Here is a 125,077-nt window from a genome sequence, read left to right as displayed (position 1 = left end):
GTGCTGTTACGATAGTTAGCATGCTTAGTCACATAAGATCTTTTATCTATTTCTCACCACTGATGATCGGCCTTTTGTTCACCTCCGACCTCTGTCTGTTGATCTTTACCTCTCACCTCTTTAGCCAGGCTAGCTGTTTCCAGTCTTTGTGCTAAGCTAAGCTAACCTACTGCCGGCTGTGGCCTAATATCTAACAGACAAGTGTAGTCTTATCTAATTCTTATCCAGAAAGCAAATAAGCGTACTTTTGCTTTAAGGAAGCGCACCTAGTTACATTCCACCTCTGGGAACAGATGCATTGTGTAGATGAGTACATTTCAAAAACTAGAACTACTATTATCAATCTAAGTATCTATATAACCAAGAACTAAAAAGAAGAGAAGTAGAGCAGCACCGGCTCTACCTCTGATGGGACATCCCAGCACCAGTATAGTAACTGTGGTTTCCCGTCAAGCCCCATCCTTTCTTATGAGGGAGGCTGTTGCCGTGACAACCCTACATTATGCAGCAGTCCATGAAAGACTCTTTTCAGATTAAAAAAAGAAAAGAAAGACAGAAACAAGTTATTTGCATTCCTTTTCCATTAAAGATTTTGTGTGATAGAAAAAAGGCGGTATGAGGTTCATTGTCTGGATGTGTGGGGGAGGGAGGGGGCTGATCTTGATGCATCTGAACGCCTCAAAACTATTTTAGAAAACTAATGCGCTGTGTGTGTCTCAGTCAAAGGCCACCTGCTTAGCATGCAGTACACAATCGCAGGCTCGTGCAAATATTTCTGTTTGTTTCAGCATCCCACCTCTGTGTTTTTTTTTTATTTTTTTTATAACTTAACAGGTAGCCTACAGTAACTGCTTTAAAACTCAAACTTCAAGTCCATTCAAACAGTGTAGATCCGCACCAGCAGATTGCACAAACACAAGATTTGCACAAACTGTGAAATACTCTTTCATTCTTTAACTTTGAATGTGAGGGTGAAAAAAATCCAGACATTCTTGCCTTGAGTGATTTTGATAAAGAATCAAATCGTAGCACCAAAGGAGCAACATGTAAAAGTCAGTACATCTTGCAGCACAATGTTCCGCAAATGTCTGTTGACCCTGTAAACGCAGCTACAGTCTATACTGCAGAATTAAACCAGAATATTCAGACCAGAGCTTGACCATAATTTCATGATCCTGCTGTGGTCACCGCTGCCTGCACCTGCTGCTGCCATTACTCCAGCACAGCATGGCGGGATTAGCAGCCAGAGTCCCGTGAATGGCTGCTGAATAATTGACCAACTTCCTTTGTCTCATTCACGCTGTTTCAAATGAACATATGTTGAGGACCAAATTGCAATGAAAGTTTGATGAGGAAATGGTAATGAGGGGGGATTTCATAGAGTGAAACAGTTATTAGGGAAGGCTGTTGTTAAATGTACCGTATCATCTAAGTGAAGTGACTGTACAGTAACTAGGAGAAACAACAAATCTGACTCTTGCAAACAACAATCTGACTGCTCATACACACACATTCATTCTCCCTTGTGGGGAGAGGGGCTTAGGAGACCGTTTTGGGCTTTAGCTGAAAGGGGGGAGGGACTGACAAGTTGTTGTTGTTCACATTTTTGGGCTAAGTCCTGGATCTTCCCAATCCTACCTACAGCACCTTTAATGGACAGTGTTGTATTATCCCTGCTCTGGCAGAAGTAGCAGGCAAGCCAGGAGGGGATTTTTTTGTGTACCACAATCTTTATGCTATGGGATTTAACATTAAACAAATGTTTAACTTTTAACTTTTTGTCTAAGAAGCTTTCAATGAAAAACAACTGAAGAAAAAAAATCATGTAAATTTAGCCTCAAATCCACAAACTGACAGGAGTTGAGTTTGTATGTAGCTTTGATAAAATGCTTTCAGAGACCATTTTTGATGCAGTAAGTGGTACTTTAATAATTAACTTTCATAGCAGCAATGGTAATGTGTGGAATGAACCAACGATACCTGTTTGACTGTAAATCTAAATATTATTCAACCAACGATTATTCTCATCGCCACATAATCTGCTGATTATATCCTGAATAACCAATCAAACGGAAGGGGGGGGGAGACGACTACTCTCTGCTAGGGGTGGGGGGGAAATATCGATACGGCATAGTACCGCGATATTCTTTGTGGCAACACTGTATCGATACACAGATGCCAAGTATCGATCTATTATTATATTATGTGTTGATCAGTTTGTCTGCTTGACAATCCCATCTTGCAGTAATAAAATAGAAGTGAGATGAACAAACAGAGAAATGTTAGCCTAGAAATCTAGAAGCACCCTAGCTGCAGCAAATGTAATTTTCAGCCAGGGTCAGTCTAGCAACTCTCCGTTGGCTTGCGAGCTGGAAAAACCAAACTCTAGTCAGGCCAATCACATCTTGTATAGAGTCGGTGGGCGGGCTTAACATAATGACGGCAGAGTTGCGACAGTTCCGCGTGAATTCCCTGCCACTTGAAAACAAAGAAGATGGCTGCTGCTGCTGGGGAACAGCGGACTTTCGAAGCGGCTTTGGCCGCGACTCTGGAAGACTTGGAGTTAAGCTTTTCTTTGAGAAAAGAACAAAGAACGGCACTGAAGTCATTCTTAAAAAAGGAAGATGTGTTCAGAGTTTTGCCGACCGGATACGGCAAAAGTTTAATCTTCGTTGCTCTGGTTGGTTGTAGTGCTATCCTATTGCGTACTGAGGGAATTTGAAAGACAACCGTTTATCCCGCCCCTCGGATTGAGCCCTGCTAATGGTGAGTTCCCGGACCCAACATCTTGATGTGGGTCTGGCTTGTCAGGCTAGAGAAATGTATCTTTTTAGATAACACTAACGGCTATGTTACGCTAACTATGTTGACAAAGTTTCCTTTTGGGGGACATCATTTGAAATTGGGAAAAATTTGAAGTTGGAAAAAAGGTAATAAATTGCAATATATTGCAATATGTTTAAAATCGCAATAATATCGCAATAATATCGTGTCGTGACATGAGTGTCGTGATGACATCGTATCGTGAGGCCTCTGGTAATTCCCACCGCTACTCTCTACCACCACCAATGTGTGGCGCCCACACAGACACAAGGACAACATGCAGACTCCACACAGAAAGGCCCGGGACGACCAGGGTTCGAACGCGGTACCTTCAGTGCAAACCATTGGGCCGCCGTGCTGCCTCCTTTGCCGCCATTTGTCAAGCCGGGAGCAGAAAAGGTTTTCATGATTATTTGACTATCAAAACAGTTGATTCATTTTGTGTTGCGCAACTAATCTGTTAAAAGACACATCGTTTCAGCTCTAAAGAGACATTTGACTGTAACCCAATGTGTAAGAAGCAGTGTCCATACAGAAAAGGGAAGCACATGAATGCAGTCTATAAAATACTACAGTGTGTGTGTCTCACCCCATGTCTATTTCCTCCAGTTTGCTCTCCCTGTGTTGTCTCGTCTCTCTCTCTCTGCGTCTGCGGGGTCAGTTAAGTGGCTTGACTTTCACCACGTGTTCCTGTCATGTAGATCTGAAGACAGAAGGAAAAGGGAACGTTAGCTTTTCTCCACCACACACTGACAACATATTGACAATTACTTTTGTCCCTGAATTCTTATTAAAAAAAGACACCCTGAGCATTTCAAAGTGCATATTTTCATCGGATGATTTTCTTGCTGTACAGTCTGGACAGTCCTCTACAAAGAGGGTGTTGTATCTCGATTGGCTGCTAATCTCAGTGGTCTCACACAGATAATCCCTGTAGCTGTGGTAGAGTGAGTCTAAATCCCAGCACGTTGGCATTACATTTATGTGGAAATAGTGTATTTGTTAAAGGTCAGGAGTGATTCGGTGCGACAACGTGTCCTTTTAAAGTGACAGGGAGTAAGGTTATCAAAGGGACACTGGAATAAAACTCTTAGTAGACTGTCACCTGGTGTTACAGAGCAAACCGTCTCTGAAGAATGAACTCACATGAACTCAAGATTGCATGATAAAAACGTTGCTATAAAAAGGTCACAGCCTCATTTTTTGCAGCATACTTTCATTTTACAATTCTGTGTTTTGGTTGTCAATGCTTGATGTCAGATTCAATTGACTGCAAACATACCAACATTCAGATTTGGATCATTTGAAATTGACCAGAAGAAGATGTGCTTTTTTTTATTTTTTATTTCTAACCCCCAGCAACGACTGCTGCAGTAAATGTGCACTGAAAATGGCTCATAAAATAAACAGAAGTTGTGACTCACTCTCTCTAGGGATGCTGTGAACTCCTTCCTGTCCAGCTCGTCCGATCCCTGCTGTCTGTTTCGTGACGTACTTGCCGAGCAGCAGAACATCTCCCAGCTGCTCTTTTCATCAATCAAAAAAAAAAAAAAATATCCAAAACAAGAGCCGTGGCTGCCTCCTGCAGCAGTGTCAGAGTGAAAGTAAAGATTCTACTCCTCCGGTGTTAGGTTGAGCTGCAGGATAAGGAGGGATTGAGAGGAGCATAATCCCTCACACATGGTTACAGCAACTTTGATCTCGAGATAAACGTGCCAAGTCGCGACATCTTATGCTATTTACCCCTATGGAATGTCTTAGTAAACAACCTATGTAGTTCTCATATTATTTTACCTTTTGTATTTGTACTCTGTTGATTTGATATTGTGTGTAATTTTAGTTTTTGGCTTTTTCTTTCCTTTTCAGTATTTTAGTTTCTATTTTAATTGGATTATGCATTGGAGACTGCTCATTTGCATCTCTTATTCACATCTTTTATTGATTTTGTGTATATGAATCTGTAGTATTTGTACATGTGTAAACCAATTTAAAAAATCCTATACAATACATAGTCCTTTGTCTTGAGCTAAGCCCATAGCATATAGGCCTATATATAAAGTTCTAAGCCAAACCAGACATACATTTTGTCCATTATGGTTATAATTTATTTCTAATAGATCCAAATGTGTTGATGAATGAATAGTTTTTTTTTGTTTTTTTTTTGCTTTTATTAAGAAAGCAGATGTTCTAGTATAGTATTTGACCCAAAAAACTGAAACAAAGTCAAAATCAAGATTTCCTTTGAATGTGGAACACGATGGGTAAACAGCAGAAGGCTGATGAACAGTATTATAAAGGAACTACAGAGGGCTAGAGTGACTTATATGTAATGTAAAAATAAAAGGGTGCTATTCTGCATATCTCATTCAGGTTGGTCCTCTTCACCAGTATACAGTATTTATAGTGCATTTAATCTAGATCAAACCTTTTGACGCTGCTTTACCTTTTCTGGGTTTAGTGTGACTGTTTTAAAGAAAAAAAAAAACACTTTACTTGAAGGTATCTAAATAAGAGTGACATGACACTGTCATGAACGCGTCATAAACATTACAAACAAGTCATAAACGTTTATGACATAACGCTTCTGTCATTAAGTGTCATTCGGTTTTTGTCATGACAAGTTAGGGTTAGGGTTAGAGTTCATGTGTCATGACAGAGTCATGTCACTCTTATGTAGATACCTCTACATAAGTCACCTCTCCATTTACTGAAGGTTACTGTGTTTCACATGATATTGACATTGGGTACTGTAAGATTTCTAAAAGCTTAAAATCAGAAAACTGTAACCAAAAACAACAAAAGGACACACAACGTTGTAAAATATTCAAATGCAGCAGCCAAAGCAGCAGCATTTTCAAACCTAGAAACAAATCCGAGAAGTGACTGAGAGGGTCATTTACAGGACTGCTGACACACGAGATACTCTGCTGCACTCTGGTGGTGTAGACGCCGAGGTTCACCGATTCAATGTTAATAGACCAGAGATCTTTAACAGGGGGTCCAGGGCCCCTAGGGGGTCCTCAGAGTTACTGCAGGGGTGGAAGGGGGGAACCAAATTATTGTAAATTTTTTGAAAAAATCATATTACAAAAAAATACTCCGCACATTTATTACATGAGACAGATGCTTCGGAGGGGGATAAGTAAGTCAAAAGTTGCAAAGAAACTCCTGCACACTGTCTAACTTGCAAAAACCAAATGTAATAGTAGGCAACGTTTCGATACTAGACCATCATCAGGCAAAATTATTGAAGGGAGTTTCTTTGCAACCCCTGAAAGTTTACTTTTTTTTTTTTTTTTTTTAAATGTCTTAACATGAATCCAACAAATTACTGGCAAATATAAATCAGCCTATTTGTGAAAAAAATCCCACTGATCATAGACTTACTGGCTTATAGGTAAGGTAGTTACTGAGGTAGCCATTAGTATTTTATGTACACAAAAAAAGAGGCTTTAGGCCATCATACACGTTGTTGTAGGCCCAGTTTAATATGCAACTTTATTTTATACAATATGTAGTTGGGGGTCCTTGGCTTGAAAAACATTGAAGACCCTTGTCATAGACTGTAAAGGCTTTTGCACTTTTGCTTCCTGGAGTATTTCACTATAAATAACTGTACATTTGGTTTGGGTCAATACTTGTTCCCTTTCTTTAAATGTTTTCCCAAACATGTATTGCAAATATAAAATCTGCCTGTTTAAAACCAAACCATATACATAGTTGACAATAATCTGGAGGAGAAATTGTCAACACAGTATGTTGATTATTTATTTAGTTTAATTTTACATATTTATTTTTATCTTAAACAATACTAACTTCTTGTGATTTGTGGGCATTATAGTGTGAATGCAAAGCTTGAAATTAGCAGTCAGTTTCCACATTGTGGCCTCAAGACTGCAGAGAACCAGCTATTTTAAATAGATAGACAGAGTTTTCAGTTTACACAGCATGTGAATTTTATTCATTTCTCAGATGTCATCATCAGAAATACAAACTGCAGAAGAGTAACGTCACAATTTGCAGCCCTGTGGCCTAGTGATCAGAGAGGATCATATGATCAGTCTTTGCTTTTTCATTGGGAGACTTCAGACCAAGCAGAGCGTTAGAGCACCTACAGTACATGTATTGTTAAACTACAGCAGACACATCAACGGTTCTCATCACAAGGTAAAAAAAAAACAACACACACTAGTCATTCCTTTCCAGTGTGCAAAAGACTTCCTTGGGGGTAAATTAATGCCAAAAGAAGGGACATTAAATCATTTGGGGAAAGATAAATGAAGGAAATACATATTTATGCTACTAGAGAATCAGCAATTATGTTTTCTCTAAATAACATTAAGTCACATATTGTGAACACGTTTTGCATAGTGACTTGAAACAATACCGTCTATACAAAGGTTTGCGGACGGCATGATCTTTCAGGTTTACAGAGCCGTTAGTAAGCAATCGTAATTGATGTTTGGGCTGTTACTGTGGTAACCATCCCGTAACAAGGAAGTGGTGGTGAAAAGGGCGAAGAAAGTATTCAAATTCCTCAGCAGCTCAGCTGCTGTAAGCCAGTCAGACGAAATGTAAAGGGCACCCATTGTAACGTTCGGGGGCTGTTAAAAAAGGTGCAAGCAGCATGCATTGTGGGATACACAAAGGACGACTCTGAGGACAGACAGTGCAGAAGACTGAGACCTATTGTTGGCTATACATTGTGTCCAGGGTGGAGGAATCGCATCTATACAGCTGTTGAAGTTGCAAAATAAGTTGGTGTGTTCTTTCTTTAAAACAGCTCGATCCAAATAATCCAAATGTAAACAAAAGTTGATTCCACAATTAAACTTTGTACGGAGACAAATGTATTGTTTAGGCTAAAGAAGGTTTATACGTTGCAAACTGTAGAGACAAAAGAGAAGACTTTTTTTTTTTTAACAATCTGTGTGATTTTAAGTTTACAGGAAGATAGAGTTTTAAAAAAAATCCAGAATGGGTTTTTCACAAGCTTTACTCAAGGTCCACCTACTAGCTTTTTCCAGAGCTCTCAATCGTGTTAAACTGCTGCTTCCACGCTCAAATTAAAGATGTTTTTTGAGTGTATTTTAGGCTGAATGGCAGTAACATATTAATGAGCTGTAGCAATTCCCAGACACATATACTCACTACTCATTTTAAAAAGTAAAGTCATTACTTTAGAGCTGAACTACAGTAGGTTATTAATTAATGAATCAATATGAATTAATCAATCTATCAATCAGCAGAAAAGTAATCAGCAAATTTTGACAATCAAATCCATGTGAACAAGTGAATATCTTTGGGTTTGGACAAAGCAAGCATTTTTAATAAGTCTACTCGGGCTTCTGTGAATTTTTCAGTCTTCTGGCTTTTTTTAATGGACCCACTGATTAACCAAGAAAGTATTCGTCGGTCAGATTCATCGATAAGGAAAGTAATCATTAGCTGCAGCCCTCCATTACTTCACTTGATTGGGGTTTCAATTTAGGCTACATGCAGACCACACACGCAGTGGCATGTCACACTGGGCCTTTTGTGTCATCGGTACATCAACTTCATTTGCATTACAAGGAACAGGAAGACACCCATCACATGTCAACACACTGTAGGCCAGGGCTCTGATACAAGATATGCATGCTTGGATCATTTTTGAAATATGTGCGCGCTCACATACTTCACTCTTAATGCTATGTAAACATATTGATAGTCAGAAAAATACTATGTCTTTACATTATGTACAAAGTGTATCACTACGAGCGTATCACTAACCAGTGGAGTCACTGTTTTTCAGCTCGGTGGGATGGAATGTAGGAAAAGTTTCTACTCTCCTTTTACGATCGAGCAGTTACTACTGGTGATGGATCGGCTACATTAAGCTTTAAGGCAATGCACTGTCGTGAGCGTTGCTGCCATCAAGGCAATGGCACAATGCAGTTTGAAAGGCAAGTGGTGTGAAATGGTCAATAGGGCTGTATTTAGCCTCAGTTTGTGCCTCTCATGTATTACCATTACATTTGAGTCATGGAGAGAAGAATCAGTTCATCTTTAAAAAGTAGTTCTTTGTACGAAAATATAAAAGACCACAATGTAACAGCTATATGGACATATAAAACATTTTTCATTTTGTTTCACATTGTCCAAATAATTTTTGGCTACCGTTTTTTCGATTAAGGGAAACATTTACACAACTTGAGAAATTAAAGCAACACTAAAGCGCTTTTCCTCTTCGGTCCCCCTACAGGTTGGAAGTGGAATTGTCCGTTACCGCTGTTGTAATGTCTCATTATGGCTTATTGGAACTACAGATCTGCTACCCGATCTGGCAAACTTGCATAGTGTGGTTATAGCCGATAGGGGGCAGCAAAAAAAAATGCAGAAGTGCCGTTCACCCTGTTACGAGTTGATGAACCACTGAAACGATTTTGGAAACATTTTTTTAAAGGTACATTATTTTGGTGCAAGTTTGCCAGATCGGGTAGCAGATCTGTAGTTCGAAGGAGACATAAGAATAATGGTAACGGTAATGGACAATTCCGCTTCCAACCTGTAGGGGGACCGAAGCGGAAAAGTGCTTTAGTGTTGCTTTAAAACACTGCATTATTGGGCAGCAGAGTATTTCTTTCTAAGAAACCAATATGGTAGCCGAAAATGACATATGTTCATGCTCAATTTGTACGACGTGAAACAAAATCTATAACCTTTGTCAGTTATTTTACGTCCATATTGATGTTACATTGTATTATTGCCATAAAATCATTCTCGTGACATACAAATGAGCAATGACATGTCATTTCTGGCTACCTGCATTAGAAATATAGTTGAAACTTTGGACACTGGCTAAAATGTTTCAATATCGTGCAACGGACGGAATGTTTCTTCCTCCACATGATCGCCTCCATCAAGAAGGTGATCATGTTTTTGCTTCGGTTTGTTTGTCCGTTTGTCAGCAGAACTTCAGAAAAACTACTGGCCTGATTTTCATGGAACTTGGTGGGAGGGTGTAGCATGGGCCAGGAAAGAAAGCATTACATGTTGGAAAGGAGGGAAAACACAAATGATATTTACTTACGTTGGCGGTAGCTGTGTTCTCCAAGTGCCCTTCTAGTTATAAGAGTCGTTACAAATTCTGAAAGTGCCTTCAAAACAGCAGTAAGTGTTACCAGTGTTAGACCACCGTCTGGGTTTCAGATTTTTCAGGATAACAGCTGCTTAGCTCTGTAACGCAAATGTAACAGAGGCACAAACTGGGGCTAGGCTGAATTATGACCAGTTATTGTTGCAATTTAACATTGTCAAGAGAGGTGCATGCCTAGAGAACATATGAGATGACTACATTCACAGTAGAAACATTAGACCAGGCTGTCAAAACAATCATATGACTGATGATTATGTCAGTGTTGTTTCAGACATGTTCAGCGCTTTTCTTTCAAAGCATTAGCGTTGATCGTGTATTAGCCTACAGTATACAGGAAACAATTCCTACGTGCACGTCTACTCCATGATACTATGGAGGAGTTCTAACACATTTACTTACTACAGACACACATACATACACAAGGTACAACAGGTACCACAGTTGGTATACACTGGCTTATAATCTGTGACTTTATATATCGTAGTAATATGATTTATACCAGGGATTTGTAAAAAAGAAAAGTGACATTGCAGTTTAAACCAATTTATCAGATCTACATCTTCATCGTGCAGAGCCAAATGAACATATTCTACTTTTTTTTCTGCCAGTAAAAGGCCACTGCGATCTTTCTGAGGTATCGAGCAAAGAAATCAAACGGTGCGATGCTCTACAGGACGACGCACAAAAAAAAGACACCATAACAGCAGCAAGTGTAGGTACAACAAATCTTGTAACCCTGAATGAAACGGACACTGAATCTCAGTCTCAAATTGTCGGAGCTAATTAGCAGCATCATATAGACAGTAGCGTTCGACATCAACATCATCACAGACACAAGCATATACAGTAAATAGACAGCTAAGCAGGCAAAGAGGCTCCTGTGTAAAAACACCTATTTGCCATTTGTCAGTTTAGTTAATGCCCCCCCCTCTAAAATAAAAAGGGAATTGTTAAAACAACAGCAACAAAGAAAAAACAGCTCTTTGCAATTCATAAACCTGATACAGATACAGCTACTAGAGGAACCTTAGGGTGAGAGAGCCTAAAATATCTTTCAGATTCCTGTCTTTTGCATGATATGAGAGGATACGACTGCACAGTAGAAGGGAAAGAAGAGCGAATATCAATTTACATCAAAGTCTCTCTTTCTTTAAGTCCTTCTGCAGTCAGTTTCCACTAGGTTTTGCTTTATTTCCAGCTTGGTTTAGCACCTCTGCTGGGCGTCACCCCGTCTCTAGACTGGACGGACTTTTCAGAAAAGCTACTAGTCTTACGAACATCTCCGCGTGTAGGAGGTGGTGGGGGAGTCTCGCTGCGGTAGGCGCTGCGGCTGGTTGCTTTCACACTTTGCACCCGTCGCAGGGTTGTCCCTTGGGGCTGCTCCTCGCTAGTGTGAACTGTGGGCGACAACCTGTTCTGCTTCACCGGGGTTTGTCGACCTAGAAGTGAGGGTCTGCGAGACGGGGTGGAGGGGACAGACGGGGGGCCCAGATCCTTCCTGGACCTAGAAGTAAAAGCTACCGTGTTGCGGGCAAAGCTGGGGACATCGGAGGTGTTTTTTGCGGCGAGTGTGTTACAGCTGCTGTGCTCAGAGGAAGCTCCACCCTGAGCCTGAGCCTGAGCTTGGGCCAGTGCCAGGGCTCTCATGGTGGAGCGGCACATCTTCTCCTCAGGTGCAGGCTTGGGGATATTCCTCAGGGGTTTGGTGCTCTGCTTGTTGATGGTAGCCTTTCTCGGGGCTAATTCGCGTGCCCATCTGGAAGCGCCGCCTGTGAGGCTACTCCCCCTCTGAGCTTTGGACTCATCCGGAGGCAGACTGGAGTGTCGAGGAGGTCTTGCGGTCTTCTCGCTCCTTCCTCTCGCTGGGGTGCTCTGGTCACGGCGTGACTCTCCACCGCCGTGCTCCAAAGGTCTCTCTCCTCTCCTGCTACCTGTCCTTGTAAGCTTGCTGATGGGCACAACCTTCCGCATGCCTTGGCTCTCGCTGCTGGTCAGCGTTCGCACACCGCGACCTCCGCTGCACTTTGTCGCTTTGTTAGCTTTGCCCTTTGTATGTGCCGGCTTTCTGCTGCTTCTCTGTGCATCTTTCTCCACACCTTGTTTACCCTCAGTGGTGTCACAGCTCTCCGTGTCCCACTCGTCTCCGGTAGCAGACGGGGTCATGGATGCTGCGTCCACAGATTTGGGCGCTGAAAGCTCATTGGTGGAAACGGACTGGTCCATGGGGGACAAATTAGAGGACAGGGAGCTCGAATCTAGCTGGCTCTCCTGATCGGATCTCTTGCAGTCAGTCGTTCTGAAATGAAGCCCCTCTTTCATTAGAGACGAGCTTTCCACCTCAGAGTAATCCGAGGTGACAGAGCAGTCCGTTTCTGTGCAGTCTAGTATATAAAACAATGGTTTCTTATTGGATACAGAGGTATCCAGTGGGAGGGGTGTATCACAGGTTGTTGATGAAACTGTGCTGTTGTCCTCTTCTTCTTTCTCTGTCTCAGGAGAAAGCCCAGCATGTGTGGGAGGATCTAGTTCCCCTCCCCAGGCTGCATTGGGATCTGCTCCTCTTTCTAAAATGTTATCATGCAGGAGGACGTTCAGATTTGTGGGAGGTGACCGTCTCTCCTTTTCCAAATCAGTCACCACAACATCCCCCTGGTTGACCACGTGCAGAGGATTACTGTTATTGTTTGGATTAGGTAGCTCAAAAGCTTGAGGACCTCGAACTAAAGTGTGCTTCTCCACACTAACATTCAAGTGGCTGGTAATTGTTGGGTTGGGAAGATTGGCGGGCTTCTGAAAGACACATAAGGAACGAGGGAGAGCGCTGCCTTCGGACACAGATGAGTAATGATTGTTGTTGTATGGGTCATTACCGTTTAGCCCAGAGGACGAAAACCTGGCCAGTGGGCTGATGGGCTCCGTTTCTGCACGTGGGGACTCCACCTGTGTGTCGCAGCCCAGCTCACGGTTGTCGTCCTGGGCTGAGATCCAGGGGGTCGTCCTGCGCTGCACTGTGCGGCCCGGCCGAGGTAAGCTGTTAAACTTGGAATAGTCAGCGGGGTTCCCAGTGCCTCCAAATAGCTCCAGGTATCCTTGGAGTTCTCGGTCTGCTATGGAGGTCAAGGTGTGACGATGGCGGCGGGCACTGGCGGAGCGTCCCATCGGGCTTTGCGGACTCTGAGACCTCTGCTGGAAGAAGTCAAGCAGGCCTTCCTTAGTGAGCATCCCCACGTCGCTCTCGCTGCTGCTGCGACTAAATCCGCTGCTCGGATCAGCACCCGACCAAGCAAAGCGCTTTTCCTCCAGCTCTTGCAGACGACGCAGTCTGGCTGCTTCCTTCAACTCGCGGTCTGCGTTGTCCTGAGAAAAAGAGGAAAAGTTAGAAGTGTTTAGAGGCAGGCAGGAAGACAAATAAATGATGGTAATATCAAATTGAACTGGAAAGAAATTAACATTTCAAGCATCTTTTTACCTCGAAAATCACTCCTTTTAATGGATATTTCCCAGTTATTTTAACAGGGGTCTTACTTTCGTAGTTTTAGCTATGATGTATCATGCACAAATGCTCTCCTATTTTAGTGGACCATTTTTGTTGATGCAATCCACGCCCCTAGGACAGCACAGCACAGTGCTTTGGTTAAGGTGGCTTGGGTAAGGGAAGTTTAGGGTCCCCTGCTGGAGCATCTGCCCCCGCAACCCGACACCCGAATAAGCGGATGACGATGGATGGATAACATGGTTTCTTTAAAGTGCCCATATTATGAAAAGAAATCACTTTTTTCTGGGATTTTGGGTGTTATTTTTGTGTCTCTGGTGCTTCCAAACGCATACAAACTTTGAAAAAAAATCCATCCATGCTGTTTTGAGCGAGATATGGGTTTTTGAATGTGTCCTGCCTTCAGTCCCCAGGTGAGCTGTTCAAAATCGGCAGGGCTTTTTACGTAACTAGCCAAGACGAGGGGCCTAGGGGGCTAACCGTTGGCATGCTAGCACTAGCATGCTAGCTCGTTCTCAATGGCAAAAACACTGCTACAACACACACAAATTCACCCTAATCTACAAAATAAATTGTATAGAACTACTTACATGTCCCTGTTCTGCAGGTATTCCACGCAAAGTTGGAAGTGCGCCCTCGTTTAGAAGAAGTCTCCCGGCTAATCCTGCCTTGTACAGGCCAAAGTTGCAGAAACAGCTAGCTAGCTCATGTAATCCTTACCTAGCTACTGCACATGTGTGACTGACAACAAAGATGTTACAGAAGTTGCGTGGTCTCACTCTGTAGCTAAAACAGAGAGCTCAACACACAGGGTGAAAAGAGGAGCTGCAGCAATGTGCAGTACAACAAAAATATGGTGTTTTTTGAAAATTAAACCATGTAAACCTTTTCTGATACAATCTCAAATTACAATTATGAACCTGAAAATGAGCATAATATGGCCACTTTAAAACCTGTGTAATTGTCTCCTTGTGTTTCCTACCAGTCTGACTTCCTTTTTAGCGATGTTGATGTTTTCCCAGATCTCAGCAATCAACTTAGTGGGTTATTATTACCCAAGGGCATGAGGCCCAGTTGTTAAACTACAATTATTCTTTCACGAAAACTGACCTTGACAGCTTTCTTGAACTTGTTGCAGAAGTCTTGAAAGATGCGGAAGCACTCGTCCAGCTTAAAGGTGTCCTTGTCTTCACACAAGAAGTCGATGAGAGCGTTCCCCTCTTTGCGCAGATCCAGCCTGCGTCTCTTCAGGTCCTGAAGCGTCTGTGCTGAACTCTGAGACATCGGACACATACATTTTTTATTATTACACTTTAATGGCTGTCATTATCTATAGCACTTGAGTCAGCAGCGCCAGGAATGTACAGTGGCCTGTAGATGTTCTGTATGTGTGTATATAATGTATTATACAACTACTGCTGCTGCTGCTTCACCTGCAGAAAGGGCTCCAGCTGCTGCACTAGCTCCCGGTCTCCTTGAACTTTCTCCTCCAGGGATTTAATCCGAACATATAAGGAGGAAAACTCCACCTCGATGTTTTCCACTGAGATTCTACATGAAAACATTACAGCAGACAGATTCAGATCAGGAAAATGTGCTTAGAAACCATTTTGGTGATAGCATACACAATACTCATTTTGTCCTCATAATACTGCTGAGCATGACAAGACCTGACAGCATTTTGTTGAATGCACTGCCAGACTGTCATCTGTTAAAGGTGGAAGATAGGATCGCTGTGAGAAATGCTTTCAAATATCCTGAGAGAGGGAGGGAGGGGTAATCTTGGCTCTCTGGTGCAGGAGCTACACTGTCTCCACACAGAGATGACCTTGTGAAGCTGACAGAGCCTGACAGCCAGCAGCATCACACTGCGTTCTGAACAGGACTCTCAAACATGACTCTCAAAGTACTGCATTTAAGTCAGATGTCAGCATGAGTAATGAGGCTGAATGTTGTTGTCAATTCAGCAATAAAAATATATATAAAATGTAGGGCTGTCAGCATTAACGCGTTAATTGCGATGCGATTAAGGGTCGAGCATAATGCGTTAATATTTATTTATATATATATATATATTTTTAAATCGTATTAAACGCAAGCTGCCATTTATTAATTTATTTTCACTTCACTTGGCTTTGCATCGTGCCTAACAGGCTACTATTTTGCCGTACTTCCTCGTAACACATCCTGCTGCTGCAGGAATAGCAACGCGTACCACTGATATGTCTGCACTTCTCTCTGATGCTCTGAAACAGACGTTACAGGCAACACAAACCCCGCTGCATGTGACGCTAGTTAACACTATACTCAACAGCAGCTAATGTTAGCCTACCGCTAGCTAGTAGCTGGATTAAACACGGTTACAATGCTGACAGCTAACGCTAAACGGTGTAAAGTTTGACTGTATTTCACTGTAGAGGATTCAACACCGGGATGTAACAATCTGCAGCTGCTGCTGTCGGAAAAACGCAGACAGTGCGTTCAATGAAACTGGTAATTTACAGCCTCATGGTGCATTCAAAGTTGTTGTTAAATGCCCTTTTCCCATCTGGTTGTTGTTTTTGTCATTCAACAGCTATTTACTAGTGAAATAAGTTATTGTTATAGTGATTACATTATTATTAAATCATTTAATTTTGACAATATGGCCTTAGCAATAAACAAGCCGTTCTTTAATGTCGCCAACTATTTAGTACCCTTCTTTTTTTTTAACTTTCTTAAAATAGGGAAGTTCGGTTCAGGTACCGTTAAGGCACCGGTACCGTTTTAAAAGTACCGCTTTAGCACTGGTATCCAAACCAAACAATACCCAACCCTAATATTGACTAGATTCAAATGTGTGACTAGATTAAATATATAATAAACAAATACAAATCTTAAAATCAAGTTCATAAAGTCATTTTCTTTGCATTCATTTGATTCCCAATCAAGATACACTGGTAAGAATTGCTTGCCATTGTTAATATGTACCTTAAAACAGTTCTGAAATGCAAAATAATAGAATTTTAATCATGTGATAAAACATGCGATTAATCGCGATTAACTATAGAAATTCAATGATTAATCGCGATTAAGAACATTTTATCGTTTGACAGCCCTAATAAAATGTTATAACCTCAGTTTGATCAAATGGTTGTTTACACTTTTGGTCATTTACAGAACACAGAAATTAAACATGGACGTACTACATACTTATAATTCATTTATGACTAGTTTTTCAGAGGTTTGGAGTTATTATAGTATATGAAGTTGTTACAGTACTCCTCACTCTTCTTAAATGTGAAGGCTGCAGGACCAGTAGTACTGTCAGCAAATCACAGTTTGTAACCAATGCTACAAACCCCCCCGTTTTCAGTGGTGAAGCTCTGGAAACCAAATTAGGTTTGGTGAAACTGAACAACCCTTGGTGGAAAAAAGATTCCTTCCAGCCTGCTTGATACCACCATTCCCAACTTCACAGTCAAGATACAAGTGCATTGACAAATTAACGGCACGCTTTTTAGGGTGGTAAATGCTGAAAAGTTTACCTGGATGCACTCTGGACATCCTGAAGTTTCTCTGTAAACTTGAGCAGCTTCTCGTCTTTTTTCTTTGCCTCCTGGGTGGAGAGACACATCATTCAATTTATATCCAATTAGTTTGTTGCTGTACATGATGAAATGGCATCATTGCAGTGTGAAGGACCACTCTCTGTTGTTGATTATGTAAGTGCTTGGCCAGCCTCTCTTGGCTTTTTTCTGTTTCCTGTCACCATCTGCTCTCCAACCGCCATCCTGTAGTCTGTTTACTCAAGCACCACTGCTGTGAACGATTTATACAAAACTAAATCCTTTTGGCTGACAATAGACTGCCTCTTATTGGACTGAAACATGTGCCTGACAATATCTTTAATTATTATTTCACATAGTTGAAGTTTTGCGTGATTTACCTGCAGTAATCATGATAGACCACAGACTTCCTGGATGAAATCGTGTCTAGTTATCCTAGAGATACCTGAGCAATGTCTCCAATAAAGTTCCTATAGTACAGTAAAAATTCATAGTATCTCAGATAAAATACACATTCAGTACTTTTAATTCTTCACATGTGGAAAGAGTTCCAAATATGCACAAGACAAGTTTATGTTATTCTTATTCGTATATACAGTAGAGATTTGACTTAATGCAACCCAATAAGGAACCCAGCAACAAACGGTAGCCATGTGAAGCTTTCAACTTTCAATTTTATGCTGACATTGTGTCAGAGAAGTGTTGACATGGTCATTTTTCTGATGCCCACATTGCTGCGTTGATTACATACGATAGTACAGCTCCTAATGGTAATGTGTGCATCATATTGTAACTGAAACCTTCACTAACCATGGCAACAAAGTGCAGGAGGTTCATCCCGGGTTTGTTGGCCTTGGTGTCGGCCAATGAGAGGAGGGAAGACAGCTTGAAGCCCACAGCGTTGCCTGCGTAGCTGCCCTGTGAACCGCAGAGGGACAGAAACATATCAAGATGTTGAAGGATAAGGCTGGGAATATTCTATATTTGCCTAATTAACAAATCCCATGAAAAGACCAAAACCAACAATGAATTGATCTGCAAGTATAGCCTAAGCCTGGAATTATAAAAGGAATCGGTCGACATTTTAGGAAATCTCTCTCTTTTTGTCTGTACACCAATTATAAAGCTAGAGCAAGCTTAGCTTAGCATGGAGACTAGAGACAGGGGGAAACAGCTAGCCTGGCTCTGTCTAAAGTTAGAAAAATCACCCTACCAGCACCTCAACAAAATAAAACAAACTAGAGCACAACATGTTTTTAAGCTAACTGTCTCCTAGATCTAGCTTTATTGATGTACAGATATGAAAGTTGCCTCAATATTCTTATCTAACTCCCGGCGAAGAAAGTGAATAAGCGTGTTTCCCAAAATGTCCAGCTATTACTTTAAATATGAAGCTTCAGCCAGGAGATGGTAAGCTTAGCACAAAGGTCGGTTAAGAAATATTCCAGCGAGCTTCCGTGAAGCAACAAATTGTTGATTTTGTGCTTCAGTTTTTGTGTCAATTAAAAAAACAAAATACAATGTGTTCATTAATGAACTTTAGAGGTGCTGGCTGAACCATGCTAGCTGTTTCCTCCCGTTTCCGGTCTTCTTCCTAAGCTAAGCTAAACATGCACTATTTACTCCTGTTTCAGTAACAATTGTCAAAAACTACATTGCCCAGCTGGTTAAGGAAATTACTTAGTCTTTTGTCTTTTAAATTAACCAATATATTTGTTTAATTTAAGATGTATGTCCTCAGTAGGAATGAAAAGGCTTGGGGCGCAGTGTCACCAAAATAACATTATTAGTTTTTGTCGTTGGAAATGGAAATGTATAAAATAATGCCAGCCAGATTAGATATGAGAGTGATGTTAATGTATTAAGTGAACATAGCCGATGCACTCACAGCGTTCATGATGTTTCCAGCCTGCAGCACCAGATGCAGAATGGCATGAAGCTCCTCGCAGCTCATCAGCGCTATAGGATGAGATCAATATAAACTCAGTTAAGAGAATCCAGAGCAGATCACAGGCACCCATTACACACTACTTCACTTTCATTTACCAGCACCACCACACAGAACAACTGTCAGCAGTAAGAATGACATCCTACTTCATAGAAAGTTACCGGAAATGTATTTTTGCATTTTAGACCAGACGCCCTTTTAGTCTCACAGTAAGGGTAAATGTTACATACTGTTGAAAGTTTCAATTAAATGGTGTCACAAAAGTTCAACTTCATGTGTCCCATGCAGTGTTTAACTGATGGCTCTGCAATGCAGTGAAAAGGTCAGGGTACTGTAGAAGAGGGTTTAAGAAAAATCCAATAAACTACAGAGGCAAGACAGTGTGACTCAGCTAAAATGACACAGGCTCAAATGATGGTTGCAAAAGAAGCAACTTTTCATCAAACCCTATCATCGGGTATAGGCTACATTGGTTTGCCAAATGAAGCTTAGCGAAAGTTCCATCAGGAAGACTCCTTTTATACACTTATTCATTCCCAAATCTCTCTGCCTCTCTCTCTCCGGCTTCTATTCTGTGGGCATTCACTCTAAAGGCAGCTACACACAGAGCCGACGGCCAACCGTTGGCAGAAAAGGCAGTTGGACTGATCAGTCTCCCCGAGTTGGTAAAAAAAAAGCCTTGGAACACACCAAAGCGACGAGACGTAATACGTCTCCATAACAGCAGGCGGCGCTAATCTGTATTGTCGCCCAACAAATGAAAACCGGCAGCTGATTGGACGAATGCGTCACCTGGGTCTGGCTGCTGCTTCCGGATTTTGGATTTTTCAACCAGCCATTAATGAGGACTCATTCAGAATACGATCTCATATTGTACTAAAATAGTTCACCGAAACGTGTTTCTGAAAACATTTTAAGTGAGAAATAGGCCATGCAGTTGCTGAATCTGTCTTCATTTCAGATTGACAAAGGTCAGTTTGAAAGATTTTTTGTCAGATTTTGAGAGGCTTAGTCACGGTCATTCCGCTTGCCATTTCCAGATGAGTCCTGACTGCCCTGTCTCCAACTGAGCTTGTCAGGACGGCTAAAATGAAGGCCGACAGCTCCTCCAACGGCACGGAACGCACCGAACAGACTTGAGTCACTGACCTCGCCAGACTGTCCAATGGCCGATTATCGGCCCAGTGTGTAACTGCCTTTAGTAGTCCAACAAGATCTCTCTTAGCCATTTGTATTGTTGCTGTCAAACTGTTCGCCTCTCTGCTGCTGTCGATTATTTATGTAATTTCAGTACGAACTGATGTGACCCTCCTATACTCCTTCACCGCCATTCTTCATCATATAGGCACTCAGTCCCCGGGCGAACATACTGAACTAATCACAGCATTTATTTATTTATTTTAGGTTTTTTTAACAGGGACAATGCACACTGATAATACATATAAAAATGTAAAATGTGCCAGAATTAGCCAAAAGGCTATTTTACATCTGCTGTCCCTGGACAGATCGTACAATGTCACACCTAAAAAGATAAAAGGATTATAATAGTACATACAGGTTTAGCCAAATACAAGTAAAACTGACTATAAATGTAAAAATTTTAAAAATGACAAGAATCAACATATAAATTAAAGCTGCAAGCAGCGATGAACGGGCCCTCGCCTTCTTGCAGTCGGGGGTACTGGCAGACGCAACATCACATGTAGACCACACATTCTAAGTTTCATGTAAATCGGAATAACTTTTGCCAAAATACAACCGTTCATGTTTTAACAGCCACCTACAGGAAGTTGTTCCTCCATAACTTGCACATTGTTTTAGCTATCAAAATTCTTTTGATAACTTTTAGTCACGAGTGTCCACCGAGTCTATATCCAAGTTTTCGTGCAGATTGGACTCACGGCCCAGGAGGAGTTAGACAAAGTAAGTTTCCCATATATCGCAATGTGGCTAATTAATAAAAGAAATTGTTTGGTGGCCATCGGAATAAATCTTGGTAAGATACGCAACTTCCTGTTTCGACAGCCCCCTACAGGAAGTTGGTCCTCTGTAACTTGCGCATTGTGTTAGCTATCAAAATTCTTTTGATAACTTTTTGTCATGAGGGTCCACCGAGTCTACGTGCACATTTTTGTGCAGATGGGACTCACGCTCTACGAAGAGTTAAAAAAAAGTAGGTTTCGCTCAAAGCGAATTTGCTAATTAATTAAAAAAATTAAAATGGCTACTAAAGGCCGATTGATGCCATATTTGGCACACAGCCTCATTGGCACATGAGGAACAACTGTCTAAGTTTTGTGTCCATCGGAACAGCCATGTGCAAGATACAACTGTTCCTGTTTCGACACCCACCTACAGGAAGTTGGTCCTCTGTAACTTGCGCATTGTTTTAGCTATTAAAATACTTTTGATAACTTTTTGTCACGAGGGTCCTCTGAGTCTATATGCCAGTTTTCGTGCCGATCGGACTCACGCCCCAGGAGTAGTTAGACAGAGTTGGACTGATTAAAGAAAAAAAAGAAATTAAAACAGCGCCATCTAATGGACGATTGACGCAAAGTTTGGCACAGATGCTAAACCGGCCATGACGAACAACCTTGTCAATAATTGTTGCCAAGATAACGCAACTTCCTGTTTAGACAGGAAGTTGCTGTAACTTGCACATTCTTTTCTGCAATAGCGCCACCTAGTGGTGGATGTGTGTAATTTTTTTTATCTTTGCAATTTTCACCAGTTTTTGTGAGTTTTCGTGCATGCTAACCCCCTCAAAAATGCGACGAGGAATTGGTAAAAATAATAATCTGATCAAAAACAATAGGGTCCTTGCAGTTTCACTGCTCGGGCCCTAACAAGAACAGATGGTCATTATCAACATCAATACCAACACACACATACACACACAAGCTAAACGTTCGGTCCATGTAACAGACAAACAGGACAGGAAAGACAAGATAACAGCAAGATTTTGTGTCTACATATAATGTCGACAATCCTGATTACCTGTTAGCCACTTCTTTAAGTTAAATTTAAAAGAAACGTATGTTTTAAAATTGAGGTTCCATTCACGAGCAGCGCTGACTGAAAAAGCTGTTTGACCAAATGCACTTTTCCTCAACGGGACAATGCAGTCACCTCTTGCTGCACTCCTTGCAGATCTGTAAGTGTTTGGTACTATGTATACAAACTGGTTCAATACATGAGGAGCCAGTCCATGTAGAATTTTATACATAAGACAGAGATCTGTATAGCTAATAAAATTTTCGAAACTTAAAAGATTGTATTTTCTTAAAACATGACAATGATGATAGTATATGGGTTTCCTGTCAAGTACTTTAAGAGTTTTTTTTACATAGGGAGAGTAGTGGTTTGAGAGAAGTGTTGCTTGCTTGTGACCAGGTTGTCAAACAGTAGGTGATATGGGATAAAATCATTGAGTGCATAAACATCATTGCAGCCCTTTTTGACATGCAATTGCGGACATGTCTAAAGTTTGCCAGGTTGAACTTAATGCAATTACAAACCTTCTTAATATGTGATTTAAAATTAAGATTGTTATCAATGTATACTCCAAGGTATTTCAAATTTGAGACGACTTGTAGTCTCTCCCCTGCTACGACTACATCCGGTTCTGCACAGCAACTTTTAGATTTACTAAAAAACATACAGTTTTGGATACATTCAGTTGAAGGCAATTGTGATTTAGCCATTCTGTTATCTTTTGCATTGAGTTTGTTAGCAGATCAGCAGCTTGAGCTGCATTGTCAGCATGTACAAAGATTACTGTGTCATCTGCATACATTTAGGTGTTGGCATTAAGACAAACATTTGGCAGGTCATTTACGTACAAAGAAAATAAAAGTGGACCCAAGATCGAGCCCTGCTGGACACCTGCAGACATGGAAATAACATCTGATTGATGATTCCTAACTCTAACAAACTGAGTCTGATGTGTTAAGTAAGATTCTACCCATTTAATGGTGCCTGCGGAGAAGTTAAACGTTGAATGATGATTAATGATTAATAGTATGAAATGCTTTTTTTAAATCTAGAAAAACAGCACCAACAACCCCTCCTCGATCCAACAGTGACTTGACTTTTTCAATGAAATAGCAATTGGCTGTTTCTGTTGAATGATTAATACAGAAGCCGAATTGATTTGGATGTAAAGGATTGGAAGTTTTTCGGCCACCTTGGAAAACACTTGCAGGATACTAATGGGTCTGTAGTTGCAGATGGACAAGCGATCACCTCCTTTAAATACAGGAAAGACTGCAGCTAATTTCCACACATTTGGGAACAATCCCCGAGCAAATGAAAGGTTAACAATTTTCGTAATTGGGTAGACTAATGACTCAGAAAGGTCTTTCAACATAATAGTGTTCATACCAATGACATCTTTCGCTCAAGATGGCCTCAGAGATCGAACCACTCTCATAACATCTGCCTCAGTGATATATTCTATATTGAAAACTGGTTCTGTCTGTCTGACTTGGCAAGGAGTATTCTTATATTCAGAGGAAAAATACTTGATGATATTTTCTACTGAGTCAATAAAATGATTATTGAGAGCATCAGCTACTTCAGCTGGCTTGTTTATTAATTTTCCACTAACAACAAGTTCAAGTGATTTGGCAATGTTAACATTATGCCCCATTAGTTTTCTTAACTGGCGCCAAATAATTTTAGTATTACTTCCTGCTTTTTTAATTATGGTCAAAAAGAAGTTGGCTTTGGCCATCCTTATCTCTTTAATTACCCTATTCCGCAGCATAGTGAAAGTATGTCCATCTCTGCTTGCTCTAGATTTAATGGCAGATTTTAAAGCCATATCCCATTTTTTTATTAGATTTAAGATTTCTGTGGTTATCCAAGGAATGGTGTTCTTTTTTTCCTATGTCGTTGACTGCATGTGAAAGCATTAATTGATCGCTTCAGTTGTTGTGTAACTCTTTTCATACAAGTACGTTCTCCCAGTTGATGCTCTGAACAGCACTTATAAACTGATCCTGCATATTTTTCAGAATATTTAAAGATTCCTGTTCTTGGACAAGCGGAGTGAAACGCTTGTTATTTAGCTTCCTGGCTATCAGGATCACATTATGGTCAGATAGTCCAGTCAGCATATTAAAGGATTTGACAATTCACTTTGGCCTATTGCTAAATATTAGATCTATTTGTGTTCTTGTAGAATGTGTTACTCTGGTAGGCCCATTTATCAACTGTAAGTTGTGACAGCATCACTACCCCCCTAAATATATTAGGACAGGATGGTCTAAGCACCAAAGACTCTTCTCAAAACTCTATGCAAAAATTATTGTTTACTCTAAATGAAGTCTCTCCTTAATGAAATACCTGCTAAATGAATGTCACTCCTACCAGCCTTAGCTGTACTTTGTGTTTACTGCTAATTTTGTTAGCATGCTAACACAGTAAACATTATCTGCATATGTTATCTGCCATGTTGCCATGCTAATGTTAGCAATTAGCCAAAGCACCACAGTCCCCAAGTACAGCCTCACAGAGCTGCTAGCATTACTGAAGACTGTCTTAGTCTTGTCACGGTCATGTTTAATGTGAATTTGACAGGAAACCATTAAAAATGGCACAACTTTCTGTTGCTGTCATTCCATAGCAAGACTGATAAAGGCTGACTATCAACTTTTGCAGACTTTTATGGTAAATTTCCTAATTTAAATAATGTATTATTTATAGATTTAGAAAATCAACAGTATATGATGACACAGCCTTGTCTTTCCATTCTGCCCCCACATCACCATATCTCAGGTGACACATTTCTACTTCTTGTGCAGCACCCCTGACTGCTCAAATATCTGGGTCACCTGTCTGAGTATGTACAACTGTGTGTGTGTGTGTGTGTGTGTGTGTGTGTGTGTGTGTGTGTGTGTGTGTGTCTGTGTGTAGGCAGCAGAGCCCGTGTGTTATTACCTTTAGTTGCGATGTGGACGACATCGATCTCGCGGCTCATTAGAGCACAGGAAGGAAAGAACTCTTCGCGGAGGACTATGGCCTCGATCCGAACCTCGAACCTGTCGGGAGACAGAGCAGAGAGCGGTTAAATCTGTGATCTGAGGGGAATCTCTTTCTGTGGGTTGTGATGAGATGGAAATGGGAGTTGACAGACCTCTTTTCAAGGACTTGTTGAGGTTCTGCAGAGAAGCTTAAACATTATTTTTCAAATGTTTCAGGATGGTGGATGGGGAAACAGGAGGGATTGTTGGTGGTAAATAACTTTATTTTAGGCTGAGTGGCAGTGGGAGCTGATGGATGCACCTCTAGAGTCTGGATCGGGCCAAATCTTTCTGTCCGAGCCTGGCCCGCATCCGACAGAGCAGTAACCGAACCCGGCCCGAGCCCGACAGGCATTAAGATATTTATGTCCGAGCCCGACCCAAGCCTGACACATACATGACACATGTATGTTTTTGTGTGGAAAGCCCGCTTTTATTAAGCAACTATAGGAAGGCATTAGGAAATGTCAACAGATGAGCGCATCAGCGCACACGGGGGAACAAACACACGTTAATAAGCTGTTAAAATGTTCAATGTGTTAACCTTTCCCGCATGCTTCGTTTCCGACCGTGATCAGAAAACCAGGGGAGACTCGTTACCTCCAGGGCCGACGTTATAAAATGAATAACGTCGGGGTTAAAATCCTGTTTCTGGTAAGCAAATGAATGAACTTGACTTTCAGTCTTAGGTTTATTTCGGACACCGCACACACTGTGTACAAAACTTATTCCACCAACTCTGCTTTTTCTAAATATCTGTCTGCACCCGCTCGGGTCGGGTATCCATGCATCATGCACCGCCAGATAGTCATGAGTCAGTAAAGTTACTTAATTTAATAGTAGCGTCGTATTTTGTTTTATACAGTCATTGCATTACTTCTCCATCATACGCCCAATAGTCATCGCATCATCTCCTTTACACTAATCCTACTTTAAAGGGATACATCACCGATTTAGCATTAAGCTTTGTATCAGCAGAAACATGGTAGTACTTTTGAATGACCGTGCTTCCCTCCCTCATGTCCCCCTGAGAGGAGAGATCTCTGTATTGTGGGTCTGGAAAAATGTATACCGATGACGCAAAAATCGTGGTTTTACGTCATCGGTATACATTTTTCCAGAGGCAAAGGACTTCAGCCAGTACTTCTGCATAGCCCATAGGGGGTTGGACTGTCGGCTTTTTCCGGAGATTGCCGAGGTAAAAACGAGTGTCAGCCATCTTGAATCATCGCTTAGCTTCTCAGCAGAAACAGATTTATTCATTTCGAAGGAAATTTTAGAACAACAATTATGTGCATTCAAACTACCGCACACATGTACCACCGGGATACATTGCTAGCCGGTAAGGGGACATCCTCAGCGGTGTGCGGAAAGTGGGATGAGGGTAGGAGTTGGAGCTAGGTGGAAAGCTAACACTAGCTAGCCACCTGTGCCAGGCTTCACCTGCTACGGAGACCAGCACCTCAGCCTGCGGTGCCGCCAGCCGGAATACTTGACAGGCTTCGTCTGCTACGGAGACCAGCACATCAGCCTGCGGTGTTGCTTGATGACGCTAACCGGTAAGGGGGTATCCTCAGCGGTGAAACGCGGAGGATGTCCCTAGCTCATACTCCTAGCTCATACGCAGGAGTATGAGCTAGGTGGAAAGCTAACGCTAGCCGGCCACCTGTCCCATCAATCCTGCTTGCAAGTCTCTCTTTGGACAACAAACTGGACTACATCCAACTTCAACAAAACTCCCAACGCGAGTTCAGAGACTGCTGTGTTTTTGTTGTTGTGGAAACATGGCTGAACAACAGTGCTGCTCTGTCACCGGGTAAGACTAGCTAGTGGAGGTGGGCTTTTTTAACACGGACTGTTGCAGAAATGGGCTGCTTGTATCCAACTAACTGCTAACCGCTGGTGGAGTTTGTGACGGTTAGATGAGACCATTCTACATTCCACGCAAATTTACGGCTGTGTTTATACTCTGTTTACAGCCTACCAAGCGCTAGTGCTAGTATGTGTTAGCTGAACTTTACAGAGCATATAATGTGTTTCGTATGTCGTTTTTATATATTTTAATTGTGTAACCACTTGAGCCACGGTGAACCGTTGTTTCGTGTATATGGTTGAAATGACAATAAAACACAGTTGAATTGAGTTGACCATCTCACTGTCTGTCTGTCTGTCTGTCTGTCTGTAAATGGTAGGCGTGGCTTGGGAGCGGACTCAGAGCAGCGAAGCAAGTGCATTCTGGGATTTGGTGTCTTTCATCCACATGAGCCAAAAACACATTTCCTGGCTTTTCTCGGCCTAGAAAGCACCAATTTCAATTTTCGTTTTCACATTTATCTTGCAAATCTTTGCAGGTAGGGTCATTTTAAAACTTTGGGAAGGGAATGCAGATGTCAATTACCCAATCTTTGCTAACGCTGGTGCATTACAGTTTAAATGGTCAGTTAATGTGCATTTGTCCCAGAATAATGAATAGATACAAACAACACTTTTATAGGAACACGTGTGAATGAGGAGAGCGGTTCACTGGAAAGTCCCCACTAAATGTGAATCCATCCTCACAAAATGATACAGGACAAACCCTTTCTTCTTTCACTGACTGTCAAATGAGTGACTTCACATTTCCCTTTGACTGAAACTACACTGTACACACCATTGAAATGAACTTACCGAGGCACCTGGATCAAGAGGAACATAAAGGAATCAACCAGTGTCAGCTTGTCTGGGTCTCCTTTAAACGCCTGAAGTTTCTTGATCTGTTGGGGAGGTGGGAATAGAGAGAGGAAGCTCAGCAGGCTCTATTGTTTTCTATCTACATTCACTGTCTTTTATCATCAGTTTTGGTCTTTGATTCAAAAACTAAAAGCCACGTAGACATTCATAAACACAGACCTCCTCTACGTCAGGCAGGAGCTTCAGCAGGTCTCTGAGCAGCTCTGCTCCATAAGGCTTTCCTTCTCCTTGTCGTATGTCTTCAACAATGGCACGGTTGGACCTGAAACACAAACCATTCATTTCAATATAACTTATTGATAAATAGCACAGGTGCTCTATTATAAAGCCCCCCTTTTTTTTTAAAAAAAAGCACTGAATCCAACGGTTACCCACAGAGTCAGACGTCCCTGTCAGGAAAAACAAACCCAAAAATACTGACAGTGACAATATTCAACTGTATTTCATTGCTCATTTCTTCACATGACATTCCCAGTTTAACACGTATTCTTGATCATGTCTTCTTACACCCAAGTCTGTAGTACTGCAACACAATTACATTTGGACAGCACAAAATTTTGCCTGGTCTGAGTCTCGATTTCTGTTCATTCAGATGGTAGAGTCAGAATTTGGCGTAAACCGAATGAGAACATGGATCCGTCGTGCCTTGTTATCACTGGGCAGGCTGCTGGTGGTGGTGGTATAATGGTGTGGGGGATGCTATCCTATCAATATGGGCCAACATTTCTAAAGAATGCATCCAGCACCTTGTTGAATCAATGCCACAAAGAATTAAGGCAGTTCTGAAGGCGAAAGGGGGTCAACCATGGTATAAGTAGGGTGTTCCTAATAATCCTTTAGGTGAGTAGAAGAGGCACATGTTGTGTGTGTGTTTTTTTAGCTTAAATGTATGGATTGCTGCATGATTAAATCTGCTCTTCGAAATGGTGTTGTGAAAACTGACATAAAGCATTTGTAAAGAGAGGGAGGTAGAGGATAAGAGATTATTGTTCAAGCCAAATAAAACAGACAGTTTCATTCCCATCACGGCCTTAAAAGAGCTTGGATAGACATGAAATTATCTTGATTTAATAATAGAGTTCAGAAGCTGAGCAACAGTGCCAGAAAATATCTGTTTTAAAAACAATAAAAACTCGAAGCCTTTGTTATAAAAACGTAACGAGAGGAGTCAGCTACAAGTTGCCCTGTGTGTGTACTGCTGGTTAACTGAAGCTAAACATAATTTTGTAGAAAGCTATGTTTTTATATATTTTACATTGGTATTATTTTCTCTTTCTGTAACTGTCTTCCTTATTTTTTTATAGTATAGTAAGAAAACATGGATTTTACACTCAAAATAAACTTTCTTACTGAATTTATTCATTACATTTTGAAATCTGGGTACATACGACATACATATTTATTGAGTATGGTGTGGTGTTCTGTTGTCTTCTCCATAGCAACAGCAGCTAAGGCTCATGAGTATTGTATATTTAGAGCCATTCAACACAGCAAATGGATAGTGATGACAAGTGATTTCTCAGAAACAGAAACCTTTGGTTTTTTGTTACTATAGAAGAGTATCATGCTGTATTTTCGCCTAAATGTATTGAATGCTGAAAATGATGAATTTATATTGTAAAAACTGGCTTAAAGCATTTACAAATCCAAGTAGGAGAGTGTGGAGGATCATACATAGGACAGAGGATAAATACATATTAGTTTAAAAGGCACACACATAAACAATCTACCTACCTACCTACCTACCTATCTGTGATGAGGTCACTGCTCATACTGAGTGCAGTATGGCTGACAGTCAAATGTCATTAAAATACAGTGGGGAGCCATGCAAATACACCGTCATGCTTTTGCATAGATACCTAGCACACTTTGTGTACTCAGCTCCAGACGACTTAAGTAACACAATGCTGAGCCCGGGTCAAACACATCTTGAGTTTTCCTCAACCAGTGAATGTTAAACAATGGAGAACTAAGAAAGCCAATTAAAATAACTGACACATATTTTTGACCCTAATCTCTCTCAGTTACAAAGGATTTTCATGTATTTTTTTTTCCTCAGTCAGGCACTAAAACACAAAATGAAAGTGAGAATGTTTGTCAGTGTTGGGTCTCATATCTCCGAGACAAATGCGTAACCAGCTAAAACACACTGTAGTCAAATGTGGTACATGAAGTAGGATAACAACAGTTAAGTGTTCGGTCTAATTCCCTTTCTCCCGAGTCTCAAATTACATTGGGATCAATCGCGTTTTCCCAAGTGTTCTTTAGCCATAGAGAAAACTGTGTGATCACTGCCCTGCTCATAATGGCCAAATAAATCTCTCTCTCTCCTCAGGACTTGTGAGGACACTGTGTGGCCACAAGCCGACAAAATGTTTGATAGAGCCTGCCAAATTGTACATACATTCACCACCATCCTTCCTCCTAGATACTTTGTACTCATTCTTCACTGTTGTGGCCTCAAAATCTAACACAGTAACATTTCAAAAACTGTTACACAACCACATTGAGTTTCATTACATTCTCTCACAGAAATATCATGCGTATATTGGATCTGCAGACAGGTGACAAATTAAGGAAAAACCTGGAGAAATGAGTGGAGAAACCACTTCACGGTCACCAGCTCTCATCTCAATAAATAGCTGTGGGATATCAGAACCCATTGTTTTCTATGCAAGGCCGCCCACCAGCAGTGTGACAGTACAACACCTGAAATTGCTCAACATCCTCCCGGATCCATTCTTCATATGTTTACAATCCATCTATACTTTTGTCATCCTGGTTGTCCATACTGTCATTTTACTATGTTGGTCTATTCTGTGCAAACAACATCTACTGCATGTCCGTCTACCTGAGAGAGGGATCTCTCCTCGGTTTCTCTTCCTGAGGTTTTTCCTCACTCAAAACGAGATGTTACGGACAGAGGGTGTCGTATGCTGTACAGATTGGAAAGCCCCTCGAGGCAAATTTGTGATATTGGGCTATATAAATAAAATTGACTTGACTAAAAGTTCTTATCTCAAAGATGTCTGCTTAGGTTATCTTTGGCAGCACGGATGGTGAAAAGCTCTACCTACCCTCTCTGGCGAAGCAACCATTGCTGGGTGATATAAAACACGTCACTAACTGTGCGCCGCTTGTGATTTTTCACTGGGAATGTCACCACTGACACCCAGTTCATAATCCTGCAAATGCATAGGCTCAATCACCATTGTGTTACCTGATTCGGAGATAGAGTGATTTAACAGCTATTATTTCAATGAAAATCTTCAAGATTATTACTTTAAGTGGAAAGCAGAACAGTGGTACATCCGCCAAGGCATGCCCTATCTCACAACGTTAATGCAGTGGGAATTTTCCTAGGAACTAATCTGTCAGATTATTCAGACACCACATGAATGCAGCACAAATGCCCAGTCTCGCAATGCTAACGAAAGTGAAAAATAATCTGTGTATCTTCCCAGTGATTCAGATCTGCTCTCAAAAGTATTGGGTTCTTCCTTAGCCCATGCTACACCCTTCCACTAAGTTTCACGAACATTGGGCCAGTAGTTTTTCCTGTAATCCTGCGGACAAACAAACAAACGGGCAAACTGAGCTGAAGTCATTACCTCCTTGGCGGCGGTAATAAAGTGAGGACAAGTGAACGACAGAGTGTGCTGGATGTTCTTTCACAGTCACAGTTTATGATCTGACTGGACCCGCCAGTCCAATCAGTGCTATTTCCCATTATCGATGTGTCAACTCTCCATAAAAGCAAAAGTCATGTCATCCCATTTGCTCCTCAGAACAGGACAACCCAGCAACTGTACCTTGACTACTTTATCTGTCTGTATGTTGCATCTATTGTTTGCTTTGGTCATCAACTGACACGCAGGAAATGACACAAAGCCACAAGGGGCGGTCTTTAAAACGCACTCTCCACCATCATCATAACACCACCAAATGAGGGAATATCAGGTTTAGACTCCACAGACTTAGATAATCTATAACAAGGAGCATCAAAGCTGGAGGCTTTGGAGGCTTACTAAGACATTTCCTCTTTCATGTTTGTGCTTTAATTTGTCACATACTCCACTGAGCTTCATGGAAGCAGCTCTTCCCTCAGGTAGTGAAGCAGGTGGAAGACTTACTTCTTGAACTGCTTCAGGAAAATGCCCACATTCATCCCTCTCTTGGAGTCAAGGATGCTGATCTGAAAACAGATAAAAGCAGTGATACATGAATGTGCTGTTGTTTTGGTTATGTACCCACACACCCCTCCTTCTTCTAACAACTCCTGGTTGTTGTTGCTTGTGTTACCTATAGAACAGTCCCCCACCACCACCTATAGTCACCCTATGGGACACTGAAATTCCACCGGGCCACACTTGGCTCACGTCTCCTTCATTAACGATGGCTCGTACTGCCTTCCTTTAACAGGTGACTATACAGTACATTTTTTTTTTCTCCCTCACAAGACCTAATTAGAGCTTTTAAATAGCAATTAGAAACGTCTGTGGTTTGAATGAAAGACGGTGAGTACAGGTGAGGTGGGGGAAAGCCAAGTAAAGCAATTACATTTAAATGTAATCAACTTCTACATACCCAAAGATATAATGTATGCAATATAGTGCTAAAATAATTAGTTGATCGACAGAACATTGATTGGCAAACAATATCAATAATCAACTGATTCCAGCTTCTCCGGTATGAAGATTTGCTGCTTTTCTGTTTGATATCATTAGAAATGGAATAACTTTGGGTTTCGGACTAGTTGGTCTTTGAGGACATCATCTCGGGCAGTGAGAACTTGTGATCAGCATTTGTCACATTTTATAGACTACACAATTAATGAATAATTGATTAATTAAAAGTGAAAGCTGTTTGCAGCCCTAATATAATTATATAGTGTGCCCTTGTGACCACGATAATAACGTACGGTTTGGGACAATATATTTTATAAATATGTAATACACAACGATTAGCAACTAGACATACAGCATGCTTCTGTGTGCACAAATGGTGCCATTCCCTCAAACTCCCAAATGAGTGTTTAGTAACTTTAAGTCACTTTAAGATTTGACCAGCTGCAGTCAGCTTATCATGGGGACACAGAGGTGAGTTATTCTGGAACGCAGGTTTTGCTTTACAGTTCACATGTTAATTTACAGGAGTCCATAATGACGCAAGCGTGCTTTTGTTCTGTTTATGAACAACTAATTTCCTACACTCAAAGAAAAGCTGTAACTGAGCACTGTAACCTAACTCGTCCCTGCAGGGATATCCTAATACAGTGGGAGCGGGGTAGAGTTATGCACTCTAGCATTGTATGGTTATGAATCTGGGACTTTCTGATCCGGTCAGTGGTGTGTTCAGGACCTGATGTAACCAGCACGTCTTGCACAGGTTTCCAAAAACAATGGCAGTGGATGTAGGAGTTTGGTATCAGGACTCTTGTGTATTTTCTGAATCTGAGATTTGTAATGACAGCATCGGAGAATAAAACAAGAATATAGTCACAACAATCTAATATTTTTCATTTAAAAATCTTTCAGTTGGCAGAACTTTGTAAGGTAAGATTCAGTCCTGAATCTTGACTGTGACTGACAGTGTGCAAGATTTCTGGTTTATTCTCATTTTACCGAGCTTTTAAGAGTCATTAAGACTTAATGGTGAGCAAAGCCTTTTGTGAATTTCTTATTTACTTTTCGAAATAAGATAAAAAATATAAACCCTAAATCTGTAAAACACGTTCCTCGGTTTGAGCACGTAAAAAGTTGGGGGGATAAAAATCAGCACACAACACAAATTAGGGCACCTTTGAATCCCATAATACTCTCTTTGGTCCAAATTAAATCCAGAGAATTAGTTCCCAGACATGGGCCACTTTAACTTTAAGAGGATTTAAATATAATCACTGTGTCAGCACGCTAAACTCCACCATCACCTGTCTTCTTTGTTAAAAGAAACTTTTTTCCAGTGTTGCAAGTGTCAGTAGGTCAACCGCTCACCTCATCCTTGCTGCTCTCCTTGAAGGAGCGAGACCTGGAGACATGAGTTGAGGTTCCGGCGGCCGGTGGCGCCCCGCGTTCGCCCGTCACTGCCTCCTCCTGCTGCCCGAACAGCTCCTCCACGGAGCGAACATCGATCTGGTACTGCTGCTGCCGCACCACCTGCGTCCAGATGTTGGGCTTCCCGCGCACCTTCTCCTCCGGTATCGGCTTCCAGAAGAAGCTGCGGACGCGGCGCTTTTTCCTGGCGTTGTGGCTGGTGGACGTAGACTCCAGGGGTGGGAGGGGCGGGGGTGCCCCCGGTGGTGGGGGCGGCAGGGGGGGAGGTGGGGGAGCTTCATGCTTAGAGGTGTCGGGGGCATCAGCGAGGGAAGGTAGGGTGGCGTGAGTGTGTCCAGACATAGAGGATGGGTCAGAGGTGGTGATGGAGGAAGTGGTGCCGCTGCTGCAGCTTTTTGGCTCATTGGTTGACGATGGACAACTCATAACAAGCATTACAGGGATAATCAGTCGGCATATGGGCTCTATGGTGAGAGTGCGCACACACTGAATATATCTGATCAGTATTTCCACTTTTTGAAAATGATTTATTATTTTCTTCTTTTTTTTTTTATTAAGGTGCGTCAATACGCTCTGAAGAACATCAAAATGCTGCAGCGTACGTCCCCTCACTGCTGGAAGAAGGTATGCGTCCCTTCATCTGGCCACAATGAAGGGAGCACGTCCTTTGAATCCGTCCATCTCCGTCACTCAGCTGGTCGCCCATCGTGCTGAGCCGGGCCTTTGAAGGTTACCTCCCAGAGGGAGAGGGCGGGCAGCGGCGATGGCCATGGACCTTCGAGAGCAACAAAAACAACACGGGACAGGATTATACAGAGGTAGTCATGCGTCGCGTGTTGTCACGGACAATCTGAAATTAAGGGGTGCGACAGATCAAAAGAGAAGGGGTTCCCAGTCAAAGGGGCTCACAATGAGGGAAATGGCAAATCCGATTTTTTTCTGTTTTTGAAGGGCTTTGAAGTCAGGCTCTGGGGTGTGTAATGGTTAGAGACATTACACCCACAGCTTAGCTTCTGTTACGCAGTCTGGTATCATTTTCATTCTTAAGTAGTTCTCATGTAGTGGGACACTAATAAAGATAACAAGTTATTGCAGGTTAGAACAAATAGTCTCATTAAACACTGTCATGTGTTATGTAGTGGTAGAGGTTCTCTACGGCTCTCGCATCAGGCAGTCATTCATTAGGCCCCATGAGCAAAGTGAATTTGTCAAATAAATAAATAAATAGGTAATGTGTCTGATGGTCTGTTTAATTACTTCTGGCTGCCAACTCTTCATTGTTAATCCAATTAATTCTATTAATTTAATTTTCTTGAGACAGTAGGCCTATACGATGAACTCCAGTTAAAATCAACCATTACTAAAATTCAATCAGGCAGACTTCCTGATTTTAATCAGGAGGAACAGACTGTAGTTTTATGGAAAACAACCGGCGGTCTCTGATGTATTCAGATCACAATCACCTGTTGCCATAGGGAAGAGCCTGTCGCGTAACGCCATTAACAAAACAACACAGTGCGCCAGAAAAGAAGTTGAGATTGGGCAAAGTTAGTCAGATTGCTTTGCAAGGTCACCCTGGAAAAGAATGTAACAGCAAATCCAACGAAGTGACCGAAGAAGACACAAACAGCACATTTTGCTGGATAACAAAGCTTGGAGGACCTTAAATTCACTCAAATACAGTACTTTTAAAAGGAAAAACGGACCTCTGGGTAGCTCACCTGGTAGAGCGTGCGCCCATGTTCAGAGGCTCAGTCCTCTGACGCAGTGGCTGCAGGTTCAGTTCCGACCTGCGGCCCTTTGCTGAATGTCATTCCCCCTCTCTCTCCCCTTTCACGTCTAAGCTGTCCTATCCAATAAAGGCCTAAAAACTATTTGGATAATTGTTGAAGTTATTTTTCAAGCAAAAAATGCCACATTTTCCCCGATTCCAGCTTCTCATTTGTGAGGATTTGCTGCCTTTCTTAGTCTTACATGAGAGTAAATGAAATAGCTTTGGATTTTCAACAATTACAATTTAATTAGTTAGTTGCAGCCTTAAAATAATAATACAATTAATCTAACATTGGCACCACAAATCTAACTGAAATTATATTAAATTACACATAAAAGAAAAAAATAGTGCAAATACCCTTTAACATGAAATTGAGTTTTGCTCTCTGGTTATATAAAATACATAAAGCAATATAAAGTAGTGGCTACTGGGAAACATATCATCATTTGATTTACTTTAATGTCAGACCAAGAAAAGCAGAAAATTATCACATTTGAGAATCAGTTAAAAAATAATTACTAATAACTAGGGCTGTCAATCGATTAAAAAAATCTAATTAATTACATACTATGTGATTAATTAATCAAAATTAATCGCATACATAATTAACGGTGCCTGAACCGATACTTTTTAAGAAAGTAAAAAAAGAAAAGAAAAAAAAGGGTACTAAACAACAGTTGGTGACATTAAAGAACGGCTTGTTTATTGCTAAGGCCATATGAAATGATTTAATAATAATGTATAACAATAACTAATTTCAGTAGTAAATTGCTGTTGAACCATCAGATGGGAAAAGGACATTTACAATAACTTCAAATGCACCACGAGCCTGTAGTTTACCAGTTTCATTGAACGCACCGTCTGTGTTGTTTCTCCGACGGCAGCTGCAGATTGTTACATACCGGTGTTGAATCCTCTACAGTAAAACACAATCAAACTTCACACCGTTTAGCGTTAGCTGTCAGCATTTTAACCGTGTTTAATCCAGCTACTAGCTAGCGGTAGGCTAACGTTAGCTGCTGTCGAGTATAGTGTTAACTAGCGTCATGTGCAGCAGTGTTTGTGTTTCAGAGCATCAGAGAGAAGCACAGACATATCAGTGGAACCAGATTTCGGTAGCCAGGGTTGGCAGGAAGAAGATTTTTACAAGTAAATGTTCCAATTAATAATCCAGGCAGAACATTCTCGTCTCCCTCCTTCATTTTACAGTCCAATGGTGGCTAGAACGGCTCCGGGTCAAACGTCAATATGGAATGGATTAATCTGCGTTATTTGTTCTCAGATTAATTAATCAAAATTAACGCGTTATTTTGACAGCCCTACTGATATCTTAAACAAACTGACAAATTGGCCTATTGTATACCTGTTGAGAAACACAGCTGTGTAGATCCCAAACTACTTGGCATATCTAGTGCTTTTACTAGTCTAAGACTTTTAGAAGATTAAACCTCTAAAATGCGAGTCATTGGACAATATTTTTTTTAGACTACTTTAGTTTTGAAACAACAATCTTTCAAAAACACCAGAGGATAACTTATTTAACACATAAGCCGTTAATAATAAAGTGGTAAATAAGTGTGGAAAAACCCAACAAGTCTTCCTCACATATCAGAAGGAAAGGAAGAGTCTGAGTCTCTCTCTCTCCCCCTCTCTCTCTCCCGCTCTCTCCCTCTCTCTCCCCCTCTCTCCCTCTCCCCTGGAGGGAAACTGGTTCTGTTTCAGGACAACACATCACTCACTGCCACAGTTGACATGGCTACGGTGATCTGATACTCTTCATGGCCTAAACAAAGAAATGAATGGTGCTTCTGACAAAAAACAGGAGATAGATCAAAGGCATGCTGGTGGATGGGGGCAATAATTGCCTTCATCACCTTAAGGAAAAATTAATTTGTTAATTAGGTTTTTTTCTCTTTGGTATGCGTTCACATAAAAATAATAATAAATGCTTGGTATCAAACATTGTATCAGTGGCCACTTTCTGGTGATATATAGAATCAACTCTCTGCCTCTTATACAACTTAGTAACATTTTAGTGGTCATCCCATTAGTTAGCAGCCCTTTCCACCTGATACCCAGAGATTATGATTATTTTATAAAGAACACGTCACAAATGGCCTCATGTTGCCAGCATCAGCCTGCACGCTTAGCTGTCCGGTTCTCAGAGCAGGACCACACCGTCACTCATGTCTAATTCATAATACTGTGAGAACATCTGACCTCACACCGAATCATCTCCTTCTGTGGTGCTAAAAACGTGGCTACAATAGCAGATGGAGAAAATTTAGGAGCAAAAGAGTTAAACTGTCTGCCGTCTTTTGTTGCTGTTATCTCTCTTTATTCTGTTAACAGCCATCTCAGCTAACATTTTGAGAAATACATTTATTTGCTTTTTTTCCAGAGTTAGATGAAAAGATCCATAACACTCTCATGTCTGTAACATTACAGTAAATATGAAGCAACAGATGGAGGTGGTTAGCTTAGATAAGCATACTGGAAACAGGGTGAAACAGCTAGCTTTAGCACCCCTAAAGTTCACTAATTACACGTTAATAAAATAAAGTCTTGAGACTCCACAAAGTCACTGCGCCTGGCCAAGAAATAGTCTGGCACAAAGCCCTGCATAAAACAACAAAGTGATTTGAAAAATGTTTTTTCTGCTAGGCAAAAGAAAGAGCAAAGCTAGCTCCGTCTTACAGGCTTCATGATAAGCTAAGCTAACCGTCTGCTAGCTCTAGCTTCATATTTGATGTACAGAGTGGTATCAATCTTGTCATCCAACTCTCTGCAAAGAAAGCGAATAAGCTTATTTATATTTCCAAAATGTCCAACTATTTCTTTAAATATGAAGCCACAGCCAGGAGACAGTGAGCTAGCTTAGTATAAAGGGGGAAACAGTTCAAAATAGTCCACAGAGCTCCCGTAAAAACCAAAAATTGTTGATTTTAAGCTTCAGTTTTTGTATGAATGAAACAAACAAAATATAACTCTCACCAAGAAAGCGAATGTCTTGTCATGGAATGTCAAACTAAACACGCACTTAAAGACAGCCTGCAGTTGTCCTGTCAGTTGTCACATTTGACCACTGTGCTAATGTGCTTAAGCTCCAGGTACATTAATCCTGCCTCTCTAAAGAAATCAGCTCTGTGACAGTGATTGGTTTGTGGGGTTTCACATTCATTTAATTATATTATTTCAACCAAGCAACAACGCTGTAACTGACATCCTTTGTCTCAGATGATTTACAGAGGAAACACACCTGTCAGTAACACTATACAGAGATCATTGAGGCAGAGAAGAGCAGTCTGCGTGTCCACATTCCTCACATCCACCTGCTGCCATGAATCAACACAGACAGATTGTGGGGCTTCACCTTAAGGTCCACCTGTTGTCGACCCTGAGGCATTCCCTATCAGCCAGTCTTTGACAGGTAACACTGCGCAGATCAACAGGTTAAAGTTAACAGTCTATATCCACGACGTTCCACTTCCGGGATTGCTCCGTGCTGCCGGAAATTCCCCCAGATGTCCCTCTTTTTGGCCGGATGTCCGTTACCAACTGCTTTCTTTGTGTTGGAATTCTAAACTCCGGTGGATTTCTGAGGACTATGGTTAACTGCTCCTCAGATCTCTGCAGGGTAAATCCAGACAGCTAGCTAGACTGAGTTTTCTGTTGCACGACTAAAACAACTTTTGAACGTACACGTTCCACCAAAACAAGTTCCTTCCCAAGGCTATTTTGCAGCCGCACCGTGGCTCTGCCCGGCACTTAGCACCGCCCACAACAATTGTGATTGGTTTAAAAAAAATGGCAATAAACCAGAGCATGTTTTTCTCCCATCCCGGAATGCTGTGTGGACTAGCCAGACCCTCCTCTGCAGCGCTTTGGAGGAAGATCTGGCAATGCGAGACTAAAGTTAACATGAATGTATATAGTCTATTACAGCAGTGGTCTCCCAAGGAATCACATGACCAATCTGAGGTAGAGGTTCTGGTGGGTCCACTTGAGTCCTAGTAACTGAAACCCCACTCACCCAGGACCCGAGTTGGGCCAGATGAAAAATAATATTCATACTAATTGTGTCTGTGTAGGGTCCCTTTCTATTGACCTGGGTCTCGTGTCTGTGTGTCAGTTAGGACTGCAACTAACTATTATTTTCATTATTGACTAATCTACTGATTGTTTCTTGAATAATCAATCATGTGATCTATTAAGTCTCAACAAATTACAATGGTGGTGTTTTGTGTCCCACCAACAGTCCAAAACCCAAGGATATATAGTTTACTATCGTAATACAAATAATAATCACATTAATAATAATCACATTTAAGAAGTTGAAACCAATACATTTTTGCAATTTTTGCTTATATAACAAATTGTTCCGCAAATGGTGAGAAACTGTGTGAATTATATGCTATGGCTTTTACAGTCACCAGATCTTGATCCAATGGAACACCTACGTGAGATCTTGGACTGACGGGTCCAAAATCACCAAATGAGGGAATATCTTGAATGATGTTCATCCCTCCAGTAGAGGTGTAGAGACTTGGATAACCAAATACACCTTATGTGGTCTTTTACTTTAATTTGTCACCTGTCTTTTGTTTCATAATAAGCAAACAGTGATGCAGAGACCTCTGACTGCTGGACTTTTTTTCTTTTCTTGTTCTATTAAAAAGTCATTCTGCAAAACTGAAAAAGAATTTCAAACCGGAGGTAACTGTCAACGAGCAACCAGGGGGCCACCGAGTCCAAAACAAATAAATCCGCTCTCAATCACAAATGTGTAATGCTGAAGGTCAAGGCGCCACCGGCTGCTATAATAATCCCCTGTTGCTAACTTCCAGTTCAATTTCCTAAGGGTCAGTGAACACCCCGCAGAGCAGAGGTCTTTCACTGACACCGTAGGGGCAAAGAGGTGCGTTCACAAGGAATTTGGCCAGTCCTGCTCCATCATCATTAGCATGGGAATGCTCGTTAGCAGAGAGACGTTTTGCGTAAGGCTCAGTGGGATGTCGCTGTCACGCCTTTTTGTTTTTGATCCCTTTTGACCACCTTGATCTCTACTTGTCCAAACAGTGGTGAGGGGGCAGCCATGACAGGATTTTATTGGCACTAATAGCGTTTTTCCATTAGGCTACATGGTACCTGCTCGACTCGCCTCTACTCGCCTTTTTTGGTTTTCCATTATAAAAAAAGTCCCTGGTACCTGCTAACAGGTCCTTTTTTTTTTAGTATCACGTCCGCCGAGGTTCCAAGCAAACTGAGGCGATACCAAAAGGTGACGTGAAAAACCTGCAGACTACTGACTGCTCAGAGAGAATCGTCACTAATCACTGCGTCATCACTGCTAACGACAGACGGGGGTGTCCTGAACAAACCCGCCATTTTTAAATAGTTTAGCCAGCGGTGTTATTTTTGCTGCCGCCAGCTTCTTTTGAAACAAAATTTGTCTTGCTGTACCACCCCCGTTCAGAAACACTGCTGTAGACTATTAGTTTTGTTTCTTGATAAATAGCTTATCGGAATTGTTGTTGATTCATTTTCTGTCGATTGATTAAAGACTGATGACGCATTTAGCACAAGTTCAAGCAGGAAACAATCATTTTGATTTTGTCATCAAACTGGGGATTTCTTTGTGGGCTTTCCTGTCAACCAATGATAATCCTAGCTGTCTCTCTGCTATCATTGGAGTCCACTATCACTACACCCCTTTCGCCACCACGAATGTCCTAGCCCTGTTTATGGCTCCCAAAGAGAATCTCTGCATGGCTGCTTTTTAAAAGGGTTTTACATACACTATACATACATATATATATACATACATACATACATACATACATACATACACACACATATATATATATATATATATATATATATATATATATATATATATATATATATATATATATATATATATATATATATATATATACATACATACATACACACACACACACACAATATATAGATTGAATTGAGTAGTATAACGGCACCTAACTGTACAAGCATTATAAACAAATATGCACACACTGTTTGTGTTTTACCACTTGGATTGTGTGTTTCTGTATCATGCAGCAGCTCAGTATGCTTTCTGGGACTCCCTGGATGAAAAGGACTTCATGTCCACTTGGGATCTCTTTTCACAGCGCCGGCTTATCTCTCCGATTTCCATGTCCTGTTTACAATAGAGAGGACACACAATAGCCGGAGTTGAACATATTCTCTCAGCAACAAAACAGAAAACACACACACACACACACACAGTCACACACTGCCCCAGCTACAGCTACCCAGATACCAAAGACAAAGGGGTCGTGTTGCCAAAAAAGGTCTTTTCACGCACAGAGGATATGAAATGACAGCTTTTAGGTGCGTCTAGCAAACAGAGCTAAACGTTTACAGTACAGCGGTTCTTGGCAACAGCAGAGGGAGGGACTGCAGTCCATCATTCAGATGTAGCAGAAGGTGACAGACTGCAGCAGCATCGCTAATGTACATCAAGCCATATAAATCTGGTCTGTTGCATAAATCACATTAAGCTTGCAGCCTCCTCCTCGGACAAAAATGTGCCTTAGACAAATACAACACATCACTTCTATGTAAAATCTTTAACACCTCTATATAAATTGCTCTTCTAACAGCGTGTTATTTGGACAAAATGTGCTTAAGTAACAAACTAAATATCAAATGTCTGGTAAACTGCAGGCCATTTATCACCTCGTGCCACTGGTTGTGTAAGGCACTACAATAGAAAAAAAGTAGTCTAATTGGGAAACACTGTAGACAAGGAGCCTATTATTCAGCAAATCCTGGATTTATCAAAGATTTTCAAAGATTGAGCGCTTGGTACTGTTATGTCTGCATTTTCTGAGTGAACCCTGGCAGAACCTGACAGAGTAAATTATTCATGTCCCCATAAATAAAGTAACCCCTCTTCTAACCCAGCTGCTGCTGTCCTGAGCAGATAGCGACTCAACGGTGCTGACCCAGAGGCAAGTCACCTGTGTACATTTATGGCTTAGTGAAATATTTATAATGCAGGAAGCAACATGTTGTTGAAGGGCAAAAGAAATATGACTTCTGGGTCTTTTTTTTTTTCTCTAGAAAATAGATAGGCTTTCTGCAGGGTTCAGCACGTTAAATAAAGACCACAAAGAATGCAATTTTATACCTGGTTCATGGTCATACCGGCCAAAATATGGCCTAAAATGATTTATTAAGTGCATGAATGACATTCATAGACGTTAATTTCACAGCAATATAATTCATAATAACATTATTCATTAGTCATTGAACAACCTGGACCTGCAACAGAAAATGGAAGGATAAATGGATGGTTGGATGGATTAACCAAAAATAATAACTGAAATTCATTTAAGGTCCACATATTTTAAAGTCAGATGTTTGGAACAACAGCACTGAGGATTTTTGCTTAAATCCCATACGAAAACGTTTTATAACCAACATTACTGGCCAAAACAGCTATAAAGAATATGTAAGACCTTTAAGAGTGAAATTTAAGACTTTTGAGTTGTTGAGTAAATTAAAATCAATGCTGTTTAAGACTTGTCACAGCCTGCAGACTGACCCTGTAGGTGGACATACAGTATTTGACACATAACTAAATGAGCTCGTTCATCTTTGAGGGATAGATGAGTTAAAACACTCCCTTGACACAAAGTGATAAAGATTTAGACTCCAGTCTCCAGATGAGAGAATACATTAATGAACATGTCAGTCCTCTGTCTACAGGCTGCCAGGTCAGACAATCCTCATCATTTCCTCTAGTCACTCCAACCAGTCTGCTTAGCTTTCAACTTTAGTTCGAAAGTGGTCAGAGTACAAGGCACTGCTCCTCCCAGGCTCTTTTTTTCCCCCTCTTTCTCTTAACCATCCCTTATTTAATCCATGGTAAAAGCCATTTTTTAGGACCAAGGAGGTAATTCTGATTAAAACAGTGCTGTGTGTGACGTGTAACTTCAAAGTAACGTTGCAGAATGAGTTAGGTTACATCTAGAATTTAGGCTGACCAGCCTGCTGCACGTTCAGGCCAACAACCTCCAAAACAATGATACAGTAGGCTCTGCATGGAGGATTAACGTGACTCCAACGAAACTGAACAATTTCTCCACTCTCCAATCTGCAAAATTGGTGTTAAGGGGATTATTACATGGTGTTATTTGTCTGAGAAAGACATTGCTAATGAGGCCAAGGTGCAGTAATTAGCACCTCATGCCATGTAAAACTAAACCTGCATAACTGACAAACATGGAACTTTCCATCACAGGTTTATCTGCTAAATGTCAGCAGAGGATGGCGTCTGTCTTGCTTGTCACTGATTTTACAGAATCTAGTTACATGGACTAAATAGGAAAACAGCTCCTTAAAAAGTAAGAAAGTGAGATGTCTGGACACTGCTGACCTATTCCATATGTTCTGGTCCTGCCCGAAACTGACTCCATTTTGGGAATCCATCTTTGACCACTGTGTTGCACTGCTCGCTTACACCTTCACCTCCGATTGCTATTTTTGGGGTCGTTCCAGCTGGTGCGCACTTGAAGACCACCCAGGCAAACCTAGTGGCCTACGCCACTCTGCTAGCCAGAAGACTAATATTGTTCAAGTGGAAGGAGGCCTCCTGCCTTTTCGCACTGGGTTCGGGAGGTTTTGCAGTCACTGAGAGTAGAAAAGATCCTTTGCTCCATGAGAGGATCTACTTCAAAATTTTACTTGATTTGGAGTAAAGTCTGAACCTTTTTAGACTTTATAGATGGGTTAGATGCTCGGTTACTAACTATAAGGGATCAACATACAATCTGACTTTAGTTGACCTTCCTACACCCTCCTTTGCTTGCATTTGCATTCTTGCTGCATTTTACTCTCTTTTTTTCTCCTATCCACTATATTTATACGCAATATACACTACCGGTCAAAAGTTTGGGGTCACTTAGAAATTTCCATTACAGAAAAAAAAAGGGGTTCTCGACTGTTGTAGAAAGAAGTGGCTGATCTTTAAGGCAATATCTACATTGCCCATTATCAGCAACCATTCATCCAATGTTCCAAAGGCACATTCTGTTTACTAATCTGATATCATTTTAAAAGGCTAACTGAGAAAACATTGGAGAACCCTTTTGCAATTATGTAAGCACATAATGAGATCTGAAAACTGCTGCCCTGGTTAAAAAAACAATGCAACTGATCTCAGCTGGTATTCTGTCTGGAATGGAAATTTCTAAGTGACCCCAAACTTTTGACCGGTAGTGTGTATTTGTATTCTTTTTATTTATTCTTTTATTTATTTTTTCTATTCTTATTCTTTCTCTTTTTGTTGTTGATGTGTGTAACCCTTGGTAATTCATATTACTCTTAACTGCCTGCTACCTGGGGGTGGGATGGGTGGGAAGGTGGGAGGGGTTTTGTTCAAATCTACGCGACCATTGACTGCATAAACTGTGTTGTTCATAACTGAAAATGAAAAAATAAACCTTGATTAAAAAAAAGTGAGATGTGTCCTTCAAACAGCATCTTTTTAAAGTCTGCAGTGCACTGTCCTTTTGGTTAAAAAAAAACAACAGTTGCGGTCCTGCTCGATCTTCAGCTTGGCAATTAAATCCACCTGAAAACTGTCCCTGATGTTCCTCTGCAAAATTAGTCCACTATTCACAAACGGTACTATAAATAGAACGCAATCTCCCTTCCATCTCTCTCTGCATCAAAGTCCTATTCCGTGTGAGAGGAAAGCTGTCAGTTGGAGGCATAGGCGTAATTTACAAACCCCCCCCAATAATCAAAACTGGCCAGTGTAACCCCCCCAAAAAAACCTAATCTAATTTCCCTATTATAAATAAAGACATTTGCACCATAAATTGGTGCAGAAAAATTCATGAGAATGCAAAAAATTAAGTGTTTGACACTTTTTGTCTGTTATTGGGTGAGGAATACTGGATGATTCATGTGTCACATTTTCACTCCATGAAGTGATTAAAATAATAACAATACTTTTTTTTAATTGTTAAGGATGTATATACAACAATGAGTATTTTCTAATTGAGTAGGTACAAACTGTAACAACTTCTCTCTTAACGCCATCAGCGTGACTGAACCTGAGATTTTTTCACGAGTTCTTGTGACAGCAACATGGGTTTCTGGGTTATGTAGTGCAGTCGGGAAAAGTACAAAACACATGGTAGGCCATTTGGGGCTTAAAGTTCTGATTAACGATCACGTCAAATAATTATGGCATTGTGTTCTGCTGTGACTAATGAGTCATGAAAATGAGTTGCATTTAACTGTATCATCTACTGACTGAGCTGCTTTTCCTAGGAGTGACGGTGCAGAGTATATTACCAATAATATGTATGGTGTTTGCTAACCTGGCATGAGAATAACAGTCATTTGTATGGAGCTACAGGAGAGTTTAACAAAGAAGCACCATCGTTTTATTATTTAAAGGATAGTTTCACAATTGTCCAGGTCTGTCTTAAAACCAACGTCAGGTGCTCATATGATGATTGTTTTTTTCTTGCTGTGATCATTTCTCCTGTTCATAATGTATGCAAAAATGTATTCCAAATAGAGCTGGGCGATATGTAGAAAATCAAATATCACGATATTTATGATCAAATACGTCGATGTCGCTATTGCGGCGATATTGTTGGGTTGACTATTGGTGCTTTCACAAAATATTTACACAATGAGAGTTTATAATGATCATCAATAATGTGGATTTAATGACAAAGTGGGTAAAGGCAAATAATAGAACAGCTAAAACAGTCTGGTAAGTTCAGAAAATGACATCACTTTACTGTCATGTAGCCTTTAAAACCAGTAAAAGACAACACTTATGTCACATCACAATATTACGATATCCAAAATTTAAGACGATGTCTAGCTTCATATATCGATGTCGATATAATATCGCCCAGCCCTAATTCCAAAGTTTATCTGACTTTGATTTTGAGACTTCGGCCATCAGAGTTAGACAAATCAACTTGATATCCTCCAAAGTAACTGTCTTTTTAGTACAAAGATCACTCTTTATTTACTTCATAATTAACACATTGATCTCAAACAGATCTATCATGGAAATCTATACAGTAAAAGAATCGCAGTACATTAAACCCCTCATTTTCCATGATTTTTATTGCAGTGTGCAATAGCCGGGAGGCTGCTGAGGCAGATGTTATGTCTAACTAGGAATTTCTTATTACTGTACAAGTGCAGCATTTCTTCCTGCTGACACTATGAAGACATTATTAATGACATGGGATGTATTGGACTTAGAAGCTGAATATCACGCAAACAAGTATTGCCCCCCAAACTGTCTTGTAACTGCAGTCCCTTCACTGTGCCTCCTACTGCAAAACAAACACCTGCAGAGTCAGAGAAGGAAGGATTTTCTAAAGACCCAACACAACATATCCCCCAAGCTTAGCATAAATCTGCTAATAACAGCCTGTGTCTGTAACAAGGTTTTCAGATTTTAAAGATTAAAGCTGCCAGTTTGCAGCGCATGCGTTGCTGCTCTGTCAATGACTGTTTAAACAGGCTTCAGACGGGTTCAGCTAAGACTAATATGAATGACTATCTCACCTGTAACACAGGTTATATCGCGCCTGTCAGCTAACCCGTAACTGAGGAGGGAATTCATCTAATTATATAACCAACAGCAAAACCTTTCTACATCTGAGTCAAACAGACCAGGAGTATGTGTTTATCCTCTTAACAACTCACGCATTAAAGTTTGGTTGGTATGCAGCTGATAATTCAGAACCATGGATGTGTATGTGTGAGATAGGAATAGATAGATAGATGCAGCAACCTCAAACTTACTGAGGAGAGCATGTCCAACACTGCTGAAATGATAAGTTGGATTGGCAAATTCTGATATCATTAGTTTATCGTTTTAGCCATTTATAAAAAGGCAAAAATGTCAAACATTTGCTGGTTCTAGTTTCTCAAATGTGAGGATTTTCTGCTTTTCTGTGTTTTACATTGTTGGAAACTGAATATTTTGGGGTTCTGGTCTGTTGATCAAACATAATTTGAAAAAAGAAAAGAAATTTGAAGACATCGACTTCAGCTCTGGGACCTCGTAAGAGCACTTTCGACTATTTTCTTACATTTTATAGACTAACAACTTGAAAGAAAAGTGAGAGAAAAAAAACACTGTCTTGCTTCCTGGTAAATTTATGTAAGATTTTTCAGTCTAAAAGGAGCTGCTTCATCACTGAAATTCTTTTTTACTTATTTGATAGACTAAACAATCAATCCATTCAAAACAATCAAAACAATAATATGCAGGTTAACTCAACTGATGATGAAATAATCATTAGGATTGGGCATGATGATATATATCATGAGACGGCATAAATGTGTCAACTGTCAGATATTTCACTACACCATGGTATCTAAACTCCGCCACCAGTGTAATACTGAGAGGTGTGAATATATTCTCCACCCTATTTATAGAGGGTAGACTAAATATGAAACACCCGTCAGTAAATGCAATACAAACTAACAGTGCTGATCATACAATTAAAGCGCCCATATTATGCTCATTTTCAGGTTCATAATTGTATTTTAAGGTTGTACCAGAATAGGTTTACATTTTCAAAAAACACCATATTTTTGTTGTACTGCATCGCTCTCTCTCTCACTGCTGCAGATCCTCTTTTCAGCTGGTCTCTGTTTTAGCTACAGAGTGAGACCTCTTTTCTTCTTCTTCTCGCACATGCGCAGTAGCTCAGATGTAGATCATGTCAGCTAGCTAGCTCCATAGACAGTAAAAGAAAGGCTGTTTCTCCAACTTCGGTCAGTTACAAGGCAGGATTAGCTGGGAGACTTCTAAATGAGGGCGCACATGTAAGTAGTTCTTTTGTAGATTATGGTGAACTTGTGTGTGTTGTAGCATTAGCGTTAGCATGCTAACGCTACAAGCTAACGGTTGCGGTTAGCCAGCTCACCCAGAGACTGAAGGCAGGACATATTCAGAAACCGTATCTCACTCAAAACAGCATGGATGGATTTTTTCAAAGTTTGTATGCGTGTGGAAGCACCAGAGACACAAAATAACTCCCCAAATCCCAGAAAAAGTAGTTTTTTCATAATATGGCCACTTTAAAACAACACCTCCCTACAACAGTTTTGACAAAGAGTTAACATTATAACCTTTACGAGGGCAGGATGTATCGCCGGACTGTTCTATGAGACTGCATTTGTTTTGGCTAGGCGTGCCTAATAAACTGGCAACACAATGCTTATCTTTAAAATGTGTTCTGAGGGCGCCTGGGTAACTTGCTACATCCTGCTGTGCCCTGCTATACTCTGCTGTGCCCTGCTACGTCCTGTAACGCCCTGAAGTACCCTGCTATGCCAGGAATTACTACAACTATTATTTCTGGTCATTTTTCCAGTATCTTTATTGTGACTATTATTGCCATTGTTCATCACACCCCCAACCGGCACTGTCAGACACCGCCTACCAAGAGCCTGGGTCTGTCCGAGGTTTCTTCCTAAAAGGGAGTTTTTCCTTGCCACTGTCGCACTAAATGCTTGCTCTTGGGGGAATTACTAGAATTGTTGGGTTTTGTAAATTATAGAGTGTGGTCTAGACCTACTATCTGTAAAGTGTCCTGAGATAACTCTTGTTATGATTTGATACTATAAATAAAATTGAATTGAGGCTCAGTCCTCGACACAGCGGCCATGGGTTCGGTTCCGACCTGCGACCCTTTGCTGCATGTCATTCCCCCTTTTACGTCTAAGCTGTCTTGTCAATAATAAAGGCCTAAAAATGCCACACAAAAATATTCTTCTTAAAATATGTTCTGACAAACCGCACCATCTGCCCGCCACCAAACGACGGACAGGCAAAATTAGCAACTACATATAGCTGGTGAACACAGTGAAGCATTTAGCTGCTAAAGAGCCAGACGTTTCCCTCAGGGGTTGGTGGAGACCAAAACAGAACTATAAGGAGAGGGAACATTGGACTTCAACTTGTCAGGCGGACACAAATATGTTGCTCCGTGTTTCCTGAACTTATACATCTTTGTGTCTATATATAGATAAAAGGACATATACCATCGTATCATATGGCCCTCTTCTAATAGGAACAACGCTATCCCACACAATGACGGGGCAGCTTCAAACAAGCATTTTCCAGACGTACGTACGTATATTGCCCTTAAGATCACAAAACAAAACCACCTAATAAAAGATACAAAGGCACTGCTCACCCAGAGAAAACGTAAACCAGGTGAAACTAAACCCATTCAGGGGAAGTAATGACAAGAAGGAGGGATGAGATGGGACAGAGTGCACCATCTGTGAGGTTATGGATTAAAAACAGAGCTTTGACTCTTCTTCTGTTTGTTCCTTTGTTCACCGGGTGATCGGTGTCTGGCCTGCAGCAGACCACTGCGTCTGCATCACCTCTGGCTCTGCTCTCCAATTGTTGCTTCAGCAACCTGAGCCTGGTGCCAAGATCAGCGTTGGGCAAATCTCGCTGTACCTCTGGGCTTTCACAGTCTTACACAGCGGAAGCTTACAGATTAATCACAGCATTCTGAGAAAGAACAACACACGTACTCTTTGATTTAGTTAAAAAAAAAAAAAAAAAAAACGACTCGACTTGGCTTAAACCAACAGATCCTGAGTGAGGTTATTATGATATACAAAGGTGACGAATAAAGCAGGTGTTCTGGTCACCATAGAGATAACAGCGGGGCAACATGGCGGGGATGCAAACATGTTTACATAGCGGTGGGGAAAAGGGTTTGCCCAAGAGCCCAGAGAGTCAGCAGGCTTCATTGGAATACACTTTAATACCACGAAACACTACTTACAGGCAGCGCATGTACACGGATCATATTACAGACTCTTGCAAAACACAACACAGGAGCCACTGAGCAATATTCATTAATCGCCTAAACAATATTTATTGAGACAAGTATTGTAACATTGTATATTTGTGTTTTTATTTTAGCCCCGAATCCTTTTTTTGGGCAGAAAAGATGTGTCAGTTGTTGTCACTGTCGCTTCATTTTCTTTATTAAAGAGTTTTGGGGGGTAACAGGGGTGGGAGTTTGGGGCTTGACATAAGAGAAAGGAATGCAACCAAACCAAGGATGCTGTAATGGTCTTTTGTTATGGTTTTTCGGAGTTTTTTTTTACCGTTTTTCATTGAAGACTAAAATTGAATTTATAAGACAAGGACAGATTATCAGGCAATAAAGACCACTCGAGTTGACCCAAGTTGGCAACAACTATTCAGCCCCTCTCCTGCTCCCACAGAAATAAATCAAGCCCCCCCAACATCTTCCTCCTCTGGGATGACGTCAGAGAATTGAGTTTTCCATGTTACTCTCGGCTTCCACAGCAACCGGGAGAGGGGGGGTGGGGAGGGGTGACACCACCCTCTCCCTTGACCTGACCCGGGGAGAAACCCTTTTTTCCACATGGGTATTGTTCCCAACACTTGAATGGATTGCCCTCTAATTCATCTCAGCATGTATAGTAGTGTACAAAAGCCAGGGAAGCCGGGGTCTGAGGCGCAGAACAAAACCAACAGGGGCAGCGTTATAAAGCCATACACGGTGAACTAAAAAGGGTAGCCTAAGTTCTGTATGTGAATCCACAACAACCACCGCAACACTGAAACATCAACCACACAACACAGACCACAATGGTCCATCAAATATATAGGGCTGCATTTCTAACTAGTTTGTGGTAGCAACCAGATCCATCCGAAGCACCATCAAAAACCGTAGAGTAGCATCAAATGTCTCATCAGATCCGTAGTTTTGTTTACTTCTTATTTGGACAGAGAGTTCCTGAATTAAATCAAAAGTTATTGCCAATTTTAAAAAAAACTGCATTATTTAGGAAAAGTCTTGTAAGACTGGCTGTGAAAATACATTTCTTAATATGAGGACTTTGGCTACTTTTGTTAAATAAAACAAGGATTTTGAAGGAAAACTATTTATATTTAAGCATTAGGAAAAGTATGACATTGTTATCAAATACTAAAACATATAGCACTAATATTGGAACATTTCAAACTAGATCCAGCCCAAATACAATATTTATGGATCATGCAAGTAGGTAAACTACCAATTAAGCAAAACCTATAAGCTTCAGTCCTCTGCAAATAGGCTCATTAACTGAAAGTGACAACTAGAAATTGTTACTCCAACATTAAAAAAACCTCTAACGCTAACTACTAGGCTATATAACTACAGCGCCTATGAAAGTATTCTGATATTGACATATTGTCTTTCTGTTAATCAGTGTCAAAAAAGCCCCATTAAATGTTTGATTCAGTAACACAATAAAACATGAAAACTTCCAAATGGGATTGACACTTTTTTTAGGCATTGTATGTCTATTACTCTTTTTACCTTACAATGCATTTGCTTGACAGAGATTTACACCTTTAGTTACAAAATTCTTAATTTATTGTGCAATAATTTACATTGTAGGCTGAGAGCCTACAATGTAAATTATTGATATAATCAAGTTGTTGAATCAAAACTTTAAAATACTTAAAACAAGCTAATGTTTCCTTGGTGTTTACATTGCCAACACACAGTACAGTGGAGCAACAGATTCAGGCCTCAAACTACACACAATCATCATTAGGATGTCATTTTGGACTTCAACTGCATTGCAAGACACCTTCTATTGTCACCTTAAAGGTTTAAAGAAAACAGTATTAGGAAGGTTAAATGCAATCTGCTTTGCTAACATGCACACTCAATGACTTTTCGTAGCAGTTGCAGCAGCTCGTTACACACACACACACACACACACACACACACACACACACACACACACACACACACACACACACACACACACACACACACACACACACACACACACACACACACACACACACACAATGATGCGGCGGTACAGTCCTGCTTGACTTACCGAGGGGATGAGAGGGCTCGCCGGGAGGGACACGCAACGCGCTCCGACACCGTTAGAGTTAGTGGTCGATACTTTTCAGAGGAGAAAATCTGTTTTATTTCAGGTTACCAGCCAGTCAGGTGAACTGGTGGAGGTGTCCTGGCCGAGCTGCAGCACAAACAGTGCAGACACTCACCACCAGCAGCACCAGCACCAGCAGCAGCAGCAGACGGCGGTGTAGTGAGCTTCCTCGTACGTGATTGGGCCAGGTGGAACAGGCGCGTTCACGCGTCTCCTGCGCGCGCCACAACCAGCTGGTGCAATTACAAGACTGCCACCAGTGGTATACTCAGGTGGGTTCATGCAACCAGGTACTTTTAATAAGGTTTAAGCAGTGGTGGAAAGTAACTGAGTACATTTACTCAAGTACAAATTTGAGATATATTTTGCTTGGGTATTTCCATTTTATACCACTTTACACTTGTACTCCACTACATTTCAGAAATATTCAGAAATATTGTACTTTTTACTCAACTAGCCTACTACTCCATTAATCTGACAGTAGTTGAAATGTGCTCCACCATGACCAACTACAGCAGTAAAATGCCATGTGAACATTAATGCTAATCTGTAATATTAATTAAACAATGTGATATATATTAGTAATAGCCATTTGAATGTTTTCGATACAGTACTTTCGATAATACTTCTGTATTTTTTGCTCAAGTACAATATTGAATACAGGACTTGTAAATGTTAGGTCTTGCTGTTTTCTTTAAGTAAAGGGTCTGAATACTTCTTCCACCAGTTTTGATATAGGCTTCTAGTACAGTAACTTGCATTTTAAGCAAATTTTAACTTTTATGCCACCACATTTCTGAGGGAAGTATGGTACTTTCATCACAACATTTATATGGCCGAACTATATTCAGATTTTACTGCCATCCCCAAATTGTCAACTTTTCAGGAATAAACAAGCCTGGTTTTAGCTTGATGTTGATGATAGTGCAAGAACTTTATACCCTGGAAATCCAGAGTTCTCACGAGAGCACAATTTGAATTTGCTCAGCGAGTCACTATGATGCTCATTAACTATGCCCTTGTAGCCGAGCTGCACCGATCACATCGGTGTATCTGATATAGGCGGGCCAGAGGCGAGCTAAACAGATGACAACAGTTTAATCTACCAGTTAGCGCCGCTGGTAGCTAATGCTGAGTTCCAGATGCAATTTTTAGCCTGTAAGTTACGACTTCAAGTCACGACTCACGACTTGGTAGCGTTCCAGGCAAAGTCACGAGCTGGCTAGCTAAACATTGTGCCATTGGCAGGGTTCAGGTCAGGCTACTTAACGTTAACGTTAGCTAGCGGCTACCTAACGCTGACGTTAGCTAGCACTAGCTGATACTAGCGATTTCTAGTCGTGACATATTTTGGGCTTCATTTAATAAACATAACCTGTAGTAGTACACAATTGTATGTGTATTGTTTTGATTATAATTCGGAAATTACTTTACATTGCCTGTTTATGTTTATTTATTTGTCACTGTTAATCACCGGCGTCTGTACAGCATCAACAGGGGTCACCATTGTTGTTTATGTGTGTGTGACGTCAAAACTGTAACTGGGAGTACGAGTTCACGAGTAGTAAGTTACGGGTTTGACTGCTGTTCCAGGGCACTTTCACGGGTAGAGGGTTGTGAAAACACGAGTTACAGGTTGCCTGGAACGCAGCATAAGAGTATGGGCCTCTGGATACGTCACCCCGTGTATTGTTGTGATTGGTCGTAGTGTTATCTAATTGCGTGCAGTGAGATTTTCAAATGCATGCTTGGTGCCGCCCCTCGAGTTGGGTCATTTTCATTACTCAATGCCAGACCCTTAATCTTTCGGATTTGGGTCTGGATTTCCAGGCTAAGAGCTTTAGACAATTTTGCAAACATTTCTCTGTTCATTTTTTTCCATGATTATGTTTATCATTTCTACGCTCGAAAATCCCCCAAACTGGGGATAAAACAGCAAAAAGTGACTAAATGTCAATACTTGAGTACATTTTGCTGCTAATACTTGTTTAGTTTTGTGAAAGTGGGACTTTTACTTATAATTCAATATTTTTTACACTGTATTATTACAACATCACTGCTACCTGCTACATAATAAGTGTGGAAAAATATGAAAGATGAGTCAGGGATGTACTGAAGGGTGACATTAGTGAAAAGGAGGTACACTTTCTAAGGAAAAAAGTGCACATATGAGATAGTGTTCAGAAAAATCAGACAAACTTTAATTGGATAAGATATATTGTCCTCCAGTCATATTACCATTATTATAATTTTTAAATTGCAGGTACTTTTGTTTGTTTTTAATTCTTATATTCATGTTTGATTTGACATCTTAGAACTGCTGTGTCCCATGATCCCTTTCCACTGAGAAACATTCGACTGTTGCTGTAAGTCTGGTTAAAGGAAATCTATTTGCTTTGCCACATTTGAATCGAAATGTAGTTACAGATAGAACACAGATCACTGAGTCTGTGATCAACATCCACAAGGCTTTTCTGAGGATTAACCAGATCCTGTCAAATGTATACCCGTGGGTGTTGTGGGTCTGTGATGAAAACCTAAAGGGGAACCTAAAACCACCTGGAAGTAAACACGAGTCAATTTGAACCGATATGTCAACAACAGCCTATAAACCACTGATGTATTTCTAGGAAGGAACACAAAAAACAGGATGAATGCAGAAAAGATTTACTTGAATTATAATTGTAAATTCTCATAGGGCATGCCATAAGCTTTTCTTACCCCCTCAGTGAGGACATCTGTATCTGTCTTGCTGTAGCCCTGTTAGCCAAATGTACTACTGTATAAGGATTTACCTCGTATTTCATATTTCTTTGTTGGCCCCTGGTGGTGACTTCTCATACAAGCTGCTACTACAAACACGTCTGGACATAAAGAAAAGAAACTTTTATTTTCCCCAAACATTCAGAATCCTTTTATTAACTCAACATTTGTTAATGTTTCATTATTACAAAAGGTAGAGATCCACTAGCACATCATTCTGTAGGTCTTCAGGAAAACAAAACTAAATCAAAGCCAAATGGCAGCATTGATCATAAACTACATATTCAAAGGCAAAATAGAGAAAATTACAAATATATATATTGATCTATTTCAGGGAAACATTAGATTGTTGTACAAGACTCGCACTCTTAAACTGCTATGGCGAGCCATAGGGAAAGTACAAATTGAGGACATGACAGCTGGTTATCAATACCAGGGTACAATATGTCCTCTTTAAAAAATATACTTTTATGTAGCCCAATGAAAGAAACCGTTAGCAGCTCAGATAAAGGATGCTGTTCTTTCAAATTTACAAAAGGTTTCTCAAGTTAATCGTATTTTGGTTGTCACCTTACATATCATACAGCACTTACAAGTTCTTAAGTAATTAGTCTCAAATGCATAAATGTGAACATGTGCAATATGGATAAATATCTTTGAGAACAGCAAGTTTTAAAATATATTTACTTTCTGAACGTTACTGGAGTATTTTGTAACACAGCCATCGTGTTTGTGTTGCCTGGAGTGTGTTAACATTTACAGTTGTACAGGTTTTAACTGTACTCTGAGTGTGTGTGCATGGGTGTGTGGTCCATTCTCTTCCTTCAAGAGTTGGTCCCGAAAAAACTGGTAGTGAGAGCGTTGGTTTTCAACAGCAAGACCAGATATCAAAGCACGGAGGGGAAGAGAAGAACTCATTCAAGAACTCAAGGCACATTTAGTCACATAAGGCTGGTCCAACATTTTCTCTGGAATCTAAGAGAATCAACACTTTTACCCAGTCAGTCAAATGCCATGAATGTAAACAAAACAAGGGAATGCTAAAAAACAAAAACAAAGGGTGATATTGATTAAAAGTAGCACTGTGTCAACATACCAACATACAGGATTTGTTGTGAACGGCGATCAGTATGGTTTTAACAGATCAATTCAAGGGAATAGTTTGACATTTTGGGAAATACTCTATTTGGTTTCTTGCCGAGAGTTAGATGAGAAGATTAAATCTTAAACTACAGCCTGCAGATGGTTAGCTTAGCATAAAGACTGGAATCAGAGTGAAACACTGAGCCTGGCTCTGTCCAAAGATTAGATTAAACCACGATTTGATTTTTTTTTATTTTGGTTTTTGTATTAGTGAGGTTTAGAGGTGCTGGTAGGCAGAATGTTTTTTACCTTTGGACAGAGCCCGGCTAGCCGCAGCTGCCCCCCGTTAGTAGTCATTATGCTAGGCTAAACTAACCGGCTGCTGGCTGTAGCCTTGTATTAAAGAAACTCTCAGCAACAAAGCAAATAAGCGTATTTCCTAAAATGCCAAACTACCACTTTAATCAGAGTTTGCTGGTTAAAATGACCAGTTTGCATGATTCATGAATCGGAATGACGCTATAGCCCCGTTTATCACAACAGGTTTAAAATCAAATCGTGAGAGAATTCGTATTCAGTGTCCTGAAGCTTCCCGATTAGTCTTTCAAAAAGCATTCATCCACATCTCAGTCAGCTGATAAGAGTAATGTCAATAATAGGTGAGACGGCAGTGTTTTGGATCCCGTAGCTGCCCTTACAGAGCCAACATGTCCGCCGTGCTGGGATACAACATTCATATGCTGGAATACAAAAAGCCATTTACTGTTTCCAAATGTGTTTGCTGCAGCAACTCCTGTTCAACAGATTTGTCAAACAGTATAAAAGTGCATTTCCCATGATTTCAAATAACTGCAAGATGAAAAGGATGATATAACAAGTGTAAAACAGATTCTGGGAGGATTTTTTTTTTTTTTTCCTTCCTTTTTTGTATTGAGTTGAAAGATTTACAGTTCTGAAAGTTATAAAGGCAGCGACAGTAGAGTTGTTTCTGCTAGCTGTAGTTTCTGTAGAATTTGACATTTCCTGTCAAACTGAGCCTCTGTGGCTTCGAAAGTAGTGATTAGTGCTCTTCCAGCCAAGATGGACTGTCCCCACCTGGCATTTTCAACTTGATGTGGAACTGCTTGAGTGTCTGTTCCAGCTGCTGTTGGTTTCCAGCGTAGTACGCGGCTATGGCGTTGTGGAACAGGATGAGCTGGTTATGCAATACCTTCACCTGTTTGGGAGCAGGAAAAGTAAACAAAGAGATGGTGAGCACAATGAAAGCCATTAAGGTTGGTGCCATCTCGACCAGAGCAAGTTTCTAGCTGACCTTGTTCTCTTCCAGGAACTTCAGCTTGACGGAGACGTCGTTCCGCATCCTCTCGTACTTCTCGCGGTGGATCTGGAACTGCTGCTGGCAGTACTCAATCTTGGGCATGGCGGCGGCGTCACGTGGCCCCAGATTCAACTCCTCCAAATCTGTACGGTACGCGTCATACTCAACCCTAGATGTCCGGTGTTATTTAACAGTATCAGAAATATGCAATGTGAGTGTATGCCAGGGCTGTAGTCAAGTCCACCTTTGTCGAGTCCAAGACCAGGACCAGTTGAGACCGAGTCAAGTCCAAGTCCAAAGAGGTTCAAGTCCAAGTCAAGACCGAGTCCAAAGGAGACAAAGTCAAGATCGTAGAAAGCAAGGATCACATTTGGCCATATTATTTATTTAAAATATAAAATGGAAATGTTCCCATTCTTGAACTTATTACTTGTCCTGAAGAATTCATAGTACAAAGTGCTCTCTGACATTGTGTCTGTGGCCAAAATGAAAATGATTGATACCTGATGATTGAGGTATATGATGCAGCCATGCACATACCAGGCGACCAATCTCAATGCCTGTTCTAGATGGATTTTGAATCAAACTAATACCCGTTTTCTGAACAAGGGCGCTTCATCAATGGTTTTGTTTTGAAGGAGGAAGTTACTTTAGAACAAAAGCATATAGTGCTGGACTCGGTTGAGACCAAATTGAGCGTCAGTGTCAGTTCTGGCAGGCCAAGTAGTCAAGACGCTGCTAACCGCTTTTGGCCAACAACATGGTCGCATCAGCTGAGCTGCAGCAGCTGATCTGTAGCAGCTGATCTGCATCAGCGCATCAGCTGGTCAACTCCCTTCGCTGCTAAATTGCTACACTCTAACAGGGCGCCCTACTTAAAGCTGCTTTAGTTTGCTTTTAACTGCTTGCTGCTCGCATCTATGCAACCCACCTCCTCCCCAGCTCCACCAGGTCGTGTATAACGTGACATACGCTTCTATGTCATCGTTGCCGCTCTGTTCTTATGGGGGAATAGTTTAGCTCTCCCAGTCTTAAACTGTGTGAGCGTCCCCTAATGCTGCTGCTGCTGCTGCTCCCCTGACTCTCTGCTCTTTCATGGTGCTCATGAAAGGTCAGTGGACTCCTCTGAACAGAGCCATACCACCAAATTTAATTCGCAATTTATTCAATAACATTTTTCTTGTCTGCGTTGTTCTTGACTTAATGGACCTGACAGAACTAGAATATTTGGCGAGTCCAATGACCGAGTCCGGGACAAGTCCGAGTCCAAATGACAACGAGTCCAAGACGAGTCTGAGACAACAGAAAAGCATCTCGAGTCTGGACTCGAGTACTACAGCCCTGGTGTATACATTATGATGTGCAAGACTGTTAAAAATCAACAGGAGACAAAAGTAATCCTTGAAATGTTTTATGAATGAGAACATTTGTTCAATGCCTTTATTAGACCTCAAGAATACGCTACAATGCATTTTGGTGAATAACACTGGATGTTTGTTTATAAGAAAAGTCCACAAGAATCCTTTAATATGCATTGCTTTATATGTATGCTTATAATATTTTTGTACAGGTTGCATTATTCAATTAACTGCCTGAATGAGAGTGTACATGTTAGGAGTAAGTAGACACTCTTTCTGTGGAGAAACAAGTTCTGTTTAAGTTCTAGTTCTGTTTTTGCATGAACTGTCTACTAAATAAAGGCTACTAATGCTGTCTGATAACTAACAAAAGATCCAGCCAGGACTGAAACATTTTATCCATATGGCTAAATAGTCTTTTGCGGTTTGGAGATGTTGCGCGGGCACAATAAACACATGCATTACCTACCTGGCAAATTCATACTGTTTGATATTAACCATGGTGTCTTCGATTGTTTTGTCCACGAGTGTGTTCACACTGCAGATGAAAAAGTTGATGGCACCCAGCAGTGTCTCTCCATTTTTGGACAAAAGCTTTTGGGTGTCAGCGTTGTAACCAAACTCCTCCTAAAGAAAAGAGCCAAACTAATTGAAGTCATCTCACTGAATTGTGCACCGTTGTTCACAGTGACTAAAGCAACTGCAGGTGCCAGCATCATACAGTTTAGTATACAGTATATACAGGGGTTTTAGCGATATTAAAACTATATGAGTAAAAAATTAAATTTTTTTGGCACCTTGTCAATTAAACAAACATTGGTAACACTTTATTGGAAGGTATCTACATAAAGGCCCTGACACACCAACCCGATAATCGGCCGTCGGACAGTCTGGTAAGGTCAGTGACTCGAGTCTGTTCGGTGTGTTCCGTGCTGTCTGCCTTCATTTTGGCCGACCTGACTTGCTGGGTCGGAGGACGGGCAGTCAGACTCCCATGATCAATCTGATTGGTGGAGTGCTAACCCGGAAATGACAAGCGGGATGACCGTGACTAAGCCTCTCAAAATCTCACGAAAACCTTTTAAACTGACCTATGTCGATCTGAAATGAAGACAGATTCATCAACTGCATGGCCTATTTCTCACTTAAAATGTTTTCAGAAACACGTTTCGGTGAACAATCTTCGTAAAATATGAGATCGTATTCCGAATGAAGCCCGGTTGAAAAATCCGGGAGCAGTCAGACCCACGTGACATGTTCGTCCAATCAGCAGCCGGTTTTCTTTTTTTGGGCGACAATACAGATTAGCGCCGGCTGCTGTTATGGAGACGTATTACGTACGCTCAAGTCGGCGTTGCTTTGGTGTGTTCCGAGGCACTTTTTGGACCTCGGGGAGCCGACTGATCAGACCGACCTTTTCTGCTGACGGTCGGCCGGCCGTCGGGTTGGTGTGTCAGGGGCTTAAGAGTGACATGACACATGAACCCTAACTTGTCATGACAAAAACCGAATGACACTTAATGACAGAAGCGTTATGTCATAAACGTTTATGACTTGTTTATAATGTTTATGACACGTTTATGACAGTGTCATGTCACTCTTATGTAGATACCTTCAAGTAAAGTGTAACCCAAACATTTAACCTATGGAGAAACCCACTCCTCATAATAGTTTCAAAAAAATAAAATTTGCAGAATAGTACAATGTTCCCAAAAGAACATCTGAGACAACAACTGAGATATAACATACTGTTCATACGTATATTCCTATGATGTGCAGTAATTGTACTGTATATACTCACATATAAACTAGAATGCACTTGGTATTTGAAACGTGGAGTCTTTACTGTCTTTTAAGCCATTAACTTGCTAGTAGTAGTAGTAGTAGTAGTAATCTAAGGGATCAGAGTAGAGTCGGTAAACAGCACGGTTTGCCCAGCACACGACACACGCGTCAATACATATTCTGCATTATTTTATGACTCTTTGCTCGGACTAAGTAAGGATGATAACACGCCCCTTCCCGTTTATCCTACCAAATCTGATTGATTACAGTGCATCTATGTACTCACATGCAGTTCTGGTGACTTGAGGCTGAGGTCGGCGAATGCGTCGCCCAGCTGCCTCTGCGTCTGCATTATCTGCGACAGCTGACTGGCCAGGGTCTGAGCCAGCTTGATTACATTCTGGTATTTTCTCTTGTTGTCGCGGAGGACATCGATCTGAGCCTCAAGCTCCAGGTCCACGGTCCTCGAGCCTCGACCCAGCTTCTCCGACAGGATCTGCCTGGTACACTGCAGAGGACAGAGCAGCATTTTAAAGTATCAGGAATGACTGCTGGGAGGTGCTGCTGTACTTAAGAGAAAAAGCAGAGAGACTGTGAAAGTGACAATCAGAGGGACAGAGTGGAGCCAAAATACAACGTCTAAAACAAGAGAAGATATCAATCAGTTGTGTCTGTCAGTTTGGGGTATAGTTCACTTTTCTGCCAACATCCTAATAAACAGAGAAGAAAAAGACAGACTGAAGGCCTTTTTATGCTTCTGCGTAGAATCAACGGCGTACCCCCGCAGACCCCTCTGCGTCTACACCGGACCCTACGACGTAGCCTGACGGGCACCTCTCGAAAAATGTAACTACACGTCGCAGCGACGCACGCCGCGCGGCCGTGGCTTGGTAGCGTTGCATTTCCCCCGACTCATTTGCTGGTTCTCCTTCTCCATAAACAACATGAAATCAAGGAGAGGATTAACTTTTCCTGCTAAAGAGTTCCCACCGTGGTCAGAAAACACAGGGGAGACACTTTGTTTCTCTCACTATGACTCTAGAGTCGCTACTCGCTCCGGAGCTAATCGCCGTCACTCTCTCACTTCTCACTTCTCCCACACACACACACACACACACACACACACACACACACACACACACGTCGGCTCAACGCACAAGTCAGTAGGCTACGGCGAAAGCTCTGCATGGAGCCTCCGCAGAACCATCAAAAGGCCTCAAGGCTGGGAGAAGAAGCAGAGTGAGGAGGGACATAAAAAGACGTCAAGGACAGAGAGGATTACTTTATATGTGTTGATGCTCCACTTTCTCACTAGGTCCAGTTTTTCCATGGCTGGGCTCTTCAAGTCATCTGAAAGGACCACCGCTCCACTCATTGGCTGTGCATTCATCTCGCCTGGACAATTACAAGTCATTCACTTAGTGGGTGATTACGTTTATAGATTTGCGGGCTAGAGAGCTGTGGTGAAAATTAGGGAGGTACGATTCAAGCGTTATAATCATCAACAGTGTAATGAGATTGACATGTTAACACTGAAACTTCAACACAGACCAAATACTAAATTTAAGGCATTAGAGGATGCTGATGGCAGCTAGGATTATTTAAATCAAAATGAACATTAAAATACAATTAGTCATGACTTACCCCTTTTTTATTTTTTTATTTAAACAGTCGCAGTAAAAGTGAGGAAAAGTGCATTATTGTGGTTTCGGCATAGAGGGGAAATGCTGCAAGGTACTAAGCCCGAGAAACAGACAAAATATAGTTAACATGATATGAGACAAGTCAAAAAATATAGCAGAATACATCAATAAATAATACTCTTAGTTAAATAAATGAAGTATAAAAGAAACATTTGCTTCCCAGTTAAAATTATTTAGCTATTACAAGAGTTTACACAGTGACGCTACAACACTCTGCAACATATAGAGGATTAAAACTGCGTGCGCTCTACGGCTGTAGTTTTATGAAGAAAGTTAGTTTCAGCGAGGTAGCTAACATTAGCTGAAAAATATTTCTTTTTAAACTCCAGTTTAATTATTTCACAAAAAATAAAAAAGATGTATTCCGTTATATTTTTGACTTGTCTGACAACATTTTATTACATTTTGTCAGTTTCGGGACTCCATAGACAGAAAACATGGGATACTATGGATGCCAACTTTTGCAAGGACAAAAGGTTACAAGCAGAAAAACCCACTCAGATGAATTGTGAAAGCAGTTGTTTTTCCAAGCCAAAAATGACTTTAAGGGGTGTGTAAAGACGCATCATTAGCCACTGCAAAGCAGAAAACTACTTCCGTTAGCCCAGACTCATGTGAAGACTAAGTTTGGAGAGTCAACAAACAAGAAAGGAGAAGAAGAAAGGTTTGATTCTGAATGGAGCACAGCCTGTGGGAACAAGCAGCAGCTAAGAAACCGATGAAAACCAAGAAGAAGGTACAATAGCACTGCGGTTAATTTCGTGTGCAAATGGTGACCATTCAGTATCATCTGATTCGTACTCCATCGCTGCTGGTACCTTTCTCAGCCTGACTATCGCTGGAAGAGCGCGCCAGGCGGCTAGCAACAGCCGAGCTGGGAGCTACAGGTGTCACGGGTGACGTGGGCAGGCTTGCTGACCCTGGGAGATATTCAGAGTTATGATTCATTAGTATGTCACCATCCAGCCTGCACAAGTATAAGGGGGAAGTTCTCACTGATGTAGATTTCCTTTGCATGTTCCTTTTTTAAATCACGGTGGCTGTCTATGTTGCAGGATCAATGTGTTAATGAACAAAAGCCTACCTCAACCAGTGTAAAGAACATGGGAAATAACCATGGCAACATCATGGTAAATGGGCTACAACAGCTCACCACTCTATGCAGAGATTTTTATTTGCATTTGTAACAAGGGCATGATGATGAAAAGGAAAGGAGGGTTACAACCTGGAGATCAGAGGAAACTCATTAAATTCAATTGGATGTCCACCTTTACACATTCAAATTTCACAGACAATAAAAGACAAAAGTGGAGCACTGTGAATACATGGAGAGAAAGACTGCTGTGTAAACACAGAATGCTGCAAAGCAATACAAAAAAATGTTACAAGGCATGATACATTTATGATGAGCATCTCCGTCACATAGACTGTATATAAAAACGGACACGAGTCTCTACTTCCTACCACTGTAGAAAAGTGAAGCCAAAATATCCCAGATACAGGCGCTGCCATCCTGTCATTTTGGAGCCAAGTCTGTGCAGTAGTAGTCTATATTGATTGACGGGATTGCTCCGGTGCTGCCGGAGGTTCCGCTGGATGTCCCTCATTTTCGGCCAGATGTCCGTTACCTTCCCCTTTCTTTGTGTTGGAATTCTAAACTCCGGTGGATTTCTGAGGACTATGGTTAACTGCTCCTCAGATCTCTGCAGGGTAAATCCAGACAGCTAGCTAGACTATCTGTCCAATCTGAGTTTTCTCTCGCACGACTAAAACAACTTTTGAACGTACACGTGATCCACCAAAACAAGTTCCTTCCCGATGCGATTTTGAAGACGCACCTTTAGTGCGTCCAACGCTTAGCACCGCCCAAGACGATTGTGATTGGTTTAAAGAAATGCCAATAAACCCAGAGCACGTTTGTAGTGATAGGGTGGTGGAGCCGCGGTATCAAAGTTCTGCCCGTACACCCGCCCGACCAATCGCGAAGCAATCACAGCTGTCAATCATGAAGTTTCACCCAGTTTTTATAGCATCAAATAACTAATACAAAACAAACTCATCAGAAAATTAAACACTTGAACAAACATCAGTGTGATAACAACTACCTAAGATGACAGAAACCATCTTTGGGAAAAACTTATTTGACATGTACTTTTTTTTTTTTTTTGTTTGACCCGTGTCCCATCCACTAACATGGCAGGGGCGGGATTTATGACCTGTACTGCAGCCAGCCACAAGGGGGCGATCAAAATGTTTTGGCTTCACTTGTACAGTCTATGCATCAACCCCTGCGTCATCACATTTAGTTTGATGAGCTGGGAAATGGTACATACACAAAACAAGGAGAGCCACGGGGGGAAGAAAAAAAACAACAAAAAAATCAGGGAGTGAAAATGTTTTACCTTTGTATGGTCCTGATTCAATGATGCCCTCTGTTGTTGAAGCAAAGTTGCTGGAGGTGACACAGGACTCTGAAAGATTTAGGGCCCTGGGGACACTGGGGTAGGAGTCCTGTGAAAAATATTCAAACAGGGATTATATTAACAGACATGCAGCAAAGACAGGGAACTTTCTGCACTTTCTGTATGTGTGTTAAACATTTTGGGTTCACCAAAAAATTAGAAAAAAGCAAAATGGAGAAGGGAATGACATGCAGCAAAGGGCAAGGACTGAGCCCATGTACATGGGGCACACGCTCAACCAGGTGAGCTACCCAGGCACCCCTTATTTAATCTTTAATATAATTTAAAAACTGAAGGTTGAGAGGGTTACAAAACAGAAGAGAACCATAAGTTTGGTGTAGGTGCTGCTACTGTATTGTTATGAATGGCCGATTGGGGGGGAATGGTTGATTGTAGAAGCAAACATTTGTCACACTAATGATTGAAGTCAACTCACTGCGACCCTAAAGTAGCAAACAGCAGCTATGTGGTGCACTGTATAAACCTGTGTATGCATTTACATTCAATGCCTGAGCCAGCTGTTTAAAGATTTAACATTTTGAGGCTGCGTACATTCTTGTGGCTGTGGCATCCACCCTGCCAGACTGTCAGTGTGACTGTGGGCTATTAGAGGTAAACAGCAGGCCATCTGGAAGCACTGCTGGCTCACAGGCACATGCATGAGAAAGAGAGGGCACCCTGAGGTCGCCATCAAAATGACTTCACTGCAGAAGAATCTCGCCTCGACTGTCTGAGGACGTCGCCGCTACATGGAATTAAACCTTTTTGTAGAGCGGCAACAATTTCTTGAATTTTCATTTAAAAACGGGTCGACAAAAATGAATCTGCAACTATATTGATACATTCGTTAATTGTTTGAGTTTATTTTCAAGCAAAAAAGAAAAGCCAAACATTTGCTGGTTCCAGCTCCTTAAATGTAAAGATTCTATGCTTTTCTTTGTGACTGTTGGATGAAATAAAATAAAAAAAGGGAATTTGATTAGGCATTTTGTTTTCTGATATATCACAGACACAATTTAAATGAAAACAATGATGGTTCATTTGTAATGACAATAATTGCTGGTTACAGCCCTACGTTTGCATACATTGCCAAAGACATCAATTTTGTTTGTTTGCACCGTTAAATTTCATCCAGGAGTAGAGTTATTAATGTTTTATGTCGAGCCAATTACATCATAACGAGGGGTAATAGTGTTGTTAGGGACACAATCTTCCAACCGATGACTTTGAGGACATAGTCAAGGCTTTGTTTGGGAAGCCAGGAGGCGTCCATTGTCTGAGACAATTATACAGTTTTGAGAGATGCTGTGCTGTTCTCACAACAAAGCACTTACCCTCTGGAACACGGACTCAGGGCTCTGATCCAGCTCTCCGTTGCTGGTGACTGGGATCTCAGCGGCTGAGCTTCTATGGAACTCCTCAGTCATTGTGCTTTGCTGTAATGAGGAGGGTGACATGAAGCAAGTTACTCTTTAAAGCTCGGGGGAGGGGGGCGGGAGGAAATCTCCCCTATCTTGCGAGGCCATTTGGTATATCATTGGGGGAACAAATTCTAACCCGGGGGGTTCTTGGGCTGGGCCCCCCAAGGAAATTCACTTGACTTCCTGCATTCTGGTGAATTCTGCAACAATGTGTGCCTTTTCTGCATTAAGTTATGGTGAAAATGTCTTCATTTATGTATAAATATATTACTATATTATTATTATTAATTAATTAATTCATCTCCTGTATTGTTCAAAACTTTCTGCATATTCAAAACATCCCACGTGTTTCGGGATGTTTTTTAAACTGTTACAATATTTTTCATTCAGCATTATGATTAGATATTTGAGGTGGGGGTTGCACATAAAAAAAAAGGAGTCAGGATCCACTCGTGGGCGCAACAGTTGCGGGCTGCCATCTTGTGGACACCGCCATGGTGGAAATGATTGGCCTGGGCCGGGATTTAATACCGATAATAATAGTTCTGTGGATATTACGTAGAGATGGCATGGCAGTGTGATTTCAGAGTGAGTATATACATTGGTGATAACATTTTTGATTGAGTTTAAACATTAGAATATCTGCAACATATTGTAACATCCACTGTTACACTGATTTCACCCAAACTGCCCCACCCCAGAGAGTGTGTACAAAACGTAAGTCTGTATTCGGGTGAATCTGCCCTTTTCCAGGACAGGGTGGAGAGCGTAATGAGCTATAAGTCAGTTACGTTACAGTATTACAGCATTTACCAGGACATCTGAAGTTCCTGTGCAACAACTGACAGCAATTAGATTTCAACACTCCCCTATTTTACAACACCCGTTCTGTTTAATTACTAAACACAGCAGTATGGAATCTGTTACCAAGAGCATTTCACCATCTCCCCCCTTTTCTTGGTTTAGCGGCGTATTGAACACATCTTATATTATGTGCTGCCACCCATTAGGCTATGCAAAAAGAGGGAATCAACTAGTTATCTCTAACATCGCCTGCTCGCCATAGCAATGCTTTGTATACAATATCTGGTTTCCAGTTGCCATGTTCATGTCAGAGTTTCCTTGCAAACACAGGGCTTTGTGTGTTACAGTGACATCATTTATTTCAGACCGCATTAAACCCTGTCTGTCATGTTTTATAACGGGTCATTTTGTGGTTAAACTCAAAATCCTGTGATGCAGGAACATGCATGGAACAAAATTCTCTCTTGACCTTGAATATAATTAACAATCACGAGGAGAGACCTGTTATAATCTTTATAAAAAAACGACAAACCGTGGTCCCTCTTGGTTGTTCCTGTGGATTATGATGACACGGCGACACGTTGGCTTGCTTAGCTGCACATTTGCATGCTGGCTTGTAGCAAGCCACGGGGTGGAGACAACAGTTTGTGCCAACATCAGTTTTGTTTAGCCTATGATAGACTGGCTGCCTGTAGTTGCAGGCTGAAGATACAGCTGTGTGAGAACTACGACACTGACCTAAACCACTATGAAGCTTTACATGCAAGCTCTGGGAGTAACAGTGTAAAGGTGGTTAATGTGGATTAGTGACACGCCTGGCGAAGGGGTTAACACTGAAAACATGTATTTTAAATCAATAAAATCTGATTTGAATCTTTGAACAAGATCCTTCAACTATGGGTGGACCTTGACCAATGTCTAAATAATGCAAATGGCTACCGGATCACCAAGTAATGAGATCTGGGTCTCGTCTACGTAAACTGACTAAGCAGGTTTACTCTGCGAGCTAAAAAGTGAGTTTAAAATCCATGAACACATTTCATATGTGAAGCTAGCATGTTTGGTTTCAGTTTATTTTGTAAATGATGTGTTTACTCACTAACAACCAGGTTTATACTGGGTTAATATATTTGACTCTAGTTCAGACTCTGACATTGAATGAAATTAGTAGAACTTAGTGTCCTCGGACACAGTCCCATTGACAGAATACTAAAAAACAATTAATCAGACGATACAGTATACATAACCGGATAGCTTCTTCAAAACCTGTTTAAAATATATTTCTTGAAATATGTTCGGTCCATATGTGTTTGTGTTATGTGGTGAATGTGAAAATGAACTGCTATCTCCTCTGTCAGCTCTAGCCACTGAAAAGAAATAAGCGGAGAAATCAGGCCAATTACAAAAGAAGGTCAGTCTGACGTGGTGTTGTCTGAGCTCATTACTATTCATGAGCTCGCCCAGTTGCTCTGGGTAAAGGATGCTGATAGCCAGGCTCTCATTGGCTAGCTGGTAGCCAATTAGAGTCAAGCAGCTTAGCTTGTTGAATATTAATGAGAACTAGCACAAATTGAGCTGAGTCTTCCTGCAGGCTTTCTATACCACGCTAGAATGGCTTGAAACAAGGTAACCAAGGCATTTTTTCCACACAAAAAAATGTTACAGAGTCCATGGTAGAGCTTCAGACATTACCACAAAGTAATGTAATACGTGTGGCAGGGCACCTTTAACTAAAGTCTTAAGTCACTAAAAAGGTGGGTCATCTATTGCAAATACATGAAGATAGTATTTTGCTTTGATCACAGGGTGTCATCCGATACTGTAAGGTGTGTTTATAAAAGGGTTAAAACTGGTCTCGGAGAAGAACGCTTTAAACGTGTTAGGATGTTGACTCTCTGGAAGTCAAACCATCTCTTTATAAAGCCAGAACCAAATATTTCTGATTTGCTGAACCAGAATATAACCTATTAAAAAGACCAAAGTGAAGACTTCATGTGGGTACGTGTGATAAAGACTTTACTTTGAGTGTTGTGCCATGTGACAAACACATAAATACTTAAAAGGCAATATGACGCCTGCATGCAGGCAGATCAGCACAGACATGCACTGACATCAAGTTTAAACAGGCTGTCTGGTAGAGGCACGTCTCGGATTACGTGCGTTTCACAAACAGAGCGTAAATTAACACCGATTGTAACAACATTTGCTGACCAGCAGTTTGTTTTCTTTTAATTTAGCTGTGGCTGTTGCTATCCATGTATCTCAATAGAAGATTCTTTTTATTGTGCGAAACCTAATGGGACTCATTCAGCCATGTAATCCAAGATGATCAGGGGGTCTCAGAGCAAAAAATATCCAATTTAACATCTGCAAACATTCTGCAAGGAAGCTTGCTAATATCAGTCTACAGGAGCACTGAGAGTATAAAGTGGCTGAAAATTAATGCAGCATATGAAAAGGCAAGATATGGCAAGTCATCTTGTGCCGTTGCCTACAGTTCAGTATCCTGGATACAAGCTAACAAGACGTGGGAGGAAGGATTACAACAATAAACGAATTGTCCAATTAGCTGCGTCAGATGAAGAGGAAGGAATCATGGCTTGTCTCTCAAACTACAGCAGAACGTGACACCACAATGCCGGGATTAAGCTGCAAAAAGGACGGAAAATGTATCTTTAAGTAAAATCTAGAGATTCTGGATTACAACTGTGCTGCATTTAGGGTTACTAAATGAAAAGGGTTTACAAAAAAAAAAAGAAGACATTTTTGATTTTAAATTTGTGCAATTTGATGTACAATACTGGCACTGAGCCCGAGACAGCGAATGTGAATCGACAGCCTGAGGAGTCACACATTCCAACGACACAAGAAATGTGGGACTGCCTGAGAATGTGCAGCCAGGAGTCCAAATCCGTTTCACTTAGCAAACCATGTGACTGCCTGACAGCGTGTAGAACTCAAAAGCTCTACCCAGCTTACAAACAGGGAAACATTTAAAGGAACTGGCATCATTAAAACATCATGTACAGTACATGTCACTTGCACACAATGAGTCAGTGTCCAACAAAAGAAGGCGAAAACGTAGAGAAGTGTATACTTGACTTACACTTTATAATAATATACATATAGATTGCATAGAAATAAACAGCATATGTAAGATAAATCCTTCTCAACAATCACTTTGAGATAGGCCAGCATGTATACAAAGCAGAGGAAGTGGATGAAGCCTTGATCATCCCCAAACACACAAGGCACATCGCAGAGCAACACGCAAGTAAAAGAAAGAAAGCCACCGACTGCACCATCAACACAGCTACACCAGCTATATATTCCTAAAAACCTCCAGCAAAGCAGAATGAAATCTAAAACACATCTACCAAGGAGAAACAAACAAACAATCTCTTTACGGCTATAACTCAGGTTCATGTAGTTGATTATATCACGTAAAGCTTTACAACTAAATTCAATCTAATACTCAATGATCACATTGGAAAGAGACCACCACCACGACAGCAAGTGAAGATCGAAACAGCAACATGAACAAGAGCACAATGAGGAAGTGCTAGAAAAAAGTGTCCAAAGTGAAGGTAAATATCACCTTTGTTTCAGTGGGAGAATCTCCACCTTCCTCTGGTGTTTCAGCCGTTTCAACATGACGATTTGTCTCGTGTCCCCCATTTTCTACACTGTCAGACATGTGTGCAGCATCACTGCATGTCTTCATCACACTCTCTCTCTGAATGCCCTCATCCTCCTTCTGAATAGCCGTGTCACCGTTTTCTGCATTTTCTTCTGCGCTGTCAATATCAATGTCGTACAGCACATCATCTCGGTCATTTCTTCCCCTACTGTTGTCTACACTCGCCTGTTTTACATCCTCCCTCAAACTCTCTTCTGCTTTGTCAGCCTCCTCAAAATCCATTTGAGAGTCCTCGGCTGAGGTCTTCCCCGATTCAGCCTCAAGACTAACTTCAGACATACCTGAAAACAGACAGATAAAAGGGTATAAATAGGTCCTACGAAGCTAGTAAACTGCTCATAGTGCACTAATACAGTACAATAAAGGAGTGCAATACAAGTATACCCCCATTTTGTGCCTGTATGTGAATATATTATCATTACATTCAAGTCTGGGCTAAGGATTCATTTTTCCTTAAAGATAAGTCTTTGACAATATTTGAAAACCCCAGAAGGTTGTTTATAACACTTGCTGCTGTTTAGATGGTCTTACCAGAAACCTCACAGACTTCAAGCATCTGGGTGAAAGCGCTTGATAAAAATATATTTTTTTACTTTTTCCTCCCATGTTGTGACTCTATTTTTTAAGAATGTAGCTGGAATGACAAATCTCCTTGCTCATTTTGTACAACACAAGAACAATATGAATGCATTATTACTGTGAATGAATGAAAGTATGTAGGACAGATAGACTTTGTTCCCAAATTGGACATTTGTTTGCACACTGTGTACACTAGCCATGTCTATGAAACATGGACGCATCCATACAGCACAAGCACATACACCCCCCCACATAAAACATCCATACACACAAATAGGCAAACTCAATTGTTTTCATTTTGGCTCATTCCCTACAAATTAGGCAAAGAGAAAGGCCACTTCCAGCTACCTTCATTGAAGGGTTTTCACTTTGTAAAGCCTATGACTGGATTTTGTACGAGTTTGTGCTCTACAAATACACTTGAATTGCATACTGTTCTGTTAGCTGGTAAGGCAAGGTGCTCATTTCCAGGTTTTCAGCTCCCTGCAGGAAAATATGACCCATTTCTATCGTGATTACTGAGTTAGGTTTGGTACTTTAGTGACATTAAGCTAGATGGGAAATGACGTGGGTGCGACTATATATACAGTTGACACGTCAAACAACAGTGCTGTTGTCACAATGTTTGCTCTGTTTCTCTGTAACACTGCACACCGGAACTAGCTCTCACGTTTAACAGAACAATTACCTGTTGCAGCACAGTCACCTGACTCGCGATGGTGTCCAAATGATAAAATACTTATACATGCTAGTAACGACACATAACATTAATATAACTTAATGAAGTGTTATTGTTATATTGCATGGTTAAGGCTATTTGAAAAGCAAGCATTCAACAAAAATTTCTGTAGTTTCACCTCCCAGTCAGTTAGCTTAAAGCTGTCTACTACTTTTAATGTATGAAAGCCGTTGACGCGTTTGCTGACGTTAACCACGTTAACCTAGCTTAACAGAAGATAACGAACCTATGACAAACTTAAATAAAAGCACTTTAAATGGTTAACGGTATTTTACTATTCCGCCATATATGTAACTCAACGCCACAAGGGAATGACGATGCTCACAACTTTAGTTAACATTAACGTTACCTGTGTGCGGTCGTGGCTAACTCTTTAGCTGCGAACTGTTAGCCGTTATAGTAACGTTAGTTCACTGAACTCCTTTTTGTCGTGTCGCACCGTGCTTCTTCCTGAAAGGCAGTGGGCCTGCTGTTAATGCAAACGTTGCATATAAATATTATACCAATTTATCATCGATGGTCCTCGACTCTCCTGAAGCACACTAGACTTGCTGTTTGAACCCCGGAAAGACTGATCCACTGTGCGGGCCGGGCCCTCGGCTGTCATCAGAGGCAGACCACATCATTTGCTGCATGCGCTCTCCCCCTGCTGTTAAAACATGCTCTTTGCAGTTTGTGTCCAAGGTCTTTAAAATGTTAATTTAAAGGAAAATATATTCAGACACGTTAGGTAAAAAACAAGACAACGAGCAGATTAATATTCTGGTCAAGCTTTCCTCGTTAATGTTTATCTCAGCTACAACTACAGCTATCTACCTGTAACGTTGGCTTACTACAATGTAACGTCACACAACAAACTCAATTTCCCACATGCCCCGGGATGTGGGACGCACAGTTGCGTTGCAACGCAAGCTGATCGAAGCTTGGTTGAGGCAGTCCAGCTAGAGGCCATATTGGAATATATGAAGTCGGCTTGCACTTTGATGGAATTGAGTGTCTGTATTTTTGAGAGTCTCTACATCGCTATCCCGGATTTATACCCGAGTGATTGCGCCAGGCATTCCACTTGAGACCCTGCCAAGTCTGGACGGCAAGTTGTCTCGCTTCGTTTGTGGAAAAAATGAGTCCAACCGATGCTAAACGAGGGGCTAAACGCAGGAAGAACAAGCGGGGCGGTGGCAGTAGTTGCAGTGCTGTCTGCAATACCAGCGGTGGCAAGGCCGGGGTTGCCTCGGCCCTTGGCTGTGCGGGAACATCAACATCTGCTTCTGTCGTCAGCTTTTTAACACCTGGCAGCACAGGCAACGGGAATATTGGGTCCATCGCGGGCATAAACGGAGAGGTAAGAGTGTCACGCAATGTTAACCGGTGGATGTCCAAACGGGGCGACTAGCTAGCAGCGTTATCAACGACACACATCTGATTTGGGCCCGACAGTGTTGCGAGTAGGACAGCTAGCTAACTAACTTAACCTATGCGTAGCTAGAAATTAACTGGCTTAACTGCCACTAATGCTGTTTGCTGTGCTTTGTGGAATACCGCGCCAGCTAGCAAGTTGTAACGTTATAGCTGTGTAGTTAAACTGGTCTCGTTATATGGTAATAAACTGCCGTAAACATTAGGCTAATTGTGCCCTGACCAAACGCTGTGACTACCATCGTTAGCTCAACAACTGAGACACCACGAAGCATTACTTTGAGCTAACGTTAATACAGTCCAGGTAGGTGAAGATTACAGTAGCCAAACCAAGATTTTTTTCGGGAGCATCATTAGGTTCATCATAGTTGGAACACAGGCTGCTATTACACAGATAAACATTAATGCTAGCTAATGCTAACAGTGAAGAGTACTAACAACTTCAGCCCCATCGGGCCTCGATGTGTTTTTACAAGCTGACCTTTTCCTTTTCTTGCTTCTAAAGAGTTTAACTTGGTTGTATTTGCCTGATAATCTAAACCAACCAACTAACTTCAGTTTTCCAATGTAGCTTAGTTATACACCATTAGCGCAAACATTAGCACTAAAACAACAACTCACATTGATACCATACGATTTTATCTAGTTTCTGTATGAACTGACCCATGTTTAAGAGTTCTACTCCATAGATATCTGTTCACAAGTTAGTTGGTTAGCTTTTGGGGTCACAAATACCACACTATACAATACAACAACTGTGCATTTGTCATTTAAAGGTAAACATAGGCTTTCATTTAGCAAATGTGTGTATTCTAATGAAACATGCAGAGGCAGCTAGCCTCCTAACTAGTAAATAACCTGTGGATGTTGTGACTCTCCATCCAGACAAATCTTGCACATCGTGAGAATTACATACTCTATTCATCATAAAATAAAATACACTCAGAAGTGCTGCATGATATGTTTACAAATTGGATTAATTGGAGTCAGTTGATTTTCTACTTATATTGATATACAGAAGTGTGTCTAATAACACCGCTGACCATCCACTATTAAGTTGTATGTAATTCTTGGAGCCAAATTATCTGTTATAAATGTTAATCAGTCAAACAGGTTTATGCAAACATAACCTTAGAGAACTAGATACTACTGGGTGCAAGTGGGCTAAATGTGTAAACATCAGTTATGGACACATAATGTTAATATGGTAGTCTACCTGCCTATCCTGGGCATGGTATGGCCTAACAATTTTCTGGCTTGAGTGTGTACCACACACACATGGCTTGGAAACTCAGAAAATACAGATTTTTACTTCGCTATGTAGGGATTTGAAATGTTATGTTGTAATTGACCTACTCACCAAGCCAATCAGCCATAGTTCCTAAACAAAATGATCAATCTCAGCGACAGATGATTCACTCTTATAGACATATTATATGTTCCCGGCGTGTAAGTGTGGTCAGTTCTATGTAAACACTGAGTTGTTTGTGTCCCTCAGGTCAAAGTAAACAACAGTATTACACCACAGTTTACGGAAGGACCAGTGAATGCTGACTTCTCCGGGGTCCTTCAGGTAAATTTACATCAGGTGTTTCAGAAGTTCATTTGAGGCCACTCTGAGATTTTCATCCAAAGCCTTGTCCCATTTGCCAAACACAGTTTACATCTTGATGCCATAAGATAAAGCACACTACAAGATGGCTTCATTTTGGCTTTATTTTATTGCCTTTACTCAGAAAATGTAAAACATTCAGTGCAGCACATTATTTTTTTATTTTCATTTTTTCTAGTTCTAGTGCTGATAACTCAAATGCAGCTTTCTGTTAGCATTTAGCCATATTTAAAGTGACTGGCAACAAAAATGTGTCCTTAACCAAACTTTATATTGTCCTGTTGCAAAGATCTTGGGCAGTAACATTAATATCTATAAACATAGAGAACCAGCTAAACTGGATATCAAAACAGCAGGACAATTAATGATGGCGTTATATCCAAAATGAGTGTTATTTGAATGTATGCCTTCCTTCATATAATGCATAAAATATAGCTGTGCCCATATCCATGTACAATCTTTGTAGATCTTGTCAAAATGTTCTTTCCAAATTAAAAGTCTGATTGACGGTTCTTACAAGTATTAACATGTGCATTACTGAATATGTTCAAATATGTTGTCCTGTTTACATGCACCAAAGTAATCAATCAATTGGCCTTAACATTGTGTTTTGTGTGTATTGTTCAGAACAAGAAATGTTTTAGCACACACAGTCAATCAAATAATTTACCCAACGCTTGTCCAAAATATGTTAAGTGGCTGTTGACCTGCGCTACCTTTTTGTTTTTGTCACCACACCTGGTTGTTTTTGGTATGTTGTAAATACTGCTTATGTTATGATAACAAATTACTCTAAATAGGTCAGGGGGAACAAGTCTCAATTTAATTACTTTTCGAAATTGAATTTTGCAACACATTTTAAAGTAGAAATATGAGGAGCATGGTTAGATGCTGCTTATTTTGACTGACTTTTGCAGTATACCAAAATATATAGGCAAACATCCAAGAGGAAATTTTGGCTTTCTTTGCTCTCCTTTTTCAGTGTAGTCAGAAAATACTACTGCTGGAGAAGTGAATCAAGTTGAGTAAACCACAGCACCCTCAGATTCAGAATCTCCTGGGAACTACTAGTACACCTATAAAATGTCACCGAAATGGATGCAAAATGGCTTTTGGGATTTTAGAAAGGTTGCTTCTCTCTTGCAAACACCGCCAATGTGGATATCATTAATTGAAACTTCTGGCTGCTAATTATGTGTTTGTGCCACTCTGTGGTTCAGTCACTGACAAGGCTGCACATTAAGAAAAGGTTCCAGTGTTTTAATGGAGTGCAGAGGGGGCGGTTTAGACAGCTGGTGTATTCAGAGTGCAGAGTGCAATGACTTACAAAGGAATAGAGTGTGACCTGTCTTGGTATATAGCAGATATACAGTATAGCAGACTGGTCAATCTTGGAGCCATTTGTTTTCATCTTAAACCTTATTTTTAGAGACAGGCTTTCGTTTGACTGTCTATAACAAAAATTCAGTTTTCCGTCAAAATAGCGTGCGTTTTCTTTGAAAAATAAATTATAACAAACATTTTTAAAATGTTTAATGCAAATGCTAAAGTGGCTGTGTACCTTCTACTTCCTTCTACTAACATGCTCACCACAGACCCCATTCACGTTTGGCTTAAACCAGCGGGCTCCCTACACCGCGGGCGATCGCTGCCTCTTATGCCGATGTGAGCGCAAGGACAGTGCTGTGCCTTCAGAGGCAGGGATCTTGGGCCAAAATGGTACGGCACAGCCCAACAAGACACCCAGTGCCCTCCAGCTGCCTCTGTGGGTGTGCTCTGACTGCAGGCGCACAGTGGAGAAGGAGGACCGACACACTGCTCTGGAGCAGTCGTTGGGGGTAAGTCACCTGGGTATGGAGAGTTTTAAAGCCATGGGGAAGGTGTTGAAGTTAAAAGATGACGGTCAAAAGTTTGTGGCTGAGGGAACTGTGGTTCCTCTGGTTCTTTGAATGATTCCACAGTTTCCAAAACATTATCTGTCTCAGCACTGGTGTCAGATAATCTGCAGTTTAACTCACACAGCTGCAGTCAGTCTTTCAGTGGATGGTGTAGCTCTTGTGTTCACCTCCATTTCTCTGCCAGAAAAGCTCAAACAGATGGAGCAACCAGAAGCAACATCTGTTGTAGTTATAAAATGTTACAAAGGACATACTATAATTTATATTTTTCACTTGGCTTCACTTTGAGCTATAGCTAAATAACAGTATGTAGGTCAAACGTGCAAATTGTCTGAAGTTCTTAAAACAAAATGACAATGCAGTGGATCAACTACTTGCAATACTATATTCATTATTTGTTCATACATGATTTACATTTGTTTTCAATATCTGTATTTCTAACTTTCAGATGTTCTTTATACTTTGTAGATGTCGGATTTGATTTACATATCAGAGCATGACTGTAAATACACTCTCAGGGCCATGTTATATACATGCAATGATGTCTAAGACTAATGACTTCATATACAGAGCTTCTTTATGTTAAGACGACCTGGCTATGTGCTCAGCCTGTAACTTTGTAAGGACAACACCAATTGTTGCGGCTGTAAGCACTCCAACAAAGTGCTGCGGCAAGAGACTCAACGCAAGATTTTATTGCAATGATGTATTCCTCCACACGTAAATTACAGCTAGTACCGCAGTTACCAAATGTAAGGTTACTTTATGAGTCGAAATAAGTGCGTTAGTGCGGCAGTCAACAGAAAGTGTTTGCTCCCAGGATCACCCCCTCTCTGTCAAAGCCCAAAAAACCCAGGTGAAGCAAACAAATATGTTATCACTTCCGCTCAAACCGCGATGACAACGCCCACCACCTACAATAGAAGTGCACAATATAATAATCAATAAATAATATAAATGAGACCATAAACAACATACAATATGTGTCGAAGTAATAACCACTCCGCCCAAGTAGCAGATATAAATGTATTGTTCCAATGCATCCTCACAGCAGTGGGGTACCATGCTGACTCACAATGTCATGGCCCTGTAGAAAACCGAGCCAAACCACTGGAAAGCTTTTACTGTGAAGCGGTTGAAGTTTGCCTGGACCAAAATGTAACAATGAAATACAGTATAGCTCCAATAGCTTGGCAATGATGAGATCAGAAACCGGGGAGGCTCCTATCTTAGTGACTGACTGCTAACCTCAAAACTCCAACATGTGATTCAAGTGTAAGACACACTTACCCCCTGCCGTTCCTGTTGTATGGATTGGTTGGCATCGTGTCCGTATTACAGGTTCTTAAATCGGCCTTAAGACTCGCTCCATGGATTGGCTGATCCCAGCTACTGTATCTGGACTTCTTCTGTGGTCGGCTCATAGCACATCTTCATTCTTGGCCTTGTAATTGCCACAGTGAACAAGGAGAAAGTTATTGGTGTTAATGTCCAGACCTTTGCAACCGACAGATCCAGCTTTATAAAGATATCATTCTTTCTTGGAGAAAAACAGTAAAAAAAAAACAACTCCTGAGTAGTAGTAGTAGAGTAGATCCACATTGCCATTATATGCTTTATTTTATGCTGACTGTTGTTACCCTGCGTCGTTGCAGCATGTTATGAACTTTAAACATCAAAACATAATAAGCATCAAAAGACATAATTGTGATTCAACAAACACATTAATTGCTAAGTTTCTTTGCTCTCTTGCATCTTGAGCAAAGTATAAAAAAAAAAATTGTTCTGTGTGTTATGTTTCCCACAGAGCCAGGACTTCCTTTTGCACATGCCTGTGGGTAACGGAAACCTGGGCCAGGAGGCAGCCACAGGGGACAGACTGACCACTGCTGTGCCTACACTACCCATGCTCCCTGCCCCGGACCTCACCGCACCAATGCCTGCTGATACAGTGTGTAGCTGTGAAGCCTGCAATGAGAGACGGTCAGTTCAGAGTGATGACCATTCAACGTATATTTAATTTCAATGTATTATTGAATCTTTATGTTTTTTAAAGTCGATGTGATCTTAATGAAATCGTGTCCTGAATAACAGGGAGATATCGGCTGAATCGGAGAGGGAGTCACAGCAGCTACAGAACCACTGGTCGGAGGTTCGCTACCTGGTGCGCTGCATCTACCGACAAACGGGAACACCGTTAGCAGATGACCACGACCAGCCCCTAGAGAGAGACAAGGAGGGCATGAAGGAGCTGGTCGATAGGTAAAACTACTTTGTCTTATTTCTCTCTTTCAGGGTGTTTGTCCACTAGGGGTCTCTATTGAACTGTGGATGCAGGGGAAAAGCCTCAATAAACCAGGCATGACAGCTTTGGAAAGGAATGATGTCAACAAGTTGAAACTAGTGCCATCTCTACTGTAAGCTGTCTGGTTAAAAGCCCCATAAAATTGCATCTTTACTTCCTTGATATGATGCATTTCCTGTTGAAACAGGACCTTTGGCTGTCCCATGACTCACTGAGGGAACAATTTAAACTGTAGACCAATGGGAGATTAAAGGTCCAATATGCAATATATTTACTGTATTAAATCAAAAAATGACCACAATATGTCATCAGATATTAAGGAAACATGCTAAGTTGAAATACTATCTTCTCTGACAACAATGCCAAAGCCAGTATTTTCGTATCAGTATCCGTAAAACACGGGTAAATAGTTGACTTGCATTTAAAAGATGGAGACAGGTTAGAGCCCAAAAGGACGCCAAGTTGACTAATTTCCTCCTGAACAGGTAACTAAGCATAGAGCTTTTCACGGCTACTAGTAGGGATTGGGCATTTTCAGTCATTTCAACATCCGTGTGCTCACATTTGAAAAGATTAATCACTTTATTTTCTTCCTGTAGACTCTGTAAAAAGGACCCCTACCAGCTGTATCAACGGTTGGAGCAGCAGGCGCGTGAATATGTCTTGGAAATGAAGGTGCGGCTACTGAAGCATCTATCTACAGGACCCAAAGCTACAGGACCAGCGGGGACCGTTGCTGCAGCCCTGGGTCCTCCTCAGGCCTACCAGTTCATCTCCCTGCTGCTGGAGGAGTACAGCGCCCTCTGTCAAGCTGCACGCACCATCAGCAGCTTCCTGCTCACCCTGGTCAGTTTACCTTCTGTGTAGCCAGAGCCACAGAGATACTGTTTGCTGTCCTGCAAGTGGCATCAAAGGCATTTTTTATAGCCTGTTTTACTGTATTTGCTTTGTCTATAGTCCCTTTCACACAGTCTGTTCAAGGCGGGACTGTTGCGCTGTTAAACAGCCTTTCTGTATAAATAGAGAATGAATGGTGGGGGGAGGGGGGATAGAGTTGTTCAGCAGGCAGCAGATGTAGTAACAGAGCTGAATCAACGTCTGAGTTAAAGGGACAGCCGGCAGAGTGGGTCTAAGTGACCAATCATAGAAGGGCCTGTGCCTCCCTTGGTTTCCGCCCAAAAGTCAGTTTCATTCAGGCAAGCAGAAATCAACTTCTAGAGGAGAGTTAACCTGCGAGAGTGTGTATGCCTGCCAGCGCTCGCAAAGCGGGGTGGCTGCTCTGTGCGTGTGCTGCTTAGTTTAATACACGCAGGTGCCATTCTTTCCCTCTTCCTATGTGTCATTTAACACTCGCAGCTGCCTGTACAACTCTCGATTGTTGAATTGGTGTGCAAAGAGTAATATCTGCGCGTGTGAAATGATATAATTTGCTCGTGAGCATGGTTTATCGCGCTCGCGAGACATGACCTAATCCTGACGCCCCACTTATGATTCTAACCCCTTTTTTTCCCCTCAGGAAAATGAGCACCTCCAGAAATTCCATGTGACGTGGGAGCTGCACAACAAGCACCTTTTTGAGAATCTGGTGTTCTCTGAACCGATCTTGCACAGTAGTTTACCTGCACTGGTTGCACAGCTGAAGTAAGATATAGTTTTACTAGTTTAAAAAAATATATGATGACTCCTCCATCATTATCACTTAATCTGTTACTCATGACCCAAATTAGACGAACTTCCACACTCAGTGTTTCAAAATGAAAGTTGCATTCTTTTTTTTAAATGAAATGTTGATCTTACTGTAGTGAACAAAAAAGAAATAATCTACAAATCTCTTGTCTTAAACGATAAAACAAGTGTCTTTAATAACTTGTCTTATTCTGCGTATTTTTTAGACATGGCACAGCCTCCCATGATTCATACAATGAAGATATGTACAGGACCTTGTTCGAGAGCTACCATCAGTTGCAGCAGGAAATGGCTACGGTGGCTACTGAATGGCAGGAGTGTGAGAAGAGGATTGATGACTATGTAGATGAACAGGTATACACATCCAAGACAAAACAAATACATTTGATACCGGAACTAATGGCGTTTTTCCATTACATGGTACCTGCTCGACTCGCCTCGACACGCTGTGCGTCCGTTTTCCATTGCAGATTATAGTACTGCCTCAGCGTGGCTAGTCGTCTTATATGCTGGCTCGACGCACAAACCAGCACCCAAGTATAAACATCAGGCCGCTTGAGCTGGTTTTACAGTTCTGCGGAGGCTCCACGCAGAGCTTTCGCCGTAGCCTATGTAGTGGCCTGATGTTTCTACGTGTGTGCTGGTGCATGCGTCAAGCCGGCATGTGTGTGTGTGTGTGTACGTAGGCTACGGCGAAGGCTCTGCCTGGAGCCTCCGCAGAACTGTAAAACAAGCGGCGCCGCAGTAAACTGCCGTGACCTTAACGCGACACACACACACAGAACGTCGAAGGTGTGTGGTTGTTGCTACAGCCAGAAGACACATTTAGTTTCAAATGAAGCTGGAGGCAGCAAAAAAAAAACAAAAAAAAAACACAGCTGGCTAAACTATTTAAAAATGGCGGGTTTGTTCAGGACACCCCCGTCTGTCGCTTTCACGTCACCTTTTGGTATCGGCTCAGCTCGCTTGGAACCTCGACTGAGGTGGTACTAAAAAAAAGTACCTGTTAGCCGGTACCAGGGACTTTTTTTCCTAATGGAAAACCAAAAAAGGCGAGTCGAGCAGGTACCACGTAATGGAAAAGCACCATAACAGTACTTGAGGTGTAACTTGATAAAGATGCCGTAATTAAAGCTGTAAGGATGTGACTCTTTTACAGTTGCTTTTTAAGGTGGAGGGTCAGAGTCTCAGCAACCAAAGAACAGAGCCACACAAGTCATTGATTAGCAAAAACGTAAGAGACTTTAAAAAAAAAAACAAAAAAAAAATCTTTTTTTAATTTATTCCATTCATGTTATGAAGTTTGTTCTTCTCATTATCTGCCAATTTCCAGACTTTGAAGACTAAGCAGCGAATGCTGAAGGAGGACTGGGAGTTCTTTAAGCAGAGAAGATTAATAGAAGAACAGGTACACAACAAGAATATGGAGCCATCATGGCAGATTTTAGTGTGCAATTCTGCACTTCAATACAGTTTATTTATTTATTTTTTTTACATGTTCTCTTTATAGTTACCTAACAGTAATAAGTCTCCCCCTGGAGAAAACAACTTCACAGACACTATGCGAATGCTATCATCTCGTCTGAGTATTCCAGACTGCCCAAACTGCAATTATCGGAGGAGGTGAGTTCCCAGGGTTCACTGGGATTTCATTTTCTGCCCTGAGATGTCACTTTCAATGTAGCGAATTCAAAACATACTTGAAACTACCTTTACTGACAAATCAAAGAAAATATATTCTTATTTACCTTTTTAATCTATTTACATGTTTGTCATGATCTTCTCATGTCAAACGTTTTTCAGTTTTTGAACGATTTCATTCCCTAACTTTGAGTTGTCAAGTAATTGAACCCACCACAATAGGTGAAGTTTGGCAATAATAATAATTTTCTCTCCATATAATTGTATTGTGATAAACGTTGCTATAACAAAACATTGAGAAAACAATGAATGAATGAACATGAGTTTTAACACCTTGCTTTTTACCATGCCATTTTGAATACTTAACAATATTGAGATAATGCTGTGATAAATTTTGCAATTACAATTTTGACCATATCGCCCAACCTCATCAACAGGTGCACATGTGATGACTGTAGTCTATCTCACATCCTGACATGTGGCATCATGGACTCTCCCATCGCTGAGGACCTCCACATCAAGCTGCCCTTGCAAGGGGAACCTCCCCGCGACTATCTGGCAGAGGTGCACCCTCCCAGCCTCTCCTCTGGCAGTTCAGCATCTGGCTCAAACTCCAGTTCTCCCATCACCATTCAGCAGCATCCAAGGCTCATTCTGCCTGAAGGGGACACCAACACTTTGTAAGTCAGTCACTGTCCTCTCAAATGGTTGTTAATGCTTGGTAACAAATCATTTAGGCACAGTTTAGTATTGGGTATATCAGATCATAATTGCACACCTCTTCCTATAAACAATACCCCCCCCGCCCCCTCGCCACTAACATTAATACTCATTTCTCTCTTCTTTTAGTATTAGTGATGATGACGAAGTGCCTCCATTGTCCAGTAAGTTCGGGGACATCTACCCTATGAGTGGTTATGAGGATAACAGTGTTGTGACCGCTGCTGTGAATGGCCTCCACGATGACATCAATGGGGAATGTGAAAACATGGAACTAAAGGCACGGGTGAGTTCTGTACTGATGTATATTACTTCAAAAAATGCCCGAGATTAGTTGTGAATTTCCCTGCCAAGTTTCTGGATGATGAAACTGACGTTCATTATGAGTGGGCTACCAGTAGTTCGGGAAATGTTTCGTGTACTGTTTCCTAACCCATTTGCTAATTGAGTCTTCTTTGTCCAACACATTTCTGTATTAGTCTGCTCGTATGACCAGCAGCAGCAGTTCATCAGAGGGTGACGAGGAGGAAGTTGATGGTGAGATTGGTGGGGAGCCCCGAGGGCCACAGGAGGAGCTTTCCTCAGGAAAGACCAACAGTCCTCCACCTTCTTACAACCACCAACAGGTGTTGTAACACTTTTAATAAGCTTTTTTGTGTTATATGTGCTTGGAAATAAAGTGAATGAGCCTGTTCCACATACACAGCTATTACTCCAAAGTATGTTCCCATAATTCTCTAAAAAAGGAATGACAACTGGCCCTTGTCCCCATGTCAAATAATTGAGCTTTGTCAATAAAATGTTAGAAAATAGCAAATAAAAATGATGATCAGTTGTCTTGTTTCGTCCAACTGTCAACAATTGTGGAAAACGCAGAAAAGCAGCAAATCCTAACATTAAAGTAGCGGGAACCAGACCATTTTTGCTTGGGAAAAAAACAACTGAAATGATTTATCGATTGACAAAATTGATGGCGATACATTTTCTGTCAATTAACTAATTGTGTCAGCATACACATAAGTAAATAATAATAATTTATTACATTTAAGGACCGGGCAAAGGGACCCACGCTCCAGAATAAAAGCAGACAACATATTTTGAATTTGTGTTACCACTCTCAGGTAGAACAGGTCCAGCACGCCTGCGAGTGCCACGTGTGCAACCAGGACCCCAGCTCCTCCACCCTGGGCCCCGCCACATGTCTGCCCCCTAGTCGGCTCCACGCTGCACCTCCTCCCACTGTTGGACACCAGTTCTTCACAGACTGCAAGACACCGCCGGCCCACCCTGCCCTCCACCTCTACCCCCACATCCACGGACACCTGCCCCTACACAACTTCTCTCGGCCCTTACTGCACCCTACACTCTACCCTCCCAGTCCTCCTCTCACTCACAACAAGGTGAGGATAATTCTTGAGCCCATACATCCATAAGACTAGATGTATTATTTTTCTTTTTTTTTTAAGTGTATAGAATTATAGATATGAGAGTCCCTTTAAGGGAAAATGTATTCATTTCCTTATCACTGGGGATTTTTAAAGTTTCCAGGAACAATACTGAGTTTAGTTGTATTCTAGTTTCACTTAGTTTCACTGTAATTTTAATTGTCTGCCACAAGGGGTCAGACTGAACCAAATCTAGGAGAAGTGAAAAGAAATCCAAAACTATATTGTACAAATCAGTTCCTCATAAGCCTAAACTAGTGATATGATTTGTCTTGTAACTTAACTTTTTTTCTTTTTTCCTTCAGCCTCTGCCCCCAAACCCTACATCAAACCACTCAGCGGCCAAGCAGCCGGCCTTCAGCCCGTCGTTACCGGAGCACGTTTACCAGAACTGCTTTGGCGGTGCAGGTGGAGCGGGTGACTGGAACAGCTCACTGCAGTGCCTCTCGCTCAAGTTTGAGAACCTGTGGGATGCTGCTGTGATGAAGAGCTGGAATCCATCTGTGCTGTTGCCCGAGTCCCTGCCAGGTGAGCTACTCTGGCACAGCAGAAATAATCAATTAAAAAAAAATCGAAGACGGTTAAAGTCATGACTTTATTATTATTATTTATCAACAGGCGACATGCTCGGACCACCCCTCGCTGACCTGCCCCTTCCCCCAACATCATCTATCGGCCCCCAAGGGGAACACCCCTCACTGCCCACCCCTCTACCCCCCTCCTGCTCCGCTTCCTCGTCGTTGTCATCGTCTTCATCATCATCGTCGTCGTCATCTTGCTCCTCTACAGAAGCCAAACAGCAGAAGAAGAGTGGCGCCAAGAAGAAGTGTCTCTACAATTTCCAGGATGCCTTCATGGAGACTAACCGAGTAGTGATGGCCACCTCTGCCTCCACGTCCTCTGTGTCCTGCACTGCCACCACTGTCCAGTCAAGTAATAACCCACCCATCCACCTAGCATCTAAAAGACCCAACTCTTTAGGTAATATAGGTGGTAGGAGCAATGGTTAGGTTTGCACTGATGATTAAATGATGGGCCACACAGTTATTACAGTCAATCCATTGTTAAAACCCACCAAGTAAAATGTTTTGCCTTTTAACTTTGCAGTCAAAATAGAGACAACGGACAAAACCAAGCAAAAAAATAAGTGTAGTCAGTCATAGTCCTGCTTTAAAGTCGAACTGAACTTCTCCTCCCTTTTTGTGTAAGGAAATTAACTATAATTGTACTGCAGCTATTTTACATAGTGTTCCATTTTTCAAAAGAGGATACAACTGTTTTTGCAAATGTTTGTGCCTGGCAAGCTACGCTAACTAGCTTACCAGCTTGCTGCTGTTAGCACTGATCACTAATGCACTGTAACACTAATGTAGAGGGCAGTATCACTGCAAGCTTTGGGAATTACAGTTTTGACCAAATAAGTACACAAGTAAAAACAAACAATCATGGATATATATGGATATATATATATATATATATATATATATATATATATACAGATTTTTAACTAATTTTTTTTTTATTTCAGTTCGACTTTAAGTCAATCTCTTTTTATTAAAAATAATGAGTGTAAGTTATAATTCTGTATTCTTTGCTCCATTGTGTGGAAGCTTTGTGAATAACTGTTTGTTTTGTGACAAAGAACTAAACAATGCTCTCAACCCGTATACCTTTGTCTCCTCTAGATGATGTATTTCACAATCTAGGTAAAGATGACCATAGGCAACCTGCTCCAGCCCCCCCTAGGAACTGCCCTACAGGACTGACCTCCCTCCCTCCACTCTCGGGCCCCACCCTGCCCCCAGCACCCACCACACACCTTCCAACAATGGGATCCCAGCCCTTTCCAAAGATGGCCGCTCCAGCCCCAGACTTCATGGAGGCCCACCAGGGTTTGTGCCTCCCGCCCACCGAGCCTCCAGCCTCCTCAGCAGATGGTCCGGTCAGTGCCCCACCCAGTGTCTGCAGGTAAGGCCACCACCATCTCCTACAGGCTCAGAAAGATGGACACCCGTTATATCAATGACAGACTGATGTTGGAAAAGGGGATTTTGTTGTCTGTGATGGAAAGAAAACTGTCTGCCGGCACCAATTTCTAAGTAAAATTATTTTCAGTGATCCTGACTGTGAAGGACATCGCTGTGAGGCGAATGGGGCATACGAGCACCAGCCATACGACGGGGAGGAGAGTCAGGACGAAGACAGCTGCTCCGAGCATAGCTCCTCCACCTCCACGTCCACAAACCAGAAAGAAGGAAAGTACTGCGACTGCTGCTACTGCGAGTTCTTTGGGCATGGAGGGGTAAGACACACATTTATTACTCACTGAAATTGGCATGTTCACCTCATATTTACATGATTTTGGGTCAAGGTAACTTGAACTTGGGGGGGATGCCAATTTAATTAGCTTTTGAATTTCCATGAAGAATCCAATTCCAATTCTGCATTCAGTTTAAGTAAAATTTTCAGATGTAATAAATGCATTTTTAAATTGACATTTAAGTTTTGGTCCCTGTAAAACAAAACAAAATGGAAATATGGCATTTACACCCCATTGATTCATAGTTTGATAGCTTAATGTAAGAATTTATTTATAGTGTCCTTAATGATCATTCTGTTTCATTTCCAGCCCCCAGCTGCTCCTACCAGTCGAAACTATGCAGAGATGCGGGAGAAGCTGCGCTTGCGTCTGACAAAACGTAAGGAAGAGCAGCCGAAACGTGAGGAGCAGCAACCGGTGATAGAACGAGATGGAGGGGTAGAGGACCACAGGCGGGTGGAGGACCTATTGCAGTTCATCAATAGTGCCGACAATAAACCTGCCTCCAGTTCTAAGGCAGCCAAACGGGCCAGGCATAAACAAAAGAAGGTAACTGTTCCTCCCAATCACCTCCAGAAGTCTTTATAAAATCAATAACCTCCAGTGCGTGTCCATCCAGCCTAAACCACTACAGTAACTCTGGTAGTACTTAATACACGGTTCTTTTTTGTCAACAACTAGGAATTATTTGGGGTCAAGGTTGTCATAATGCTGAAAGTATGTATGTCTCTGTGTGCTTCAGATGGAGGAGAAGGCCCGTCTGGAGGCAGAGGCCCGTGAAAGGGAGGAGCTGCAGATGTTGGAAGAGCAGCAACGGCGACAGCGGCAGGAAGAGGAAGAGGCAGCGCTTCAAAAGGAACTGCTCCGGCTGCATGAGATGCAGCACCATCGTGCTGCTAAGAAGAAAAAGAAAGAGAAAGCAAAGGAAAACACCGCTCCCCCACAAAACAACCCACAGCCCCTCAAACAGACAGCTCAGAACGTCCTAGATAACTTACAGAACGGAAAGTCACAGTCACTGCTTCAAACCCTCATCCGCCTCCCTGACCAGAAAGAACCCAGATTTGACCCTGTACCCCGGGTTAGGCCCAGCACACAGCACAGCCCAAAACACACTGGTGAGAGGGGGTTTTCTACTGAGACCCACATCCCCAACTGTCAAGCCATCCTCCACAATGGCACTCCTGCATCTCAGCTTGAGATCAACAGTAAAGTTAAGGCCAAGCAGCCTGCTAAAGTGGCCACTTTTGAGGCTGCTGTAAAGAAAGCTCCAGAGCTACCCAAGAGCTCAGACGTGGCAGCAAAGCTAGCTAATGGCACCTCCCCCACCACTACAACAGACACCAAAGCAACGCGAATCAGGCCTGCCGAGGCCCTGGCTCCTCTCCCAACCACTGAACCAAGGAGGGAGGACAGGTGTAATATCAGAAGCGCCAGTGGGAAAAGGCAGCAGCATCTACAACATCCGCTGACCCAAATAAAGGAAGACAGGAGGAGTCCACCTTTGACCAACCCTTCCCCGTCTCCCCCTCCAGCGTCGCAGTCTGAGCAGAATGGCAAACCTCCCAGTGCTGAATCCCCACAGCCCAAAGGCAAGACCAAGAAGAACAAGAAGAAGAAGGGGGACAAGATGAACACATCGATAGGTTGGTATTATGATTCGCTATTTGATTTTTAGGATTCAGGTGTGTGTTTCTTTTATTTTTAAAGATTATTTTTTGGGGCTTTTAGGCCTTTATTTGTATAGGACAGTTTAGACTTGAAAGGGGAGAGAGAAGGGGAAATACATGCAGAAAAGGGCCGCAGGTCGGAGTCGAACCCGCGGCCGCGGAGTAAACCTTTATATATGGGTGCCTACTCTACCAGGTGAGCTAACCGGTGCCCATGTCCAGTGGTTTTTGTCTTAAAATGCTCATATTATGCTTTTTGGCTTTTTCCCTTTCCTTTGTGTTATATATCTTTTTTTGTGAACGTTATAGGTTTACAAAGTGAAAAAGTCCGCCCCAAAGGGACTTACCATCTCCAACAGAAAACATCACAAACTGCTCCAAAAGAGCTCTCTTGTAGTCCAGCCTTTACTACCATGACGAACGTGCTTCATTTTGTAACACGTTATAATGCTCACCTAGCTGCTAGCATGGCACGCCCTCATACTCTGCTTCTGACTGGCTAGTAGTCCTTACCTAGGTACTGCGCATGTGCGACTCCCAACAAAGATGGAACAGAAGTGAAATGCCTCACTCTGTAGCTAAAACAGAGAGCTCAACACACAGGGTGAAAAGAGGAGCTGCAGCAATGTGCAGTACAACATATGGTGTTTTTTTAAACAAACCACGTAACCCTATTCTGGTACAACCTCTAAATACAATTATGAACCTGAAAATGAGCATAATATGAGCACTTTAATCTCACTCCTGACCTACTACTGCAGTAGCAGACGTCATGCTACTGTAGGTGAGGGAAATACGAACTGTGTCCTTAACGGAACACTGACCAGGGACAGCTAGATCTATTTCCTTACTTGTCTCTTGGGTATTCTGTGTACGGTGTCACAGCGTGGTTGGTAAATGTGTGCACTGTGTAGATTGCTGCTGCCATTTACGTCTCACTGCCACGAGCGGGTAGCATGGCAAGTTGCTTAAAGTAGCTTTACTTTATGTCACAAATATTTGTGTTGCACTTGCACACTCTGCTTGTGCTCTTATGGCTCGGGTAGGGGATAGATAGCATTCTCAACAATCTGGTATAGAATCTCCTTGAATCCTTTCAAAACCCCTTTCCAGATACTTTTTCCCACTTTTATTCAAGCCACTATTTGTAGAATTTCCAACTTTGGTGCCACCCAGTGTTAGTATCAAAGATGCATATTAGGCTACTTTCATAATACACCTACAACATTAATAATACATTTTAAAATAGCAATTAACATGCATTTATGTTATTTTCTTTTAGATGATGTATTCTTGCCCAAAGACATTGACCTGGATAGCACTGAAATGGATGAAACTGAGAGGGAGGTGGAATATTTCAAAAGGTAGGTGTATTAAAAGTAACTGTCAAATACTGAGATATTTCTGAAAGCTTTTCTCTTGGTGTCAACCACAGGTACTCTGTGGAGTTTTGGACTACTAGTTGTGCTATGGAGTAATGTTTTTATACAGTAAATGTGTAAGCACAGATTCCGCTGTTGACTGCTGATTGACAGTTTGTCAATTGCAAAGGCAATGCAGAAAACGACTGCTAGCAAGCAAACGCGGATGTAAACAACGTAGGTTTTAAAATCATCAAAATTGCCTATTCCTCCCCCTTTAAAAAAAAGATTTTTAAAGCTATAGTGCGTAGTTTCTGTCTCCCCCATGAGGAATTCTAAGTAATGAAGACAAAACTGTCTTCATTACGCGTCCACATGATACAAGCCTTAAGGCGCTGACAAACCAGTCCGATTATTGGCCGTCGGACAGTCTGGCGAGGTCGGTGACTCGAGTCTGTTCGGTGTGTTCCGTGCCGTCGTCAGTCGGAGGAGGCGTTGGCCTTCATTTTGGCTGATTTGACTTGTTGAAACGGCTGGTGGGCAGTCGGACTCAATGACCAATCTGATTGGTGGAGTGCTAGCCCTTGACTAGCGAATCAGTGCAAGCTCCTTGAGCCTGTCGCTGTGAGATCCATGGCTTCACCCACTTAGTGCGGTTTCTCCTTATTTTTCGCCTGCGACATCTTTCTTCTTCCACAAGAAGCCCGAGAGCTGACAACGCCAGTATATTTTTTGAAATACAATACAGATTAGCTCCGCCTGCTGTTATGGAGACGTAGAACGTACGCTCAAGTCGGCGTTGCTTCGGTGTGTTCCGAGGCACTTTTTTGGGAGAGGGGAGCCATCTGATCAGTCCGACTGCCTTTTCTGCCGACGTTCGGCCGTCGGGTTGGTGTGTCAGAGCCTTTACGTGATCGCGTAAGAAGAGGTAATTATCGTCACTCGAGTTTCTGCATGGGAAAGTCACCGGACGCCACAATCCTCTGAACTTAGCCATACTGAGAAATACAGACGGGGTGGAGCTGATAGTCTTAATTAGCTTTGTAGCAACTCATTTGGCAGTGGCTTCAATGTAACGGACGTTCGTTATAATAAAAGTTACGAACTAAAGCTTTAATCGAGAAGGAAATGCATGCAACACGTTTATTAGGCCTCAAAGATTTGCAAAATGTGTTCTGGCGAGAAACCTTACATGAAAACTCATCAGGGTACCTTTTTAACATTTCAAATTGAGGGAGTATGGCTCTTCAGAGGGTTAATGTTTTTTTTGTTTTGTTTTTCTTCAGGTTTTGCTTGGATTCGGCCCGGCAGACCCGCCAACGACTTTCCATCAACTGGTCAAACTTTAGTTTGAAGAAAGCTACGTTTGCTGCACATTGAGGCTGTTAGTGAGTGACTGTCAGGACACAATCAGTACCTTAACAGCTATACCAACCCACACGCCCCCCCCCACCCCACCCATCCCTTTACCTCCAGCCAGCTGTCGTCCTCCCAGAACTTCTCTCCCGCTGTGCCCGAATCACACCCACGCTGCCTTGCTTTGTTCTTGTCGCTGTGTGGTTTCAACACAGGCTCATCTGGACTGATCCACCTGCAGAGCTAAAACAAAAATTAAATTAAATTACACAAAAAGAATCACAAAATGCTACTTTACATTCGATTAATTTTCCTTGCGTGCTTGTGTGCTTTTAGTCCGAGTTGGGCATTTCTCTTGACTGAAAAAGCCATGGTCTGAAATTATTTTCTTATAATGGCTTACCTGTAGTCAAAAGATGCTTACTATGTCTGGATAGTTTCCTTCCAAAAAAAATAAGAGACAATGGAAACTACAAAAAATGAAAAAGAAATGTAATGAATTAAAAAGCTGTATTTGAAATATTGTGGCTTACTATCCCATTGTTTCCCGTTCCTAGCACGGCATCTCATCAACATGATTGACAAGGGAATGGGCTTGGTCAGCTGGTCTCCACTCCCTGCTCCCCCCCCCACCACCATCCCCCTCCACCCTATTTCACAGAAAGGAGAAAAGCGTAATACTTGACAATGTTCTTTTTTTGGTTTTTAAGTTCTGTTTAACAAACTGTTGAGTAAAAGTGTACCAGTTACAGTTTTTGTTTTCTTTATTTTTGACCTGTAGCCAGCTTGTATCAGAATCCTTTCAGAATGAAATTGAAAAAGAACAATACTCACACTATCAATCTGTTATAGAGTGTATATTGTATTAACACTGAAGCCAAACTGGCTACTTTTAACATATTGTTAAGTAATATTAAATCTTGTCTTTCTTTTTTGAAAGATGGAATACAGTAGTATGGCAGGATTATGCGTCTTGTGTCAAATCTTATTTCCTACATGCAGAATAAATTTACAATAAAGGACATGGACACCTAAACTACACATACATGTAAAGAAATAGTTCAACATTTTGGGAAATAAGCGCATTCACTTTCTGGCGGATTTTCATTTTAAATATAAGCCAACAGCCGGTTAGCTTAGCACAAAGATGAAACGGGAAAACGGCGAGACTGGCTCTGTCCAAGGGTGATTAAAAAAGGGGTTTTAAACCACACTAATTAACACATTACATCTCATTTTTTAATCTGTTCAAAAAAATTACATGTTTACAGAACTCGAGACTCGACAGTTTTAGAGCCAAGAAATAGTCCGGGACATTACCCCCTGTAGAGCAACATATTGACGTTTTAACACATCCATCTTTTTGTACTGATTAAACAAACGAGATGTAGCGTTTTGAAAAGTGAGTTTTAGAGGTGCTAGTTGGCAGATTTTTGTACGAAGCTGAAGTTGGCATCCGAATCGCAGCTTCCGATTCGGCAGTTAAGGGGAATTTTAAACTGTCCGATTCAGCAGGGAAACATAATTTACATTGCTAAGTGACTGATCCTCCGTTTTTTGAACGGCTTTCAATCTAAAAGTGTGTTTTAGACATAACTAATAATTTACCTTAATGACTAACACTCATTCAATACAGTAAGTGGTTCGAAAAAAACGGAGGATCAGTCACTTAGCAATGTAAATTATGTTTCCCTGCTGAATCAGACAATCAGTTCCCCTTAAATTTCCCCTTAACTGCCGAATCGGAAGCTGGAATCGTTGGATAGAGAAAGTTTCGGACCGTTTCCAGTGTTTGTGCTAAGCTAAGCTAACTGACTGTAACTTCACATTTAAAAGGGAACTATGCAGCTGTATTTAGCTTAATTTACCTAATGAAAGCTTCGGAGTCATTGGAATGGTTATGTGACTTTTTTCGGGTTGAATGGTGGTCGTCTCGCTCTCCCCCCCCCTAGCGCCTGTGAGCTGAAAAACCACCTTTGCAACTTTTGGCCGCGAGCCCCCGGCCTCAGCATCAGGAAGTATCGCGTGGTATCACAGCAAGTCTCGCGATGTAACGAATTGCTTCACGGCACTGCACACATACGCCCATTCAGGAACCAGCTAACAAGGTAGCGATGGAGTTTTTCAACACCGTCGCCATGGCTGAGCCGGCAAAAAAGAAGCAGAAAGCTAGGAAAGCATTGTCGGAGAAAGAGGAAACGGCAAACTGACCGAGCGTGGACTTAGACACAAGTAAACATAGGAGCTGCGAAATATCTATTCCGAAGCTGTAGGGAGAGCTCTATAGAAAAATCTGCGAGCAAAAAGCGAGAAAACCGCGAGGAAATGACCAAAACTGCATAGCGCCTCTTTAACAAATGAACATGAGAATTGTATCGAAGTTCTCGTAACTCGGGCAAGACAGCACACGGCTATTCCCCAAAATGTCGAATTTATGCTGGATTTGAAGTTATTTAAACAAAAGTGAGAAAATCCCCTTCATGTTAAAAGCGGTCATGCCCATATGGGACTGGTGAATCGCATGTACTGCTTGCGACAAAGCAGGAATTTTACCCCTTGTTGCTGCTCTGCATGTCTGCGGCTACACAAGGTTGCAGGGTGAGTCACACCCTCAAATAAATACGTGTTCCTTTTGGGAAATCCACTAATTGACAGTCATAATCAATGTAGAGTTCAGTTTAAAAAAAAAAAAAAAAGGTATCTGACAATGGGCTACTTCAGGTAGGCTATTTACATATGTAGCCCCATTTCATATATGCACATGGCACTCTAGGGAAAATTGATTTGAGGCAGTTTTGAAATTAAGTACATTCCCTCAGGGTAAAGTGAGCATGAAATGAGTTCATGCGTTGGCTTATCTCGAGGTAGATGAGTTAATACATACCTTTCACTTAAAGGCACTGACAGGACATTAGTAGCAGTAAAAGCTTTTGCTTGGTGTTTTTCCACCAGTTTTATTTTAATTAAATAATGGGCCTAGTGACATTTTTGTCAACTTTTTATAAGCTTTAAATAACTGCTGATTTTCCCTTTCTGACATGAAGTGCTAAACTAACCTTATTTCTCACCTATTTGCACAAATACTGTATAAAAGAGTAAAGAGATGCCCAACACTTCAGGATGGAGAATATTCATATATTTAATTCTTACAAAAGAAAACTATAATGGAGTTTTAAGCAGCGCTTGCTTTTTTTTATGCTCGACTCTTATGCTGTAAAAGTATTGTATGTTGATATCTTATGTTCAGAGCCAAATGGCTCATGAGTAGAGGAAGTGATTTACAGTTACGTTCCTCACAGTGGCCGTTTCCTCACTTTCTGAAGAGTGACTCTTAAAACCGAAGGTTTTCACAATGAAAAATGACCACTCCTGCAGTGCAATTTGATGATTAATTGAACTGTGGTAAATGTACTTCATATACAAGGGCAAGACAAAAGGTCTGGGTTTGTGAGAGCCATCAAAGCACATCTGACTCAGAATTTATTTCAGGTATGAATGACTGTCTTGCTGTTTGTAGCTGTTTGCTCGCTCTCAGTCACCGGTGATGCAAGATGGGATCTACCACATTTGAGCAAATGCCCCACAAAACTACGCTAACATAGACAAGCCAAAAAACACCCAGCAAAATGTCTGAGAGACAAACGTGGGCCGTGATCTAAATAAAACATGAAATTGGCACAGATTTGTGTTTTTGATATATGCAGAGATAAGAACCACTTAAGTCAGACATTTCCCTAATTTAATAATAGATGTATACGTCTATAGAAGGTCACTTATAAGGAAGTTTCCATCCATCTTGTGTTCTTTCAAAAATTTTCCATTGTTTTGACCTTTGGCTGTAAATATGGTCTTGGTTGATGAAGAAAAACAATGGTGCACTCAGCAGTCTGACAATGACAGGGGCGAGCACCAATAGGATTATTAGAAGGGATCACAGCTGCCTTGTAGCTTGTAATCAGAATGCTGATCTTTTCATTGTCAACTGCCTGGAGCGCTTCAGGATCACAAAACCCTTCCAAAGAGGGAATCACCCCCCACTCTCTTTGTTCTTTGCTCAAATCTGCCACAATGCTGTTTTTTAATGTCCGAAACTCACCGCAACTCGACTTTCTCACCAAATAAATCTTTTGATAAACAGTCAGCAATAATACCAACTACCTCAACCAACATACGTTAAATCAAAAATAATCTGCTCAAGTCGACAGCACTCCATTTTCAAGTAAACATGTCTGCTTTTTTGGGAATTCCCTCGTGATGGCGGGAAATTCCCGTTCTTTTAGGATACACATAAGATTAAAGGCCGTATCTATCCATTCTGTATTTGTCCGGATAAGTGTCAGTGTCAAGAAGTTTTCCCTCTTTGTTAGAAGTATATACACAACAGCTACATCAGTACATCCTGATGCTTTGAAACTAGTTTCCAACAGGAACTGATCTACAGCTGTCACCTGACTCTTCTTATTAATTCTTTTGTTTCTTAGAAAAGTTTCCAGACACTCAGGTGGGGACTTGTGACCTAGTTTTTTCCACACTCAGATCGGTGGGTAGCGTGTTTTTCTGCATTGAAGTTCAGTCACTTATAGACCCTGTTGTAAAATGCGTGGGTGTGTGGGGCGGGGGGAGAATCCCCAGCAGACAGCTCGTGGCCTTTTTGGGGCCTGTGTGTATTTTCTACCAGTCTGCGTGTGGTTGGCTTATATAGTACGAGATACTGAAGTTGCCCTTTAAAGCCAAAATTGGAACAAATGGTTCTGCGGGCACATGAATTGGAGCCAAGCTGCGTTATGTAAATTAAATAAATGTGTTGGAAACTAATTCAGCCACAAATATCTTCCCCAGTTAGCTGATGAGTAAGTTAGCATGTGATGCTGCCTGGTGTCATTTGAGGGCTTGGGCATTTGGGTAATGTGCCAGCTGTCATATCAAACCTCATCATTTTAATTTCAGAAGTAGTCCTTCAACACGTAATTTTAAGCATTTAACTAAAAATTTTGTTTTTAAAATCTGGTTTTGGTGGAAAACTTTGAGATAGACCACCAAGACAGATTTTTTTCTCAAAAAAATCCATACATTTGAGATTAACATTAAAATTAAACATTTTACAGTTCTACATTTTGGGAAATACATTTATTCACTTCCTGACAGAAAGTTAGATAAGATTAATACCACTGTTTGTACAGTAAATATGAAGCTACTAATAGCAGCTAAGCTAGCTAGACAGCTAGGCTGGCTCTGTCAAATGTTACAAAATCCACCTATCAGCACCTCTAAAGCTAACTAATATGTTTTATCTTGTGTGTTTAAGGGGAACAAAAATGTTGCAGGCTATTTCTCAGCGAATTCTTGTTTACCGTGTAACCGTTACCCTGTCGATGTGCTAAACTGAGCTAACCAACTGCTTGCGGTAGCTTGATCTTCTCACCTGACTCTTGGTAAGAACGCAAACAAAGCAAATATATAGAAATAATATTTTATAAAATATTTTAAGCAAGACTATGCAACTAGCAACCACATTTGCCGTTATCCTATAAATGACAAGTATATGAGTTCTACAGTTGGTCGTACAGCAATATCTAGCTACAGTTTGGCAACATTAGCTAACAATCTATTGGTAAAGTGGTAATGACAAAACCCCTAAGGAGTAATGAATTGAGCAAGATTCCTACATTTATTGCTCATCGATTCAACTTTTCCTTTGCAAGAAGACAAGAATGTGTGCGTTATGTATGCGTCTTCTTTAAAAACTAATTTTTGCTTTAAATTAGCAATTATCTGATTTAAAAGAAGAAAAAAAAAAATGTAATGTAATGTTCACACACACACACAGAGAAGACAGTAGTTTGGGTATGTCTTTTCTGTGCACTGCAACTGCCTACTTCCTTTAAAAAAGGGGATGTCCAGCTTCCTGTGCTTACTACACTAAACCCATGACAACTGATTAACCAAACAGCACTATAGGCCCGTTGTGTCAAAATGATACTTCACAGCGACTGACTACAGTGGTTGAGGGTTCGTGGATGTAACTTGAGCTACCGTCTTTCTCTGGTCTTCTCATACCCCTGTAGTGTTTGCCATAGTCACACAACAGCTGGGAATATGGCTGTGACAGTACAGCGTGCCCATTCAGGCAACACCGGGAAGGGGTTTTCCACCGTGCGCAAGCACATACACGTGACACAGATGGACACACACACACAGACACTAAAAAGACATGCACACAGACTTCGATTAAGTAGTGCCAACATTTTCGTGGTTAGGCTATGATCTGTGGTTACAGCTCGCGGCTGCAGACTGTCTCAAGAATTAAAATACACCACGTGATAATGAAACATACTTAAAGCTATATAAATCACCATAAGATAAAGTGTGGGTAAACAGTCTTTTATTACAAAAAATGTGCCAGCTCAAGAAAGACAGCACTAGATCTCCCAAAAATGAGCATATTATTGTCAGTTGGGATGCAATCTTTACATACACTGTTACAAAAAGTGGATCAAACATATTTTTTCCAGTTGTAATGTGTTTTAAGATTTTGGATCCCAAACGTTACCAGAAAGAAAATATATATATTTTATGGCTTTGGTGAAAAACAAAAGGCAATAAAACATTGCGCATGAATGCTTTGCCTTTTCCTATTTATGTAAAGAGAATAAATATTAATATAATTGTTATATATTTTAAATCTTAATATATAATTTACAGGACAGAAATATGTAAAGTTCAATTAAAAACAAACAACTAATAGCACCAAAATAAGAAGCTTATGCGTCGTGAATCTCTTGCTCATACGATTCAGTTGTTAGCTAAATGTCAAGAAAGTGCAACAGGTTTTTAATTTGACACACTGAGGTATATGATATTCTATGTATTGCATTGGCATCCACTTTCCCACCACAATAATCTCCTGTATTGCCACAGGAGAACACTACGAACCCGACGCTGCATATTTAACTATGCAGACTTCAGAAAAGCCTGATGAACTAATTTTCTTGCAACAGGGGAACTTTAGGTTGTACAGTTTTGCTTCACTATGTACAAACATCTCAAGTCAGTCGTTTCATTTGTAGTCAAGTCTTTCCGAATTGGAAACTCCACTCAGGTTATTTTCTGTCGTGTAGTGCTGCTCTTCAGTGTTCAGTTACTGTCAGCGAGAGATAACTTTGTCTCTTCCAAAAATCTGTGTTGTTCCACTTATAGTTTGGCACACTCTTCACAATGGTTCAGGTACTCTGCGGCATCCGCATCGCTGAACGTGGCGAGGCACCGCGGGCACTGTAACTCCGACAGGCCTGGACATTGGTTCCACACGGAGCTCGGTGTTGCTGCTACTGCCGCTGCGGCGGCAGCCGGCTGTTGCTGCATCTCAGCAGTGGCCCTCAACAGAGGCTCTGAAGAGTCCTTATGTCGCCGCGAGGAGATCCTGTGTCCTATGTGCACACGGCACATGGGAACCACTTCTCGGTTCTCTCTGCTTGCTCCCTGCTGGAGACAATTAGGTACATACACGGTTAGGATTACACAAGCCAACAAAAATGGGAATATATGCAAGGTAATGTGCCTAAAGATGCACTCACTAGGGCGGCCCGATATGAAGAAAACATCTCATTGCGATCATTTTTGACTGATATTGCGATACGATTCACGATATTGGAGGGAATGATAATTTTGTATCATTATTTTCCTTGAAAATATGAAAAAAATATATTTCAATGATTATAGTGCGATTCCTGCGAGGATCTGTACCAAACAAGTCTGTAAGATCCGATTTGTAGGCTGGGATGTCTCTGCAGCACCACAAGACGTGGTCATTCAGAATGGTTTGACATATTTTGCCTTTAACAAATATTGCGGCCCCCCCCCCCTAAGATTTGGATATTGCACTAGTCTATATAGCGATTTCAATACAATTGCAATTAATTGTGCAGCCCTAGCACTCACCCACTTTCGTTTAAAAGGCTGTAGTCTCACCTGTTTGTGTAGCTGCTGTTTTAACTGATGAACCTGCTCCTTCAGGTCTTGGATCTGGCCTTGTGCCCGCTCTCTGTCGGCACGCTCCGACTTAAAGTCGTCTGCGTAGATGAGGACCTGATTTAAGGAAAAGAAAGAAAAATCAGTTTAAAAACAAACAAACAAACAAACAAACATCAGGTGCCTCAAGAGCTGTATGCAGTCGAATTCTACAACCGTAATCTCAGATTCAGTGTAGCAGAATACAGAGATGTACCGACGGCCACGATGTAGCACCGACCTGCTGTTCCAGAGTCTGGATGCGCTCTTGATCTTGCCTCCTCATCTCCTCCACTTCTCTCCTCGTTTGTGCACACTCGCTCATCTTCTCCTCGAGTAAGCCGTTGAGCCTGGAAATCTCCTGATGAAGCAAGCCGGAGCTTATAGAGCCAAGTCCAGCCATCAAGCCCGGCCCAGAGGTCTCCTTCAGCCTCTGGCATAAACCTCGGATATAGTCCTCCCTGCTGGAGTCATACTTCTGCCACTGGGAATTCAGACTTTGTACCTAAAAGCAGGGATTACGACAAAAAGGTTAGATCGCACACCCTGTTTGGTATTTCAGTGTGATGTGGAATGTAAGCACATTATTGTTGAATTTAGGAGTCATTTTAATATCTTAAAAAAAAAAGTTTGACTTCAGGGAGAAATAAGTGTTGTCATTGACCACAACTTGTAAACGTGTTCTCCGTGTAGACTTACGTATGCCACACGCTGCTTTAGCTGTTGATTCTCCTCCTGAAGTTGACAGATTTGGGCAGTAACACCACTCATGTCGAAGGACTCTGTCATCTGTAGAAAATGGTGGATGAGAGGTTACAACAGGGCCCTAAAAAGTGCTCTTTTAATAAGGTCTAATATACACAAGTAAATAAAGGGCAACAGTCACTCCCCAAAAAGTATTAAAAAACATATCCAACACAGTCGAAACACACACACACACACACACACACACCTCATTGGACTTTTGCTGCTGAGCCACATCCTCCACTTCTCCTTCTCCCCCCTTCTTATCTTTCTCCATCCTGGCCAACAGCTCCTGGCACACCTTCACCGTGGCACCCAGCTGGCTGCGCAGCTGGTCAGCCTCCTCCGCCAGGGATGTGCAGAGGACGGCTCGGGTGGCCTCGGAACGATCCCTCTCCTCCAGGGCCGAGCGCAGTCGGTGGATCTCCTGGTCCTTCTCGTGGTCCGGCTGACACCTGATGCTCTCCAACTCCAGCTCCTTTTCTCGGAGCTGCACCGTCAGCCTCTGGATCTCCTGGGAGCAAAGACAGGGAGATTACATTGCATGGCCATATCAGGTTTGTAATGTGCAATATTTCGGCATATTTTAGGTTTTAAAATTTAGGCTACATACAAATACATGCAGAAATAGAAGAAAAAAAAATGGTATTATTCTAATTATTGCTACCAGGGTTCAAAATTAGCACCATCTACTAGCCAAATGCTGGTAAAATATGCAAATGCACTGGTAGATTTGCTTCACTCACCAGCCCCCCAAAAAACAATGGTCATCTATTGAGTGGCAGGTCAAATTTTAACATTCACTGGCCATTAAGCACGTGGACAAATTGCTACCAATATTTGTTCTGTGTTTGATTTTCTTTCAATCATAGGTCTACTTGTGATATATATATACACACACACACACACACACACACACATATACATACACACACACATACATACACACACACACATACATACACACATACACACACACACATACACACACCTGTCATAGGGTTTTTAAAAGTGTATTAGTTCTTGCCAAGACGTGTACCTACATGGAACAGACCTGTGCCACTGTACTAATTTTAGTCTCCGTTGTCTACAAACACTCATCTGCATGGAACAACATAGAAGTTAGCTAAGCATTTTCAAAACTATTTTATTACCTCGGTTTGTCGAGATGCCTTTAACTCCACATCGTTCCTTTTCTGTTTCAGTTTGCATATTTCTTTACACAAGCTCTCCAGCAAAGACTTGGACGGCCCGATGACCACAGACTCGTTATCTCCCACATTCATGTAGATCCTCTCATATCTCCCCAGCCTCGCTTTCAAATCTGCGATGATGTTGTCCTTCACATAAATCTGTTTGTTCAGGAGGTCGATTTCCTGCCGCGTCTCATGATACAGGGTGTTAAGCGTGCTGCAACTCCGCAGTTTGTCCTTCAGCATGTCGTTATCGGAGTTTGTTCTGACGTTATCCATAGTTGGCTTCGTAGATTTGACAGACAAGTATTTTAATAATCCAGCATTTGACGTCTCCGCTTCTAGCCCCGTGTCTTTCGAAATGGACCTCGAAGGTGTTGAGAATAATATCTCCGTACAGTCTTGGGGGATTTCCTAGGGAACTTCCCCGCGGAGTTTTTTGAGCTTCGTCAAACTGAGCCGCCCTGCCTGCTCTAAAATATTCACCGTCGACCGTCATTTGGGAGGTTAAAAGGGGTTTTATACAGCCTGCTGGGACAAATGGTAATGAAAAGAAAAAGACACGAATCTTGAATACAGGCTACAGAAGTTTTAAGCTAGGTAACGTTACCACCGTAGGCTAATAAAAGAAATAGCGTGCTGCCTTCATTGCAGTCGTAAACTCGGACTCTCGAAGCGAGAGGTGCAATTTTTTCAACGCACCCAAGTGCTTTTTGATTAGCAATAGCAACAGAGTTGCTAAATTGTAAAACAGCGAAAAGTGTTCATATGAAGTTGTTTCGTTTGCAAATTGGGCCACAGAGCCTGGGAGTGAAAGGGGGGAAACGTTCCTATCATGCATCTCATAAACAAAATTGTTTGACCCCACCCAAAGGTCATTGTAGTAGGCTACAACAGAAAGTGGCTTCAAATATCATATATAAGTATTAGCTAATATTTTGCATGGAATAACAAACAATAGGCCTACTAATTCAAAAGCTTTACATTTTCCCAACGGTAGTTTACAGGGATTCCACGCAACACGCCCCCTAAACGTCATCAGACGCTTTTGTAGCGTCACAACAAATTCCCCATAAACTTAAGTTGTTGATTTTCCCAACAGCTATGAAGGCATCATTATTGCAGTCGTTTCTCTTCATTATGTCATTTAATAGGAGTATGAACAGTCTGAGTTGCGCAGTTACGGCCACACCAGTGAGTATGTGTCTGTCTAGACCAGGCTGGCTGATTCATACAGCAGGACGTGACCCTTGTATGGCTCTTAATGATCCTGTGGGGCATTTCTGCTTTCTGAAATTTTGGAAAATGCACTATATCCGTTACCGTAACTCCTTATCTACAATATACATTTTAGGAATTCGCCTATAGTGTCATTGTGACGTCATGGTACTAGTTTACCGTATAATTGTCTTAAAAGAATATTCCAACGATGTCATAATGTATAGCGAGTATTCCAGAAGATTATGCTGGTAAAACAGGCAATAATCCAAGCATCTTCCCTGCGAGATGTTAATTTGACAGAATATGCCACAATTCAAATGCATTCAAAATTGTAAAATTAAATAGAATTTAAAAATGATAAATGTCACACTATAGAGGATAATTAAAATGGCTTGCTCAAAAAGACCAACATAACTCATTGTTTTTGTATATACAGGGCACTCAAGTTTATGAACCCATGCTAAAGTTGACTAAAAAGAGGAATAAAAAAAAAAAAATTCATCTTTTGGAAATCGATCTTAATGCCTTAATTAAAAAAAAAAAAAAGGGAAAAATGTCAACCTTTAATTCCAAAGGCCAAGGGAACTTTATCAGGATGCATAGTATCCTGGATCCATGAAATAACTGGCCTTTAAAAATACAAATCTGCCTGCCTCTATGGGAATTTAACATAGGGGTGTACTTACTTATGGCCCCTGTATTTTAAGGAAAACATTTATTTATTTACGATACATTATTCATTCACAAAGAAAATTGGTGTTCTTAAAGGTTGGATTTTGGGTTCATTTTTTTAATTAAGGCATTAAGATCAATTTCCAAAAGATAATTTTTTATATTCCTCTTTTTAGTCAACTTTCACAAACTTATGAGTGTCACTGTAGCACAGTGATGAAAGAAGTATTCAGATGATGTAGGCCTACTTAAAACGGTATATAACAAACATACTGTTACAAATAAAAAAAGTCATATTGTGAATGACATCCTAAGTTTAAAAGAAAAGTAGAAGTACTCATTTTGAACAATGTTCCGAAATTGTCACAGAATATGGTCAAGGTGGAGCTAATTCGATCCATTTATATAGTGTTTGGTATCAAAAATGCAACATTTTGTAGTGATTGCATGTTTAATATGTTAAATCCTTATTTGCTAAGTAACTAGTCAATATAGCTCTTGAAGTGCAAAGAACAGAATTTACATCCGAAAGGTTGTGTAGAAGTATAAAGTGGCTACAGTACTTGAGTAAACGTACATCTACCTAGCTGGGCTAGGCTTTGAATTCAGGATATATTTATTGATATTTGCAGTGGTATCACACACACAATGCATAATAATTCACACACATATTGTTACACGAGCAAAACTCCATTCCCTTCATGGTTGGACCCTGAACTAAACAAACACTGCACGTCTAATCATCATCAGGTCAAAATGAAACAACGGGTGTAGACTGTGGGTGTAGAGTTAAAGACCTTTAGACATTTATTTAAGAGGCCAGTCAGTTGGCCGGTGGGGAGTCCCAGGTATGTCTGAGTCAGTCACACATAATGTCACATGTGGCAGTCATATGATTGCTGTCAGACTGACATGAATCAAGGTGTGAAGTGTGTAAAAAACGTGGGACGGTGTCACGGTGGGATTAAAGAAAAGTTTTTTTTCTTTTTTTGGCTTCCAGTTACTTTCGGTGCAATTCAGAAGCCAGCGAGGCACTTCAATGTGGAGTCCCTTCTCCAGTAGATACTCTGAATACAGGTAGTCTGAATATTTGAGATGCCATCCTGACACTCCCGTTTTTCGGTTTCACATACAGACACACCCTGATCATGCTGCTCCAATAAACTCAGCCAATGTGACACATGTGATGACCCAGAGAGGCAGGAATGCCTGGGACTCACCACCACTGATTAAGCCTTCTGGACGAGTGGCAAAAGACTCTACCTTCTGTGGTCAGTGGGTAATATATTTTTGACCTGTTGGTATAATGTTAGTCATCCAATCCAAATGTATTTATAAAGCACATTAAAAAATGTAAAAGGTATTACATGATAAACTGGATGATAAACTAGCTGGACACATTTTACTGCATCACATCCTAACACAGGTTGACGGGTAGACCTGTAAAATAGTTTGTTGTAGTCCTGACTACAATTAGTTGATTAACTCATTGACGTAGAAAATGAAATCAACACTTATGCTAATCAATTCCTAAGACAAAAGTAAAAAAAAAAAAAAAAGTTCGTTCCAGCTCAACATCTCAAATGTGAGAATTTGCTGCATCTCTCATAATTTATACATCAGTGTATTGTTTTATTTATTTTTGAGCTTTTGAATGTTCGGTCACACAAAATTAGCGGTTTTACTTTAACTCGGGGAAACTGATGGGACATTTCACACATTTCTTACATTTGATGCACCAAGAAATAAAATGTTTTCAAAAGAAGTCTTGAGTTTAATGTTTTCATATGTGTCATTGTGTGAGGCTATAGGGTGCCCTTTTTGGAATTAAGTCAAGGCAAATAAAGATAGTATAATGGCACTTGCTCACAGGGTTCCCAAAAAAAGAAGAGGCATAAAATACAGGCAGTAATAGCAGCATAAAAACACAAAAGAACAGAATCAAACCAATAACATAAAATAGCAAATACATAAATTGGATGATCTTGAATAAAAGGAGGTAAACGTTTCCATGGGCAAAAACAATAAGTGTGCCTTTTGGTATCTTTTCTCTCAATAAAATTACATGTAGGAATATTGTTGGAATATTGTTGGAATATTGTTATTGTACTGTTCACTTTGTGAACAGTACAATAACAATATTTTGTGAACAGTACAATAACTTCTCACGGTTATCAAAGTAGTGAAAAACAAATGGGCATCAGGAACATAACATCATAACTGCCATGCATCTCTCAGAAAGGTAAGGACACAATATGTACTATCAGGCAAGCAGGAAAATCATTCAACATGTGGATGTCATTTAACTGGCACTATGCTTACAGACCAAGCTTTATTTACCAAAAAAACTGTAAATAAAAAGTGTTGCAAAAACATCACCACCAAATGCCTCCAATTATCATGACCAGATTATACCATTTAATTCCTCTAGATGGCGGTGTTACATTAATAATGCATACTGTAGGTTTGGCCTTAGAAATATTATTTTTTTTTATTCCTCTTTTATTCGTGACTATATTATTTCCTGCCACACACAATAAAATGAGTCATTTCAAAACATGTCGTTGGCAGCTTTTAATCGCTGAAAACGTTATAAAAGAATAAAAGGCAGTATTTGATATTTACACAGTAATACTTTCAAAAATTACTTTACATTGCGCGCGCGCGCACACACACACACACACACACACACACACACACACACACACACACACGATTATTTGCGCCTAAGAAGTTACTGCTCATCAAATCAACACTACCAACCAAAACTCAGATATTCATCCTCTAATAATAATAATAATAATAATAATAATAATAATAATAATACCTAAAAACCAACTTGTGTCACTCAATGAATGAAGATGCAAACCAAAACCCAACTTAAAAGTTTTACATGAAATATGAAAGTCTGGAGTAGAAAAATATTGGTTTTTATCATACTGTGGTAAAAAAGTATGCAGTGGCTCAAGTACAAAAATATTACTTAAGAGTAGCCTATTAAAATGTTGAACAGGAAGAGAATATAGCCAGCTATTTCTCATTTTTGCTTGAGAAAACAGGAATACAAAAACACTAACTGTCTTTGAACATCACACTATGCACACAGGGTCACAGCTTCACTCAACATGCAACACACAATATCAATCAGCTAATCGTTTCTGTAGTACTATGAGAGCAAATATGCTAAATACCTTATTTCGGAAGACTTAAATTCATACCAGAGCTCTTTTATTTTTTATTTTTTTATTAATTTAACTTGAGTTACTTTAATCAGTTAAGCAGCTAAGGCCTTTGACCCTTGTGATGTAATTTGTTCCTTCTAGGAGTTTTGAATAATCCTAAACAAACAACTTCTGATGGATTAATCTTGTTTGAGGAATGCCCCATGACATTTTGTTTTTCAGTTTAATTTGTAGGTTATAACGCAGATCCCAGGGAATACCAGAAGAGAAAAGAAAAAAGGTCTTGAACTCACCCGCATCGCAAGATTTAACAGTAAGCCACATCTGCCAAGGATTGTTTTAGAGTCAAAGCTCTGCTAATTTTCACTCTAACCATGTACTTAGTGATTCCTTTACACCTTGGACACCAGCTGAGTGCAATTAATGAGCTGTCAACGACAGCTGCCCAGAGACACATAACTTTAGGCTAATACTGGCCATTAGGTGGCACCCACTACTCACTAAGTGCAAAATGAATTGGAGTCAATGAACATCACAAAATCTCACATTACTACAATTTAAAGGACTTGTCCCCCCCTATACTTACTTACTACTGTCTGTACTAGATATACATGTGTGCCCTGCTCAGAAGATATGGCCAACCTGTGTGATTTAGCCACTGAAAGATGAGTTTTTTTTTTTAAGAATAGTGTGGCCTTATTGACGAATTTGAGTATATTGGGGCATATGTGTCACCCTTCACAACATGAAAATCTATGAGAATTATACTATATATTTTTTCTTTTAAGATATTGGGCATTTATAACTACAAACCAATGTAAAACACAGGAAGTGGTGTGTTGTCTGAGGCCAAGGAGAAACATCTTAGCTGGAATCTAGAGAGGAATCTATAATCGCAACCTGTGTGACAACTGCAAAGGGATGATTGGAAAGAGCTCAACTGAACTTTTTTCTTCAACAGTGACACATGCAGTTTTTGTTTCCTTTCCCTTCCTAGCACTGCAGCTTGCGAATGCTGCGGGAAATCCTCTTGAACTCTCGCTGTCCCTTCTGCCAGCGCTTCAGCGAGGTGATGACCAGATGGCCGTCCATCTTCTGGCCCATGACCAGGTAGGCAGCGTGGATGTCGTTCATCTCCTCACAGATGCACTGCAGGCCGTCCTTCAGCCACAGCTCCGTCTTCCTCAGCTCACGCTCTGTCACGCCGTTCAGCTTGTAAATGGTCTTGCTCTTGTTCTCCGGTACGATCTTGGTGTCACCGTTGATGTAGGAGATCTCCTTCACTTTGATCTTCAGAGCTTGGTACAGACAGGAGAGAAAATAAGGGATTTGTTTTCACAAAAACTATATAGAGATCATCCATTTGAGCCTCGTGAGAATGCTTATGTATTTCTATATGGTTTAGTGCTAAAAATGCATGCAATAGGGGAGATAAAAAAGTGAGGTAATAGGGAGGGAAATGGTCACAAAACACATTCTTTCTCTGCACCTTCGAGTGAAAGAAACACATTCAACTTGGGGCCCCTGATCTTCACTTTGGGAATTACTGCTCTAATAATAATAATAATAATAATAATAATAATAATAATAATAATAATAATAATAATAGTTGGCTGGACTACTTACCAAAGTCATTCTTACACAGGTTGTCAACTATTTCGTTGTCATTTTCGTCTGTTTCCTTGCAAGCATCGCACACTCTGGGCACTGAAAGAGAAATTAGATTAGGTAAAAAAAATGACACAATATGCTATAATTCTACAGAAAATGTGCAAAGTAGTAACAGTAACAGTAGTAGTAACATGGACAGATGATCTATTAATATGTATGCGCCACTAAGTAGATTTGGCATTTATATTTGGCACTTTTCAATATTTGGGGATGGCAAATTTGCTTCTGAAATACAGTTCTACAAAGCCTTACCTTCTTTGGTGACTGGCACAACGCTGTCAATGCCTGCAGGCGGTATGCACAGGTCATTGTCGAGTGGGAAACGGTCGCAGTCCAACATCTTTGGCCAAGGGAAGCCAAACGCGGACATCACGGGCGCGCAGCCGTTCCTGACGCTCTCGCACAGAGATCTGCACGGCTGTATGGGCTCGTCCAAATCGTCCAGACAGACGGGAGCGAAAAGGGAGCACAGGAACTTTTTTGTGTCGGGGTGACATTGCTTCTGAACCAGCGGGATCCAAGACGAAGCTTGCTGCAGAACTTCATTCATGGTTTCGTGTCCGAGCAGGTTCGGAAGGCGCATCTCTGTGTACTCTATGTCGTGGCACAGCAGGAGGTTTGCAGGAATTGGCTTGCAGTTGTTCTTTTTGTAGAATAATTCATGCTGGCCGAAGTTGTACATTCCGTGGATAGCTTCCATGCAGGGTATTGTTATCAGCCACAACACTGTCACTGTGGAAATAAACGCTTTCATTTTGCATGCACGTAAAAAAATAAAATACCCTGCAAGATATAAATGCGCAATCAGGGGTTGTTGAGGATCAGTCAGCGCGGATGGAGTCTGTGTCAGTGGTCAGCTCCTACTGTAGCAAGAGGTTTTCTTCCAGGCTAGTCTGGGAGGAGTCTGTGTATGCTGTGCGTAAAGAACCTTCTCTCTATTCAGCACTTGGTTTCCTCATATCAGGTGAACTCTGTGGACAGATGGGGCCCTTCAGTCCAAAGGAAATCAAATACTCACTTGTTCCTCCTCTGGGTCTTACAGGTATTTTTGATTTCTAATTATAGCTCATAGTATTTTATCACCAGTCGTTTGCTTAACACTTTCTCCTCTATTTCATCTCCTGCCATTCATGGAAATCATAACAAAACGTGTCTGACAGGTTTTCCCTCATTACGCCCAAATCAACAGCACTATATCCCGAGTGATCCCTTAACTAGCTGTTTTTAGACCCATGCTGTAAAAAGTTTGGGAATGCTGTCAGTGGGTGCATTTAGCTCAGCTCAGTGGAGCGTTCATTTTCCATCATTAGGAGTTGAGTGGTGAAATCCTCCGGGCAGGTCTGCAGGTTCATACCACATGGTGATATATTGTTTGCCATGGTGTGAGAAGCAGACCTCCACTCGGCTCAGCACACCCAGGGGTGAAACCAAATCTGCCTGCTCCTTGCACTGCAGCTCTGGCTCCTATCCGCTCTCAGACCCCCTTGAGCTACAGTCTGGTCTGCAGACAGCCGTGTGGTTCTTCTCAGGCTTGACCCTCCTCTTGCTCTGCAGTGAATGAACACTTCAAATCTCGCGTGTGATCTCAGTTTAAGGACTTTCTAGCTAAAAGGGTCAATTCCCCCAAATTACAGATACATATTTCCCCACTGACCCCTTTGTCGTTCCTAGATATTCAGATATTTTTGATTTGACTTATACCCAGATTTAAAGATATGTGCCACTGAGACTTCTGTAGCTCTCCCCCCAATACACCCAAATGCAATGGAGGTCAATTAAATACCATGTGTGTAGCTGAAGCCTCAGAAGCATTGCATCAATGAGCATCAAACTACTCTAAAACTCATCTACTGCTGGCTGGGTTGGCTCAGTGGGTAATATGTGACAATTTCCTGCATGTCTTCCCCTTTGCTGTCTCCCCTTTCTCCCCTGTCCTATCGATTAAAGGCAGAAAAGCCCCAAAAAAGAATCTAGAAAAACAAAAACAAATTCATCTAGTGTGCAAAGTACCACATGTTGATCCCTGTGTCACAATCCAGTCTCTCAGAAGAACCTCCTCAGCAGCTCATTCAATCATTCAAAAAGCTCATGAGTCACTTGTTTTAAGTAGTGGGGAAAGATATTTGAATAGAAAACACAGTTTTAGTATATTTTCTCTGAATTTAACCTGTCATTAAAGTTTATAGCTCTAGGTGTGCCAATTTCCTTTTTAGCAGAACTGAACAAAGACGATATTTTGGAAAGAGGTGCCACTTCTTTTTCTTTCCGTACAAAAACAAGCCTGAACGAATGAAAAAAAAAAAAAAAACGATTTTGTGAACGTGGCATGTGTAAATATGTTTTATGAATAAAGTGCTCCACCCTTAAATGAGGCGTTTGATTGTTTTGCTACTGTAGATACAGTAAGTGTTTCCCAACTCCTTAACAAAGAAGTCTGAATTAAATGAGATGCATCACCCTGACTCATGAATCCACCTTATTGTCTCGTGACATTTATCGTAAATATATATATATTGCTCACTTCCAGAAACTGGTTACTGTACATGAGAACAAAGCTATGTAACTGCTACAGGTGCAGGCTACAGCGATACTTCTTTACAGTAAGACTTTTAATACACTTTCTAACTTTCTTTTTGTTTAACGGGGCAGTTAACACAAATTACAAAAAAATAAACATGTTTTTGTCACTTACCTGTAGTTGTATCTAGCCATGCGGACAGTTTTGGCTTTATTTGTAAGATGTCATGAGATATAGGTCTCTGAAATTTCTGCTACCACCACGGTACAGGATTAAGTTGGAGGTGAATAGAATTGAATACGAGATGCTCAAAGCTTTGAAAAATGACACTGAAAAAGTTCTCAACATCTGTCTAGAAACAGTGTTTTAGTTACTGTTGGGTGATCCACAGTGCATGCTATGAACACTTTCCACTGGGACTGTTTCTTTAGAAAAAAGGGGTTTCAATTAAAACTGTCCACAGCGATGTTTACTCTGTTTTTGGTCTCCACCAACTCCTGACGGAAATATCTGCTGTCTGTCTGTTTGGTGCTGAGCAGTATAGTGCACAGTGGGTTTTTTAGGGCTTTTTCACTGAAAACAACTGAGAACGAGGCTATGAGAGCGATGAGAGTGAACCATAACAGTAGAGTTGCGGGAACTGAAGAGTTGGCTTATAATTTGTGTGGACTCATCACTATGTGTGAAACCTTTCACATTACACACAGGGATTAGGTTCTGTGTTATTATATCATTAAAAAAATACAGGTTATAATTCCTTTAAAAGAGAAAAAAATGTCTCCCAAGCCTATCAGGATTGAGCTGGCATTCAGAGAGAAAACAATACGATTCAGGAAGTTTTAGTAACAGATCCATGCATTTGATTAGCCACCACATCACCTTGCTGGATGATGTCACGTTGCCAGACGACCCTGCATTTTAAAAAAACATTTTTTTGCCGTAGCCTTCTGCGTTGGCACCCCCCGCTGCAGCACCAGACCACACATTCAAATGAATGAGAGGGTTGTGTTTTTTTTTAATGTAGAGCCAAAGTTGGTCTGAAGAGCAGGGACCTAACTTGTCTGTGTCAAAGGTTTAACCTGTTTTTATAGGGCAGCTCTCCCCCTCGCATCCCCTCTCCTTCAAAGTGTGTTATTTCTATTCAGGTCTCTGTAGAAACACTTATATGGCCATTTAAGGGCGAACATCCCCCATTAACCTGCAACTGGACTCCCTTTAGCTGAGCAGCAGGTCAGCTGGCTAAACTGTACCTGTGGTGTGGCAGGTCACATGCTAACCTTTCTCGGGCGACTAAATGTTATCAGCTGTAAACACTCCAAATGTACTCTTGGGCTGTGTATGCAAACTCATATGGGACATGTGTTGATATATCTATAATTGCAGCTTGTGTGGCAACTGAAACGGGATCATTGGAAAAAGCTCAACTAAACCCTTTTCTTCAACAGTGACACATGCAGTTTTTGTTTCCCTTCCTAGCACTGCAGCTTGCGAATGCTGCGGGAAATCCTCTTGAACTCTTGCTGTCCCAACATCAGATATATATACAAAACATGTGGTAAAGTAGTCAAAGTAATACATCCTGGATACTTGAACTCGCCTTTTAAAATGACAAAAAGCAAAGGCTCTAAAAGGGGATAAATGGACTTCAACTAAAATCAAACTTTACCAAGCACAAAGCTTTATTCCTCCAACACAGATAACAATACTGTTTCACAGACCGTTAAGGTCAGAGGCTCGGGATGGAGGTAAGCTGATCCTAGGCCTTTGCTTAAAGTCACCCCAGCAGGTTTTCATTACAACTCTATGTGAAAATGAGACACAGCTTGTCGGACCTAGTGGTCCATCTGTAGCCCAGTAACCCTTCGTTCTTTCTCTTTCCCCTCCACCTCCATCCACCCTTTAGAGAATAGAGAAAAAATAGAGGGCTTGAAAAAACAATCACAGGATGTATGGTGCAGGTTCAAAAGAAAGCCATAAAACCCCCAGTGAAAATGTTTGAGGAATCAATTTATTGAATGTTCATGAAGACTCGTCGCTCAGTGTGAGCAGCATCAAAGGCATCAGGACCGCTATAGTGTAAACCAAACCAAGTGTGTTTTGGAAAAGTCCTGTTTGTTAGCAGATTCCTCATAGTCCCATTATTATACAGCTAGACTACCCAGCTCCTGATTTGGACAAAATGACATCTGATCGGAACATATTATAAGATAGGTCTGGTGATATTCTATATTTTTCTTATTATCCAAAAAAATCCCATGAAAAGACCTTAACCAACAATGAAGTGATCCTTCTAACAAGTATTGTCTGTGTAAGCCTATTCCTGTGTCATACTGTAGACCTCTATTGTTGGCCAAAAACTATTAAAACCACAATGCTGCTGGGAAGAATGTTCCTTTATTGCCATGAATATGGACACTGTAGTTTATTTTGAATCAATCACACATACACCATCCTGCTGCTATAAATACACGCTAGTGCACCAAATGTGTATTAATCCGCAGATTTAAATTGTCCCCAAGAAATGCACTATTTACTCCTGTTTGAGTAGTGTTGACTAAACACGTCAGCTGCTTTAGGAAATGACTGAGCCTCTTTTTAAAAATGAAACTGCCATTTTAAAGATTCATGTCTTCAGTAGGAACAAATGGGCTTCGGCCGTAAATGGGCTGGGGAAGTTGGAGATTATTGAGAGACCGATTAATATAATGTTGGTTTCTGACGGGATTTGTTGCATATGGAAAATGTAGAATAATGCCAGGCTTATATCCTTTAAAGGAAAAAAATATATTTTACAGTATAACTTATTGGTCTGAAATCTCTCCTATGAGTGATTGCGCTGAATCACTGCCAGTTTTGAGTGTACGGCAGACTCTTGGTATTTTACTACTTTGTTTGGACTTCGTAACGATGATCTACACATTTACAAAAAATGGTGCTATCTGATAACTTGCCTGATAAGATAAGGGGTTATTTAGTAGCCCAGAATAAAAAAAGATCCACACTCTTTCCTTTTCAACGGCCCCTTGATTGCCAACTGAGAATCAACCATTCAGCTCTGAACATTGTCTTGAAGTGCACTAATGAGCTTGTTAACTTCAATCACTCCTTCTACATTGACATTTGGGAAAGAATGTATCCCATCCAAGAAGAATTAATCTCATTAGAGCTCCAGAGTCATATAGATTGTGCCTGCTTGGCGTAATTGATGTTCCTATTGTACAGGTCTAATTGACTCAGGATGGGGTTTCAGAGCAGCTGTGGGACATGGGATAACCACATGCATATTAGAGTACAAATATGTGGAGAGGGCACAAGATTATTTGTATTTTCTGTTATTAAAGTATTGAAATGCAATGTTAGAAATATTTCATGTTAATTAAACAGTCACTTACGAGTCATGGAAAGCAATAATTTGACATACAGTGCCAGTCAAAAGTTTGACCCGCTTTCTTATTCACTTGAATGGGAAAGCGTGTCCAAACCTTTTACTGGTACTGTATGCTTACATGCTTGCTGCATTTTTGCAAAGAGTTAGATGAGAAGATTAAGATCGATCCCACTCTCATGTCTGTAGAAGTATAAGTATAAACCAACAGCCGTTAGCTTAGCATAAAGACTAGAAATGGGGAAAACAGCTAGCCTGGCTCTGTCCAAAGGTAACAAAATCTGCCTGTCAGCACCTCTAAAGCTCACTCATTCATGAATTAGTCTCGCATTGCCAGACCTAGCATCACAGCGCTAGGGAGTAAGGGCTGGCTCCACACAAACATTCTGGGATAGGAGTAAAAACGCTCTGGATTGTTTGCATTTCTTTAAACCAATCACAATCGTCGGCGGCACTAAGCTCCGGATGCAGCGACGATGGCTCTGCTAAATAGTCTCGGGAAGGAATCTTTGGTCGTTTTGGTGGAACATTTGCACCCCGCAAAAGAAAACACCACATAAAATATTAACTGAAGTTAACTGTTCACACAATACAGTAACGTGAGCTATTTCAATTAGCTGGATACATGGTTAAACGTTATTTTCTCTTACTAGTCTATCGCTGTGTGTACTTCGTCCACAGCAATCCTCCTCAATCGCTCCAAAACGTCCCAGTTAGATAGTAAATGCTGTAAACATATTCCTTGTAAATCTTTACAATCATTCCCCCGAAAGAACCAAGCAGGTCTGCCTTGTTGCACGAGCCAAATTTTCTTCAAAACTTGCCATTTTCAGCGTGTAGCTTGCTAGCTCGAAGTTTGTTATTGTTTCCCGAAGCGAAGGGGTTTTAAGAACGGCAACCCACAGAGAGCGGAAGGTGAGGGCCGTCCTGCGTTGGATGTCAGGCTTTATCCTGACAATGTACTTCCGTTGCTCCAGACTATAAATTAATGAATAGGTCATATCTCGTTTGTTTAATTCATACAGAGAAAGACTTGAGAACTGTGACTAGACTTTGGGAAGATTCTTGCCGTTCGCTTTTTTGTACAGATTAAACAAACGAAACAGAACATGTTCATTCATGAGCTTTAGCTTTACGAGAGTGGTGTCAATGTTCTCATTTAACTCTCGGCAAGAAAGTTTTCCCAAAATGCAGAGCTAACTGCTCTAATGGCTTGTGGTGATCACCGTACAGACGGATATAATTAGTATTGGGAACAATCTGAGTACTTCAAGGCTCGTCAAAAGTCCAGCCAGATTTGTGTTACAGGATCCAAAAACGGTGTCATGGTATCATAAAAGACAGCAGAGAGCGGGGCAGGTTTATGCTCGCAGGATGTCCATGGATCAGTGTGACAAGCAGATCCTTCTGTAGGGCCCTGCTCTTTGACCCCTGACTGATACTGAAGCTGGAAGACTCACACTGTGAAGGGCTCTCGGGGGACATTTTACAATTTAGACCCAAGTGCCAGAATCAATGCTGTCAGAGAAGTGTTTTCTGAATGACCCGTACCTGATCTCCACCCCATATGGAGAAGGGCACTAACTAGTCCTTCCGCTCGCCACCTTCACATGGTCCTCACAAAAGGGATGTCCCCGTTCTCTTCTTAATGAGTGCATGAGCTTTTACTGAATCTTTCATGAATGAAAATCTGAAGACGGTTTAAACAATGTAAAAGATACATTTATCTTCAGTGTGGGGAGTTTCCTGCTCTTTTAAGGAAGTTTATAGTCAAGTTCTGTCCTGCAAGTTTTATAGAGAAAGATACAAGTAATTTCTTTTCACTTTTTCCCCTACTCACAACCTAAAGAATAAAACCTAATTAAATTCAGTTAAGAGTAGTGTTTAATTCAGAATTGGCTGGGTTTTTTTTTTTTTGCCTTTGATTTGAACATTTGATATGATGTTTTTGTTCTCTTTGCTTGCATTAAACAGGGGCGGAGACAACATGACTGCTGGCGTTGGTTATGTTCTCCAGTGTGCTTTCCTTTTAGTTTCCATTTCAGGCAATTTCCTAGAATTTCATCTCTATTTCTAGTTTATAAATAGATTAGATTGTTGTTGATTTAACGTATTACTTGATAATGGAGATATTGAGGATTTTGCACAAATAAAATTCACATTTTAAAATGAAAATTACAATCAATTACAATGTACAAAAATCAGCAGTATGGCAGATGTAGGGTAAATCGTTGTCTTTGATGGATTGTTCCTGCTCCGAGCTGATTCAACTTTATGGTCACGTAAATTACTTGACACTTTGCTGTAAGTAGGAGTAAGTTGCTGTAACTTTTTTTTCCCTAACATGGCTTTTTAGAGCATTCTTAGGGGCCATCCATTTGGTGTAAACGCACGTTTTGTCCAAACGAATCCTGTAAACGCACTGCCTGAAGATGCACTTTTTTGAAACCTGGTCCCAGGGTGAACAAATTCGAAAACGCCGCAAGCTTTATGCGCATGCTCCGCCTCTTCTTCTCTGTTTTTTTGGTGAATTTCTGTAGCAGACACGGCGCCACCTATAGGCCTGGAATATGAAGTAGCGTGTTGAGTCATTTACAAATGGATCCGTTTGGACGCAACCAAAGAATTTCTAATAAGGGAAGAAGTTCCACTCTCTCGTTACTTCCGGCTTCTGAACTGGTTGCAGTTCCACTCTTGATCCATATAGGGGGCGCTCACAGGCGAGTGCAGAATGAATGGTGGTTTATGGAGCTATACCCCTCAAAATCCACTTTTCTCAGGATATCATTTTTTGTCTAGTAATTTGAATGTTGCATTTGAAAGGGGAGGCTAAGAAAATACACACTGCTGGGTGTTAGATTTGTGACTTTGTGTGAAGTGACTTTTTTGTTCTAACAAGCCTTTTCAAATGTCAATGACGTCATACACATATACGGCCAGAGATACTGCTTTACGGCAAGCTCTGAGTCGCTTCCTTTGTTCTCTCTCTAGGCATCGACAACACAGCTGACAGGTTAGGCTCTCCCTGTTAATACACGTGCTAGAAAGAGGTTTGCTAATGTTTTAAAGACCACGCCGAAATATTCACTCTGACATTCTGGTTCTGGTTTAGATGCCGTCAAGTGGGATCTGTGATCGTAATTTCACTGACCAATCAGCAATCATTAGCAGAATGCTAGCGTGTTGTGGGCAACAACGACTCAACCTGTAAGAAATCAAAAGGACACAAGTACTCGTTCATTCAACTTTTGACCTACAATCCATGTTGAACTTGCAAAAACTACAATCAAATCTGAGATTTCTCAACGACAATCAGGCGAAAGAGACAAATTTAGCCGTCTAGCTCCATATAGTCCCATTCATTTAGCACTGGACCACGATCACCCCCAGTGGATCTCTGGTGTAACTGCAACCAAATTCGGTACAATGGGGCTGAACAGGGAGTGGAACGGCTTTAGACGTAGACGGGCTTTGACGCAACTATTCTTGAAACGATGCCAGGGAAGACGGGGGAAAAAAGATAATTTTGGTCCATGTGGACGTGGCTTTAATTGTCATTTTTGGATTTCAATCTGAAACATTGCTTTTTTTTTTTTTTTTTTTTTTTTTTTTTTTTGTATTATGCTGTTGTTGGATCTTGAGTTTGACTTGGTTTACTTTCTTACTTACTTACTTGTACTTCAAATGTGATGATTTATTGTTTGTTTGATTTTCTTTTATTCGTCATTTTGGCTGTTTATTGGATGTAAATGCAAATGGGAATATACAAATTATTTGATCCTGAAACATGCTTTTTTCCAATTAAGTCAAGTTTTCAAAAGAATTTACTTCCTACAAAGACATGTTCTCAGTGACAGGAACAAATTACCACTCTGGCAGAAGTCATGGATCATTTGCCTTTTGGCAGTTTATGTTGTGAAATATAATCTCACGTACCTTCATCACAGGAATTTTGGGGTTAGAAAAAAAACTAAAAAGAAAAACCACCCCTCTTAATTTTAGCGACGGTAGCAGCGGGTTAGCAAGTGACCCACAGTGACCCCTGGAATACCAGACACGGGCTGAAGTGTAAATAAAGGTTTGGTATTCATTCACAGTTGTGACACCACAACAAGGACACATTTTGTTTGGAGGCATAACTGAGAAGTGTGTGTGTCAACCCGAACAGAAACAGACTTTATACCAAACTCTGAACAACCTCTGCTCACTAAACTTCAAAACAGCCACTCTGAACCATGAAACACGATGTGACTTGTAGTTGCTATCTATAATAATAATCTTTTCATTTTCCAGCTGTATGTGATAGGATTTCTTTCCCCTGACACTGAATGTTTTAGCGTCTCCCAGTGTACTTCAAGTGAGACTGATAACTCCATTCGCATAAATGTAATTAAGAGTCATTTTATTCAGATACCCTTGACTTGCCAAAATCTACACACATGCACGAGTACACAGAATATAGACTTCACAGTTTTCTAGGAAATTTGCTCTGGAATGCCAGTGATCTAAGAGCCGAGGGACAAAATAGCACATGGAATTATGTCCGTTGTTCGTCTTGTTTTACTGGGTGATCATGAAAAGCAAATATGAAGAGAAAATGTTCTGCACACTCAGGTCTTTTTTTTTTTTTACTTTCTGTTTCAAGACAATAAATCAATACAAAATCGAGATATCAACAACATTTATACATGTCAGAAAAGCAGGGTTTAGAAGGGAAGGAGTTACTGCATGTACATGAGGAAAAACATAATTAAATTCAACACTCAAACACATTAAAATACTATCTATAGTGTACTCATATAAACATCCTGCAAGAACCCAAAGTGTAAGTATCAGAGTACAGAGTGCTCCTTTTGATAAATGTAGGCTCAACACCCTAAAACTACTAGCTAGCTACTGAGCTACAGATAATACTGTGAGATGAAACAGGATATTATTTGATAATATTTCTATAACATTTATCATATTACATGTAATGATGACCCTCACAGGATAACATGTATCTGATCCCAGATGCCAACGTGATATCACGACTTACACGCCACTTTCCTAAAGCCAAGTGGCGTGTTATCTGTACGCATTTTGAGCTTTCAGCGTGTATGTCTACGCTGTATATAGCGGACGAACGGCAGTCTGCAATGTCACAGTGTAAACATGCATGCCACTTTCTAAAGCCACGTGGCGTGTTGTCACGAGCATACGTGTTATCACTAGGCTACGGTTGGGTTTAGGAAACGTTACACGCGGGTTGGGTTTAGGACAAAAGGAACGGGGTTGAGTTTCAGAAATGTGACACGCCACGTGGGTTGGGTTTAGGAAAAGAAGAACCGGTTGGGTTTAGGAAAAGAACAAACGTGGAAAGGAAACATCACACATGGGACACAATCCCCGCTCTCCTGGGTGAAAGTCCTGTGTTTTACCAGTCCTCCACCCCGACCAACCTCCCTACATGGATTTTTCGCCCTTTCATACTACTCACTACGGCGTTAATTCACACGCAATCGCAAGGTAATGTAAGTCAATGGAGGCCAAACGGTGTTGATAAACACGCTAAAAAGCGAGTATGCGTCTTGATAACACGCCAACAATGGCATACAAATTGGCGTGTCATACATACGCCACTTCATGAGATCACTCTGCAGATGCAATCCAGGCAGTGCCAAGAGAATCTGGATAGTATAGATAATCTTAAAGAAATACTCAGATTAGATGTTTTTGCGTATCCAATACTCTGAAAGGTTTGCAGCTGGCAGAGGACACCAGCTGCTTGGATTCATGGCCGTTGCAAGGGATTCCAATGGCAGCCCAGTTTCACAATGAAAAATGTCCTTAACTTCTTAAATCATTTCTCCGGCGTAATCCATTTCTCTGTTAATATGTTCTAAACACTTTGACCCCTCAGGCATAAATATCCTTAAATATGCTGCTTCCATTTGTCACCAGCACAGTCAGCTGTTTATTATTCATGATGACACGCAAATGTGGATGTGTGCAACAAAAGTAAAAAAGCTTACCACATAAGTGACAAACATTTTCAGTGAGTTTTCCTATAAAAAGCCAAAAGGTGAACAAGAGTACGTTATGATTTTGTACTCTCAGCCCGGTCATTTGTTAATAAGCCCGATGGAGCTCGACTGAAAAAGAAAATCTGGGCTAGAGTAACCTAATCAGCCTCAACCAAGCATAACTTCTTGATCTATGTATTCATCAATATTATTTCAAACTGTGCTCTGTACTTCAAATGTATACACTACATGTTTTCCATCATATAATGCCTGGAAGTCTTATTTTACTACACTGCAAAGTTTTACTTCATAGCTTATTTCCAAACGTAGACATTTGCTCCTCCGTCGAGATAAACGCTTTTGTAACAGAGCCAACTGTGAATGTTCAGTCTAGTCTAATGGATCCACAAACATGTCATCACCGCTTCCCCGTTGTTTTCATATGAAGAAGGCAACATTAAAACCCCCATGTGCTAAATTCTCCTACTGTGGTAACAGAGGAAAACGCCCTTAATGCAGTCAGAGGGAATCACCAAGCCCTTTATTATTCCACAGTACACTCCCAGAAGAGACTAGCATTGACTTACAATAGCGTCACTACCTTGTGTGTGTGTGTGTGTGTGTGTGTGTGTGTGTGTGTGTGTTTCTGTCTAATGGCAGATGGAACAATCCTCGGGGCAGTGCACATTAAACCTGCAGAGTCCTGCTGAGAGAAGGAAAAGACCCTGAGTTACCCTAAACTCTTTGGGGAGACACATCACCGCACACATGCACTTAAAAACACTGCTCCACATTAACTAAATGATGGCTCCCCTTTAACGAGGGCTTTTCCAACCTCAAACATCCAACAAAACGACCTCCAACAAAAGTGCTTCTGCTGTAATCTTTTGACATTCTGCTTGTATTTGTCACAGAAGGATGAAACAGAAGCTCTGTGAAAATGGCTCAGAGCATCATCACTGCACCCCAAGGCCCATGACCAGAAAGTAAACATGGCCATGCTTATCTTTCACAGTAGTGCTTAATTAAATAATCTAATCTAAGCTAATCTTTGCTTCACAGTTCTGGTTAAATTATGGTGATGGCACAATATGGAGCTATAGCGTTCCAACCAAAACATCCAACCATGCCTCGTTCTGCCAGGAGTTACGTATGCCCTATCAGATGACACATCCAGTGTAAACAAGCTTAAATATAACATTTATTCTAACCCATTCCATGCATGATGTCTGGGCTTTAAGGCCACTATTACAACTGTAATGGTAAGCAAGAAGTGACAAACTCACTCAGTGTCAAGATGATGAAACTGCTTTGTTTGCCTGATTTTTTTTTGTTGAAGACAAACTTACTGTTACTGTTGCTCGGCCAAAGGAGCATAAAATATCCCATTGTTTATAAGAAATATTAAAACTAAAAGCTTCATTGTATTCTGATAAAATCAAGCTGGTATTCAATGTTACTCCAGATGGCCTAATATTCAACATGATTTTAGGGTTGGTGAAGTGCATGTACAGTATAATGCATAATGAATAATAAAGTCATTGTTCTACTACTTAGTTTGCTCCAAATTTCCAACCTTGCAACAGAACTAATTTGGTGTTTTTAGTCTCGCACTGCCAGACCTTCTGGAAGGTCTGGATACAGCACACATACATTCTGGGACAAGAGAAAAAATGCTCTGGGTTGTTTGCGGTTCTTTAAACCAATCACAATCGTCTTGGGCGATGCTAAGGTCTGGACGAAGCGACGGGGGCTCTGCAAAATAGACTCGGGAAGGAACTTGTTCTGGTGGAAATTTTGCACCCCCGCAGAAGAAAACACCACATAAGATATTAACCAAAGTTAACTGTTCACATAATACAGTAACGTGAGCTATTTAAATTAGCTGGATACATATTTAAATGTAATTTGCTCATACTAGTGTATTGCTGTGTTTACGTCACTCCACAGCAATCCCACCAATCGGTCCCAAAACGTCCCAGTTACATAGTAAATGCTGTAAACAATATTCCTTGTAAATCTTCACAATCATCCCAAAAACAACCAAGCAGTTGCCAGTGTTGGGCCAGTTACTTCCAAAATGTAATACATTATTGATTACCAGTTACTGTCATTTGAGAGTAATTAGTTATATTACAATATTACTGTCTCTGAATTGTAATGCTTTACACTACTTTTGCGTTACTTTTGAGTTATTTTCACCAAAAAAAATGCAGAAGTATGACTAGGCAGGTAGCTTGTCAATTTCACCACGGGATCAACAAAGTGTCATTTTTATTCACTATATACATCATTTATTCATATTATTTTGTATTATTAATCTGAATCTGCAAATTAACTAAAGCTATAAAATAAATAGTTAAGTAAATCGTACAATAGCCTACTTGACTCTGAATTGTGGTGGAGTAGAAGTAGCCTAATAAGTAGGAGAAAATGAAAACACGCAATTAAAAGCACCTTAAAATTGAATCGAAGTAGCCTACGGTATAGTTACTATCCACCGCTGATAAAATGTAATGATATTACGTGTAGCAGGACTAAACATTAATTCATGACATGTTGTTATCTGTCAGTTGCTGTCGGCACAGACAGGACACAGATGTCCCTAGCCTTCAGTCTCTGGTTCTGGTTCTGACCGCGGGAACAGTGGCGGGACAGCCCGCTTCAATGCAGCGTAAAAAACTCCATGTCGAAAATAATGTCCATGTCGCAAATGTATCCGTCTCTGCAGTCATCTCAACCACCGAATCCAGTAACAGGAAATAACACTCGTAGACCTTTTTTTTCTGTGCCAAAATGTTTTGCGGTGTTGGTGAATTCTTAAAAACGGCACTAAATGTCGGGTTAAAATGTGTTACAACTCGCGTTACTGAGATTGTAACGGGTATAATATTACCGACATTTTATTAGTAATGTGTTATATTACTGCGTTACAGCAAAAAGGAATACATTACTGTAATAGCGTTACTTTTGTAACGCGTTACTCCCATCACTGCTTGTTGCACGATCAAAATTTTCTTCAAAACTTTCCATTTTCAGTGTGTAGCTTACTAGCCTGAATTGTGTTGTTGTTTCCCGAAGCATACAGAGTTTGAGAACAGCAACACAGACAGTGGAAGGTGAGGGACATCGGGTAATTCCTGGAAATGTACTTCCGTTGATCCAGACTACAGTGTTTTAGGAACCTCAATTGTGACCTTCATAAACTACGTATTGTGCAGTCATGTTTGTAAAGCCTGCACAGTCTTTGCATGCATATTGCGTGTATTAATTATCTGGAGCTGTAAAGCTGGAATAACTATTTCTTGATGAATAGCCTAGCACTTCTTGATGCCTGGCAACCTCACTGTGACGACAAGCCTCAGGGAAGTCTCTGTTCCCGCCAATAAAAAGTTACAGCATGTAAAATGTACAAATTAAACAAATAAGATACATGTGTTAATTAGGGAGCTTTAGAGGTGTTGGTAGGCATGTTTTTAGTTTTTATGCCTTCTGACATGTGAAGTTAATTCTCCAACATCTTTTTTGCACTATACTTGTATATAACATGTTTCTATACTTTCTGTTTATCTACAGTATATCTGTCTTTTTCATGTTTTTGCACTGTATATACATTCAAAAACACAGACAGAGTAAACTAAATAGTTTAAATACACATATGCTTTGTGCTTTGCAGAGTATCATCAAAGTGAAGGGATGAAATGAGCTCAACATGGGATACTGTGCAAAAGTCCTGCATGACCAATTTCATAGGCCTGGGAACCCTCAACACACATGCACACATTGAGCTTTTCCTTCTGTATCCCACATCTGTGTCTATGGTCCTAATTGTTTAATACCGCTCCCCTTCCAACCTCCCTGTGCAGCTGAGACACTAATAGGCCCCAAAAAACCTCACCCCTTAAAAACTGCCCGGGCCTCTGATTCTTGTTAGCCTGAGCTAACTGATGGAGATTTCACTGGTCAGTGAATGAACTCATGCTACTCACCACCTGTGTTTATTCCACACGGTTGTTGCGGTTGGATTTTGTATGAGTGTGGAGGATGGTATAGTGGTTTGGAAAAAAATAAATAATACGTTGCTTCTTTAGGGGGCTAAGGAAAACTAGGAGGAAAAGTTTATGCTGTGTTTGTTTTAGTCTGTCTGTAATTTATGCATGCTGTTGATTGGACATAAAAAGAAATTCTATTTATTTTTGCACGTTTTGCATTGTACATAACAACAGCTCTTGTTTGTTGAGCAGAGCAAACACACAGGGAGCCAGAGAGATTGACACTTGTGTCTGCGCCATTTGCTCCCTGTACTGTTTAAAGTTGATCTCCATGACACACACTGAGGGACACCCAGTGAAAAAGGAGGAAGACGGTGAGGTTGGAAAAACTTGACCCTAAAGTTGTTAGATCCTCTCCATCTTCTTGATGTCCCCACAGACAAAAATGGGTGGACTCCTTTTGGACTAGGGAGGAAAGCTGTCATTGCCACCTCGTCTACACTGTGTCAGACAGCCGTTTGAACCTGAGGTTGGGGCATTAATCTCCACCTTCGGGCCAGCCTTGACATTCTGTTACCAGATGGTGCCTCCCCTGCTGCGGATTCTGCCCCAAAGGGGCCTGGCATCTCAGCCAGACCCATCCATCACAGGAGAACCGGGCCCCTTGGGAACGGAGGCCCCAGTAGGGAGCACCTGCCCTGTTTTCACCCTTGTGGCTAAAACAAGCCCCACCCTCCTGTGCACACTTCATCCCCCACTGCTTTCCTGAGGGGTTAGAGGTCACTTGAGACAACTTTGC

The 125,077-nt window shown here is 41.1% G+C and overlaps 5 protein-coding genes and 1 long non-coding RNA gene across 15 annotated transcripts; 2 read left to right on the top strand and 4 right to left on the bottom strand.

Moving 5' to 3' along the window:
- Nucleotides 1-9,901: 9,901 nt before the first annotated feature.
- Nucleotides 9,902-52,685, bottom strand: fhdc1 (FH2 domain containing 1). Its single transcript, XM_078263673.1, has 12 exons — nucleotides 52,484-52,685; nucleotides 33,703-34,537; nucleotides 31,843-31,904; nucleotides 27,869-27,971; nucleotides 27,647-27,732; nucleotides 24,897-24,997; nucleotides 18,891-18,961; nucleotides 17,813-17,920; nucleotides 16,982-17,052; nucleotides 14,888-15,005; nucleotides 14,565-14,729; nucleotides 9,902-13,318 (listed from the first exon to the last, which is right to left on the bottom strand). The coding sequence occupies exons 2-12, from the start codon at nucleotides 34,195-34,197 to the stop codon at nucleotides 11,150-11,152; spliced, it is 3,549 nt and encodes a 1,182-aa protein (XP_078119799.1). The 5' UTR covers nucleotides 34,198-34,537; nucleotides 52,484-52,685; the 3' UTR covers nucleotides 9,902-11,149.
- Nucleotides 52,686-55,414: 2,729 nt separating this feature from the next.
- arfip1 (ADP-ribosylation factor interacting protein 1 (arfaptin 1)) lies at nucleotides 55,415-73,090 on the bottom strand. 6 transcript variants are annotated; one of them, XM_078263616.1, is made up of 10 exons: nucleotides 72,608-73,088; nucleotides 70,839-71,221; nucleotides 66,350-66,451; nucleotides 64,956-65,064; nucleotides 63,372-63,473; nucleotides 62,133-62,245; nucleotides 61,137-61,358; nucleotides 59,535-59,692; nucleotides 57,702-57,876; nucleotides 55,415-57,605 (listed from the first exon to the last, which is right to left on the bottom strand). In XM_078263616.1, exons 2-10 carry the CDS (start codon nucleotides 71,217-71,219, stop codon nucleotides 57,450-57,452), a joined length of 1,518 nt encoding a protein of 505 aa, XP_078119742.1. In that variant the 5' UTR covers nucleotides 71,220-71,221; nucleotides 72,608-73,088; the 3' UTR covers nucleotides 55,415-57,449. The 6 variants fall into 6 exon arrangements, with proteins under 6 accessions (XP_078119742.1, XP_078119751.1, XP_078119769.1 ...); XM_078263625.1 differs by having other exon boundaries at nucleotides 72,762-73,088; XM_078263643.1 differs by lacking the exon at nucleotides 66,350-66,451 and having other exon boundaries at nucleotides 72,608-73,090.
- A 93-nt stretch (nucleotides 73,091-73,183) lies between these two features.
- On the top strand, nucleotides 73,184-92,652 carry fam193a (family with sequence similarity 193 member A). 4 transcript variants are annotated; one of them, XM_078263582.1, is made up of 23 exons: nucleotides 73,184-73,600; nucleotides 75,173-75,247; nucleotides 76,882-77,124; nucleotides 78,992-79,167; nucleotides 79,279-79,446; nucleotides 80,089-80,335; nucleotides 81,006-81,130; nucleotides 81,382-81,529; nucleotides 82,347-82,409; nucleotides 82,509-82,583; nucleotides 82,686-82,798; nucleotides 83,254-83,496; nucleotides 83,666-83,822; nucleotides 84,016-84,162; nucleotides 84,658-84,936; nucleotides 85,287-85,509; nucleotides 85,600-85,962; nucleotides 86,667-86,949; nucleotides 87,097-87,283; nucleotides 87,611-87,850; nucleotides 88,044-88,947; nucleotides 90,254-90,335; nucleotides 91,619-92,652. In XM_078263582.1, the coding sequence occupies exons 1-23, from the start codon at nucleotides 73,379-73,381 to the stop codon at nucleotides 91,710-91,712; spliced, it is 4,857 nt and encodes a 1,618-aa protein (XP_078119708.1). In that variant the 5' UTR covers nucleotides 73,184-73,378; the 3' UTR covers nucleotides 91,713-92,652. The 4 variants fall into 4 exon arrangements, with proteins under 4 accessions (XP_078119708.1, XP_078119719.1, XP_078119699.1 ...); XM_078263593.1 differs by having other exon boundaries at nucleotides 82,335-82,409; nucleotides 85,600-85,914; XM_078263573.1 differs by having other exon boundaries at nucleotides 82,335-82,409.
- A 5,398-nt stretch (nucleotides 92,653-98,050) lies between these two features.
- On the bottom strand, nucleotides 98,051-102,260 carry tnip2 (TNFAIP3 interacting protein 2). Of its 2 annotated transcripts, none has more exons than XM_078263541.1 (6): nucleotides 101,594-102,260; nucleotides 100,648-100,953; nucleotides 100,395-100,484; nucleotides 99,937-100,200; nucleotides 99,657-99,773; nucleotides 98,051-99,167 (listed from the first exon to the last, which is right to left on the bottom strand). In XM_078263541.1, the coding sequence occupies exons 1-6, from the start codon at nucleotides 101,909-101,911 to the stop codon at nucleotides 98,880-98,882; spliced, it is 1,383 nt and encodes a 460-aa protein (XP_078119667.1). In that variant the 5' UTR covers nucleotides 101,912-102,260; the 3' UTR covers nucleotides 98,051-98,879. The 2 variants fall into 2 exon arrangements, with proteins under 2 accessions (XP_078119667.1, XP_078119658.1); XM_078263532.1 differs by having other exon boundaries at nucleotides 98,051-99,170; nucleotides 101,594-102,258.
- LOC144526244 (uncharacterized) lies at nucleotides 100,908-107,794 on the top strand. Its single transcript, XR_013502743.1, has 3 exons — nucleotides 100,908-100,996; nucleotides 106,930-107,020; nucleotides 107,705-107,794. It is a non-coding gene; the product is annotated as an uncharacterized LOC144526244 (long non-coding RNA).
- Nucleotides 105,874-109,132, bottom strand: sfrp2 (secreted frizzled-related protein 2). The gene is made up of 3 exons (XM_078263553.1): nucleotides 108,631-109,132; nucleotides 108,334-108,414; nucleotides 105,874-108,005 (listed from the first exon to the last, which is right to left on the bottom strand). The coding sequence occupies exons 1-3, from the start codon at nucleotides 109,130-109,132 to the stop codon at nucleotides 107,701-107,703; spliced, it is 888 nt and encodes a 295-aa protein (XP_078119679.1). The 3' UTR covers nucleotides 105,874-107,700.
- Between the last annotated feature and the right edge of the window lie 15,945 nt (nucleotides 109,133-125,077).

This window comes from Sander vitreus, chromosome 2 (assembly GCF_031162955.1).
Source record: "Sander vitreus isolate 19-12246 chromosome 2, sanVit1, whole genome shotgun sequence".
In the NCBI taxonomy this organism is placed as follows: domain Eukaryota; kingdom Metazoa; phylum Chordata; class Actinopteri; order Perciformes; family Percidae; genus Sander; species Sander vitreus.
Note: the sequence above shows the minus strand (reverse complement) of the source record. Positions and strands in the feature narration are given on the sequence as shown.

Bases quoted from the DNA above. Each gene is read 5' to 3' on its own strand.
- fhdc1 (XM_078263673.1), bottom strand. From the start codon at position 34,197: ATGCTTGTTATGAGTTGTCCATCGTCAACCAATGAGCCAAAAAGCTGC. The intron at 27,972-31,842 runs GTAAGTCTTCCA...TTTGTGTTTCAG, and splicing joins TTCCTGAAGCAGTTCAAGAA to GTCCAACCGTGCCATTGTTG. The intron at 17,053-17,812 runs GTTAGTGAAGGT...CTCTCCACCCAG, and splicing joins TCCTGCACTTTGTTGCCATG to GAGGCAAAGAAAAAAGACGA.
- arfip1 (XM_078263616.1), bottom strand. From the start codon at position 71,219: ATGTCTGAAGTTAGTCTTGAGGCTGAATCGGGGAAGACCTCAGCCGAG. The intron at 62,246-63,371 runs GTACCAGCAGCG...GTAATTGTCCAG, and splicing joins CGATAGTCAGGCTGAGAAAG to GCGAGATGAATGCACAGCCA. The intron at 59,693-61,136 runs GTGAGTACATAG...TCTTTTCTTTAG, and splicing joins TCAAGTCACCAGAACTGCAT to GAGGAGTTTGGTTACAACGC.
- fam193a (XM_078263573.1), top strand. From the start codon at position 73,379: ATGAGTCCAACCGATGCTAAACGAGGGGCTAAACGCAGGAAGAACAAG. The intron at 84,937-85,286 runs GTGAGGATAATT...TTTTTCCTTCAG, and splicing joins CTCCTCTCACTCACAACAAG to CCTCTGCCCCCAAACCCTAC. The intron at 87,284-87,610 runs GTAAGACACACA...TTTCATTTCCAG, and splicing joins AGTTCTTTGGGCATGGAGGG to CCCCCAGCTGCTCCTACCAG.
- tnip2 (XM_078263532.1), bottom strand. From the start codon at position 101,911: ATGGATAACGTCAGAACAAACTCCGATAACGACATGCTGAAGGACAAA. The intron at 100,485-100,647 runs GTGTGTGTGTGT...CATTTTCTACAG, and splicing joins AGCAGCAAAAGTCCAATGAG to ATGACAGAGTCCTTCGACAT. The intron at 99,171-99,656 runs GTGAGACTACAG...AATTGTCTCCAG, and splicing joins AACAGCAGCTACACAAACAG to CAGGGAGCAAGCAGAGAGAA.
- sfrp2 (XM_078263553.1), bottom strand. From the start codon at position 109,132: ATGAAAGCGTTTATTTCCACAGTGACAGTGTTGTGGCTGATAACAATA. The intron at 108,415-108,630 runs GTAAGGCTTTGT...TTTCTCTTTCAG, and splicing joins TGTGCCAGTCACCAAAGAAG to TGCCCAGAGTGTGCGATGCT. The intron at 108,006-108,333 runs GTAAGTAGTCCA...GTCTGTACCAAG, and splicing joins CCTGTGTAAGAATGACTTTG to CTCTGAAGATCAAAGTGAAG.